This window comes from Dipteris shenzhenensis, chromosome 20 (genome assembly GCF_047967505.1).
Source record: "Dipteris shenzhenensis isolate YYH24624 ecotype China chromosome 20, Dip_SZ_1.0, whole genome shotgun sequence".
NCBI lineage: Eukaryota > Viridiplantae > Streptophyta > Polypodiopsida > Gleicheniales > Dipteridaceae > Dipteris > Dipteris shenzhenensis.
The window spans coordinates 47,457,243-47,601,421 of NC_141615.1; the positions used below are offsets into that span (position 1 = coordinate 47,457,243).

Here is a 144,179-nt window from a genome sequence, read left to right on the forward strand (position 1 = left end):
ACCTACCATGGAGTACAATGATTTCATTGTTAAAAATTATGCAACATATCAAGCTTAAGCAAAACCTTCCTTCTTTGAATTTGTTTGTAGACCGTGGTATTGTAATATAAACAAGACAACCCCACAACTTAATTAATAAAAGTGAGAATTTAAAGATTTAAAGACAACAATAATATCAAATAACAAACAGCAAAACAATAAACAGACTTATATTCTTCAATCCAACCACCTCGATGTTATGATGTCAAAGGTGTCTTTGTAACATGTCTTTCTCTTTCAAAGCAATCGGCTTACAATAATTAACAAATCCCATAGTTAGAAGGCTCCACGAAGGAAAAGTCCTTAAGATGATCGATTCCAAAGACAACACTCTATTCCAAAATGCGGCAATGATGTTGGCATTACATAATCTCTTGCAGCACGGGGAGCATTTGGTAAGGACACATAGACAAGATCAAGGTGTACAACTAGACTCCACTTAGAGCATGACCATTGAGTTTTTTTAGCAACACTGACTAGTAGGGCTCAGGGAGATGGCGAATCCTAGGATCAAAGCAACAGGCACTATAAACTCGTCAGAGGAGGAGACCACAACGGATCAAACATATCGATAGCCCTTAGCGCTCTCTCACACGCTTTATGCCATCGCAACCTCGACTCCTTATGCATGACGTCTCTACGAGCCTCCAAACAACCATCACAATGCCGTCAATTCCCATCTTCTCCATGAGCTCAGAGATTTCTCTTTGTGTATTGGTAGCATTATGATTATGGTTCTTTTTTTATCCGTCATGGGTGTTGATGCATGCTTAGAGGCTCCACCCCTTCAACTCATTGTATCAGCTTCTTTCAAACTCATAGATCCTTCAATCTTTTGAAGACTTCTAATAAACTCTCTCTAAATAAATGAATAAATAAATAAATAAAAATATAGATAAATATATATATTTAATTTCTTTATAGAAAATTAGAACATGGATCTTCCGCAATGCATTGTGGGGCCTTGAAAATCCCTTTAAGAGCCCTTGGCACAAGTTGTATGCTCCATATTTTATAAACGAATAGGTCAAGTCTTTCAATAGCCCTTGGCACATGGTGGTGCTCTTGTTTTCTTTAAAATGTTTTTAAAAATCAAGTAGGAAAAAAACATCAACTAATCTTCTTAATAAATCATATTTAAATTCTTTTGCTGACAGATATTAAAGGCGGCCTCATGTAAGTCCCTAGGCATCGTAGGACAAGAAACTCGGGTCCGAAACCATTGATGCAGAGATAGTAATAACGGCCTCTACTCACATAGTATATGGGTATCTAAAAGCTAAATGCTCCTTTGACTTGGTCTCCTACTGATCACAAAGTACAAATGTGACCCTCTCTAGGTATGCCCTCCGCTCGTCTACTCTTAATGCAAAGTCAGTGTGATGAGACGTGGAATTGCCCAATGATATCCTCAAGGAGAGGGGGAGATGGATCGTGTGTGTTCTAGTGGATCAATGTAGCCCTCTGCTGAAATCCACAAGCAATGATCTCTGTAGAAGCTGAGCTTCACAGACAGCTTGTAGAGTGCCAACAAGGTCTTGCATGTGTGTAGTTGTAAGAGATCCTCTCAAATTACATGGTTCACCTCGTGATATGTAAGCGGGACAAAGGGGGATGTGGAGCCCCAAGCTCTCCAACCATCTGCATGTACATGCATACCAACACCTCTAATCACCCTTAGCTGCCAAAACCATGGTGGAGGATAGGGCCAACCACGGTGCAAGGGCCATACTCCCTCATGCGCTAGAGATACGTGATAACCTGGAACGCTGCATCAAGCTGTAGTGGGGATGCTCCTCTCAAATTACATGGTTCACCTCGTGATATGTAAGCGGGACAAAGGGGACCTCAGGAAGGGGGGTAATGTGTCTATGTGGAGCCCCAAGCTCTCCAACCATCTGCATGTACATGCATACCAACACCTCTGGTCACCCTTAGCTGCCAAAACCATGGTGGAGGATAGGGCCAACCACAGTAGCCTGTGTCACCCCAGAGTGCAAGGGCCATACTCCCTCATGCGCTAGAGATACGCGATAACCTGGAACACTGCATCAAGCTGTAGTGGGGATGCTCCAAACTCAGCCAGGACTATCTAATGTGGGACTAAGAGCTTACAAACTCAAAAGATGGTTCACATATGAAGTGGGATTCCAACTAGGAAACCACCGGGTTCCTTGGCTGTGCTTTTGATCTAGTTGATCTAGGTTCAGAGGCTTCAATAACCCTTGGTCAGAAAACGTGGACCTTGAGAAGTAAGGTGGTGTGTCCCATCAAATAGATCCCCAACTCCTTAATCACATGCACCATCGGCATGGGACTCCTTTCTGGCTCCAAAATATTGTGGAGTCTCTCTCTATATATATATAGATAATACAACAGTTTGTTATTGAGATGCAACAGGTAGAAGATACAAAAGATAAAAGAACTCATTTTATAATGCATGTCAAGCATTGGTTGTTTTTTGCTATTCTCAAGAGTGAGGTGACTGCTTTTGTAAACATGGTGTATATCTTATTTTCCTTGTGGAGAAATGACAGTCCTATTCCGATTCTAACAATAATAAACTCATTTTTCTAACCCACTCTATGTGGTCCTCTTTGTGGGATTGCATTGCTATCCATGTCATTCCATGAAGATAGCCCAAAGCCAACTAGCATCCATTTTTGTTGGTGCAGATACCAAAATGTCAATAAGGCTGAATTTATGACCCACTGGGTTGCGCCATGAACCCCTTTCTTATATAGATGCCCCATTAATATATGCAGCTATAGCTGTGTTCCTTTCACTGCTAATGCAGAATAGCATGCGCTGTTGGAAATTGGAATTGCGGCCAGAGTGAGTTGGTCAAATCTGTAGGAATGGATTAGTAATGCATGCCCAAATCATTGCACGAGTAGTGAGCAGGGTCAGGCCATTTCTAAAAGTCTCTTTGAGTGGAGACTGTCTCTTGTGGAATGCTTCAAAAGGCAAGAAAGACTTGTGGCTCACATGCCAAGCCTTTCACCACAGCCACCTCGCCAAGCATGCGACCTATGCATGTGCCCACTTTTCTCCCCTACCCCTCAACCTTTGGACCTGCCAATCAGCTTGCAATCCAGCCTATTCCTGCCGCTTCTAAACTCGCCTATCTACAGCTAGCGACTCTTCCTTTGCTGGACTCGACTACTCTCTTTGCTCTCTCTGTCCTAGCGGATCTACTACAGCTCTAGCTTGCTGTAAGCCTGCCAAGCTCAAGCATTTACTGCTCTCTTTTGTGAAGGGAGAAAGGCTGTGACTTCTAATCACTTTCATGCTCTCCTCCTTGCATTCCTTCTCTTTGAAAAGCTCTAGCCTATATCTCAACATGGAGCAATCTTCTGGCAAGGGAATTCCATAAACCATTGCTTCTGGAGCTTCTGCTCCGCTGCAGGTGCAGGTAGTCCAGATAGATGCCCAGGCCCCAAGTGCTACAGAGTTTGTTTATTCAAATGCAAAATACGCAGCAGCAACTACTAGTACTGCAACTAAGTCAGGAAGCACAAAAGATACATAATGATATGCTCTCCTCTCCCAATATATTCTCAGGGGAGGAGGAGCAAACTCCAAAATATGTCCGCTCATGGCTGAGCAGGTAGGAGGCACATTATGCCATTACTGATTGCCCTGATAATATACGATTCTTTTGGAGGAGGATGCAACAAAAAGAAGAAATGCTTCTACTGCAACCAGCCTGGACATTATGCAAGGGACCACAGAAAGAAGAAGACTAATCAAAAGGAGTCCACGCAGGAGACAAGGAGGTAAAACGAGTGGCAAATGTGGTAACAGAAATAGAACTTTTCTTGGTGACTGCTCCGAGTGTTGCTGAGATCAGGTATGCAAATCTAGGTGCAACCATATTAATGTCTGACATTCATAGATGGACTGATGAGCCAAAGAGACAAGGGGCCTTTGTGAAGGTGAAGGAGAGCAATGGTTGTTCAGATTGTTGCTTTGCGAACAAGGCTAACACCACTAGCATAAGGGAGGTATCTTGGAGAGACTTCTGGGATCAGAATCCGAGGAGTAAGGGGACACTGAAGATGCCAGTATAGGGTTACACATGGATGTTGTGGGTGCCTCTGAGAGGTACCTAGCTTGTTTCCAAAGCAAGCAATCGAATGGGTGGATCCAATGATAAGGACATTCTTAGTGCATACATTCAGACTTCAAGAGCATGCAATTGGGCAGAGTGTTTGCCTTGTGTTTCTCAGACACTGAGGAAATGAAGGATGAAAGTCCTCCTGGCAAGCAGAGAGGGAAGTCTTGTTGCAGAGCTTATCAATGCCTGCTGCGTGACACCCAGCCCATGTGTACGGCTCATGAACAGCCCATCTACCCCATTTGTGAACTGATCTGCCCTTACCAGGGTTGATCCACCTCTTTAAGCTGCTCACATGGCAACCAATCCACATGGCATCCCTTGCATCTCTCTCACTTGCATGATGCCTATAGGTGTCACTTCCTCATGCTCTCTTCACTTTGGGACGGACAACCTCCCCCAGTTGCATCCTTGCATCTCTCTCACTTGCATGATGCCTATAGGTGATGCTCTCCTCACTTTGAGGGCTCGCAAGTACGGACAACTCCCCCAACATTTTGATGTAGCATCTCCACTCCCTAATTGGCACTCAACCTGCTTCAGAAGCCCTTTCCTAAAATTGCAATTTGTTCCAAGGGCCCAGGACACCCAGTTCATACGCTGCCAGCACCAAAAAGTGATCTGGAAGGAGATATTCCCAAATCTTGCCCACTTGCTGACAGAGAATAATTGTTTGCCTACCCCGAGCACTACTACTTGAATTCCAACCTGAAGATCTGTCGACAACCTCTCGGTAATTCTGCCCATCTGTTTTCTTACTCATCGGTGGATTTTACAGGATTCTGATATGGTAGGTTGAAGATACCCTACAGAATTATTAGAGGAGTGATTCTATATTCAATCACATACGCAGGAATTTTGCAAAACTTTGTCCCACAAACATGCGAATAACGAAAAACGTTAATCGTACAAATATATTATAAAGCCCGGAAAATGCCGCTTTGATACCACAACAGGTGATGGCAATCCCTCAACAGGTCCGTACCTCGTCTATGCGTACATCCGCTCAGTCGTATTGCCTGTTACGATGTTTCAAATTCTATAAACATTCTGCAAGCATCCCTATGTGAAGCATAGTAAGACTGCACAACTGCGTCGAGTTTGAATCCCATCTTCTTGTACAGAGCCATGGCTGCTCCTCGGGCTGGATCAACATGAAGTGTGACTCGGCAAATAGGCCTGATCAAGCATTTAGCAATCGCTCCCTTTAGCAAAGCCTCGCCATAACCCTGTCTCCGGCAACCCTCGCGCACTGCTGAAATATTATCGACTGTAAATATCGCTTCACCATGGTATTACAGACATTTGAAGATGCAAAATATCACCGATCAACCTGCTAGCTTGGTAATCGACGCCGCCATAGAGGACGTGAAAGAGTACATCACGTAGCCAGCAACTGTTACTTGAGAAGAAGAGTTTCCCGTTGTGAAAAGCTCCGTCTTTGAGTTCTCTTGGCGAGCGAGAGTATAAAGGAGGCCCGAATTCTTTTTCCTGGCCTCCTGCTCCAGGGAGCTGAACAAGGATTCGTGCTTCGGAAATATGCGACGCTCCATTCTCACAATTTGTTGTAGCACATCGTTGCTGCAACTGTCAAATGCAAGCTCTTCGATCTTGTGCTCAAGCTCCACGTTGGGCAAAGCAATGGATTAAAGTTTCAACTCTTCGACCTTGTGCTCAAGCTCGTGTTTGGGCAAAGCAGAAAACTTGGAAGCTCTATTTCACAGCAAGACGATGAGAAATTTCAATGCAGTGGGCGATATGCCCACTCGATTAAAATCTCTCTTCATCCTGCCTTTTTTGGTTGCCTTAGTGTCAAGGCTTTGCACAAGAAAAGAAAACAAGTTGAGGTTCCCTAGAAGTTGTGTAGTTAATTTGTTCTTATGTTTGTATGGTTGTGTATAGTAATGAATGGTCGCACGAGTGCTGTTGTTGTTAGTCCATATGTGATCTATAGTTGTTCTGTGGATCGTTGTACTAGTTGTTATCAGTTGTTGCATTCCATGTTGTTGAAACATTTTTTTAATGCCTGTTGCCTGTGCTATAATAAAATTATAGTCGATGTTAAAGTCCCCCACAACGTAAGTTGTTGTTCCTTGCGGTATTTGTGCTAGCATTGTTTCTATTGTTTCGGTCATTGTAGTTGTTTTTGCCCTTGGCAACTTGTACGTGTTAAGGATTGCAATGTTACCTTTATTTTGTGTTTTGAAAACTAGTAGTAGGCATTAACAATCATCATTAAATGCCTCACTTTGTAGAATACTTATAAGTTCTCGTTTCAAAAAAGTTGCTAGGCCGTGCCCTTACAGCGATAAAGCTTTATCGAAGAGGTGCAGTCCTTGCATGCTTTCTGTGTGCGTGTGTGTTTCTTGCAAGCAAAGTATGGTCACGGCACTGATGCTTCTGGAGCTTGCTATGTCTTCTTGATGGAGCCGGTATGATCTGGTGTTTAGGCTTTGCAACGTCTTGTACTGGTTGTCTTGTGAGCCGAAGTCCATTTGCTCTAGCATCTAATTAGATTCTCAGCGTAACCTCTATAGTTCTTTTTGGACACTTGCATCTGTCCTTTATGTGTTTGTTTTATAGTTCAGAAAGAAAGTAGAGGTTCCTTGGGTCTCAAACTCTTGAAAGTGCTATGTAGACAAGCCCATGATTATGTATACCTGATGGGTCGAAAGCCAGTGACTCTAGGGTCAGGCCCTGTGACCAGTGTATTGTTCTTCCTGCTGCTGCTTGTATCGGGAATTGTCTCCTTGTGATTGTGTTCAGTGCGTTGTTTCCAACCTGGAACTCGCAAGATACACGTAGAATCGGCGTCCAGGCTGCCAGTATGTTGTTGTTGTAAAGTTCCCTATATGCGTAATGTGCTCTTCGGCCTACTCATTTGTCATTTAGCTCTATCCACATGATTGATGGTCTTCTGGAGATGTCCGAGCCTTTCAAAATGCCATCAGCACCATTTACGATGCCGTCACTGATGTCAAGGTTTCTTGAGCATAGCTCGACTAGCATCCCGACCTTTAACCGCGCAGCTCCCTATGGAGACCTGTAGTCTTTTATGGATCATCTAAGGTAATGATTTTTCTACTACATGTCCTCTGCCTACTGTTGGTTGCCTCAAGGATGTGTGCTGGCCCTTCTATGCTTTGGAAGACAGCTGCGTTGCACTTGTCCTTGGATATGTTTGTGTAAAATAATTGTGGGGTCCTCTTTTTGTCCGGAGACGCTTGGTAGTGGTTCTTATTCAAGTTGTGGATATCATCAATTGTTTGGGTGGCTATCCTTATTCTATTGAGAACTGCCAGAAATCCGATGTTTTCTTGCTGCAGTGGCTCACGCAACTCATAATATTTTATATGGTTTCTCCAAACTGAACCAAGCATGGATGTAGCTATCGCTTGCTCGTCGAAGGTCCATGAGTGTTTCACTGGGCTTGCTTGGCAAAGGTCGCCACCACAGAGGATTATATCTACGCCCCCAAATCGATTGTCGTGGTTGTGCTTTATCTCTCATTCGCATGTCCACTGCAAGGAATGTGTTGATTCCTAATATAGCCTCGACATGTTGTACTGTGCGGACAAAGCTTGCAGTTTTTCTGCTGACAAGCATGTGTACATGCTTGTCAATAACGGCAGGTGGAGGGCTGCATGTATGGTGTTCCCATCAACAATTCCGCATGCTGCCTTCCTAGTGTAAGCAAGCAGTAGCACTTTTGGCAAATCTATATCCGTAATGGTTCTGTGTGAGTAATGGCGACGCAAAGCCTCTGCTATTACCAAGGAAACGTACATCTTACCAGCCCCTGCATTCCCCAAAATGAACAAGTGAATTTGTTCTTCTGGTTGTGCTCTTTTTTTAAGCATGATTTCGTCTAAAACGTTTCGCTATTCTGCGTTCATTCCTTTAAGCATTTGGTTGTATATGTCCATAGCAATCGGTTTTTCGCCGCATTGTTGGAGCCTGTCGTCGTTCTCTTTATTGCTTTGTTGTGACCCATGTCTACACCAAAGTCATATTTGTCACTAGATAGCAAGGGGCTGCCTTTCTCACTGTCATTAGAGGAGGGTGCGGTACCTGCACTTGCTGCTGCCATGGCAGCGGGCAAGATATGGAAGGCTAACCGGTTCAAATCAATAACTTGTTGGTGTTGCTTGTACATGTCTTTCCATGTTTGTGTTGCACCTTGCAGGTCGTGTTTGTCTTCTTGGAATGGCAAGTATAGCAAGCACAGCTCCCTGTAATGGTTTTCCGGGTCTTTTTGCTTGTTGTAATTGTTGAAAAGTATTATCCTATCTCTTTTTCTTTTTTTGGTGCTTCCCTTTGCCATTGTGTACTTGCTTGCGAAGCCAGCCAAGCACACGTCATGCAGAAGTGGCGATCTTTTTGTGTAATTCATGATAATGTTATCAAAGAAGATGTCAGTGCTTTCTGGTTGTAGCAGTTCTAGTTGTGCGCGGCGCTTGAGTAAAAGTGTCCTCTCCTCGATTGGGTTTGTGTTTATGTACATGAACTCCCTTGTAGTGGTTGTTAAGGGCAGGGATAGGCACAGGTAGACGGCTTGCTAGGCACTGATGTGTTGAGTGTTTAGAATTGTGTTTCCAACTTTGTGTACATGCTTGTCTACTGGAGCATTTTGCCTCACGCTCTGCTCCCCAACGCCGTCTTGACTACTACGTTTGTCTCCTTGTCAATTTTTGTCATGTAGGATGTGCAGTATGCTACCGCACCATGCGGGTTGAGGATGAATTGGATGTCTGTGTTCGCACCCCAAAGCTTCGTCAGAGCTGGATTGAAGTTGTTTGTGTAGATGTCCTTTGGCTCTCTCTTCATGAAGACCTTTAGTTCAGAGAGGCTCCTCCTAAGTGGTAGTTCGTAGTCCGAGTTGGTTATTGGTATTGCTTGGAGGAAGGCATCCATTGGGGAAGGTTCAAATGTTTTGTCACATAGTTGCTTTTTAATGGCTTGGAAGTTTGCGTTGCACCAGTCCATGTCCATCTCCTTGGGCAAAGGCCTTAGTATTTTGGCATTCTGCATGGGTGGCCTTGGGAAGCCAAACCTACAGTCTCTCTTTCTTTTTCTACATGTTTGGCAGTGTCAGTGTGTTTGCATTTTAGATTGTTCAATGTCTAGTTTGGCGCTGTTTGTTGTGATGTGCTTGTCGATGAAGTTTGTAATGCTGTCATCACTACTACATCCGGCACTTAGTTTCAGGTTCATGAACGCTAAGGCATCTATGGTGCTCATCTTGGCAAGGCTAGGTCACCGTGCTCCCAGAGCGCGGAGGTATGAACGTACTATGCAGAGAACAACTCGTGTCAACGTCGCGTAGGTGGGCTACATACTGTATTGCCTCTCGCTAATACACTCGCTACTTTGTTTGGCCCATGCCATGGGATGCTCCATTGAATTCTTCTTTGCCAATGAAGGTTGTGGAAAAGTTTTTCACCGGGCTACGCAGGTGCTTTGGCTTATTGGAAAAGAGAGGGCAACGTGCTTGTAGCAAGCATGAAGTAAACTCAGCAAGAAGAAGCTAAAAAACTGCTGGGGATCAAAGGCACATGCGACAAGCAGGTGGCTGCAGCTATTCCGGACCACAGGAGGATGCTTGAAAGTGGATTGCCCCTTTTCATATTTTCTTGTTATTCGCTGTTGGTGTAGACCAACAGAACTCTATCTCAAGAGTTTGCATGCACATGACACCAAGGAACGATCATTTCATTATACAGCATGCACCCGGAGCAAACTTATGGGAGTACAAATCCGGTACAAATGGACTCAGAGAATAGTAGGCTTATAGGATAACAGCTTTCTTTCAACACAGCGAGTTCTTTCACCAAAAAGAGGAGGCATGGTTGCGAGCAAGGGCAGGCAAGGGCGCATTGCGCCTGTGTTTGGGGAGGTATCCGGACTAGTGGCAAATGGAGTCACCATGGTGTGGCTACACAAAGAACTTTTTTTGCAAATGTTTTGTATGTACATAAAAAGCTTTTATTCATGGAGTTTCTTACAATGTAATTGCCCTCTCTGGGACATGTCGGTATGCACATTATGTACTCATGTCTGCATATGTACCTACGGATTGATGTGATGAAAGCATGAAATAAACTCTGAAACAACAAACTGAAAGCTGAAAGGACTCCGAGAGCAAGTATTTACATTGCATCATGGCCAGTGCGGATGATTGTTGCTAGACATCTCACTAAACTTTGTGATGAAGCCAGAACTATTAATAGTGAATTCTCCCATAGGCCTCTTCTCGAGAAGCATCGAGCATGTGGCTACGACACTGCAAGAATGAAACTCAAGGAATGGGCAGTAGAGGCCAAGAACCTCATCAACATGTGACCCTCGAAGCTGCACCGCAACCTGAGAACCATCTCGAAGGACAACACAGCCTTTCACACATGGAATCTGAGAAATGCTCTGCACGTCGTCGTAGGAGTGGCAATGTGGGCGAGTTGGGTCCTACTAATGCAGGAGCCTCCATATGAGTCACATGGTATTCTGTTAGGGGGTTGTTGAGGCTAACAAAGTGCAAGACACCGACAACCTGTGGCATATGTTTTAATCGATGCGTAATTAGACTGAGAGGCAAGGAATGACACAACAATTTGATGTAGTACAGCGTACCTTCTTCCCGTAACCCATGTGTGATACTTGTCCAATGAAGGCATTGTGCAGCATTGACCTCAAATTCCCCTCTGGCACTACACCAAGAATCGTGAAGTCAAATACACCTACTACGTGTCTAATGCACATGTACGATATGTTCCTTGCTACGTACATGACAATCCCCTCATCCACGAACTCCTCGACTAGGCGTGCAAGGGTCTGCCACCTATCTATGACGAAAGAGAGCTGCTAGCAAAAAAAATGTGGGGACCAAATGACATGCTAGGGTGGAGAGCAAGGAGGGGGTGGGAGAGGAATAAATTCATGTCGTTCGGGAAGTTTTTCTTACTGTTGCACGGTCTTCTGGGTTTGTCCCGTCAGTGATGGTGATTTGGTCTATTGGAGCCCCTTCTAGGTCCACCTTGACAATCACGAAGGCCAGTGTGTCAATCACCGATGTAAAAGGTGCCCTCAAGTTCTCCATCTGGTTCATTGCCCACGGTGCATAGCAACGAATCACATTGTCTGGAACGAAGGAAATACTCCCTTCAAAAGGCTTGCCCTTGATGACTGTCGTTGTTGCATCGACACGTAGAGAGTATGATGAAGTGCCTCCTTCTCCAGGTGCACGCTTGGTTATTGTAGGGCCCTCGACTCGGTAGAACTCGTCCACTTGGAAGACCGCTTTGAAGTCTAGCACATAGGCGGGGGGGACATGCAAAGTGATTGTCCCCGAGCAGGCACTATTCGTGAAGTCGATGCGCATGTAAACAGGATGGGACATATCCTTTGCTTTGAATGTGCTGTACTTCGCAAGTGCTTTGCTTTCAAAAGCAAAGCGATAAGACACAAACTCAAACAGTGTGCTTATTGGAAGCAAAGGAAGAGCCATCGTGTTTGATGCATCCGTGGATGCGAGCATATCATCCATGCCAGGACACGTTCCATCAATGAGCACAGTTTCAAACTGGGGAACATTTGAGGAGCTCAAATCTTCTTCAGGTATTGTTGCTGGAATGTGCGCCACAATAGTTGAGCTTGCTAGAAAATAAGGTTAACACTACTGGTGAGCACCATGGCGTTGGGAGAAGTTTAACGTCTGTATCTGATCTTTGCGAGTTCGTGATAAAGCGTTGGTGTTTTGTTCATTATTGGACTTTACGCTTTACTTGAATGCCAAAGTAAACATAGTGTTGAAACAATTACGGGTACAGGAATTCATCTCGGCAAGCGTAAATAAAAGCCGAAGAAAAACAGTCGGCTCTACATAGCATTTAGCTTAAGGGTGTCATTCAATTGGATCTACAAAGTAGTCACTTAAATCGTTGCTAATAGCGAATGTGGGCATTAAAGTGAGGTGCGTCGTTGCGGTTCTTTTTCCATAGAAAGAGGAAAGTCGTAGGGTTTAGTTTGGGTGTATTTGAACATTAGATATATTTTTTACCGCGGCAATTCAAAATTCCAACCACATGACATTTCGTCGTTCATGTGGAAAGCGTTGGAAGAAGGAGCCATTGCTCTATTACTTAGTAAGCAATATTAAACTTTAATGTGTTTGTAAATGTAAAGTATTGAAGCTCTCCAACATCAAATGTGAAAGGCCTGACAACTTATTTGGAGATGCATATGAAGGAAAACGCAATTATAAGTATGTGAACCATCTAAAACTTCCGAGGCACTTTCTTCCTCGATGATGGGTGGCTTAACATCTATAATTATTACGCACTTTAGTTTTGTGTCAAAGCCTTTGTCGCGTGTTATTTGGCAAACTGGACCAGCAATAAAACAATAAGAAAAACCATGGGGGGAACTAAGATGGTGGAAAAAAAGATAGCAATAAAAGTTTACCCTCGGCACATGCTTGCTTTGTTGCTGCTGCTGCAGCTTGGAAGGCGGTCTTTAGTGTAGGCTTTGGGTGCTTTCGAATACCGCCCTCCTTCGGTATTGTCTTTAGCATATTGGTCTGCTGCAAGCATGATTTTCTGGGATTGCTCGGGTAGATCAGAAAGGCCAGCTTGCTCGGCATTCGTTAGTTTGCTGGTTGATTCTTGCACCTCTTTTGGAGCAAAAAAAGGGGAGGTATGATCAGACGAAGGTGGACCTCAGAGATGTCTTGGGTAAAGAACATGTCCAATACAAAATGCAAATGGCAGCATTTGTGGCAATGAAACAAGTAGATAATATTGTGGAAGAGGCGTGGATGATTTAGGCATACACACACAGCACGCATCTTCACTCAAATAGATTGCTTTTAACTTGCATTTATCCTAACAGTCAATAGAAATTTCTATATTGACGACATTCCGAAATCAGACAAAAAATTGATCTGACAATCAAAAGGAACTGCTGCACCTTGAACAACAAATGATGCTCAATCTTGTCTCTCACTTCCATAACGTGAAACCCGAGCGTTATCAATTTACAGACTAGAACTAGAATTCACAGTCAATACGAAGAACGGGCATCAGAGATGATGAGACTCCAAGCAGTGGTGGTGACCGTCTTGGTATGAATTGCGCATCCTCTAAGAGACCGACCAGATAAGCGTCACTAGTCTCCTGAAGCGCAAGGACAGCAGAGCTCTGGTAGCGTAGGTGGGTTTCAGCAGTCTCCTAAAGGGCAACAACAACAGAGCTTTGGAAGCGGAGATGGGTTTTGAAATGAGCATGTGACTTATGGGAGGATTCTCGAGCAAGCAGGGCAGTCGGGTGCGTTTGAAAGAATGCAGGAATCCGAACAGTGGAATGGAAAAGGAGGAACGGAATGATGAGCACCATGTAGTCGAGATTGAGCGTTGTCCTTGCAATCCATTTTACCTCCAGCCATGTTCATCATACCTTCGGGATTTTGTGACAGATATTAGTCACGAATAATACATTCGAAAACAATGTCAAATATTCGAAAGGAATTTCGAAATGAATACGGAATAAGTGTGGACCTCTCTCAAAGTCTCTCCTCCTTGTGTCCATGGACTTGCCATCGCCTTCATATTCGTGTTGGGAACCAACTTCGTGTGCTTCAAACATGGTTGCTACTACGTGGTCATGGAAGAAGCAAGGATAGAAAACAGAGACAACAAACGCTACGATGGACATCAAGCAAATGCACAGTCGATATCAACACAAATTTTTAGGCGACTGTCGTTTCAACAAGCATATCTGTGTCCAATTCTTCCTAAAAGGGGCTCCATGACCTTCCTATTGTAGCCTTTTTTAAAAGATCTTGGAATTGTGTCGAAGTAGCGAATTGCCTACCACGACCGAGTCTTCTTCCTCGTGCTCCTGTTTTTTCGTTCTTGAACCTCTAGAAGAATAAAGCAAAAGTCCTATAATGGTGCTACCTCGTGCGTGTATCTATCTCCCTCCCTTCTTCTATAGAAGACACTGTATGCAGGGCAGATTCTATCAATGATGAATAGCGAGTAGTGCATTCAGAACAAAGAGAACGTAGGTATTGGCAAATCACCAATCTCACATATCACTGCAAGAGAGAGAACCCAGAATGTAGAGGGTAGTGGTGGGAGGCCACTAGTCGGCCACCAAACATCTATCTATACAAGTGAGTAGGCCTATGTATGATGTCTATGGGACCAATGTCTGAGGATAGCTAAGATGATCTTGCCTGGCAGTGGCTTTAGATCATGATTGGCATCATTAAGAAATAAAATCAATGATGGATCATTGCCATTGATCATCAGCGTGTCCAAATTGTTTGAGTCCCTCCCTCCTCCTTTATAACCTCTAAGAAGAAGATTGTCATTTGACAAAGTCCCACCACATTCTCATGGTTTGTTTGTAGATATGAGATATCTATGGTCCTCATAAGACTGTCAATCTAGCATTGGGTTTGTAAAGTCATGCCCTTTGACTCTTTGTTACGTCTATCCCCAGCTGCCCTTGTCTTGGGGGGTCTCTAAAGAAAAAGTATGTGATCATCCTCTAGCTAGGCTGTAAGTGTCACTCCTATGCTCTCCTCTTGCTCATATAAGCTGATCTCTATGTCTTTGGGCTTCAAGGAGGATAACAACCATGCATCACTGATAAAGATATGCCAAAAAATCTCTCAATGGTCCAAAACTCTTGTTTAAAAGATAGTGCTGCCATCCACAAATCTCATAGTATACAAGGCATCAACAAATCTCATAGTTTACAAGGCATCCACAAATCTCATAGCATATAAGGCACCCAAATGCAATATGATCCTTTGTCTTGGTCTCTTGCATATCATATAAAGTGCAATTCCATCTCTTACATGATATACTCTCCCCATGTGTGTGTGTGTGTGCACGTGTGTGCATGTGTGTGTGTGTGTGTGTGTGTGCACACACGCACACATATATATATCAATGAGGACCATGATTTCTTGTGGAGGTGGTTGTCGAAGTTGGATGGGGTGGGAGGGGGATCTGAGAGAGAGAGAGAGAGAGAGAGACAGAGACAGAGACAGAGACAGAGGATGGGGGGTGAGGGAGGCAGGGACGGACGGACGGACGGACGGAGGGGAAGAGAGAGAGAGAGAGAGAGAGAGAGAGAGAGAGAGAGAGAGAGAGAGAGAGAGAGAGAGAGAGCTTTTTTTAGCTCATTTAGATTTTTCCTTGTGATCTTGTGACTACTTGGGTATCCACTTCTACTAACATTATGCTTGTAGTGAGTGTGAGGTCATATTAGTTGCATGCATTTTGTAGCACATCTCATTTCTGGTCCCATGCCCAAAATTTGCTCTTATGATGGCATTCCTTGCCATAGAAGTAGCATGGTGTGCTCATATTATTAACTCTATCTCTTTGGCAAGGCCTTCTAAGATCCCCTAGGTAGTGAGAGCGTATTGTATTTGGAAGTGCCGCAATAGTCTGATTTTCCAAAAGAACGAAAATGTTGGAATCTGGTATAAGGATCTTGAAGATTTTTTTAAAACAATTTTTTGTAGCTTAAAAGGGGAAAATGAATGCTTTAAGCTGGTATGCCTGAAGATGGACAATTGTCAGTACCCTTTGTAATTGGCCCTTAATGTCATTGGATGAGGTAGCCTATTTTCCTCTAACTGATAAAGTTATATCTTTTCTAGCAAAAAAAAAAAAAAAGGGTGCACCCCTCTTAGGTTTAAAAGATTAAATTATGCATAAAATAAATTAACCCATGGACAAAACATAGGTTAATTAGCCTTCATGGGCCACAACAAGTAGGAGGAAAAAGTTCAACTAGTCCATCCATTTAAAAGCCTTTTTCCAATGCTTGTCTCAAAAAGGTAGATAGTTGAATCTCCAGTTTCGTATGGGAGCGAAGATGGCATGTTGTCAATTGGGATCTGGTTGTGTCACCCAAGTAGTGTGGGGGTTTGCGTTTAATGCAAATGAAAATAAAAAATGAAGTTTTATACAGGAAGTGGTTGCTCTTAGTTGCAGGAGAGAAGGTTCAAAAATTTTGGAGAAAAGGGGAAACATTAAAATTAAAACTTTTATTTGAAAATAAGGGGGATAATAATTTGAATATAAGTGAAAAAGTGTGTGTGTGTGTGTGTCTCTCTATGGAAGACAAGACAACAACGCCTTTTGCATAGTGAAAAGACAAAAGAGTTAGGGTAAAGAGAACATTATAGAATTAAGGAAGAGTTTGAGTATGTAGGTAAATCACCTATGAAATTGCATAACAAGTATGTAAGAGCTTTGATAAGAAATGACAATAATGTTTTTGAAAAAAAAAAAAGTGATAAGCATCTCTTTTATTGAAGAGGAGAGTCTGCATACTTGCGACCATCCAACAAGAAAACATGGTAAGAACCAGCTTAATTTTAATTGGGAAGGCAGGTGTCATAAACACCCCTCCCTTGTTATCAGGGTCACAATAAAATAGTGGCTTAAACACAGACTTAAACAGCTTGATGTGGACTTTAAAGGTATAAAGAAAGGGCCCTAGAGGGAATTTAAAAAAAAGGAAAAAGGATTTAAAAAGTTAGTTTTAAAAAATTAATAAAAATAATTGGAGGAAAATCAAGTGAAATTAAAACGTTGGTTTCAAAAAATTAATAAAAATAAATAGGGGAAAATCAAGTGAAATTAGGAAAAATTATGGGAAAGGAAGAGGAAAAAAAGGAAAGAAAATAGGAGAAATTTGATTAAAGATGCAGGGAGGGGGGGTTGAGAGAAAATTTTAGAGCTTTAAGAAAGAAATTGAAAAAAATTTAGGAGGAATCAGGAAAAATTAGGGATTGTTTGTGAGATAGAAGACAAAAGAATTTGAAAAAATAGGAAAATGGAAATTTTAAAAATTAAGTGGATGCAAAAGAAAAAGGAGAATAGTAAGAGTGTGTGTGTGTACCCACTTTTGCCCCAATAGGATACAACACACTAGGTGAGATAGAAGGTCATCACGTAGTGTGATGACCTATTGTCTACCCGAAAAGGACTAGTAATGTTTTAGAAGTGTCACATAAGCAGTGGAAAAAGAGTAAGAGACATGCTTGAGTAAGACATGCAATTTTGGAGCAATGGGAGCAGTTGGCTTTGCAACTAACCAGGGGAAAAAAGATTTTATATGAAAGCCATAACAGGGATGGAGTGGGCTAATTTGGGAATTGTTTGGGGTGGAAGACTTCTTAAAAAGAAGTAAAAACCAAAAGAAAGAGAAAATTGCTCGGTGAGCAATGAAGTGAGTCAAAACGCAACACCATGATGACTTAAATGTAATAAGTGCAACCATCCAAAGATGCTTGGGATGAGGGAGAAGGAGCCGAAAGAGGGTTGTTGAGAGCTTTTGATTGGAATGAAACATCCCATGAAAAATCCTGGAAGGAAAATCGAACACAAGTTAGAGAAAGAAGTCAAGAACCCAAAAAAGGCCTTAATGACTTAAGTGTACTATGTGCAACCGTCTAGAGTTACAGGGGAAAGGACATGTATGTGGAAGACAAGACAACAACCCCTTTTGCATAGTGAAAAGACAAAAGAATCAGGGTAAAGAAAAGAAAGAGAACGTTATAGAATTAAGGAAGAGTTTGAATATGTAGATAAAGCACATACGAAATTGCATAAAAAGTATATAAGAGCTTTGATAAGAAATGCCAATAATGTTTTTGCAAGACAAAATGGAGCTTGGTGAAGTCTTGATAAGCATCTCTTTTATTGAAGAGGAGAGTCTGCATAACTGCCACCACCATCCAACAAGAAACATGGTAAGAGCCAGCTTAACTTTAATTGGGAAGACATGTGTCATAAACACCCCTCCCTCACAATAAAATAGTAGCTTAAACACAAACTTAAGTAGCTCGATGTGGACTTTAAAGGTGTAAAGAAAGGGGCTTAGAGAGAATTTTAAAAAAAGGAAAAAGAATTTTAAAAGTTAGTTTTAAAAAATTAATAAAAATAATTGGTAGAAAATCAAGTGAAATTAGGGAAAATTATGGGGAAGGAAGAGGGAAAAAAGGAAAGAAAATAGGAGAAAATTGGTTAAAGAGGCAGGGAGGTGGGGGTGAGAGAATTTTAGAGCTTTAAGAAAGAAATTTAAAAAAATTTAGGAGGAATCAGGAAAAATTAGGGATTGTTAGTGAGATAGAAGGAAAGAGAATTAGAAAAAATAGGAAAAGGGAAAATTAAAAAATTAAGTGGATGCAAAATAAAAAGAAGAATAGTAAGTGTGCATGTGTGTGTGCGCGCATGCATGCATGTGTGTGTATGTGCATGTGTGTGCACATGGCACATGCATGTGAGAGTGCATCTGCAAGTGTGCACATGCATGCACATATGCATGCATGTGAATTTGTAGCCTATCTTAAACTAGCCTACACAAACCTAACCTCTACTCGACTAGACTCTATTCTTGATAAACTATGTCATGGCATTAGTGTGCAAATCCATGCATCACAATTAGGGTAGGAAACCTTGTATTTTAAAGGGAAAATGCATGTAAATTTATTACATATAAGGCATAATTTTTGTCTTTCTTTATTAGTTCAAATAGTTGGTCAAATTACTTTGCCAATCCTATCTATACTATCACAAGTTGGATATAGACCTTGAATGTGTTTGGAAAAACTATATAACATGGGATAAATTTTTTGCTTGGTATCCATAATCAGGGGTTTTAGGATCCCTATAGGGTTAAACACTTTGAGTATGGATTTCAAGTGAGGCTCAAGGCAATCATGTTGTAAGTTTAGTATTCCCAAATACATATTTGAAGGTTTCAGGATAGGAAAGATGGTTGAAATTACACTATGTTGTATTGAGCATAAAGATAAATCATCATCTTCTGTCTTCTCAAAAAAGTACATAAGTTAGTACTTCTTGTGTTTGGAGAAGACAACCTTCAATGCTTGCCCCTGATTGTTATCCCCTTTACACAATAATTTTTAATACATTGGTGTACTAGAACATCAAAAATGGCATATATACCTTAAACAATTGCTCGTACATAATGACGTGCAAAGTTCTGCTTTTATAATCTTTTCAATCTGTACAAAAAGTTAGTGCTTTTTTCCTTCAAACCAAAAGTTGGAATTATTGTTCTTGTTGCCTACAACATATTCTATCATGATAGATGGTTATACTTTTAAGAAGTAATAAAACTGAAGTAATTCTCCAATTGTATGCCTAAATTTCTTATGAAAATTAAAGGGAAAATTTTCAAACATAATATACATCTAAACTTTAGTAGAAATAGCACGCAATTGATATGCCTCAAGCTATATGAAGACATCATGGCTAGCAACCATGAAATGTATGAATTTTATTCTAATAGTTAAGAAAATCAAACAACACATAACTCTGATAGAGTCGTACTTACATTCATTGGACATTAATAATACAAAGAAGGAACACAAACTTTAAAGGGACCATTGCTCTTTTGGGTCGATTAAGAGAAGTAAAAGTTATGTTGTTGAGAAAGCAAAAAAAACATAGATAACCCTAGATAGAGAAGGGTGTGTGATTTGAAACACAATAGCAAGGCTTAAGGAGCGTGGTTCAAATCTTTAAGATAGTTCTTTGGCAACTCCCCATTGTACAACTCCTTCCTATTGTACTTTAAACCTTTAGAAAGCAATTGTGCCAAAGCACACACCCTTCTCTATCTCAAGGGGTATCTTTAAGGTTCAAATCTTTGAAAAACAATAGCTCTCAGTCATGCAGCTCCTTCCTATTGCCTTTGCTACCTTCCTCCCTACCTTCCTTACTCTCCTAGTTGTGTTATACCTCCTCCGACGCTACTTTCTACCTTCTCTTTTACACCCCCCATGACTGCTATTCTACCACCTATAGTAGTTCTCCAGCACCTCGCCTTGCTCCACCATCATATAGCTATCCTCTACCTTCTATAGTCATTTTGCCACCTCGAGCTCCCCCAGATGCTGCATTTCCTACACTTACATATGGCCTCTTCTATCCTCATAAAAGCTACTAGCCTCTCTTGTAATTGCTCTAGCCCCTTCCTTTCACCTCACAGCTAGGCCTCACAACTCTTAGTCTTATTTCCCCCCCTCCCTCTCCCAGCCCTCTACCTCTCCCCCCCTCCCTCTTCTAGCGCATTTGATCTCTCATCCTTTCCCTTCCCCTTTTCCTATAGAACTCTAGGATTTCTTAGAACTCTGACCTTCCCCCTCCCCTCTGCCTTAGCCTTCCTTAGTTTCTATTGCTCTAGCATCTTCCTCCAACCTCTCCAAGTGACAAATGGATTCTTCAATTGTTCCACTCTCAATTGACAAATGGCAAACCATTCAAACATCCTGTACCATTTTCAAAAGATGAGTTGTTGCAATTGCAAAAGGATGTGGATTTTGAGAGCTCCGGTTGCCTCACGTTGGGTTGTAGTTAAATTGTTGCTCCTCCACCACTTGTAGATCAGGAGGGTACTTCTCTTGCATTAGACTCCTCATGAGTTTTGGTCATGATTAGTGATGCCCACAAGCGTACTTAGAACATGGCCAATGATATGGTCTAATCTACCTAGGCCAATTTACAAGAAAGTTTCCTCAGATAATAGGTCAAATGACACCAGATGTTTTTCTTTCTTAAAGGATCTTCAAGAGGTTACCTTAATCATGCATTGAAGGATCAAATAGACTGGCAATGGTATTCCCATTAATAAGCCATGGAAAGTTAAGAGATGATTGTTCATATACTCTTTGTGGTGCCTTTTGGAAACCCAAGGGTGAGTAGCTGAAACATCTATGGTAGATCAAACTCCACGTAACACCATCTAAAACATTATATAGGACAATGTTTGCAATAGATGAGTCTCAATGATAGTTGGCAAAAGTATAGTGCCTCACAAAATGAGAGGATTCATGCCGCAGTCCAAAGAATTGCGCAAATAGTTGCAAGCTCAAGAGCCCAAGTAGCTCTATTATGCATTATCAGGTAAGACCATTTCACCTTGATTGATCATTCAAGTATCCTCATTGAATGCAAACTTGACAATATTTCATTTTTCTTCCTTTTTCGTATTTTTTCAACGTTATGTTGGCCTTCCTTTTAACCTCTCTCTCTCTCTCCTTTCAACATTATGTTGCCCCAAAATGAGTTCCCTTTTAATCTAATTGGCATGCTTGGCTTGGAGGATCTCCATTTTAGTTTCAAATTATTATCTTTTGCTAGTGGTGGGAAATGGTATCATTATATCGTCTAGAGCACAATGGGTCATTATTTTGATTGAGGGACATAAGATTGGTCTTCTCAACCTTTATAGTGGTTCGTGTCCTATTCTTGAAGGAACTTATATTTGGGGGCCCCATTGTAGATTCATGGATTATTGGTGTTTACTTTAATATGGTGGAGTTTCCTTCAGGTGAACAGGAGGGAAGAGAAGGTGGCATTCACTCATTAGAGAGAGCATCTTGGGATGCCTTCCTTTTTCAAATTAGTGGTGGCAAAGATGCTTGGATAGATGATGCCTTTTACACTTTGCCTCATTTACTCCTCTTCTTGTGGTTGAATAAGAGATTGTAGATTCTCATCCAGACAAGGATAGACAGATTAATGCTAATGATTGGGCACTTTACAAAGTTGGCTCGATATTCCCCTTGGATCACTTTTCGGTGTTTATGATGGTTTTTGAGCCTTGTTTAAGGTGTTGCTATGCCAATATCAAGATTCTATATGCCTTGCATATAGGGGAGGGTCTTAGGAGGATGCTTTGTAGATTTGGACAACTCATTGTATGTGTAGTGCCACCTCCTTTACATGTGGTAGCAACCTTTTTTTGTATTAGATATTTTTATCATACTGTTGCTAGTAACAAACGATAGGAGATTCTCACATGAGATATTGGCCTTAGACAAAAGCTAGTAGCCCTGTAAAGGGAACAATAGAAAAGACCTATAGATGCATGGATTTAGAAGTTCTTTGCTACTATAGGCAAGGGCTCATCAGTAGGTCTTGTTAGATTAAAGAGCACATGATGCCTTTCATGCACGAGAGTCCTTTTAGTTTCACATGCGAGTGAGAGTCCATAAATACTCATTCTCTACTGATGTGATCTAATACATAGACAAGGCTTTAAATTCAGATCCTTATACATTCTCTTTGCCGGAGACACGGTAGAGAAAGTGTTTCTGAGCTTATTGACTTAGACAAGGCTTGAAAGCCAAATCCTGATGTGATCTTATACATAGCTACAAATTTTTATGCCTCCTTTTTCGGCAAATTTTGGAACACTTCCCAAAGATGATGCCTGAGATTGACTTTGGCAAGGTATTGGTGAAACCAAACATAAGACTCACAATTAATGCACCTTTTACCAATTTGGAATTTAGGAGTTTACTTCTTGCCCTTCACAAGGGAAAGTGCCAAAGTTTATATGGGTTTTAAGACACCCTCAAATTTTATTGCTTTTTGGGACATGATTGGGGATCATGTTACCTTCCAGGGTGTTTCAAACTTTGGTACTATGCCTGATTTAGTTACACAGGTTTAATTTATTTTAAAACAAAAGGGGGCTATAGAAAATTGATTTCTCAATAGAGGCCAACCACTTTTTTGGGCACATTTTACAAGGTTTTTGACCAGTTTACGTTTGCAACCCATCTTGCAAATCTCATTCATGATACGTGGACGGGGCTTTAGGCATGGTAGAATAGTTTTTTATGATATTTCTCATTTTGAAGGGCTTCATATTGGGCTATGTAGAGTAGCCAAAGGCTTACTTTTCTACTAGTGGATTTTGAGAAAGCTTATGCCAAAGTAGATTGGAGATTTTTGGATGGCACCCTTCTATGATTTGGATTTTTGAAGGGGTTGGAGCCATTCTAGGGGTTGCATCACTCAGCTCAAAAGCAAATAAGGAAAATTCTATGGAGTGGACTAGATGGTTGGGCTAGTCGACCACGGCAAGGGTGTCTTCAAAGACCTTGATCCTCCTTGCATAGGAAGGGGGCCTCAATATCATAGATCCAGACTTATAGAGCAGGGCCATATTATGCAAGGTGGCGGTCGAGGGGGCTTGCCATGATAGGAACCTTGGAAGGATCGTTTCATTCGATGCATATTTTCATATTCTCCTTCCATGGTGGAGATTGGAAATAGTACTAGGTGGCTTTTCAGTCCACAGGGCTCCCTCCTCTCTTTGATGGATGCTATCTTGAAAGCTTGGGCCAACTTTAGGAGTACTATTTCAAGAGTTTCCCCTTCTTGTCCAGAGGAGCTTGATAGGAATCCTGCCATGTGGAATGATAGTACACCTGATGATCATGGCAGATCCAATTTGACGGCTTGATGCAAGCATACCCTTGGATGCAGTTCATGGGCCACACTTTTGGTCTACTTGACTTGGGGCCACACTTTTGGTCTACTTGACTTGGGGCCTTTCCGAGGTCAGGTATCCCACTTAGGTCATACGATTATGATGTTCATGCGGGGATGCCTTGGCCTTCGATGTTCATTTAGGGGCAGATTGCCCAGATCTATAGATGATATCCTTGCAGATGTTCCATTTCAGCCTGTCGAGGTAATATGTCATCTGAAGTAATGTTTTCTAGCTTTCGGATGGTATCTAGACCATAACTTGGAATGCATTCCCTTGGGTGCATGGAGGATGTGGCTCTATAGAGGTGTTCCCATAAAGTATTTAAAATGGGACCCCGGGGAGCAACAAAAGGGCCTCCCCTTGTTTCATTACATGGTTAGTATTGCCAAGAGTGTTTAGCTCAGCCTTAGAGGCTAGAAGCCCACTAGAGCTCCTCATTGAGAGAATTTTTAGATGTTTGTTGACTTGCAAAAATGCTTTTGAAAGGAAATAAGGAAAACCCTTTGGCATAGTCTTTTCTTTTGGCTTTCTAATAAAGGAAAGATGAGAAAGATGCAAAGGAAGGATGAGAAAGAAGCAGAGGTGCTACCAGCAGCAGATGAACGATGCTGCATCTAACAAGAGAAATGACAAGTGGATTTTATGAAATAGGGTTTTGCATTTAGGGTTTAGGTTGAGAAAAACATACTTAATGTTAATGCGATAAATTAGCACGAAACCCCAAGCTCCTCCAAGGTTAAAGAGGAGGAGTGACGACTATCTGTTACTTTGTTTTTTGCTTTGTCTAGATGTTGTGGTGCTTTCTTTATGAAAGCTTTTGTGGTGAATCCCATGAGAATGTCCTAAGGATGTATAAAAGATGATATGTAAATACTATAACATAAACTTTTTCTACCAAAAAAAAACACTAAACCTTATTTCCATTTTCATCACCTTTTGGTCTTGCTTATTTGTATGGTGGTTTATTTCAAGCATAAATAGAAGTTCCTTGTCTCAGTAAAACAACTAGCACTAAACCAAAAAAAATATTGGTCAACTCAACCAAATACAAAGCAAACCCATCATCTATAAGTACTTACCATTTCCCCCCCAAAGCCTCAGGGGTTGTGCACACGCAATCATTTGTGCGTTGCAAGTTGGGCTACATGGTCGATTGAGAGAGCACATTAATGCACCCTCAGGTGCTCCATATCACACCTCCCATTCGGGGGGTGCCAATTCAAGCACCATGGTTCAGCTTTCATCACAACAGTCGGTCAGGTCACTGGTGTAGACACGAGAGAGGGGGGTAGAGGGGGCACTAGCCGGACATAAGCGGCAGCCACTGGCAAACCGCATCGCCATTGTGGATTGGGGGGCAAGAGCGCACATGCACAGGAGGCATTCATTGAGAGACTCCACGTCGTGCACAAAATGGTCGTAAATGGTAATCCTAGGAGTGCTAGAAAGGGGGGGGGATGTGCATTTCTGAAATGATATTTTCCAGATGGATGGTTCAGGTCCGGTGTGAAGAGACTTGCGGGTTTTGGGCTCACTCTCAGTCAATCAGTCAGTGTCTGAGTCGTCCTTTTGCGTGGTGGTTTTGCACTGCATGCTGCTTCGCCACCTCCCTTCCCTGTCACTCCTCACCATCTCCATCCTTCCCTCTTCAATCCTCATCTCCTCTTCCCTTCCATCCCTCTTGCAGCCCACACACTTAACAAAACTAGTTGGCCAACACTTCTCTGCTCGGTCTTCATCCTTGGCTCTTTGTTCCCCATGGCATTTTCGCATGCATCACTCCAGCCCATCTAATTCAAAGAGCACCACCACCAGGGGAGACGGGCACCAAGGCGGTAATGCAACTCCAGAGATCACCCGCGTTGTTGGCTGCACGACCCAGTTTGCATTTTGTCATTGACGTTCTACCCTTTGCTTACTCTTTGCCTGGTAGAGACACGTTGAACAATCGTTTTCGTTGCGCTAGAGATTAAAGGGTCTCCGCTCCTTACCTCCTACTCTGAAGCGCTCTTTGTGCTCGTTACTGCGCGCGGAGGTTACCGTAATTCGTCAAAGGATCGTAGTATCCACATACATGAATGCATACGTTATCAAATGGAATATTAAATTCCTTCCTGTGGTAACTGGTATCACCTTCCTGCGCTGATGCCGCCTTTCCATAGTGATGTTAATTTTTTTGTAGTGACGGCTCGTCATCTCTATGATGGTGTTGATAGGTCTCGACGAGCGAAAAATAGGAACAAGGAATAATGTTTTTGGAACGAAGCTGCCCTTGGGTTGTCGTGTGAGTCCCATGCTATGCGTGATGAAGTTTATGGTTTTTGTCTTGTGGGCAAATGTATGACATTAAAGGTGCATTGTCCATTTTGCTTTTATAGGCAAACTTGGTAGATATCTGCTCACTTGTGTACCCTTAAAATAAAGAATTTTGATCGAAGAGAATTGAATGGGATTCCGTTGGTTGATTGCTAGCTAGAGAGGACCAAATTGTGTAAGGTCACATGCATTGTGGGGTTTGATCAATTGGTAAGTGGATATTTTTCTGATGAGACAAGTTGGTTTTTTGGTTGAAGTGCATAACAAAAGCAAGGTATGCCAATTAATGTTAGCTGTCCATGTGATATATTCAGCTCCCCAAGTGTCAAGGCTCAAATATGAGCATAGAGGCAAGGGAGGAACTTACTTTGCCCATTGGGTGGGCTTGTGTGTGCCATTTGTTGGCCAGTCGTTAGCTCTTGGATAAATGTGATTGGTCACGCTTTGTGGTAGTGCTGAGTCCCATGGGACTATTGACATTAGGAAAGCCATCACAATGAAGCTACCTTGCAAATAATAATGGGTTTGAAGAAAAGGACGGGCATGAGAGGAGACTGTTGCAAGACATGGCATACAAGAGGATTTGCAATTCAAGAGAAAAGTGGCACTGTGATAAGTGACACAGTAGGTCATCAGAAGCTTCTTAATCACATGGGATGTCACTAAAGTGCTCTAGGTAGGTAAATCATGCCACTGAACTAGTAGTAGTGTTAAGTCCCATGGGACTATTGATAAAAGGAGAGCCATCATAATTAATGGGTTTGAAGAACAGGACGGGCATGAGAGGAGACTGTTGCAAGACATGGCATGGAAGAGGCTTTTCAATGCAAGAGAAAAGAGGCACTGTGATAAGGAACCAGTAGGTCAGCAAAGAAGAATCCGAAAGGTCTAAGACAAAAGAAAGATTCTTAAAGCTGATTGCCATAACATGAAAATCTCCTTGTTGGAGAATTTGTACTAGCTTCAGGGCTGCTCAACTCAAAGTGTGTCATCTTATACCCAAATGCGCAGGAGATCATAAATAAAACCGGAATGTGCATGAGACTCATGAATTGGAAATAAGAGCCAATGAGGACAAGGAATGCCTTCACCTCCATCATCCAGAATACAGGACCTATTCCCCTCACCAAAAGCTTAGGCTATAAAGCCTTAGTTTGTTCTTTCGGGTCCAAAATACAAATTCCCTGCTGTCATTGGCAGTGTCAGTGTCTGAAGCTACTTGCATTCTCATGTCCCGAGTGCTACTTCCTGCTGAAGAAGAAACTAAGTAGATTCTAACAAGAAGCCACGAATCGCTAACAAGAAGCCATGGGCGCCTGACTGCATGCTATTGCCGATGGTCTTTCAACTGTATCGAGCAGCCTCTCTAGGGTCCCACTGCTCTGCGGCAACCGTGCTAAAAAAGAGAGGTGTGGCTAGCAATGCCCTTTTTGGCCTTGTATCATTTGCCCTCATGTGGGCCTGGTCTTAAATACTGTTCTGACTCCTGAAAATGTAAATATGACTTCTACAAATTTGCCTCTCATGAGGCATGTTCTTTTGACTCTTTCACCCATTGTTCTGCTTCTAGACATATGAGAAACCCATATAGAGATAGATTTGATCTTTATATTGAAGCCACCTCAAGTTATGAGTACTCTTCCTCATTGGGTTAGACGAGTTTGGAAGCATCCTGTGATTGCTTGGAAATACGTGAAATTACAGATGGATTGTCAGCATCAGTGTACATTTTTAATTTGAGCTGGTCGTCACTGTGCCGTCTTATTATTGTTGGCATCTATGGCAGATAGCTAAAAAATTTACAGTCTTTCTATTCTTTACCCAGAATTGTGACTTAGCAGTGGGCATTTGGCTTTAGAGGGTAGGCAGATTCATGATCTGTTGGCGCTGTTCTTTCCAGGCTGGGGGTGTCAAACGTTTGGTGGGACATTTGCTGATTGATCTTAGTTTCCTTTCATTGTGATTTTGACTCTTATTTTGGGTTGAGCATTATGGAAATCCCATATAGGGCATGCACTACATGACGTGGCTAAACCATTTGACGAGACCCTCTCCACACTGGGATCTTGTGATCTTCTTGCGATCTTTCACCTTTTTAGTGACTTCATCTGCACACAAATCCCAGTTTGTGATTCCTCATTATTCTCACTTTGGGAGATTGCCTTCCACCTCTCAATTTGAAGGACATGGTTTTGGATGACATGGTGTGCATTTGCATACTGGTCATAGATCTAACATAAATCAGGCCAGATATCACTTAAACTGTGAGGAACCAGTTTAACAGGTGCTTTGTGAAGTCTTAGGCTGCTTGACCTTAAGCAAAGACTTTCCTCAGAGTGTGGGAAAATGACGTTCTCGCTATTGTTGGAGTATGGCATGACTTGGCGTTGTGCCCTTCCTCATTGGCATTTTTCTGGATATGGATCAAGATCAGGATTGAATAATGCTATCTTTTTTATTTTTTGGGGCGCTTGGGGGGTGGGGGGTTGATCATGCACGCTTGTAGGGGATTTCACCTCTCCTCAAGTTGTACTTTTAGGGTTTGGGACAAACTTTTGCTCTCCCATCCCTTTTCATTTGTTGAGACATAATACACTTTTTGTTTTTGACTGAATAATAGTAGGTACTAGTATTCACTATTGAGAGAAAGTATGCAGAAGACAAATAATGTATGTATATTTTAAACGGTCTCTTAAATGGACAGTGAATACTTGCAGATGAAAGGACATGTGCACAAACAGGTGTGCAGGAAAGTGGTACACCCCTGTTGAATGTCTAATTATGCTCAACGTGCGTTAGTCTATAAGTAGAATGTCTTAGTCTATAACTAGAATGTCTTGGAGAGGCATAACCATTATCTGGTCCCTGTCAGCCGTTCCTCTTGTATGGACAGCTTTGTGGACAGCAAATAAGAGGAGCTAGTCACATGATGGTGATAGAGGTTATAAAAGAAGATGCTAGCACATAAGCAGTCACATGGAAAAAAGAGTGGGTTTGCAGTGGATTGAACTGCCGTATCTGCAGGAAGGTTCTGTGATGCTTGAAGCCAACAGTTTACCAAACAAACCAGGTGTGCAGCAATAAATGCTTACATTTATTCCTAGCTTCTTTCACCATTATGGTGCAGATGTTTATTCCACAATCCTGGGAAATGTAAGAAGGATGCAATTTGATAATCTTATATGACAAGCAACATCCTATAAACAAACTATATGCTTTTGGACTTTGATTGTACATCTGGAATATCCAACATGTCTTAAGACATGCCTTTCTGAGTTGTTAAACACTTTTCTGGGTCTCATCCATGGGTACTGTTATTTGAAAATTTTGTCAGTGGCCAAATGGAGTGTTTTGTCTGTTTTAAAGTCACCAGTGTGGGAGGCCATACGGAGGGTTTTGTAAACACATCTTCGCTTTGGAGTCCAGAGGGGGATGAAGAATTACGTGGGCTCCCAGACGTGACTGTCCTCGTGTCGATTGGGACAATGGTTGCCAAGTTATGGGATTGATTAGGTCCCATGAGGGGGTAGAGTTGTTGAAAATGTGATAAGGTTCGGTGTGAATGAGGGATGGGGAAGAGTCTGGAGATTTTGGGTGGATGGTTTCCGTACGTGGGATTGTCATGGAATCAGGAGAGAGGAGGAGGAATTGAGATGTATGAGCTTCATGTGAAGGTGAAGCAGAAAAAGACAGCTCTGGTTTTAGCTGGGTTACAAGGAGTCTCTCTCCCTCCTTCACCTTTGCTTCCGTGGATGTGGTAGTCGATCATTAAATTCTCTGTCTTGTTATCAGTACTATTGATGTCTTTAAAAATGTGTAATAGTCCAGTGCTATCCAATGCTGCACATTTATTTTGGAGGGTATTGAGATTACAAATGATGAAGATCCAAAGGATGATATTAGGCTGATACAACACTTCTTTCTTTATGAAACATAGCACATTTCCATTTTTACTAGCTGAGTGGGTTGTCTGAGAATCTTTAGAGCATGCATCTTTTGTTTTAGCAGCATATGTAATCATTTTTAGAACAAGCTTCTTTTCTTTTAAATGACTTCGTGTGGTTTGTGACATTTCCAGGTGATTTTAATATTCAAAGGTCACTTATCTATTATTTGGTAGAAAGGAGCTACACTTGAGAAAAGTACGTACCACAAGTGTGTGTTGGATAAGATTCAAAGTAGGGAAAATGCATATGATGATGATCTCCATGACTTGTTAGGGACTTCCCTAGGTTCAGATTTGGAAAGCCTAAATGTAGCTGAAGTAGTACAGGAGGAAACAAAAAAGAGAAATGAAGAGAGCATTAATTGGATGGATGAACAGAGCTTGCAGAAAGTTGAAAGGGCTATCTTTGAAAGTAGAAGCTTGATTGCTCATCAAGTGGGATCATTTGATAAGTTCATGAAATATGGGATACAAAAGGCTTTTGATGAAATTGGAGATATTGAGATCAAACCAAGCTATAAGACAGATCCTGGACAGAGTGGAGCAGTTTGGAAGCATGCACGGGTGAGCTTTGGCAAGGTGAAAGTAACAAAGCCAGAGTGGACATCAAAGGATGGCAAAGTAGAGCCTCTGTTTCCAAAGGAAGCTCGACTCCGGAGAATGACATACAGTGCAGGAATTAGAGTTGATATACGAATTAAGGTCCTTTTGCTAACATAGATCTTCCATTTCAGTGTCTTGTTATGTAGCATGCTTTTGGCTTTGTTTATGTTTAACATATGTTTGATAGAAAACTATGGCTAAGCTGCCCAAAGAAGATGCATAGAGGAAACTTTGTCATGCCAATACGACAGAAAACCTGAGTGAGGAACTCATAAGAGGTTGTGCCAGAAAGGGTCGCAAGCCTTTCTTCTTTGTTCTAAAATGTAGACCAGTTCAGATAAGTTCTCCTTTGTATTATGTAGGGTGTGCAAAGCACTGTTCAGGCCCTGAAGATTCTGTCAAATAGTACATGGCTACCTTAAAATGCATTTCATCCAGCAATCCAGGTCACAAGTATAGTGCCATATAGCTTTACCATTAGGGTGCTCGCTATGATTGTCCGATAATTCTTTGCCAACTTGCTATCTCCCCCTTTGTGGATCGGAACAATTCTACTAAGCTGACATTCTTGGGGGAACCCTTCGTCTAGAGCCATATTTATAAGCCTAAGGCTGAGTTGTCAACCTCTCCTTCCTCCTCCTGATGGAAAGGCTAGGCTGAAGTCAGCCCTTCTATCTAAGGAATGGTGAGCAGGCCAGACAAAAACAACCCCAATGTCTGGTCAACCCCAATGTCTGGTCTCCATTTGTTAGACGAAGGGCCTCCTCAAGGCCCCTACTTACTTCATGGCAACACAGGGGAAACAACCCCACTAGTGCTCATAGAACTCTATTTGTAGTGTACTTTTCTTCATTGAAATTCAGAAATCCCAGGTTGCCTTTTATTTTAAGGGATAGAATGTATTTGTTTTAGTTGAAAATCTTGATATTTATTTGAAAATTTGGGAAATTTTATGATTAGGATCACCTGTTAAAATAAGGGCTTAGAAAGACATTTTTTTTGAGCACTGAACCCCAAATGAGGGGAGCCTCCCCTAACCAAGGCATATAAAAATGCCTAACCTCAATCTCTCTTAATGCTCACCAAAACCTCCCTTAATAAATTTTTTGTGGGCTAGAATTGAGAAAAACCGGAGAGATTTAGGCAACCCATTTTTTCAAAATGTCCTCTAAAGTTCGTCTTAAAGAAAGAGAAAAGACCTATGTTTTTGTTAAGGTCTAAACAATAAAAAATGTAGTATATCAACTTCTTACTTACCAGATTCTAACCCTTTGCAGGTGTATACACCCATGGTTTGCGACAAAGGTAAAGGAAAATTGGGACAGAATATCTCATTTGATAAATCAAGACATACAAGCATTGGACAGACAGTCATACAAGATGAGGTCTGTCAGGATGTCCTCATTGGGAAGATTCCAGTAATGGTGAATTCTGAATTCTGTCAGATGCGTAATCTTGATATGAGGGAATTGCTTCACCGAGGGCACTGTTATTTTGATGTTGGAGGTTACTTCATCATAAAAGGGTCTGAAAAGGTAATCATCCACTGAGATTTGACTATTTTGTACATGGAAATTAAGTTCATTTTTATGTATAAAGCAATGTGAATAGACATAAGACACTTGATTTCCTGAATTCAGTCCTCTACATGTAGTATCCATATGTGAAATAAATAGATGAGTAGGTGGCTTAAAACAAAGAGAAAACTGGATGTCATCCAACGTATTTCCAGAGAACTCACGTAACTGCCTAGGGAATCTCTGAAACAGGGGCTAGCAATGAGGGTGTGTGAAATATATGCAGGCCAAGCCTTGCAAATATGCCCCGCCTCTTGATGGTCGTCCTAGATCCAAACGTCTCATGCTCCCAAATGACGTGCAGGGTGTAGATGATGTCCTACCATGGTGACAAGGGTAGCCAATGGGGGGATCTAGTGGCCTCCCATCACAAGCTGTAGCATGTGACCTAGCTGTTCCAAGTAGTGATGCCCCCAAACACTGTTCTTTGGGAAGAAATAGGATGCCGCCGAGAAGGGGGTGTCACTTCCTTTATCTTGATCTGGAAGATACTATATCCCTGGATCTTGTAAGTTGGGGAGAGTGTGCCAAAGGAGAAGGCCCTTTGTTGACCAGGGCTGCCATCCCCAGGTAAAATCCTGCTGCTGCGGCCTCTACATCTGAGCCACTATCCAAAGGGCACCCTGCAAAATCCTCTATGCTGGGGGAAGCTCCAGAGATAGTGGGATTGTCTCAAGGTCTTCCTCCGTGCAATTGTGGCACCTCCGTTAATGCGCATCTGTTATAGTCAGGGGCAAATGGGTAGATGGCCATCGGCTGTAGACATTATTCAACCCACCCAGATAGGCCTTGTGCGGAACTAGAGTATTTTCAATAGGCCACAGTGCTGGCATAGTTTCGCAAAGGAAGACTTATTGGGTCTGCTTTTTGATTTTGAGAAAGTCTGATAGGGTGGGAGTTTCTTGAGGGGAATTCGGTCCGGATGGGCTTCTCAAGATAGTGGATAGCATGGTGGTCAGCACTGTATACGTCAGCACATAGCCAAGTTTTAGTTAGGGAGCCCGATGGGATAGATTTCATATAGCCAGATGAGTGAGACAGGGATGTCCCTTGGCCCCGCTACTTTTCCTATTTATCGTAGAGGCTATGAGGAGTTTTTCGAGAGGAGGCATCTTGATGGAGGGATAGACAACATAATGGCATTTGTTTCAACCATGGAGGCATTTTTTAATTGCTTTGGGAGCTCTTATTAACTGGCACAAGTCTACGGGATTTGGGTCAGTCATTCACCACAACAGACTGGAGGCTGCACGGAGATTTTACTTGGGGATTGTAGTGTGATATCTGGGATGTCATGTAGGGCTGGACGTTACATCAGAGAGCAATTGACACCATCACTCTGAGCAATTGAAGGAAGCTCTTGCATTGGACCTCAGCCAAGCTATCCTTGGTAGGTAGAGCAGTGGTTGCGCAACCAGGTTTTGCTTGCTACTATGTGGTACATAACCTCTTCTTGGAACTTTTCTAGATCTTGCATGGCAAGGTGAAGCTACTCATCAGAAACTTCATCTGGTTAGAAAGGGATGGCCGCCCGATAGGGTGAAGGTGGCTTGGGACGTCATTGTGCATTTGGGAAGTATGGAGGAAAGCTTTGAGGGTGGCATTTGTGGAGATTCATGATGATATCGTGGTAACCTAGAGAGCAGTGGCCTTGGGTTATGGATAGAGGACTTCTTGTGGTTATGAGGACATTCAGGGCAGCTTGTTGAAGGCACATGATGGAGAGGGAGAGAGAGAGGCTAGGCTAGGGAGAGAGATAATGATACTCAAATAAAGACATAATGGAATGGAAATGAAATAGCAAGAACAATGAACCAAAAAAGTACGTACATGACCAAAAGGCTTGATACTTGATTGATCTGACACTAGACAAGTACAGCTCTTATATAGAGCACACACACACATATGAACACCAATGCACTTGGGATAACTATAAAGAAAATACTTGGAGACAAATAAAAAAATACTGAAGACAATTAATGGCTGAAGAAGATATATATATCACAAACGGAACTCAGTACAAGTGAAGATATGAGAGAAGCTCTGGAGGAAGCAAACGTCAGTCCTGACAGCTGTAGTGGACTTCTGCAGTAGCTCCACAAGTTGGAACTGAACCAAATCTGAGACAGCAAACTGATGCAGGGGTTGCTGCAGATTTGGAATAGAAAGAACATAATCTGGAGCGGAAGTTGGAGGTAGATCTGAAGCAGAAGTTGAGGGCAGATCTGGAGCAGGAGTTGGGACAGATCTGAAGCTAAAAGAAGGCAGATCTGGAGCAGAAATTGGAGCAGATCTGATGCAGAAAGGAGGGCAGAACTGAAGCAGAAAGGAAGGCAGATCTGGAGCAGAAAAGGGGGCAGATCTGGAGCAGAAAAGAGGGCAGATCTGGAGCAGAAAGGAGGGCAGATCTGGAGCAGAAAGGAGGGGCAGATCTGGAGCAGAAAAGAGGGACAGCAGAGGAGGCAGCTAGGAGGCAGAAGTTGAGGCAGCAGAGGAGGCAGCCAGGAGGCAGAAGTGGCTCAGGGTGTGCAGGTACCTCTGGAGCTGGAAGAGAGGAGATGATGGAATACCTAGCCCCCCCCCCCTTTAAATAGGAAGGGGCTTTTAGTCGGTCAACCAACAGGTTGACCGACCTGGTCAGATTTGACCGACCAGGTCAATCTGGTCGGCCAGATCTGGTCGGCCAGATTTGGTCTGTTTGACCTCTGAACCGGGGCTTTTGACAGATCTTTGGTTGTGGATTTTGCCTCCGATCCGGGGTTTCTTTGACAGGGTTTGGAGAGTCACCAGTGGTGTTTGTACCTGTTTATCCTGGCCTCGAGAATTGGAGATTGCTTGGCTTAACACCCCCTCTCAATGTCCAATGTAGACAGGAGAAGCAAAGAGGTGTTCCATGAGTGATCTATCTTCTTCATCAGCCTTTTTTTTTTTTTTTTTTTTTTTGGGAATAAAGGGTTTTCATTTAGATGGAGATGCCTACAAAGTAGGTTTTCATCTTCACTAAATGCCCAGATGATGGTACAAAAAAAAGAAAGACTTGAAGGAGTGCCCTCGCAGGGGATTTGTTCACTTCCTTAAGTACACAAAAAGAAAAAAAATCTGCTAAGAAGGAGGAGGTAAACCAATCCCCAACCGTGGGCAGAGATGCTCAAGAGTAGGGCGATTAACCGGCTTGGTAAGAATATCAGCATGATTATCGGCAGCTGGAACATAGATCAACCGAATAGTACCTAATTCCACTTGCTCACGAGTAAAATGAAAGTGAACACCTACATGTTTGGTGCGGTTGGAAAAAATGGGATTGCCTGCGAGAGCAATGGCACTTTTGTTGTCAACGTAGAGGATCGTGGGCTCAGTACAAGGAAAGTGAAGCTCTGCCAAAAACTATCGGAGATATATGGCCTCTGTGGTACAATCATACAAGGCCCGGTATTCAGCCTCAGTAGAAGAACCAGCAACAGTTTCTTGTTTACAGCTAGACCAAGAAACAGGTGCCGAGCCAAACGAGAAAATATAGCCGCCATGAGAACGACGATTGTCCAGGTCACCAGCCCAGTCGGAATCAGTGTATCCCTGTAGGGTTAGTCCTGGTCTGAAATGTAAACCATAAGAGTAAGTATCACGAATGAACCGCAAGATACGAATACATGCATGCCAATGAGTGAGCTTGGGTTCATTAAAATACTGATTGAGAATAGAGACGGAGTAAGCAAGATCAGGACGAGTGTGAAAGAGCCAGAGGAGTTTGCCAACAACCTGGCGATAGAGATGTTCATCAAAGGGAGGAGACTCCAAGTCTTTTGAGAGCTTTACGGTGGGATCTAAGGGAGTGGCAGCCAGCTTAGGCTCATGAGGAATGATTTGATCAAGGAGTTGAAGAGCATATTTCTGTTGAGAAACAAAAATACCACCAGAATGTTGTACAACTTCCATGCCTAAGAAATAGGAGAGCCGACCGAGATCAGTCATTTCAAAAGTGATGCTGAGTTGAGTTTTAATGTATTGAAGTGTAGTGGGAGTGGAGCCTAAAAGCAAAAGATCATCAACATAGAGTAAAATAAAGCAGACCCCCTCTGACGAATGATGGATTTATAAATTTGGATCAAAGGGAGTAGAATGAAAACCATTAGTTTTGAGGAAGGTGTCTATCCGGTGGAACCATGATTGAGGTGCTTGTTTAAGCCCATAAAGAGCTTTGCGGAGACGGAAAATCTTATTTTCATGGCCAGGAGGAGAAAAACCTGGTGGGGGAGTCACATAGACTTCTTCATCAAGGTAGCCATTGAGAAAGGCACTCTTGACATCCATTTGATAGATAGTCTAGTGGTGATGAGCAGCTAGGGCGAGAAGAAGACGAAAGGAAGTTAACCGAGCAGTAGGGGCAAAGGTTTCCTCATAATCGATACCATGTTTTTGGCGGAATCCTTGCACTACTAAGCGGGCTTTGTATTTGTCCAGTGTGCCATCGGCTTTGAGTTTTGTTCGGAAGATCCACTTGGTTCCGATGACCTTTTTGTGAGTGGGTCGATTGACCAAGATCCAGGTCTGATTGCGATCAATACTTTCAAGCTCCTGTTCCATAGCACGATGCCACGTAGGATTTTGAACTGCTTCCTGTCAAGTGGCAGGTTTAGAATGTATGATATAGGCCGTGGTAAAAAAAGAGGCAGTGGTAGTAGAAGAAGTTATTCGAGTAGAGCGGCGAGGACCAGAAGGAGGAAGTTCGACAGGAATAATCCCGGAATCCTTCATAGTTTGGCGATACCAGCGTGGCAGCGGGTCGTGAGGAGAAGCAATGGGTGGGGAGAGAGATGTTTCGGGAGGAGAGGAAGGAATTTCGGGTGGAGAATTGTCGGAGGGAACTGGAGTAGATACGTCATCAGGAGAGAGAATAGAGGAATTTTTTAGCACTGCTCTTTCATCGAAGACCACATCTCGGCGAACCAAAACTTTGTTTGTACGAGGATCAAATAAACGATAAGCTTTGGCCTCTGCCGAGTAGCCAACTAGAAGAAAAAGTTCAGCACGAGGTTCGAGTTTACCGCGAGTATCATTGGGAGTATGAGTGTACGCGCGGCAGCCAAAGATGCGAAGATGAGAAATAGAAGGACGATAGCCATAGAAGGCCTCAAAAGGCGTCATGTTCAGGATGGGTTGAGTAGGATAGCGATTAAGGATATAGACAGAAGTATTGATGGCTTTTGGCCAGAGACGTTCAGGCAACTCGGCTGCAAAAAGCATGGAACGGGCCATGTTCATGACAGTACGTTGTCTCCGTTCGACACGAGCATTTTGGGAAGGCGAATTTGGAGATGTAAGATGGCGTTGGATACCATGCTCTTGAAGGAATTGAGTGAATTCATGGGAAATGAATTCACCACCATTATCACTACGAGCAATCCCAATAGACTTTCCCGTTTGGTTCATAACCAAGCGAGCCCAAGTAGCAAAGAAAGAAAAAGTGTCGGATTTCTCTTTCATGAAAAACACCCATTGATAGCGAGAGTAATAATCCACAATTAAGAAGAAATAATGTGAACCATTGAGGGAAGGAACAGGAGATTTGCTACTAATATCGAGGTGAATTAGACGCAAAATCTCACTGGCTCGAGAAGTGGAATGAGAAGGAAAAGGAGTGCGGCTTTGTTTACCTAATTGACAGGGATGACAAATATCTTTAGCTCGCGATAATTTAGGTAGGCCATCAACTAGATGATCCCGAGACATTTCATATAAAGAGTCATAAGACAAATGTCCCAGACGATAATGCCATAATCGTTCTGTGTCAGTTGGATCTTTCAGGGTAGCATTACCATAAAGCCGATGAAACTCAGAACCGCAATGGGACGGAGTCGCAAGAAATTGAGTTATAAAGTACAGACCATTAGGTTGAGCATCACCTCGAGCTAGAAGGAGTCCCGAGGACTCATCTATGATGTCAACATGCATCTTTGTAAATAGCACTGTGCGACCAAGGAGGCAAAGTTGATGAACAAAAAGAAGGTTGACCCCTAATTGGGGGACATAAAACACTTGATCCAATTGAGCAAGATTGGGACCTTTGTCAGTATCAAAAGTTATTGAACCAACACCATGAATAGAAGCAACGGAGTTATTGCCACAACGGACTCCCTCTGTCGCCGGTTGGCGAGAAATGAAGAGATCAGGATGAGGGGTCATATGATGAGTGGCTCCACTATCCACAATCCAAGAAGATTTAGAGCCACATGGAAGAGTATGAAAAGCTGACCCAGATAAGGGAGAGGAGGAGTCAAGCTCGGTGATATGGATCAAGGCTTGAGAAGTGAAGTCTAGAGAATCTCCGGTGGACCACTCAGACAGACCTTCAGGAGTTATAAAGGAAGGAGATGGAGTGAAATGATTAGTGACATGGCCCTGGGGTCTCCAGAGACCAGTGTTCGAAGGAGGAGGAGGAGGACCACCCCTAGGATGCCAACGAGGTGGCTGAGGAGTCGTGGTAGGGGGCTGTGGAGTCCAACGGGGTGGTTGAGGAGTCGTGGTAGGGAGCTGAGGAGTCCAACGGGGTGGTTGAGGAGTCGTGGTGGGGGGTTGAGGAAGAAGGCCTTTGGCTTTGGAGCGACATTCATCGTCAATATGCCCAACTCTGTGGCAATGCTGACAAAACCTATTCTTTTTGGGAAGGGAGTGCCAGGCGGGTTTACTACTAGAGGGGTTAGGAGTAGGAGAGGGCTTTCCGGAGCTAGGTTGATCTTTTGGAATCCCGGAGAGAAGAGCCCCCTCTGAGGCAGGAATGCTATGTTTTTGGTGGACCTGAGAGTAAAGACGAGCATAACGCAAAAGTTGACATTCAAACTCATAAAAAGTAGGAAGAGAAGGTTGAGAAATGATTTGTTGCATAAAACTGAAATACTTGGGCGGAAGTCTATTTAAAAAGAAAGTAACTTGGTCATCCTCGGATTTGGGAGGACCAGTTGTGGCAAATTCAGCAACTAACCGCCGGTACTCTGCTAGTTTAACCTTGAGATCATCGTCAGCAAGAATCTGGAATTGTTGGAGATCATGGTCAAGATTGATGCGATGAGTACGATCTCGAGCTGCATAGCGGTCAGTGAGATGTGCCCATCGCTCAGAGGCAAGATCAAAATGATGTAATTGAGAGTGAAATTCAGGTAAAAGTCCTTGCATAATTTCAACAATGGCAGTGGCATTACGATGTCGCCACGAACGAACTACCTGATGAGGATAAACATGAGGATCAGGTGGCGATTTGGTACCTTGAACGAGTTCCCATAGGTCTTGAGAATCAAGCACATGGCGCATGAGATTTGACCATGTGGTATAATTAGACCCGTTAAAACGAGTCATATCAGTGAAAGCATGTTTGGTTGTTGCAGAGACAGGGTGAGGGGAAGAAAGAGAATGATAGGGAGAAGCAACCGGTGGAGGCAGAAGAGAATTTGGAATAGAAGCAGAGTGAGAAGAAGGGAGAGGCGGCATCACCGGAGGAATAAAAGAATTTGGAAAAGGTCATGAGGGGGAGGGATGAATATGAGAGGCGGGATAAGACATGAGAGGTGAAAAAGAGGCAGCGGGAGAGATAGAGGGAAATAAACTATAGGAATCCAGTGGCATGGGAGAAGGAGGAGGATGAGAAGCCACTGGAGGAAAGATGGCAGCGGAAGAGATGAGAGGGATGGGAGGGAGGGAAGAATGTGAACCGAAAGGAAACTCATTGTCAGACGCATTTCTCCTTTCTCGTCTGCGAGTGTTCACATGCATGTATGGATCTGTGTCCTCGTGATTACTTGTTCCTATGCCTTGCATAATAGATGGAGTTGCACTAAGGGAATAGGGCAACATACCTTGCACTGATTCTTGTGGAATAGGCACTGTCGAATAATCCAATGTTCTCATGCCGGCCTGTCCTCTTTCGTCAGGGGATACCTGTTCTTGGCACCGAACTTGAGATGTTGCTCAGCTTCTTCTGAGTTGAATAGAGGTCCTTGTTGACGTATTGGAGAGAACCGTGGAGAGGTAGAGGCACGAGGTGTGTGGGTACCTGCTTCAAGTTCCTTCCATTTCTGGAATTCAGCAAATTCTTTAAAGAGTTTGGAGAGGTATTCATCACCTTCAATCCTTGCAGACTCTCTCTCGACATATGTCGAAGGTGGTGGTTGAATAGAGGTTGATTCAGGCTGAGATCGCTTCGGGGAAGAGGGAGAAGACATCTTCAGGTGATGATTTATCTTCCAAGCTTCCCAGATCAAGGCTCAGGTGTCGATTGGCACACCTGGCTCTGATACCATATAAAGAAAATACTTGGAGACAAATAAAAAAATACTGAAGACAATTAATGGCTGAAGAAGATATATATATCACAAACGGAACTCAGTACAAGTGAAGATATGAGAGAAGCTCTGGAGGAAGCAAACGTCAGTCCTGACAACTGTAGTGGACTTCTGCACTAGCTCCACAAGTTGGAACTGAACCAAATCTGAGACAGCAAACTGATGCAGGGGTTGCTGCAGATTTGGAATAGAAAGAACATAATCTGGAGCGGAAGTTGGAGGTAGATCTGAAGCAGAAGTTGAGGGCAGATCTGGAGCAGGAGTTGGGACAGATCTGAAGCTAAAAGAAGGCAGATCTGGAGCAGAAATTGGAGCAGATCTGATGCAGAAAGGAGGGCAGAACTGAAGCAGAAAGGAAGGCAGATCTGGAGCAGAAAAGGGGGCAGATCTGGAGCAGAAAGGAGGGGCAGATCTGGAGCAGAAAGGAGGGGCAGATCTGGAGCAGAAAAGAGGGACAGCAGAGGAGGCAGCCAGGAGGCAGAAGTTGAGGCAGCAGAGGAGGCAGCCAGGAGGCAGAAGTGGCTCAGGGTGTGCAGGTACCTCTGGAGCTGGAAGAGAGGAGATGATGGAATACCTAGCCCCCCCCCCCCCCCCCCCCTTTAAATAGGAAGGGGCTTTTAGTCGGTCAACCAACAGGTTGACCGACCTGGTCAGATTTGACCGACCAGGTCAATCTGGTCGGCCAGATTTGGTCAGTCCAGAAAAACTTTTTTTAATAATTTTTTTTAATTTTGTTTGACCTCTGAACCGGGGCTTTTGACAGATCTTTGGTTGTGGATTTTGCCTCCGATCCGGGGATTCTTTGACAGGGTTTGGAGAGTCACCAGTGGTGTTTGTACCTGTTTATCCTGGCCTCGAGAATTGGAGATTGCCTGGCTTAACAATAACTCCCAATGTGACACATGGCATCCAAAGGACACACTAGACTAGAACTCACTAGAATACACCAAACTGACTCATCTTGACTCCATTTCCTAACATCCCCCCATGGAGAAAAGGTGAGTGACTACTAGAATGGAACCAAGAACATGACATTGGTCATCGAACTGTGCAATGACGGTCTAGAACTAGACATGGCTCCCATGCTAACTCAGAGGCAAGTGAGCATGGCTTAGAGGCTAGTGAGCATGGTATAGACTCAGAGGCTCACCTAGCGTGGCTTAGAGGCTCATCATGCATGGATGCATGACCAACTTAGAGGTCTAGGAGACCAATGTACCAACATCTTGGAACTCACATGCCAGGCCTGATATAGAGACCTATCAAAGACAATAAATGGCTCCCTCAGTACATCCTCCTCTTGGCTTCAGGGACTAAGTAGGGACATGGAGCCACACACCATAAATATAAAAGCAATACATCATTTTAGGAGGATGATTTAAGGCAGAGGACCTTTATTGACTCCTCAAACATTCATTTTAGAGAGACTACTCAAGGTAGAGAACATTTATGAACCCCAATCATAGAAAATAAAAATATATTTCATGCATTTTATGCACAGCAAGGGTAAAGAACCCGTAAATGACCCCAAGTAGCTGGTGCACATAAGAGTGCACATCCCGATCCAAAGAAGAATGTCGGTGAAGAATAAGAAGTATGTCGGTGAAGAATCAGGCAAGGATGTCCTTGAAGATATGTCGATGTTGGCCATGGGAGCAGCTACCAAGGGTGATTACATCATGACTCTCAAAATGGCAGGTGGAGAGTCACCGCCAGTGTTGCAAAATTTGTTGCAGGGAAGCCACTCAGCTTGCAGTCGAGGCAGGATTTGAAGGTCTTACCCTAGATATGGGTAGCGTCTACTCACAAGGCTAGATCAAAGTCAACACTCAGTAAACAATCAGTCAACAGCAAAGGCCCTAATTTTTAGTCAACTTGGCCAAGCATTACACTTCAAAAACTGACAAAAATTCTTGCAGAAAATAGAGCAAGATTGGAGGCTTCAATTCTCACTCCTCAGAACTCCAAACAAGGGGCTTTTTGTGGCAAATGAAAGCCCTTATATAAGCATATAAGCACAGTAGAGGATAGATGAAATGTCGCCTTTGGTCGCCATAGCCAAGCTTATGAAGGGCGACTGGTTTTTCGTTGATTTCTCCTCAACCCGTGGACCATTTAAGCTCAAACTTGGACTGTAGGTAGCTTGAACTATCGGCCAGCCTTCCCTAAGAGAAATTAGAGTATGGTTGCTCCCAGAGAGATATGACGAGTGACATGCCAACGATAGTTTCGTGCAATGCGAGTGTTATAGGTGAAATTCTGGAGCATAGGCTGGTCTAGACGTGCGCTTTGTGATGGAAAACCTCCAGCTAAGAGGGCTCAGGTAATGGTGAAGCGAAGGAGATGAATTCGACCCTCCATCATTCGGGTAGAAAGGGGGCAAATGGAGAAGAAGTTGGAGGGTGTAGAGGAAGGTGATGATGAAGTGGCAAAGCAGAGTGAGGCTCAAGGAGGACGAGATTGGGTGGAAGGGAGCTCAATCATTGAGGAGAGGATGGCTTCCATTTGCAGGCTTTCGCTCATCCTCTAGATTGAGCATGGAGAATTGAAAGGTAGGAAAGGAGGCTCTGATACCACATGAGGGCACATGGTGGAGAAGGAGAGAGAGAGGGTAGGCTAGGGAGAGTGATAATGATACTCAAATAAAGACATAATTGAATGGAAATGAAATAGCAAGAACAATGAACCAAAAAATTACTTACATGACCAATAGGCTTGATACTTGATTGATCTGACACGAGACAAGTACAGCTCTTATATAGAGCGTACACACACATATGAACACCAATGCATATGGGATAACTCCCAATGTGACACATGGCATCCATAGGACACACTAGACCAGTACCCACACTAGAACTCACTAGAACACACCAAATTACTCATCTTGACTCCATTTCCTAACACTTGTCTTCCAGATTGGTAGGGTAGGAGTTAACCTTCATCCATGCTCAGGACTTCATAGAGACGGTGTGGACATGTAGACAAGGGAGCTGATAGCGAGCATCAATTCTTGATGCATATGGACAGCTAGGAGCAGGCAGGCCGTCGAGCAGCAAACCAACATTTGGCTAGATATCATTCATACTCTCAGAGGCAGATGGGATAGATTCCAGGGAGACTCGGATCATGCTAAGTGCAAGAGGGAGGCTTCATCGGTAAATGGGAGCCAAGCCCTTTCCTATAATTTACAGATGGTGGTATAATATGACACTAAAAGCCCCTGGGATGGCTATTTGTTAAGTGCTTTTACTAAGTAATCCCCCACAGAGCAGCCAGCTAGGGGATATCGTTGCATTTTTAGGAGTTGTTTTTTTCCTTGGTGTTCGTGTCACTAAGGAGTTTATTAACAGAATGTTATTTTCTCTGAACAAAAAAAGTTGATAAAAGGACAAGGAGCCCCTTTTCTCCAGTGATGAGGCCTAAGGCAAGCTCCCTGCTGCTCCTTTCTGCTGGTACTCGTGCTGCTCCAAGTGATGATGAAATGAGGCAAGTGCCTCTCCTTTTATAGGCCCTAATGGGCTGGCAAAAAAACCGACCAGTCAGGCTGCCTAAGGCCAAACAGGCCGATCAGGCCGACCTGGTCTGCCTATAAATGCCCCTTTGGGGCCCTCTTTTCTAGGGCCTGCTGGCCCACAATTCCATGCCCTCGGCCAGCCCTAGATAGGCCTGGTTGGCTGTCTTTGCCCAGCCCAACGAGCCCTCCATATGGGCTGCCATGTGCTGCTCCATCCCCCGCCATGTCAGCGCCTGTTCACCCTGCTTCTGCTGCGCCAACCTATGCACCATCATCAGGGTCTGTTGCAGGCCCTTCGCCTGCCCACTACCCTCGCCATATGGCTCGCCATGCTGATGCCATCTGCTGGTGTCTGTTGCAGGTCGCAATCCTGCCCACAGTCCAGCCATGACTCCACGCCTTGTGTCATCCTGAAGCTGTCCTCTGAGTGCCTCATGCCAGGCCTGATCCAAGACAACGTGTCCCCGCCATCTTCCTGCACATGAGCTGCTCCTGATGCAGCCTTTCATCCTTGGGATACCCCACCAACCATGAATGCTCCAGATCTGTCCCAGATCTACACATCCAGGTATTCTCTCTTTGGGCACATCCTGACCTAGGTCTCCCTCCCCCACGCTCTCCTCATTTGAGGTCTTACAGATGGGGAGGTGACCTTTCTAACACATCCTGGAGAGAACATGACTCCACAGAGTGGTGTTGTATAATGAAGGCTGTGGCTGAGTCATGTCCCTTGAAAAACACATGAGGGCCAGTAAGAGATAACCATGCCACTGATCCCCAAGTCATGAAGAAGGGTGCTCTATGAAATATGCTAAATATCTTGGCAACACCCTTTCAGATCGTCCTCGCCTATCTGCACTCCCAGAGGCAATGCTGAACTAACTCAATTGCTGCGTGGCATCGAGGACAAGTAGGATCAGCCCCGAACCTAGATATCCACAGGTTCACTGTAATCCCTCCATGAATAGAAAGCAAAAAGAAGAGAGTGATCTTTCTATTCCTGAGTCGAAAATCGACAAAGGACATGGCATGACACGAACCTCTGGGATCGTGAGTTTCAAGTGGGCAATTTGGTCTTTCTATATTCGAGTAAGTTCTTGAAGCACAAACCCAAGTTTGTTAGCGGCGGATGGATGGGCCCTTTCTTCATTTCCAAGCTGATTACCCATGGCGATGTTTACTTAGCTAATTTGAGTGGTTGAATGCTTCTTTCCCAGTGAATGGTTCAAGAGTGACGCGGCTCTCTAAACACCTCTCTCTCACGATTTTGTATATATACGATTTTTCACAAAAAAAAAAACAAATGTATGTGGCTTTTCAACTAGTTGGCTGTCATTGGTTTTCAAGCTCGCCTGGTTTCTCAACATAGTTTTTTGAGGATTTGACTTCTTACTAGAAATTGGGGTATGCCTAGGTCACCCTTGGTGCTTCAAGTCACAAAGTCAGTCTCGGCCCTAGGACAAAGCTTGCCTTAATCTCTATAGTGCTTTAAGAATATAGAGAATGACTTGGTCACACTTGGTGCCCAGGACCTAGAATAACAAGGTCACCTGTGATGCAACAAGACATATCATGAATGAGTCACTCGGGGTGAACCAAGACACGACATGATGCATTCACCCCTTCGGGGAGATGGAACACCTTGGTCACCTTCAAGCATGGTGGACAACGCTCATGATCCACATTCCACATGGTCACTTGATGTACATGAATGTTTGTGGTGTCACATGGACATGTTAGCTTGGTGTTTCCTTAGCTTTGGTGGAGATGCATAAGGAGGCTTGTGTGTCACCTAGGTTCGGTGGTGGGGGCACAAGGAGGCTTGATGTCACCTAGGTTCAGTGGCTTGGAGTCAACCTAGCTTCGCTGGTGATGCACAAGGTGACTCAACTGTGATGCTTACCTCTCTTATATGCACTCTCTCTCTCTCCACCCCATCACCTCTCTCTTACATTCAACCCTCTCTCTCTCTCCACCCACCTTGCTTGTGTCTAAATCGTCCCTCTCTTTCTACCCTTCCACACTCTCTCTCTTACATACATCTCTGTCTCTCCACTTCCCCTCACCTCCCTCTTACGTTCATCCCTCTACCTCCACTCCTCTACATCTCTCTCATACAATCAGCCCTCTCTCTCCATTCTCCATCACCTTCTCCACATCCCTTCCCTTCTCCCCATTTCACTAGAGCCATCGTGACCACCTCTCCTCCTGTGCTATTTTTAGCACCACCTCTCTATTTTTAGCCAAGATGCTTTTTGCCTCCCCTTTTGGTTATGCACCAGCCCCATGCTTGTGCCATCCTGCCCCATCGCCTCCCTCCTCTTGCCCTTGTGCCATCACTGCGCCTTCACCTCCATTGCCCCCTCTCCCCCTACTACCCTTCATCACTCCCCTCCATCTCCCTAATTTCCATTTGCTTCAGCCCCTCCTCTTCCTACTACCCTACTTGCGCTAGCTCCTACCTCTCATCCATCCCCCTTCATCGCACCCTTCTCCCCTCCATCGCCCCCCAGTCCCCTCCATCGCACCCTCTCCTCCCTCCTTCCCTCCATCGCCCCCTCCTTTCCATCGCCCCCTCTCCTCCTTGCGCCCCCTCCTCCCGATGCATCTCCTCACCCTCTTCTTGCATCTCCCTCTTGCTCCTCCCTACTTGCTTCTACCTTCACTTGCGTCAGCATGCCTTGGCACCATCACTGCCTCCTACGCCATCACCCCCTTGGGCCATCAATCCCTCTTGCGTCATCACCACCCCCGTCTTGCACCATCATCACTCCCCTCCTACGCCATCACCCCCCCCCGCACCATCATCATCTCCTCCTGTGTAATCACCTCCCCTGCCCGTCATCCCCCCCTATGCCTCTTGCCCTATCTTGCCATATCGCCTTGCTTAGCCCCCCTCTCTCCTCTTCGCCATCTCCTCCTGCTGCCCCCTTGCTAATGCTAGAGAAACACATCAAATTTAAGCCTCGCTTGCCCAAAGACGTGCTCTTTGTTCCTTTTTATGCAACCATGACTTCGCAAGGATCCTCTTCCCATCCTGCCCCAGTTACCCAGCCTAGCAGCTCGATGACTTCCCTTATGCTAGCATCCCAAACACCAAAGGGCAGCTTCGAGTTTTCCATCTATCTCGAGGCCATCTACTACACCACGTTCGAGTGTTTTATTTTAGACAAGCACCAAGACCACTAGGCACGAGCTTTTCATCATGCATCATCCATTCTAGTACTGATCATGGTGGATTACACTATGTTCCGCACAGACAGCCGCATCTCAGGAGGCATCGAGTGGCCCCAACGTCGATGAGCATGCATCAGATCATCCCTCCAAGCTTTGGGTGATATTGAAGGCATTCCTCGATCTATCTCTCCATCTTTCATCCGTGTTATCTCCAGCTACTAAGACCGAGGCACTATCCCTCATGGAGTTTGACATGATTGACTCTCCTGCCGGTGGACGTTCCATTATGCACAGGTTTCATCCACTCTTATGATTGTCCTCTGACACCTTTGAGTTCATGGGCTCTCGGCACATTCTTACTCCTACTTTGGCATCCACATACTTGCGTCTTCCCACCCTTGCATTCAGCCAACAAATGGTGAGTCTGAGATTCTTGCATTCTTTCTAGCTGGATGTAAGTGGCATAGAAGGGGGGAATATTGCCGCAAGGTTGTTGAGGGAAGAAAAGAGAAGAGGTCCTCCATAGGTATTTCTTCGCACACCTGTATATAGCTCCTGGCCATTATTTTATCACATGGAGTGTTCGCCCCGCATTGAACGCCCTTCTGTGCTGCACTATCTTTGAGGTGGGCTAGTGTACTTGGTTTCATTTCACTCTATGATGTGCTTTCGTTCGCAGAGTCTTCTCATGTCTATTGTCTCTTGTATTGTCAATTATGAGCATTGTTCTTCCTCCTTCCCTAGTCATCTTTTAGAGCCTGCTCTTTCCTTTCCTTTACGATTCACATCACCTCTAGCACCCACAAGCGTGATCCTTACACTCTGTAGTATCACTTCATAGGTCCACTATGTCATAGGTTCACGCACCACCCACTCCTCGCCTCTTACATTAGTGGCCCTTGGCCTCTGGTAACACCTCCGGAAGTGACTGGACTACCCTTCACATAGGGAGAGAGACGGGCCAGGCATTGTTGACGAACAACAATCGGGAGAGGTGATATTTGAAGGAGGAGGAGGGAAGAAAGGTGGAGCGAACAGTGTGGCATCTAGCCATCAAAAGGAGAGGCAAAGGTGCTAGAGGAGTAGAGCGGGCGCTAGGACTAGGAGGTCGTGCAAAACAATTGGTTACGGTTTTGAAGGAGAAAGTTGGACAGAGGGAGAAGTGGATGAAGGGATGATCTATGCATGCTGAGAAGAGCTCACTAGGTATGCCAAGAACGATGAGGGGACAAGTAGATGGAGGGAGATGGAGGAGATAAAGGAAGGTTAGTGAGGATGGAGGAGATGTGCTAGGATGACTGAAAGAAGGTGCGGTTCCTAGCAGGAGGAGCTCAAAGGTCAATTAACTTGAATGAATATTTGTGAGCCTAAATTCATGAAGGTTGTGGTTAATGGTGTGAAGAGAGTGGGAGAGAATTAAGGAGTCTCACTTGCAGCTTTCTCACATACACAATGGGGGAATACACACAAAGGTGGAGGCTGAAAACAGTTTTCCTCTTCTTAGTTGTAAAAGCCAAAAGAATCTCTCTTAGTACAAAAGGAATAGGTGAACCCTATATGTGGATCTCAAACCAAACTCAGCTAACCTAGGTGGCATACTAACTGAGCCACTAACTAGAGTACATAAAGATAGATGTCATCCAGCTATTATTCATGGGCGGTGTACCAACCGCATCTATAGCTAACAAGTCGGTGACATAAATGCACAATGGTCACCTTGGCATATCACGAGTGGAGCTCGATATCTTAACACTCCCCCTTGAGCTCAATCCCAATTTTTACACACCAAGCAGGTCTCTGAACTTATGCAGCTTCTCTGTGCCCAATGCCTTCGTGAATATGTCAGCTACCTGATCCTCTGTGCTGACATAAATTAGATCAATAAAACCTACTAGAATCTTCTCTCGCACATAATGATAATGCATCTCAATGTGCTTTGTTCTAGCATGATAGACTGGGTTATTTGCCAAGTGTATACTGCTCATGTTGTCACAATAAATGACAACTGGCTCACTGATGCATATCATAAAGTAGCTTACCCAACTAAGCTACCTCACATGCAGCCATTGCTGCACCCCTGTACTCAGCCTCTGTGCTCGACAAGGCAACTGTGGGCTGTTTCTTGCTGCTCCAAGTGATTGTATCACTCCCAAAAGAGAATACATATCCACTGGTAGATCGTCTATCAGAAATACTGCCAGCCTAATCAGCATCAGTGTATCCATGTAACTGTATCTGAACCCCAGTCTCATAAAATAGTCCATACTGCAATGTGGACTTCACATACCTCAGTATGCGTCTAGCCGCATCCAAATGCGGTTTCCTTGGAGCTTGCATAAACTGACTTACCAACCCAACATCATAGCTCAAATCTGGCTTGGTAATAGTCATATAAATAAAACTTCCTACTATGCGTCTGTACATAGTAGGGTATTCCAGAAGCTCACTTGCATGTGCGCTCAACTTCACATTCTGCTTTAAAGAAACTGAAATAGGCTTACAGCCTGCCATCCCATATTTGGACAACATATCCAATCCATATTGCCTCTGCAAGAGCCATATCTCACTTGTGGATCTAATCACCTCAATGCCCAAGAAATAACGCAGCTCTCTCAAATCCTTTATCTCAAACTTCTGCTTCAATAGCATTTTCACATGAAGGATATCTTCATCACTATCACCTGTGATGATCAAATCATCAACATAGATGACAAGCAGCATAATGCCTTTCTCTGTATGTCTCACATAAAGTGAGAACTCTGCCTTGGAAATGTGAAAGCCAATAGTGACAAGATACTGTCCTATCTTGTCAGACCATGATCTGGGTGCTTGCTTCAAGCCATACAAGGCTTTCTTCAACCTGCAAACAAACTCAGGATGAACAGCATGCACATAATCTGGTGGCTGCTCCATATAGACCTCTTCTTGCAAATCACCATGCAAGAAGGCATTCTTTACATCCATCTGATGTAAAGACCATCTCTTTGATGTAGCCATAGCAATGACTGCTCTTATAGTTGACATCCTTGCAACCGGATTGAATGTTTCTTCATAATCATTGCCATATGTCTGTGCATACTCCTTGACAACTAATCTTGCCTTGTATCTACTCACAGAACCATCTACATTGTGGTTCACCTTATAAACCCACTTGCGGCCAATTGCATTCTTGTCTTTAGGCAAAGGCATCAATTCCCATGTAGCATTTGCTTCCAAGGAAACCATTTCTTCATCCACGGCTTTCTCCCATTTTTCTTTTCCCATGCTTGCTCAAAAGAAGTGGGTTCTGGTTCGTGTATCACTTTGACCATATAGGCATAGTGAATGGCTGTAAATCCATCATATTTCAGCCTATCCACAAGATACTTAAGTATGTGTGGGTGTGTGGATTTGTATGTGTGAGAGCATATTTTTATACTATGGTCTACACCCACTGTTAGGCGTTGATGACATCAGTGGGGATGTCATAGTAGCTAGTCCTTGCTATGCATGATGGAGTTTATGGTTTTCAACCTTGTGAGTGACTATCATGAGATTGAAACTACACTACGTTGTGTTTTTAAAGGATGAGTTTGGGAATGTTCTTGGATTCATCTAGATATATGCTTCTGTTGTATTAGTGGACATGCAAATTTCACCTTGTGAAGTTTTCGTCCAAGTTTGGCCTGCTGGTATTGTGATAATTCTTTCTATCTTAAATGGTGCGTTGCCCTATCAGCTAGATTTAGATTTAGATTTAGATGCTCGTTGGGGAGAGACTAAAATGAAAACGTTTAGACTTCACAAGCAGTTGTAGCTTGATTGAAGAGATTTTGGACTACCTTTTGATTAGCCTTCTCCTTTAGTGCTAGCCTTCGTCATGGCTGAGTCTGCACTTCACCTCCGGAGTGCTGACAGAAACTCAGTACGAAGACTTTGTATAAATGGATGCTCAAGTATGTATGGGTGTGTGGATTTGTATGTATGAGAGCATATTTTTATACTATGGTCTACACCCACTGTTGGGCGCTGATGACGTCAGTGGGGATGTCATAGTAGCTAGTCCCTGCTATGCATGATGGAGTTTATGGTTTTCAACCTTGTGAGTGACTATCATGAGATTGAAACTGCACTATGTTGTGTTTTTAAAGGATAAGTTTGGGAATGTTCTTGGATTCATCTAGGTATATGCTTCTGCCATATTAGCGGACATGCAAATTTCACCTTGTGAAGTTTTCGTCCAAGTTGCGACCTGCTGGTATTGTGATAATTCTTTCTATCTTAAATGGTGCGTTGCCCTATCAGCTAGATTTAGATTTAGATGCTCGTTGGGGAGAGACTAAAATGAAAACGTTTAGACTTCACAAGCAGTTGTAGCTTGATTGAAGATATTTTGGACTACCTTTTGATTAGCCTTCTCCTTTAGTGCTAGCCTTCATCATGGCTGAGTCTGCCCTTCACCTCCGGAGTGCTGACAGAAACTCAGTACGAAGACTTTGTATAAATCGATGCTCAAGTATGTGTGGGTATTTGGATTTGTATGTGTGAGAGCATATTTTTATACTATGGTCTACACCCACTTTTGGGCGCTGATGACGTCAGTGGGGATGTCATAGTAGCTAGTCCCTGCTATGCATGATGGAGTTTATGGTTTTCAACCTTGTGAGTGACTATCATGAGATTGAAACTGCACTATGTTGTGTTTTTAAAGGATGAGTTTGGGAATGTTCTTAGATTCATCTAGGTATATCCACAAGATACTTCTGGTAGACCTGCGTAAAATAGGCTCACTACCAGGTGCTCTCAGAACATCCCTTGTCTTCCTTACTTCAGGTGTAACAACAGAAGGAATACCCAACTCATCATCAAGGCTCTGTTCTGAGCCACTGGATTCACCATCCACATAAGAGTGACTTGCATTTACAACAACCATGGGCTGATCTACTTTCTTTTTTCCCTTTCGTGATACTTGCATACCACTATCTGCATTGCTTTGAGGAGATTCTCCTGATCTCAATCTGCTTGTCCATGGCGAAGTATGTGAACCACTTCTAGAGGACACTACAGGTTCACTAATATTTTGTGATTGTTGCTGTGAATTCTGTACAGCATTACCATTTTGTGCATCTACATCATCAATCACATTTATGGTTTATACCAGTTGCTCATCTCATAAAAAACATCTTTGCTCACTGTAAACTTACGAGTAGAAGGGTTATAGCATCTATACCCTTTCTGCTGCAGAGAATAACCAATAAAGATGCACTTCCCAGCTTTTGGATCCAACTTGGATCCCAACTCATCTGGCACATGAACATAGGCAATGCAACAAAAAACTTTCAAATGAGAAATATCTGGTTTCCTACAAGTATATCTCTCCTCTGGCGTTATGCCATGTATTGCTGCAGTGGGAGTCCTGTTCATTATGTAGACTGCTGTAGCAACTGCTTCAGCGCAATAATAATCTGGCAGATTCTGTAAAAAACGCTGATTGTAGGAGGAACTCCCCGTTTGCTGCTGCCCGCCCAGCCCCCGCTCCCTAGCTGCCTGGCCGCGCAGGCCCCTTGGCAGCCCCTGCTCCCTAGCTGCTTGGCTGCGCAGGCCCCCTGGCAGCACTACGCTCCCTAGCTGCATGGCCGCGCAGGCCCCTTGGCAGCACCCAGCTCACAGGTCACCTGCGCCCTGTTGCCTCGGCCGTGCAGGCCTTTGGCCCTGCGCCCTGCTGCCTCGGTGGCGCAGGCCCCCTAGGCAGCGTCCTGCTCCGGTTGCCCCCCCACTTCAGCCTGAATTTCGTGCCCCCCCCCCTTCAGCCTGCTGTCCTGGCCGTGCCAGGCCACCTTTCAGGCCCTCTCCCTTGCTGTTTGCCTGCCCCTCCCTTGCTTCAGGTTAGGCAGTTTCAGGGCCCTCTCTGGGACTGTTCGACTTGTGTTCCGGGGAGCTGAGATCCTGGGCTGTTTTCAGGCATTGGTGGAGCTGTCTGCTTCAGCACTGAGCGACCTGTTTGCATCCCATGCAGGCTGAAGATCGGAGCATTCTTTTTACAGGTTTCTTTGGGGTTTTACTTGTGGTTGGTTGCGAGTTCTTGGTGGGTATTTTCAGCAGAGGTAGCTCCTCCCCTCAGGATAGCGTAAGCTGAGACAATGGAGGACATTTATGCCACTCCCATCGTCGAACCTGAGGAGATTGAAGTCACAGTTTCTTTTCCTCCCGACATTGTGCAGATGATTGAGGTAGCAGAGGAGGGTTTTCGTTTGACACACATCATTGGCTTTCTACCCGGTAGAGGCCAACAGTTACGTGATTGGGTGTACACCAGCATGGCCTCTTTGGGTGTCTAAGTTACGGTTTTCCGATTGCTTGGCAGAGGGTACTTTTCTTTTGGCTTTTAGTCTGCAGAGCAGGCTCAAAGAGTACTTATGAGCTCACCGATTCAGTCTCAGAGCAGAGTCATCCATTTGTGGCCTTGGCGGAAGCACTTAAGTTCCACTTCCCCTGGACCGAGACAGGTCTCCTTTTGGATCCTTTTCCCTAGAGTTCTTGATGAGGTCAGCTCTTGTCGCAGAGCTGTGGAGCATATGGCTAGTGTGGCAGGTACAGTCATCGCTTCAGGTGCTAGACTTTCCTATGCTCAATCACTTACTGGCACAGGGGTTACGAGGGTCAAACTCATTGTAGATTTCCCCCCTCCTCGACCTTTGCCTACTTTGATTTTGTACTCCACTGGAGATGGGGTCCAGATACAGCAGAGGGTTTTGTACGAGGGTCTTCCTAATCAGTGTCTTTTTTGTCGAAAGAGAGGTCACTTTATTAGGGATTGCCCCAGTCGTCGGCATCGATCAGAGACTCCGGATACATTTGATCCTTCAAGTGACCCAAAACCTACAGCTCAGCCTTCAGGGGTCTCTGAGCCTACTTCGACTCATTCAGTAGAGCGAGAGGAGATTCCTCTGGGGGAGCCTCTAGTGAACTCGGAGGACTTGGAGGTGCCTCCAGCGGAACAGATTTCACGGAGAGCTCAGAGGAGACGGAGACAGAGGGAGAGTCAGCAGTATGAGTAGCCTCCAGGGGCCTCTGAGCATGCTTCGACTCATTCAGCAGAGCGAGAGGAGACTTTTTTGGGGGGGCCTCCAGTGCCTCCAGTGGAATAGCTTTCACGGAGAGCTCGAAGGAGACGGAGATAGAGGGAGAGTCAGCGGTACGAGCAGCCCCAGGTACGAGCTCACAGTTGGCAGAGAGTTGAGACATGTGTGCAGGAGACCGCGGAAAGGGGAGATACAGAGGACCATCCGTAGGCAGGTCTTGACACTGTGCAGGAGATGGTAGCTCAGGGAGTTGAGACACATGTGCAGGAGACCCCGGAAAGGGGAGATGCAGAGGACCATCCGCAGGTAGGGCCTCACACTGTGCAGGAGACAGTAGCTCAAAATTTGATGACTCTTGACACTTCTACCCCGGAGGTTCATTTATTGGTTTCTGAGACAATTATCCAGAAGAGGCTGTGGACACGGTGATGGAGGCCTCTTCACAGTAGTCCAGTGAGAGAGAGGTATTTCACGACACAGGTCAGAGTCACAACCCGTCCCAGGATTTCATGCGCCTGTATGAGGTTCCCTTGAGACCTCTCTCTCTTCCCTGTCGTACAGTACCTTTTTTTGTTGCTATGAGGAGCGTCCTCTCAGACACCCCTCCCAGTACAGCCTCGTCCTCGTAGCTTTTCACTCCTGGTTTATCCAGATCTTTTGCGCGTGCGGTCATAGGTTTCGCTCAGTACCCAGACAAGCGTGAGAGTTGGGAGATCCTAGCAGATGAGATTGAGCGAGATTTTCAGTCACCTTTGCATACAGGCACTTCGTCGTAGATTCTTCCTCTCCCTCTTACCTATTCCATGTGTAGAGTTAGGACGGCTCAGCCTTTTTCAGCTCTTCAGACTCCTAGACCTGACCCCAGGATGGTTGACAGAGATCTACCCGTTGAGTTTTGGTCCTTTTTGGCTCGAGGGGTCTCTACAGACTCCCTCACTAGATTGGAACTTCTCCCGGTATTTTATCGACGGTCAGAGGAGGTAGAGGAATACTTGGGATCTATTACTCTATCCAGAGAGGGACACATTCTTCGTTTCGCCACAGGTAGCTTTCGTTCTCGGGGAAACGAAAGCTGGTCAGCTGAGCTACTTGACAGCGAGATCGATAGACAGCTTTTGAGCATGACTCAGTTTTCATCGGTTCATCGTATTGTCGGCTCACAGATTCATTCTTGCCCTAGGACTCTTCGACCTGGCTTTGGTGGCAGGGCCTTTCTGTTTCTGTTCTTTGAGGTTCAGGGAGACTTTGATTTGCCCAGGAGTGCTGGTTGGTTTGACTTTCAGCTCCTCAGTCCGCGCCAGAGTATTATTCCCTTGGATGGAGCCATTTTACATGAGTTGGGGCAGATTTGGAGCTTGATCAGAGACCGACTTTGGATTGTGCCGTCAAAGAGAGTCATTTGTGCTGCTGCCACTGGCATCCCATCACTTCCATCCGATGTCTAGGCTGTCCATCATTTCTTGGAATGTGAGAGGACTGAACGGTCGCAGATTTATTTCAGATGCAGATTGTCCTATATCCGGAGTTCCTAGATTGCAGTTGCTTAGGGACTCCCTTTGATTTATTTCCTCAGGGTCCCCTCTAGACATTGTGCTTATCCAAGAGCATAAGCTCTCCCAGGATAGGATTGATAGATGCAGATCCTTACTCAGAGGACAGAGCCAGACATATTGGAGCCCAGCGGATGGTACGAGGGGAGGAGTCTGCATTTCAGTTTCAGCCAGGTGGGCCCCAGAGATCACCCAAGAGGGTACACTAGTGGAGAGCAGGGCATGCTATGTTATTCTTCAGATTAAGAGCACAGCAGTTGGTGTTCTCAATGTGTATGCTCCCACGGATCCAGCCCACAGACATGCATTTTGGAGACAGCTCAGAGAGTCCCTTCCTTAGGCAGACACTCCTGAGGAAGGCTTGGTTGACAGAGGACACTCCTGAGGATTAGGGCTGGTTGATGTGGGTCTCTTCAGACGGATCCTCATCGACTTGTTGAGATCACTTCTGATTTCTATTCCACTCTTTACACCGCCGATCTAGTCACCGAGGAGATGATCAGAGCCAGAGAGGAGATTTGGAGTCATGTCCCCCAGATGGTCTCAGACAGGATGAGTCATGTTTTGGATAGCACGCTATCACTCCTGGAGATCACAGATGCGTTACATGAGCTGCCCAGAGATAGATGCCCAGGGGAGGATGGTCTGTCATCCCTTCTTTTTAGAGCTCTCTGGGATACGATTGGACCTCATCTACTTTCTGCCTTTTCAGAGGCTCTCGATACAGGATCTTTGCGTGAGGCATTATGCACAGGTATGATTTTCTCATCCCAAAAGGGGGAGACAAGACAGTCCTATGTAATTGGAGACCCATTACACTTTTAGGGACAGCCTATAAGATCCTAGCGAAGACCCTGGCCCTTCGTTTAAAGCCTATGCTGCCAGATATCATCAGAGCTACTCAGAGAGGATTTGTCCAAGATAGGAGTAACTTGGATAATATCTTTACTTTTTGGGAGGCCACTCACTGGGTGAAGGAGAGTCAGCAGGAGATTGCAGTTCTCCTTCTCGAGTTTGAGAAGGCCTATGACAGGGTGGACTGGGGTTTCTTGGAGGGCACTATGAGGAGGCTAGGCTTCAGTGATAGATGGATTTTATGGGTCTCCTCACTTTACTCTCACTCTTCTAGCAGGATGGTGGTCTGTGGAGACAGAGGACCGGCTTTTCAGCTATCCAGATCGGTACGACAGGGATGCCCGCTTGCACCTTACCTTTTCCTTTTCGTAGCGGAGGCTATGGGATACTTTATGCAGGCTATCAATCATGGCACTTTTGGGCCTTCATCTGCCTATCCGACAGGAGTAGGAGCTTCTGGACACTGAGTTTGGTGCTGATACGGCACTGGCAGTCAGAGGAGATGCAAATAGTCTTGCTACTGCTGCAGATGCAATTGACAAGTTCTGCCTAGCCTCAGGGGGACTTGTCAATTGGAACAAATCAAAAGGCATCTGGACTGGAGCTCAGCAGGATACCCCAGCATGGGGAGGAGACAGAGGCTTTGTATGGATACCCAGAGGCACCTCCACGAGATATCTAGGCTTCCAAGTTGGGATTGAGGTGTTCCCGACGCAACAGTTTGCCCCAGTTCTTGAGAGTATCCGGAGAAAGCTAGCCTACTGGAGTACGGCTAGACTCTCTTTGGTCGAAAGAGTGCTGATACTCAACCAGGTTCTACTAGCGACTATGTGGTATGTTGCGTCATGTTGGTGCTTTCGTGCTGACTCGATTCGTCAGGTGAGGAGATTGCTTCGGAACTTTCTGTGGAGTGGTGGGGATGGTTCTGAGGACACTAGGGCCAGAGTTTCATGGGATACTATCACTTTACCTTTCTCGTAGGGAGGACTTGGGGTTCTTGATCCAGAGATGTAGAGCAGAGCCCTTTTCGTCAAACTTCTTGTTAGAGGTTTGACTCCAGGAGATCAGCCGTGGAAGCAGTTCCTACTACATGGGATTCACCAGTGCACCCCTAGAGCAACAGGTTAGTGGGCATGTAGAGTCAGTTGGAGCTTCCTGACGGACCAGCATTCTCAGCCTTCCTCACCACTTGTGAAAAGGATTAATTTAAGTCACTGTACATTAACATGACCAATGCGTTTATGTCAGATATCAATATCTACGACTACACCGGTCCCATGTGTAAACATTGTTGCACTTAATTCGGGCATGTCTGCATCCAGCGTAAACATCTTGCCCTTCTTTCCTTTTACTATTAAGCGACCTTTATTTTTCATATCCTTAACAAAGCATCCATGAGAATTAAATCTGACTTGCAAGCCCTGCTCAACCATTTGACCAACAGAAATTAGGTTCTTAGTGATATTCGGTACATGAAATACATCAGACATGTATTTCTTTTTCCCATCCTGCATAGACAAAGGATTTTTACCAATCTGCACAATAGGATGTGCAGTATCATTACTAGTCTCCATAAATCCAGGTCTTTCCATTTTCCTTGCATTCTGCATTCATTCTGCATGACCTGCCATGTGGTTTGACGCACCTGACTCAACATACCACACATCATTGCTTTCTTCTACACTTGTCACAGAATTGGTCATGTGCTGCACCATAAACAAATGCTCATTTCTGTCATTACTCTGTCTACTAGAGGATGCATAATTGCCTTGCTGCAATTTTTCATTCATGATGTCATTCTGCTTTTTGTAGCAGTCTTTAGCCATATGACCCATTTTACCACAGTAGTAGCATTGAACATAGTTGTTTGCATTTTGGCCTCTCTGCCATCGACCTCTTTGGCTCCCCTTGTCTCGAAAGTTACCACGTCCTCCTCCATAGGACTGGTTTTCTTGAATTTGCAGCATATTTTGATTTCTGCCACTGTCTCCAGATCGGCTGCCTCTACCTCTGTCAGCATTTGAGTAGAAGACAGTTTCTTTTGAAGTTCCTCCTGAAGGAGATGTATTACCATTTCTTTGCTCTTCAGAAATTAGAAGAGCAATCAACTTCTCAAAATCAGGAAATTTTTCACGGACGGCAATGGATGTCTGGAATTGTGCATAATGCTTTCCTAGACCATTCAAGGTTACAAAAACTAAATCATCATCTTCCACTGGTAACCCAATGGAAGCAAGTGCATGTGCAATCTTCTTCACCTTCATGTGGTAGTCATTGATGCTCATATTTTCTCTCTGCACATTATGAACTCCTCCTTGAGCTGCATTTTTTTGGCTTGCGTATTTGTACTGTACATTCTTGTCAAAGTATCCCACGTCTCCTTCGGTGTGCTTGCATCCTGAATATGCACAATCATAGAATCTGAAATACTGATAGACACCCAGTACATAACTTTTTTGGCTCTTTCATGCCATCCTTTAAATGCTTGCAACTTCTGTTGATTGGGAACATTAGAAATAACTGGTTCTTGTTCAGCTCTAGTAATGAACTCCCAATAGCCTTTTCCCTTAAGGAAATTCGCCATTCTAAACTTCCATGCTTAGAAGTTGTTGTTGTCAAGCTTTTCAGTGACTATCTGTGAAAGAGCATCAGACGCCATTACAGAACACTGCAAAAATATTCTGTCACTGCAAAAAACACAACTTGTATCTCACAAGGGCAAATATGCAAAACTGACGAAAGTGGTATTTGACCACACAGTCACTTCCTAGTGACGATTTTGCATCAATAGGCAATAAAAATGATTCTGTCACTCCTAATATCTCTGCGCACAGGCATACGATGCAATTTCTGCGGTAACTTTTCACCGATCTGCGAAACAGTGGTCGCACAGCAAGAAATAGGACACTTTTCTGGTGCCTGCGGAAAACTTCCGCCACCGAAACGGGCCCCGTAGCATATACTATCCTCTCGTCACACCGCGAAGGGCGTCCCAATTTGAGATAGTGCACTCTTACACTTTCCAGCTGTGCTACTTGCAGAGATTTGCTTCCAAACTCGAAAAAGGGAAGCAACACTGATCCTCTTATCAAGACACTGCGAACTTGGTTTGCTTTCGTGAGCTCCTTACCACGAACCAAGCTTTGATACCATGTGAAAAGAGTGGGAGAGAAGTAAGGAGTCTCACTTGCAGCTTTCTCACATACATAGTGGGGGAATACACACAAAGGTGGAGGCTGAAAATAGTTTTCCTCTTCTTAGTTGTAAAGGCCAAAAGAATCTCTCTTAGTACAAAAGGAATAGGTGAACCCTATATGTGGGTCTCAAACCAAACTCAGCTAACCTAGGTGGCATACTAACTGAGCCACTAACTAGAGTACATAAAGATAGCTATCATCCAGCTATTATTCATGGGCAGTATACCAACAACATTTGCAGCTAACAAGTCGGTGACATAAATGCACAATGGTCACCCTAGCATATCACGAGTGGAGCTCGATATCTCAACAAATGGACCCCTTATTTGGTAAGTAAAGAGTCTAGGATGTCCAGACTCCATTGTGTGCAAAAATTGCCAAGAGAAAATCAAGCAATATGAAGAGGTAGCACAAACTATGAGAAAGATCTTGTAAGGGCATTTAAATCCTTATAGCCTTTTGCTATCATAACATTTTAGGTTTATGGGATATTACCCAAGAGTAGAGTCTCTTTTGTGAAAGTAGCATACTTATGCATCTACAGGGCTAGTGGCTGCTCTTAGAGCAAGTTCTTAATGTTGAGTTGTCCAAGCAATGCGCTCTCTTCTTGTTTAAGATAAACAGTAAATAAGTAATTACTGCCCCCCACTTTGTGACTTGGCTAAGATACTAGAGGTGGCTGTCTTCCCACTCATGCTTTAATTCTACAATTTCGCATTCTAATTCTTTGCTTTTCCTCTTCCTCTCACTAATTGACATCTTATGTCCTTAAAGAAATTAAGGACATCGTATAAAATGATATGGGGAACAACGCTTTTACTTGCAGACTCTTTTGTTTATTCGTTCTCAAATGCAACTGCAATCATCTGGAAAAATCCATGTTTGCTTATTTCCAAAGATGTACATAGTTTTTTAACAGAAAAGTGATATATTCCATTCAAAACGAATCATACAACAGGTGGGAGAGAAAGTACTCTATCCCTAGCCTCAACAATGTGGCAAAAAAGCCATGGTGGTGGTCTAAAATGCCGCGACATCCCAAAAGGGGTCAAATAGATGTAAATAGTTTTTGCGTAGATCTAGATGTTTAAAGTTCATCAGATGCAAAATTTTAGGCTCATTTGTTATTCTATAACATTTTCCAACTCATATATATATTCATTACAGGTCTTAATAGCTCAAGAAGTGCGTTGTAAACGGCTTTGGTGCTCTCGTATGAAAGAAGATAAAGGGTTCTATGCAAAGTTTACAATCCCAAGCAAGGGGTTTTTATTGTCTTCCTCACAGATACTTGTGTATTTGAGATATGATCAAGGTCTGGGCAAGAAAAAGCAAGGTGATTTTCAACATAGAATACCCTTCATATCAGTCAAACTCCCTTATTTTAAAAGTGAAATCAATGCAGTGATTGTGTTTCGTGCACTTGGAGTAAGTGACAAAGGTTTAATGGAGATGATAGGCTTGAATATGCATGATGGCGAGATGTTTGATCTGATTCGCCCCTCATTGGAAGCTGCAAATGCAATGATGGATGATTTGGCATTGAATAATAAAGCAGTAGACCAAACTTTCAATGACCCAATGAAACATACTGCCTTGGAGCTGTTGGGAAGGATTCCTAAGTATGGTACTGAAGATGTAGAAGAATCATCCAAAGTCCTTGACAGATGTCTCTTCCCAAATTCAAGTGGAAAGAAGAAAGCTATGCTCCTTGGCTATCTAGTTAGCTCTGTATTAAAATGTTCTCTAGGTAGGCAACGGGAAGAGAGTAAGGATGACTTGAGAAACAAAAGGCTGGAACTGGTTGGGGACCTGTTTGAATTTCAGCTAAAAAAGATTATGTATGGATTCAATAGGGACCTTCAAACTAGTCTCCAGAAATTGCTGGTCAAAAATGGTCACCTCAATCTACAGAGTCACAGTTTTGATGCCTCAAACATTACAAAGGGATTCGAAAGTGCCTTTGCAACAGGAAATTGGGCTCAGCCTGCCGAAAGAAAGAACTTGAAGGCAAGTGGACTGGTTGTACCACTTGACCGAAAAAATCCAATGGCAACGTTGAGCCATCTCCGACAGTCAGAGATGCAAGCTAACTTTGCAGCAAAATTAGGAGAAGCACGCTATCCGTAAGTAGAGAATTTACTACTCACTGAGCTACAGTAATGTTGTTTTTTAATAATAGCAGCTCTATCATTAGAATAACTTGAGAAATGTCATGGATCAGCGAAAAGCATGGTGTTTTGGTAAAAGAGGAGTTGGATTGATAGTATCCAAGTGACAATCATCCATTTCTGTAAGCCTGTCATGTAGTTCATATTTAAGTCTTTGTGATCTTTCCAAGAACTGTTACCAGAAGTAAATGTATGTGCTTTCTTGAGTTGACAAGTAGAAAATATTCTCCTGAAAAAGGAACCTTTCATTCATGTTACATAGAGCAGGCACCTTAAACAATCATAGTTTTTCTATTCTAGAAGCACCTTTTCCTTGCAGAACACTTGTAAGCATATTGAGTCAGCTTTCCCTCTTCTTCATGCTTGGGGCCTGCTGGGGATGTGCTAGCCTGTCTATCCTTATTTTGAAGCAGCAGTTCTGGAATAGGCAAGGAGGTGAAAGACTGTACCCCTACTTTCTGTGATGCGAAGGAAAAGACGACTAGAGTAGACACATTAGGTGTTAGAAAGGTGGCATCCTCATGAGTAAAAAATGAATCATGGGTCCTTCAGAGCAAAGCTTTCTGCATCTGATTTCCTTATTCCTGAATCTTTCCACCATATATGGATAAAAGTGTTTGATATTTGCAAGGATAAATGCCCCAATTATCATCCTGCATGTTGCACAGAATATCTGGTGTTGACAAAATGATATAATGTGGTTTAGAATTCTAGTATAGGTGTGCAGGGACCAACAGCAGGAGCAAGTCAAGTAAAAATAAATCAAGAGGGGAGATTCTGAAAAAAAGTTGACTCAAGCAGTAGAAACAAGGGATACACCATGTGACAGGGTTAACAATGGCAGGTCATTCTCAGAAACATCAAGGTACTGCAGTGCAAATGCAGTGAATAGTAATGCAAAGTTCCTGCTTTTTCTTTGGCTGCCTGGGAGCCACCCTTTTTTCCAGAGAAAAGAACAATCTATTAGAAAACTAATACAGGTCAACAATCTGTGAGGACCAAAAAAGCGATGCTAGCTGCCATGCAACCTGCTTCTCAGGATCCCAGCTCCTTGCCTAGGGTGTCCCAGAAGCAGGCCCAACAACCAGGGTGGAGGGCTATACAGCCAATGTAGTTGTGAGTTCTGAAAATATAGAAAGTAGGCCATGCCTTGCAGAAGTGCTCCTGCCTTTCAGCAGTCTTTGTAGGGCCCTCCATACCTTGCTCGTAGGTGGCTCTCAGGGTATATATGATACCATACCAGATATTTATGAGGGTGGATGCACAATGTGCCTTGCCTCCCCCCCCCCCCCCCCCCAATCATGGAGCTGCAACATGATACCCAGAAATTCCAGGACCGAATCCTAAATGTTTTGGAGGGTGATACTCAGTCCATCACAGATCCACAGGCAATCGGCTATTGTCTTAAGGTCCCCTGCTGCACACTAACGGCAAGGCCTATCTACCCTCACCTGCTCTAGGCATGGTCCAGGAAAAGTATAGAACTTTCTTTGGCAAAAGCTGGTCTATAGGCTGGTATGTAAGTATGTATGTATGTGCGCACACACACACACACACACACATTTTTGGTGAAAACTTTGAACGCTTTATATTACAAGATAGCTATCCCAAAACTAGGAAGCTGAAAAAGGCACATCAAGAGAAAATCTCCGTATAGGACCAATATACATCATAGTCTATGTAGTGAGTTTGCAGACGATCAAAGAGCGATCGTTGCAAAGAATGACTAAAGAAAACAAAAGTAGAAAAAATAGGATCACCAAAGACTCTGTGGTTTCTATCTTTCCAGAGAGTCCAGAGTGCTAAGTAGCGAACCTGGGTAAAGAACAACTCAAAATCTGGCCTTTGAGGATATATCCCAAAATCCCAGAAAAGCTTTCCAAAAGAAGAAGTGCAATCTTGAGATTTGAATTGGTGAAGGGGCATCAGGTGAATCTGTCATATGTCGTTTCATCAATACTGGAATACTCTGCCATATCCTATGTCTGGCATTATCTCTGGTAGGTGAGTCAGGATCTGTTTTAAAAGAAGGGAGGCATAAAAGGCTGAGCAATCCGCATGATGCATCAACATCTGTCTGCATAACTCCGTTAGAGTCAATAAACTGAGATACAATTTCTCTACCATGTCTCGAGCCAAAAGTAGAGAAAAAGTGTTTATGGACTCTTCCTCCCATTTGAATCTAGAAGGATTTTTGTGCATGAAAGGCATAGTTTTCTCTCTGATCTAACAAAATCTGCATGTGAGCCCTTGCTGCCATGGGCACTCTTGAATCCCACAACATCCATCGGCCTTTTCAGCTCTTCCTCTATAGGGCTGCGAACTGTTGGTGGAGGTCCCTCTCTTGCGTGAGAATCTCATGTCTTCTAGTGTTAGCAATCGTATGGTAAAAATCACTAACACTAGACATGGATGCTGCTGCATGTGAATGAGATGACACTGCACTCTGCACATATTTGTAAAACACCCTCTGTGAGGTCCTCCTTTGCATACAATGCATCTGGAGTCCTGATACTAGGAGAGAGGCACCTCACATGAGGCTCAAAAATCACAAAGAACCTCTAGACAATGATTAGAGGTGGCATTTGCAGCCTCCTATTCAACCACAAGAATAGGAGCAAATGTGGTAGAGTGTGAAAAGCAAAGTGCCTCTACCATTTGCAGCCTCCTATTCGACCACAAGAATAGGAGCAAATGTGGTAGAGTGTGAAAAGCAAAGTGCCTCTACCAATGTACTGGAATAGGAAGGCATTCCAAGCTACTAGACAATGATTAGAGGTGGCATTTGCAGCCTCCTATTCGACCACAAGAATAGGAGCAAATGTGGTAGAGTGTGAAAAGCAAAGTGCCTCTACCATTGTATTGGAATAGGAAGGCATTCCAAGCTACTCTTCCCAAAGAGTGAATGCCATCTTCTCTTCCTCCCTTTTTATTTGAAGACAACTCCACCATGTTAAAGTTCCCTCCAAATTCATAAGTCTACAATGGGGGCCCACAAGAGACGTTCCTTCTAGCAAAGGGCACGATCCCCTCTTTTGTTGGGGGTTGTTGGAGTTAAGAAAGCCCACCTTACACTCCCGATCAACAAAAGAATCCATTGTGCTCTAGAGATTATGATGATACAGTGTCTAATCACAAGGGGAAGGACTGAATCTGAAACTGAAGTTCATGTCCCCCCCCCCGGTGCCCAAAGTAGGCGACCAAAAAGTATGACCTAAAAGGACATGTCTTGCTTCGCAAACATCATGAAGTCAAATAAAACTGGATATAGGCAATCAGAATCGATTGAACTATTCGGTAGCGAACATGCAAAGGCCATGCTACCAACTTCCAGTATTCCAATTTGTTCTTAAGCAGGTCAAGCACCTAGTCCATTTTATGGCGACGTGTGACCATCCACTACTGCAAATGGTAACCAAGATGATGTACCAGCTGCGCGGGTGAAACACACACACTTTTTTTTTTGGTAATATCCAGTGCAGTATATTTATATGCTCATAAATTTACATGATGGGAGGTCTCCGAAATGGAGACTATCCCAAAGATCAGAAACATAAAAAGAAAAGCTGTATGCACGAAGCATCCATATCACCCTCATGGCAGGCATCATATAAGGATTGCTGCAATGAGGCTCAGAAAGATTCATATGACTTGTGAATCTGCTGACCCAAGTATGCCAAATTATGCTCACTCCAGATTGTCCAAAGAGCCCAATATCGCACCCAAGAGAGAAATAGTGAGTATTGAGACAAAGACTTCATAAATCTGCCAAAGAGCCAGAAATGTTTCCCAAATCTGTGACTCGGGAAATGGATCGGAAGATAATCTGAAATTCTCCTGAGGAGGATCCTAGTACACAGGCAGTGCCAAAGCAAATGAAACACACACACACACTTTTTTTTTTTTTTTTTTTGGGTAAATCCATGAGAGGTATATTATCAGCAAGATTTACATGAGGGTCTCAAAAAAAAACAGAGAGCCTCAACAGGAAATCAAAAGCAAAGAGAAACTATTTCCAGGCATGACTGAGGAAGATCTCCTTGATGGCAAACATCATAGATAGATTGCCGTAGGGAGAGTCTGAAATATTCATAAGATTGCAAGAACGGATTCCCAAAATATCTCATGTTGTGATCCTGCCATATGGTCCAAAAAGCCCAATATCTGACCTAGTACAAAAATAAAGAGTAATGGACCAAGGTTGTAGGAAGTCTGCCAAAGAGCCAAAAATGTTTCCCAAAAGGAGAGTTAGGGAAACGAAGGCGAAGCAACATGGAAATTTTGCATATGAAGGTCTTAGTGCTGGAGCACATCCAAAACAAATGAGGCACTGTTTCAGAAGGGGCCATGCATCGAAGCCAAGAAGCAGAGGCAATCCTTTGTTGAGCCAGAGTGACCCCCTCGGATAAGGTTCCTGTAAGACAACGCCATAGGAAAAGCTTTTGCTTGAGAGGCAATTTGCTCCTCCATAAATTGCGGAGATTCTTTCGCCACCAAGCAAGTGATTTTGCCATATGCCAAAGAGAATTAGCATGTAAGTGAATCCATGGTGACGGCTGGAGGAAAGAGTATGTCGTCCTAACCGTTAGGTCAGAAAGAGTAATAGGACGAGAATTTGAGCCCACCGGGTGTAACTGCCAATTGTGATATCGGTCCCTGTTAGATAAAGGAGGGATGGGAAGAAAAGGCTGCAGCAATTCAGCAATTTTTCCCCAAATAAACCTGTGATGCATGGCTAGTGGATAAGAAGCCATGGCTTGAGGGAAGGAAAGCATTTGACCAGTAGCATCAACAACATCATTTATACACCTGATCCCCAATTTGCTGAGATTATATGCCCGAATCGGCTCTTGGAGGGCCAATGGAGGATCAAAAACAGCACTCCAGTAAATACTTTCTTGCCGAAGGGAATTGGCATGAGACAAAACGGAAGGGGCCCAATGAGCATGCGAAAGGACCTCTTTCCAATCGCTGATAAGTGAAGTAGCAAAAGGGCAACCCGGGATAGAGCCTACAATTCTGCCCAAAATGACCTCCCAAAAATCAGTGATCCATGCACCATGTGTAGTAGTACGTAAGGACGTGCACATGGTTGCAAGCATATGAGTCCATGGCTGCTTCTGATGAAAAACGGTGAGTAGAAGAGGAATTTTCCTGGCCAAGACATGGTACGCAATATTCAGCACATTCAATCCACCGTGCATCCTTGGGGAACAGACTTTTGTCATCCTCATAAGTCTTAGAGCTTTAGCAGAAGACTTTGTTTTCCATAACAGTTCCATAGCGTGAGACATAAAGGCAGAAATGTCTTGAGAAGTCCAATGCATCAAAGGCAAATAATACTGAACATAAGCCATGATAATCGACTGGACAATCCGGAGCCTAACATGGAGTGGCCAAGTGGAGAGCTTCCAATAATGGAGTTTGGCCTGAAGCTTGTCAAAAATCCACTTTAGCTGTTGTTTCCTAGTGATGTGCCAGCCAATAGGGTGACCAAGATGGCGGACCACATCATAGGGCTGCATAATGTGCCAGGCCATAGAAGAGCATGCCAATCATATGAATGCAGAGGTATGAGGCTAGATTTATCAAAATTAACATTCAGGCCAGCAGCCAAGCCATATGAAGAAAGAGTGTCCATAATAGTCTTCAACTGCTGTGAAGAATTATGTTGCATAAAAAAAGAATCATCTGCATAAGCCTGAGTGATAAAGGAAGGGGCTCCAGGAATCTGAAGACCAGTGAGAAGACCTTGTGCGGTAAGATGATCCAAGTATGAGAGAAGTGGGTGAGTAGCAATGGCATATAACAGGGCATTGAGTGGACATCCTTGTTGAACCGAACGACCCAAGGACCAAGATTGCGAGAGATGATTTCCAAGGATGCATTGGGCTGTAGAGCCAGCATATAAGCAGTAGATGACATTAGCCATTTTTGGCCCGAAGCCCATCTTAGCCATTGTTTGTGAGATAAAATCCCAGTTGACCGTGTTAAAAGCTTTGGCGAAGTCCACTTGCATAATAAAAACATCCTGTTCAGAATATTTTGCATATTCAATAGCCATGAGAGCATTGCCGATATTATCATGAATCTGCGTCTGAGGGTTGCAAAGGATGCAAACCCTCATAAAGCACTTGATGAAGACGGTGCACTAGCATTTTAGCAAAGAGTTTGTAAACAACAGGCATCAATGTGATGGGCCTCCAATCCATGAGATGCTCACACAATTTCCTCTTGGGAATGAGTTTAACTATGCCATGCTTCCATGAGGAGGGGAGTACTCCTGTGTGCCAAGAGTTATTAATCATTTGTAGGATGACACCTTTAAGATCCTCCCAAAAGTGTAAGAAAAACTACACTGTGAGACCATCATACCCCGGTGCCTTACCAGGGCTAAGATGAGACAAGGCATCATCAAGCTCCTTATCAGTGAAAGGCATATCCAGTTTGAGAGCTTCCTGTGGGTTGATAATGGGATGCACATGATGCAAAAGAGTCTGCCGAGCTTGTAATTCTTGCAAAGTAGTAGTATTAGGGGGTGCAAACAGCTTCTGAAAGTAAGAAAAGCATTCATGTTGAAGCTCTGAGAAAGACCGAGTCCATTCACCATCCCGTTTACGGACTCTGAGGCAAGATGTCTTTCTCCTGAAAGCATGTAACCCTTGAAAAAAGGATTTAGAAGAGCATCCTTTATCCAAAAATTGAGTCATCCTTGCCCGAACCTGTCACTTGGCCAATTTGCGTCGGTCATTAGCTTGCAAAAGAGCTTTTGACTTAGCGAGAGTGTCCATTTGTTGGGAAGAAAGGGGCTGCGTCTGAAAAAGTACAGTCAAAGACTGAACCACTGCTTTAGCATGCTGAACTTTAGCTCTCCAATCAAGCATAAAATGACTCCCATATTCATGTATGGCATGCTGAAGCCTGTCCACAAGGCGTTGCCATGCAAAATTACTGTCATAATGGACATGGGCTGCAAGAGGAATTATGGCATGTCGGATCAATTGTTGAAATTGTGCATGCTGCAAATAGCCTTTATTGATATGTTTCATCTGAATGGAATGCAAGGGCATGTCATCCCAGGGCTGACCAAACTGAATGTGCAGCCATAAAGGAGCATGGTCAGAGAGACCAAGGGAGTGATCAATCTCAATATGAAGGCAGAAATCTGTGTATTGCTGAGCCTGCAGTAAATACCATCTATCCAGGCGAGCCCAGTAGTTAGTAAAGGCATTATGATGATAGGTGTAGCCCACTATTCCAGTGTGCATGGCTGTCCATAAGTCTTGCGCATGTGTCGTGGTGAGTAACTCTTTCCATGATTGCTTTTCATAAGGGATCATATGAGATCTTTGAGTAGTATTGTCAGAAGGCATGGGAGAGTTATTAAAGTCTCCACCAAGAAAGCACAAGATCGCCATGGGTAAGAAGCAATAGCATGCCACATGGAGGCTCTGGAAGCAGAAGTTTGTGAAGCATAAACCGAGGCAAATTCCCAAATATCACCATTGACATCACATTGAATCACCATCCATCTGCCATCACAGTCATTAAAGGCAAGCTTGGGCTGCAGCCCATGTCTGACCAATATGCATAGACCCGAGAAAAGCTTAGTACCTGCATAGTGAATATCATAGCCCCCAAAATGGCCAACTTGGCCTGCCATAGAATGCTGGTTATGTTCTTGCAAACAGAGAATGTCTGGCTGCCTGGTTAAAACATAATTCCACACTAATCTCCACTTAGAGGGATTGCAGAGACCCTGTACATTGAAAGTAACACAGAGAAGTTTATCAAGCATGAGGATATATACAAAGGAAGGGACCAAGAATGTACAACCAAAGAGTGCTAAGCATCTGCCATCATGGGCTGCAGCCCTTCCTTCCCTGGGTCAAAGGATAGCCCTTCCTCAGATTCACAGACAGGAATGTGTTTTTTGAGGACTCCAACCCAATTGAGTAAAGAGCAGGGCAGCGCAAGTGGAGCAGGGCGGCACAGGGGGAGCAGGCGGCACAGGCAGGAGTAGGCGGCGCAGGCTGGAGCAGGCGGCGCAGGCTGGAGCAGCTTGACCTCAGCAGAACCTCTCTCTCTCTCTCACACACACACACACCACACACACACACACATACACACACACAAAACACACACACACACACACACACACACACAAACACACACACACACACACAGAGTTTGTGTGTGCACGCCTGAGTGTAGAAACTCCTTATCACTTTGCTTGGTGACTCAAATGGTAGATTTACTTTTTGTTTGAATTCCATTTTGTGATTATGCAAAGATTATATGTCTCGATGACTCAAATGGTAGATTTACTTTTTGTTTGAATTCCATTTTGTGATTATGCAAAGATTATATGTCTCGTTGCAAAGTTTCTCGGGAATGGGTCGGTGCCCTACTGAACTTTTGCACCAAAATAAAAACGTTCTTTTTCCAGCAAAAATTGTTATTGTGATGTAATGTCATGACACAAAAGGAAAATAAAAACAATGCACTTAGTTTCACTTCCATAAGCCAAAAGTTTGTTTATCACTTAGATGGAAGTTGCATGCATTCACAATCAAAAGATTTCCAGGAAAATGACATATTGCTGCTACTTTGCTACAGGAATAAGTCGCATATTGGAAGGTTCTGTCTGGTTCAAACTCCAGATGGACAGAGTTGTGGACTGGTGAAAAGCTTAGCCATTGCTAGTCATGTTAGTTTAGGTTCATCTGAAGAGCCTATAATTAGAATGTTAAAAGAATATTTTATCAAAGATCTTGAAGACATATCTCCATGTGATCTGAAAACATCCTTCAAAGTCATTTTAAATGGACAGTGGATAGCCATTCATCAGCAACCAGAGATGCTTATAAAACATTTACGGTGCTTGCGTCGGGCTTCAGGTATTCCACATGAGGTGAGTACTCATATGGGGAAATTTCAGTGTATCATATAGTCCAAATGTCTCATCGAGGCTCATCTAATCCAAAATATGAGATATTTTGTGTGTGATAGCACTAAAGGCCACATCGCTTACCTTATCATGTGGAGATCTCATATTTTCAAATGCAGATATGAAGTACATCATAACTGTCCATAACACAATCCTTACAATAGTGAATCTTTAAATGATCTCAACCATCATAGAAGTTGGCTAGCTTATTTTCGCACTGTGTAGTGGAAGATCCTCCAAGGAGCCACGTGTAAAATACAAATAGCAGAAAATTAGCCTATCTTGTCCCATCTACCAATGGATTTCCATAATTTAAGAATCCTCTGTTGCTTGTTTTGCCTAGAGTACATTGATACAACAGGGAACGTTATGGCCAACCTGAAAAGCAATTTCATGGTATCTCCTTTGGAAATCCAACCATCTCAGCGAGAAGGAATGTCTTGAATCTTCCCATGAATCAATCTGGAATCCAACTAAACTAAAATACACACACTTTAGAAATATCCACGTCTCCCTAACTTTGAATACACTTTTAGGCTTATCTTGCAAAGCTTGATGTGAGATCCTGCGAGAAGAATAGTGCCAAACCTAGGTGACACACAGCTGGCAATCTAGGAGCAAAGATAAATCTTTAGGGGTCTTTTGAGGGAGCAGACTTCCTGCTAAAAGGGAGAAGGTTATTGTTGTTTAATCATCTTTGACTAGCGTTGTTATGAGCTGCAGATGAATGCACGGTCAAGGCTTTTTCTAGGAACTTACAAGTGATACGAGTAAAAGTGATAGGCCAATGGTTACACAAAGTACAACCTTATATATAATTTTTTTAAGGATGAGGTGGAAGCAGATGGGGCCAATGATGTCCTAGAGTGCCTTTGAACTGCCAAAGTTGAACAATCAACTCCAACACTCTTCTGCAAAAGCAGAAGTGCTAAACCTTTGTCAACACCCTCAGCATTAAAAGGGACTTAAAGAGCAATTCTCATCTTACCTTTGTCTATAAGGGGGTGTCTTGCTTGATTGTATTTAACGCATCCAAGAAAGTGGCATGATCTCCATCTCTTGCTGTGATCTATCTACTAACTAACAGGAGTTAAATGATGCTTCAGCAGCCTCAGAAATTTATGAAGGCTTGTTCTTGAGGAATGTTCCTAACAAGAAGCGAGTATGTGTAAAGTTCCTAACAACAATGCAAGCTAGAGTAACGTCGGTGCTCCGATAGACAATAGTCTTTTTAAAGGAGCTGTCTAAAAGGATACAAATCAGGCACCTTCATTGGTCTCTGTAAGACAGGTTGAGTGCATAATCTCAGTACAATAAGTCTGTGATTTGGCAGTCAAATCCTCAAGTTGAAATGGAGAGAACCTCATTGAATTTGAGAAACCTGTTAGAACAAACTAAGGACCAAAAACCTTCAAAAATTATCCAAATCCAGGAAATGTAAGACTTCTTCTGACAAAACTATCTTCCAGGTATTTGGACCATAAAATCCATGAGTTTTATTCGAGAAGTTTGCATAAGTGCTGATGATAGTTAAGTCCTCTGCCGTGCTGAAGGGTGGGAGCATGAGGAGAGTGGGAGTATGATGAGAGCGAGGCGCTCCTTGTGGCACTTCTTTCTGTCCCTGCATAACTCTGCTTGCCTCCCCTCTGGTCACTCCCTTCCCTTTGCTGCAGCTGCTAGGTGCCTGCGTTTTGTTCTTGGTGCAGCTGGTTGCTGCCTTCTTCCACCTTGCTTCTCATCCTCTTTTTCTGTGCTCCTCTACCAATGCTGCCTCTTGTACACTGCACTAGTTGGTACCACTCTGTTGCATCCTCGCCTTTACTCCCTACTTATGGCCTGCTGCCCCTTGCCTTTGGCCTCATGCCGTGTGTCTGTGATGTATGGTTAGAGGAAGTGTGCGCATGTGGTAGAGCTTTCCCACTCTTTGATCCTCCTTCATGCAGCTCTCCATGCATGCTTCCTTCCCTGCACCAGCTCTCCCAGCAGGTGTGCAGCTCTCCTCCTCTCACCCGAGGATTCAGCCATTCAACACTTTGCAGGAATGTTTCTCAGAAATTAAGTGTGCATGAGCAGACACTCAGCTACCTTCTTTCTCTGTTAATATTCCTATTTTAGATTTGGTTGAGAAGGTGATTGTTTTGTTTTCCTAGGGTTGTATGCCAGTTGCACTCGACGCTGGTTACAGGGAATAGTGTGCTTAGATGTTATAGGGCCATTTTAATAATGCCAAGGACTTTTACAAGGCTGCTCGTCCTGGTGAATTGTTTTGGATGAGAACTTTACACACTTTCTTCCCAAGAGGTTTTAATTTGGAAGAAAAATCAACTCTTTGTAAAAATAAAAGAACCTCTAAAAGGAACCCTTTGATGTGGAGAACTCATATCAAGCCCTTTAACATTCCTTATTACCAACATAGTCATACACCTAACATCATATGGAAACCTAAAGTTATGTTACGAGGTTGTCCTAGCTCTCCTGCAATCTCACACGTAGTTCGTGAGTTGCTTCCCTCACTTCCTCTTCCTCCACTTCCTCCTCCTTTAGTTTCTTTAACTTCCTCAGTTCCAAGAGTTTTTGCTTCTCGAGACTATAAAAGAAGACTACTCCACCTAGATAGATTAATGTTATTGGGTCTTTTTTTAATAAAAGTTTTTGAAAAATATAATGTCAAAGTTCGTTTTAAACTTCAATACACCTTGGAAAACTTCTCTTTTGAGGATTTGAATCTAAATAAGCTCCATTATATACAACTTAAAACTTCGTTGGATCGCTTCTTAAAAGTCAAAGCTTCCTTTCAAAGAAAAGAAGTCTATCTAAATAAGGAACTCTTGATTTGTATTTTTACTTCTCCCTCACTTGACAAGATAGGCTTAAACTCCATTTTGAAGTCTCCTGAAGTAATGGATTCTCTCCCTCATTTTGTGAGGAGAATTTGGAAGCATCCAGTAGTAGCTTGGAAGTATGTAAAAACTTTAGGACAAAAGGCTTTCAACTATGGAGAGATAGGTAAAAGGCTTTCAGAGCATTCAAAATCTTCTATCCTTAAAGAACCTTGTTGTTGTAAAAGTAAGAGATTTCAAAGCTTTATTGATGCTGATTCAGGACATGTAGTCACAGCTGATACCTCAATTTTGCTAGCTATCGATAAGGGAATCTCAAAGTTTGTTTTGCAATTAGAAGAATGTTTAGGATGGAAAGGCAAACACATCCCTAGAGTAGACATCAGGCTGTTTTTGACAGGACAGCAATGGCTGAGTGGAATCCTCAGCAAAAATGACATCTCTGCTTGTAATAACCCTCCTACTGGAGGGATGATACAGCCGATACCCTTTGCTTTCAACACTGTACCCCACGAAAATGCATTTGAGAGCCTTATCATCAAGTTTAGTACGATGTTGCTGTGGCACATGTGCATAGGCCAAGCAACCAAATACTCTGAGATGAGCAACAGAAGGCTTTCTACCATGCCATGCCTCATACGGGGTGAGATTATGCAAGGCCTTTGTGGGACATCTGTTAAGCACATAATTTGCACACATGAGAGCTTCCATCCAGAACCTGTTGGGCAAACCTTTGCCTTTGAGCATACATCTACCCATCTCCATTTCTGACCTGTTTTTCCTTTCAGCCAGCCCATTTTGCTCTGGGGTGTATGGAGTGGTACACTGATGGATGATGCCTCTCTCTACAAGATATGCATGAAATTCCTTGGACATGTATTCCCCCCCTCGATCAGTGCGAAGTGTCCGCACTTTTTCTGAGGCATAATTCTCAGCTTGAGTAATAAAATGTCTGAATTTTGTAAACACCTCTGACTTCTCCTTCAATGGGTAGAGCCACGTGAAACGAGAGAAATCATCAATGAAAGTGACAAAATACAGATATCCCCCAATAGATGGAGTCCTCATAGGACCACAAACATCACTGTGTATAAGCTGTAATCTCCGGACAGCTCTGACAGTCCCATCTTTGGGAATCGGTGTGCGATGCATCTTTCCCAAGATACATCCCTCGCATACATGGCGAGTGGGAGTATGTATGTGGGGCATCTCGGACACCATTTCATGGCTGTGTAAACGCAGCAAACTTCTGAAATTGAGATGGCCAAATTGAGCATGCCATAATTCAGCATTTGCCAACTGTGATGGGGTGGTGGTGAATAAAGCATTATGCAAAGCACTCTCATAGTGATCAAGTCTGTAAAGACCATGGCATAAAGTTCCAGAAGCCACAATTGTATCACCATCACTAATGTCATGTACGGTGCATCTGTCATCCAAAAACTTCACCATTAAGCCACCACGGGCAATGGCTGAAACTGAAAGCAAATTCTTTTTGATGCCAGGCACCCATAGCACATCAGAGAGTGTAAATGCACCACCATTTGCTGCGGTAAGTACAATCTTTCCCACTCCTTGCATAGGATGGGAGGAGTTGTTGGCACATGTCACCGTGCCTCCATGAGAACCAGCTGCATAAGATGTAAACAAATCCTTCTGTGAGGTAATGTGCTTGCTAGCACCACTATCAAAATACCATACATTGGCATCACTCACAGATAGGCATGCATCATGAACAGACGAATTGTAACTGCATAACACTGTAAAAGCCCATTCCTCATCATGGGAGGATGTATAAGTGTAATTTGCAGCCTCTTTTTTATCCGACTTGGGGACATTATCCGTCACTGCCATGCTGGCCTCTTTGCTCTTTTCCTTCTCAAGCCTCTTGCGACATTCATTAATGTAATGTCCTGGCTTCCTGCAATAGTTGCACTTCCCCTTTTTCTTGGGTTTATCACCCTCTTTTTCATACTTGCCAGATGGCTGGCCTGCATCTTTCTTGGGCTTGCTGCCCCCCTGAAATGCAGCCTTACCTTTGCCTTTTTGGCTGGCAATAAAAGCCTGATCAGCCACACGCATCACGGTCCTGTTATGTCTGGACTGCTCCTCTTGCAAGAGTATAGAAACAAGCTCATCGAAGGTAATCGAATTGGGATTACCCTTCATCATAAGCTGCATAGTAGTGGACACATTCTGATACATGTCGGTGATGGCCTGCAACACTGTAGAAACCAACGAGGCATCCGGAATAATCTCATCCATAGATGCTGATTGCTCCCGTAAATCCTTTACCTTCGTGAGATAATCATCCATGGAATCACCATCAAGCATAGGAAGAGTCTCCAATTTCCTCTTCAAGTATGCCACACGGGCTTCATTCCTGACTTGGTACAACTTTGCCAAACTTTCCCAAGCTGCCGTTGTTGTTTTGCATGACCGAATGTGAGAAATAATGCTTCTTTTAACAGATAATGCAATCAAGGCATGTGCATTGGCATCCCTGCGATCCCATCGACTCTGCTGTGGAGTAGGTGCTTGTGATATTTCTGTAATCCGAGATGACTCACCCTCTGAACTGGGTGAAGGAGTGGTTGTTGGTGCATGTGGATGCAACTGAGTGCCATCCACAATGCCCCAAAAGCCTTTGGCCACAAGCACATGTCGCATCATGTACGACCAGAGAGGATAGGTGGTGCCATCCAACTTATCTTCTGCAGAGAGCAATCCAAAAACATCCCTTTTTGCCATTGCAATTGCACAGAATTCTCCCAAAATGCAAAAATCCCTCTGATTTTGCCTGAATGACTTTGTACTTGAAAATAAAGAAATACCCCGAGGCACACGGGCCAAAACCACTAGCACGCCAAGCAAGATGCTACAAACCAGTAACAGGATGCGGATAGAAGGCTGCCCACACCAAAACAGGACAGCACGAGTACTGGCTGAGTCGCAAGGCCGCACAAAAATAAGCCTCATAGGGTCAAGATGATGCTTGTGTTCACCACCTTCGGCCGCTCCTTAGAAACGAACCACTCCACAGTAGCATAGGGCTACCCGCACCAGATCCAGCCGCACCTCAATAGGAGCAGGCCGCACCTCAAGAACGGCAACAAGGTGCACGTCTTGAAGCGTTAGCTCCACGTAGGATGATGGCAGTAGCTATCAACAACAGCTCTCCACGAGCTTGGTGACGGCCTCCACAGGTAGGGCGACGGCGCAAGGCAGCAGCGGCTTGCATGAGCAGGGCGACGGCACAGGGCAGCAGCAGCTTGCACCAGCAGGCGTCGGCCACCACAGGCAGTTCACGTCCACGGGCCAAAGCGGGGGCTTGCAGCAGGCTCACGTCCACGGGCCTGAGCAGGGGCCTGAGCTTGATGGACTGCACGTCCACTAGGCTGGAGCAACTCCACGCATAGGGGCGATGGCCAGGCGTAGGCAGCATCACTCAGCGACCAGGGCGGTGCAGATACGGCAGCAGCTCTCCACGACTAGCTCCACGGCACAGGGCGGCAGAACACGAACAACAACAGAGCGCTCCTCTCGTACAGCAACAGGCTGCTCCACGATATCAGCTATACCACGAGTAGGGCGATGGGGGGATGGCAGCTGAAAGATGGTGGCTGCACGTTAGGATGTCACGTCACAGAGAATGCTCTGATACCATTTGTTGGTGCAGAGACAAGACACACGAGGAGTGAGCAAGTGCAAATAGCAAATGATTGGAATGAATGATTGGAGAAGATGTGACTAAAGTCACATCATATACATGGATAGGGTTGTGCTTGCTAAGCACACCCTGCAGGTCACATGGAAGTGAGCCTGCCAAGCTCGGGGGAAAAAACCTCCACTAGTTGGAGTAAAAAGTGCCCCGGGCCTACACCTAAGATGTCACCCTACACTCCCAACACAGGTGCTAACAGTGGCATTTTATAGATGATTTATTTGTTCCAGATGTTCCTAACTTTCAAGACTTTATGTACAAAGACGCTAGAGCTTTTGGAGAAGGAATCTATCCTCGTGACTCTTGTGAACTGAAATGCACTTCAAGAGGGGATTCTTGTGTTTTCTTAGATCTTAGACTTTCTCAATCTACCATAGGATTAGAGGTTGATATATACGATAAACGTGAACAACCTGAATATAGTGGTTTACACATTATAAAAATGCCTCACATTGAATCAAACATTTCTGATTTGGCAAAATATGGAGTCATTTCTTCCCAATTCAATAGATTTTTGCACCTTTGTACAACTAAGGAGTCTTTTATCACTCAATGTAGTAATTTGATCACTTTACTATTACACAAGAGGTATAATCCAAGGAAAATAATGAAAAAAGTTCGCACATTCTTAGATATGAAGTCTTTTATCTATGGTGTTTTGGCCTTAGGTTTGTTTAGAATGATTGAACATAAGCTGAAAACAAAAAGGGGGGAGCTGAATAGCCCGTTTTTCTTTTAGTTTCAAAAGAGAGTTTGTTTGAGTATGCTTGTGCTTTCTAAGTTAGAAATGTATTTTTGCCCCTTTGTAGAAACGATACATAAGTGTAAAGGGCCATTTAGCTTTTTATGTTTTAAATAAGAGAAAGAAAGAAGAAAGAAAGAAAGTGTATTATTGTCCACTAAAGGCCAAAATGGGCCCATGGGACATCAAGAACTTTGCGTACAAGATAGCACAAAATCAACGTGCCACAAAGAAGAGGCATCGTCGAATATCATCTAAGTGCTACGCAATACAATGCAAGTGAAAGTACATAATGTCAAATCCGAGCCTAAATACAAAGTAAGCTAGATGCAAGGAAACTGCCCCTGGGTGCAAAATGGGGGGATGAGTACAATATGTCAATGCAAAGATACAAGTCCAGGTGTCACGGAGTCTGAGAACCAAAATAATACTGGAAATCCTATCCATCGACTCTGCCTCCTGCTATGAGAGTACAAATCTGAGCAAAAGTGAGGTGAGCGGCTGGTGGGACGAGATCTCCATGAGTAAGTCTCCTCCGAAAAGCTGCCATCATCCTGGATCATCTGGAGATGAAGCGGCGAGTACGTCCCCTATGTAACAAGATCCTGCGGCGTCTACAAACCATCTCATATGTACATCCACAGGGTGGAGGCATGTGTCCTGTGTGAGCTTTGACCTCCTCGTGCTCCTCCTGATACCTGTCATCTGGTATAGCGTGTGTCTGAGCTCTATCGGGCTGGGCTCTATCACGCTCCGGTCTGTGCTGATGGTCTCTGAGGTAGTGTCGTCGAAGCATAGTGGCCTCCCTGACATAAAGAGCTAGGCAATGCTGATCCTCATAATCCATCACTCGTGAGAGAGGTCCAAAGCCATCCGTGAAGAGACAGTGGAATCTCCCTCTGCTCTCATAATATAGCGGGCATCTGCAAATGAAGTGCTCCTCTGACTCCACCTCTCCCATGGTGCAACAAAGGCAGATCCTGGTCTCTCGGCCTGGACGCCGTCCATCCTCCATGTGTCGCATCCTACCAGCCTCTATCTCGAGCTGATGCGAAGAGACTCTAAGCTGGCCAAGGGCAATCCTCAGTGAGTGGGACATGTGGATACCTGTGTAGCCTGGTGGAATGACAAATCCATCCTCTGAGATCCGAAGGAAGTGGTCACGATATGTGTCCATCTTCGTCGGAAGCTACGTGAGATAAATCCAAGTGTGGTACGTATGAAGCTGCAGCAAGTCTGCTCTCGTGACCTGACTAAGCTCGTGGCGAGTCAACTCGAGATGAGGGGCATCTATGCTGTATCGGAAGGGAGGCAGTCTATCCATGTCTAGTCCAAGAGATGTGAGCCACCTAGTGAGTCTGAAGTACTAGCAATATCAGGCCCCAGATCGTGCCAACTCCATAGAAGATGCAAGTGCTAACCATGGCAACCGAGCTCTGCCTGCTGCTGAGTCTCCAAACTCCCTAACCCTGTGCAAATACATGACCGACTGAAACGCTGCATCCAATGCAAGGGGAGTAGCTCCAAACTCTGCTAGCATGATCTCGTGCGGAACTGTAGCCTTGGCCCTAATGAGCCGAGAGAACATGATGATCTGTAACCTCTCTACTCGTCTCCAATCTGCAGCGCCAAGGTCTCCTGCCCAGAAAGGAGATGCATACATCGTAGCTGGTCTCACCAATGTGTCAAATAGCAGGGATTTCGTATCGGGATGCTGAAAGTGGGACTGAAAACACTGACGCTCAAGATGAGCCAACGAAGCATACCCTTTACTAATCCTATCTCGTGCTGCATATGTCATGGTAAAGATCGGTCCCTTGAAAACTGCCCCCAAATAAGTGTACTCTCTAACAAGCTCAATGGGCTGTCCGTCATAAGTGAAGCAAAACTCATCCGTGCTGTAGATATGATCAGAGGTGTTGAAAACCATAACCTTGGTCTTGCCAAGGTTTACGGTCAATCCCCTATCCTGGCAAAACCTGTGGAGTGCCTCAATATGTGCCTGGAGGCTCTGAGCAGTAGAGGAAATGAGAACCACATCGTCCGCATACAGGAGGATAGGAATGGAGGATCCTGAGAGAGTAGAGCCCACACCGCCTGTCATCTGTACGAACATCTCTAGCTCATCAATATATAGTCCAAAGAGAGTAGGAGAGAGCGGGCAACCCTGCTTCACCCCAATCGTGCTGCATACCTCCTCTGAGAGCCCCTCACGTGTCCGAACCCGACCAGTGATCCTCTCATACAAAGCCATGATAGCCCACTGTGTTTCTCCACCGAAGCCCATCTCGCGAATCCTCTGAAACAATCTGAATCACGGAACTGTGTCAAATGCCTTCCTGAAGTCCACGAAGCAACAATAAAGCCGTTGCCTTCATGACTTCGCCTCCTCTACCAGTGCCCTGAGTGTGAGAATGTGGTCAAGTGTCGAATAATCCCTGCGAAATCCAGCCTGCCCTTTGGCTCTGAGTCGTGTCGTCTCAGCATGGTCATTTATACGGCTTTCCAAAACTGATGCATAGATCTTGGCCATAACGTGGCCAATCATGATGGTCCTGTAATTCGATGGCTCCATAGGGTCCCCCGACTTGTGAATAGGAACTATGGTATTGCCTAACCAGGACTGTGGTAGGCCTGTACAAACAGACTCATTGAAGAGATGGGAGAGAACAAAATCTAAGGTATCAATCCCATGGATTACATACTCCGCTTGCAATCCATCATGATCCTTAGCTCTCCCGTTCTTCAATCGGTGGACTGCTGCACGGACACTCTCCGGTGTGAAGAGACTAGATGAAGCTGGCCTAGGGGAGTGGGATAAATCGATATCTGGCTGATCTGGAACATCGTATAGAGCTGAAGCATATGTAGACCAGACACGTGGATCTGTGAGGGGGCTCTGAGACTTCGAGCGGAGGAATTTTCTCCAGAATTCCTTGGAGTCACAGCTGAAAAGCAAGCATCTCAGCTCCTCCTCATTCCGGGCTAGAAATTGGCGTTTCTTGCACCTAACCAACCACTTGTAGTCTCTCTTGGTTTCGGCAAGGAGGGGAGACTTCTCCTTGGTCTCAAGGTGAAGTTTCCTGCGGTGTTCCTTACACTCCTCGTCATACCAACCGTTGCAAGGAACAAGACCAACCGGTGGGGGACTAGACGAATGACATGTGGCAGGGAACGACATGTGAGCGGCAGAAACGAGTGAAGTATGTACAAGTTCCCACCGGTCCCGCGTGGATGGTAGAGCATCTAATAGATGAGGACGGAGTAGGCGGCTGAGGTTCTGGCTATATACATCATCGAATTGGTGGTCGAAATGAACCTCATAGTAGGGTTGGCGGTCGTGATAACGAGGGGGAGGTGGGTCATGGGAGACATGAGTCAAAGTAAAGTGGATGAGTGCATGGTCGGCAGAGGGCATGAAGGGGCTAACAGTAAGGCTATGGATGGAAGGGACTAGAGTCGGGGGACCTATGATGTAGTCGATAACGCTAGTACCACGCCCAGAAGCAGAAGAGAATGTAGGCATGGAAGACTGTGGCCACCTGGACAAGCCGTTATAAATGACCATACTGTGCGAGGTGAGGAGCTCCAGTAGCTGACGTCCCTGATCTATGGCCTGTACTGTGCAGTCTGATGAAGTCCGACAGAGGCTATCATCGTGAAATGCTGGGAGTATGACCGGATCCTCCATGAAGTCATAAGTGAGGGCCTGTCTATCTGAGGTCCTCGCGTTGAAGTCTCCTAAAAGGATGACTTCTCCGCGACGTGAAAAATCTGCAATGTCCGCTGAGAGATCCTCAAATATGGATTGGCCTGGTCCAGTGGAAGAATAGATCGACTGCGCCGGGGGGAAGTAGCAAAGTGCAATAAAAAGATCTCGCTGAGGGGCCCTGCGGCAGATGCGTACCCACAAGAATCGGGCATGTGAATCTGCTCTCTCCACTGTGATGATCCGATCGAGATGCTCTCTGTACAAAATGGCCACTCCTCCAGATCCTCTGGCTGAAGGCAGATCTCCATGTATACCCTGTCACTCGTGGCAAAGGTCTCTCTGGACTCTCGTGTGTCTCCGTGAAAAAGATGATATCTCTCCCAAAGAATGCCCCCCGTAGATTGCCTGGTTGTGCTGTAAAAGAACCATTACAGTTCCATACAGCGATGCGTAGACTATCTGACGGGTGGTGTGTCCCATGGGCCCTGTCCCGTCAAGCGAACGGGGCAGGAGGTGGAGGTGGGGCTATATCTGCTGGTCTGCCATCTCTAAGCACTGTGGGAGCACGCCTCAAGGTGCCTGTGATGAGTCTGCCATCCCTAATCACTGCCCACTTGCCCTGAGCTCGGGCTGCATCTCTCTGAGGCATGAGCGCCTTGCGCTCCTCAACCTATATCTGGGTCAGATCCTCGTCCATGGAAATCTGTGGGTGGTCTCTGAGTGTCCCTCTCCTCTTGAGGGCAGCTAGACGTGCCTGGGCATCTCTGAATCTGATAATGAGGGGCTGCTCTCTAGTAGGATCCCTCCCGACTCTATATGCTCCTACTATGCCATGATCCTGTACTCCCAATGTCTGAGAGACAAAGGTCACAGCCTGTGTCATCGTGGACTCTGTCACCGAGGGCAAGATACCACGAATGCGAATGTTGAGGGCCTTTGTGGCCCTCTGCTGTGACTCGGCCAATGTAGTTGATACAGTAGATCTCTGAGGCTGTGATGGCTGACGGCGGATGACATCCACCCACTCTGTGGCTCTCTGGACCTCTGTCTGAAGGGAGGTCAAACGCTCCTCAACCGCTGCTACTGCTGTAGTGGGAGATGTGTCCATGTGCTGAACGCGAGTCTCGATCTGCTGCACTCGCTCTGTGTGTCCATGAATCTCTCCAGCAAGAGTCCTATGGGTCGCCTGTAAGACCTGAAGATCTGTCCTAATAGATAAAATCTCCCGATCCTGCTGTGTCACTCGATCAGCAAGAGATGCAACCTGAGCCGTAAGTAGAGAAATGGTCTCGTCCTTCCTGTGAAGCATCTGAAGTGCAGCTCGGAGATGGGTCTCAAAGTGCTGAAGCTCTGGCAGGATGTGGCGGCAAGGACAAACAGTGCAAGGCATGGAAGGAGAAAGAGAGGGAGACAGGGGGGAAACCGGTAAGGTGGGTAGCGGGGATGAAGGAGAAGGCTGGAAAGGGGGAGAGAAAGCGGGTACCGGGGAAGAAGAGGAGGGGATGGGTAAAGTCTGTAGAGAGGATGAGGAGGAGGTAACCTCTGGCAAAGTAGGTAAAATAGGCAACAAAGGGGAAGAGGTGACAGAGGGCTGTGAGAGGGAGAGAAAAAAGGGTGGAGAAGGGGTAGGAGAAGAAGGAACCTGAGAGGGGAGGGGTGAAAAAAACTGCAGGTACAAAGTAGCTATGGGCGGAAGATGAGATAATGGAGCTGAAACCGGTGAACCTGCGACTGGGAGTGCGGACACTGCGCTGGGCAGAAGATGAGACAATGGAGCTGAAACCAGTGTACCTGCGACTGGGAGTGCGGCAAGTGCGGGCAGTGCACTGTCCTTTGTAGAAGATGCGAGTCCTCTTCTACTATAGTGCAGCATCTCGGTCGTGGCGGCCATTGATGTTGCTGCTGTTGTTGCTTCTGTAACATGCTTGACGGTGTCGGCCATTTTTAATTACGAGAAGCCGGCAACATTGAAAAGCGGGAGATGGCGAGCGCTGCCAATGCACGATGAGAGAGAGAGAGAGAGAGAGAGAGAGAGAGAGAGAGAGAGAGAGAGAGAGAGAGAGATTTTAAAATTAAAAAGAAAAGTTGGGGTTGGGGCTCCCCCCCAAAAAAAAAAAAAAAAAAAAGGCGTGTTTGGGCTGAAAAAAAAAGAAAAAGGGGGGGGGGTCGGGGCTGCAAGTGCGAGGGGGTGAGCAACGGGGAGGGGGGGGCAAGTGCGAGGGGGTGAGCAACGGGGAGGGGGAGGGCTGAGTGATGGGGAGGGGGGGGGCTGAGCGACGGATGACGGGGAGGGGGAGGGCTGAGCGACAGGGAGGGGAGGGCTGAGCGACGGAGAGAGGGAGGGAGGGAGGGGGGGGGGGGCTAAGCGACGGACGACGGGGAGGGGGAGGGCTGAGCGATGGGGAGGGGGGGGGCTGAGCGACGGGGAGAGAGAGGGAGGGAGGGCGGGGGGGCACTGAGCGATGGACGACGGGGAGGGGGAGGGCTGAGCGATGGGGAGGGGGGAGGCTGAGCGACGGGGAGAGAGAGGGAGGGAGGGCGGGGGGGGGGAGGGCTGAGCGACGGGGAGGGGGAGGGCTGAGCGACGGGGAGAGAGAGAGAGAGAGAGAGAGAGAGAGAGAGAGAGTTTCTAGTTTTTTGGAAGATTTTGTTTCTTGACTTGCTTGTTTATTTTTGCTTAGTCACTTGCTTTGTTTCTTCTTTATTTCTTGTTTTCATTCTCTTTTGTTTATTTGACGTATTTTAGTAGGCATTGGGTTTGCCCAAGAGACTCCGCGGGTCTTTAGAAACCCAGTATAGCTGCTTATGCTTGGGCACTGATGACGACATAAGTGTTGTTTTGCTTGCTAAGTATGTCTTCCTTTTGTTTTTCATAAAATTTTTTGTTTACCTCTTTTTTCTTCTCTTTCATTTTCTCTTTTATTTTCTTTGTAGATTTTTGATCTTTGGAACAACAAAAATTCTAAATTTGTATGATTGGACTTATTCTAGTCTTACAAATGTATATATTCTTAGATGCTACATAGTTGATCGTGGGTTCTTATCTTCATTGATCCATAGTACAAGCATTTGTTACTTGAAAATTTCCTTTGTTCTTTAGTGGTTGGTTGATGCATGTGTTCACCTACTAAGGATTACCAGCAGCTCATTCATCATAAATGTTGAGGTGCCAGACATCCCACTTTATTGTGAGCCGACTCTAGATTATGTTGCTCAAAATCTAGGGATAGTGGTTTGTCCACCGAGAGCTTCGGGAAATGTGCATCATTTCTGTGTTTTAGTGAACACTCATGTGCCAATGCGACCAAGGATCACCATCAATGTAAATATGAATGACATGGTTTCACAACAAGCTCATTTTACCCTGAAAAGGGGGAAGGGGGGGGGGGGGGCATAGGTTCTTGTTTTTTGTTGTGGAAAATTTGGTCATATGCAACCTGAATGCCTTCCAGCTCTGTTTCTGGCACTGGCCAACGCTATACCTCCTTCACAAAATCCTGCTGGTACTAATGTTAATAATGTTAATAATGTTCAACGACCAAAAGTGGTAAAGCCCTCTAAACTGCAACCTATCAATGCTTAGGACAAGGGCAAAGCCAAGGTGATTTATGTACTGTCTTTGTCCAAGGATAAAGACAAGGAGTCGCAGGAATTGAATAATTGGCTTAAAATGTTCTTAACCCGCAATCAGTAATCCAAAGAAGTCGGACTGAAAATGTTTCTAGAAATGGGTCAGATACTTCTGTCTCATTCCCGGATGTGCTAAGAAGAGTTGCTGGTGTGTGGACTCCTATATTGCATGGGCAATCGATCACACATATGATGGCGCTGAGGCTGATGCATCTGCCAATTAGTTTTTTTCTTAATGAGATGCAAAATGGTGCCATTTCAGAATTGTCTCGCACTCGTGCAGAGGGATTGGCAGATGTCCAGATCGACTATAAATGCCTTTTTATGTGGGGACTGTTGGAAGTCAATGTCCCCCAATTGGGAGCCCCCATATGAGGAGGACATGGGTGTGGCATATGACTGTGAGGGAGAGGGATATTGGGGAACAGTTCTGGGCTGGAGGGGGGCCAGAAAACGCAGGGCAGCAAGCCCTAGTGAACCCCCTGGCAGCCCCTTATATAGGCTGCTCAGTGGGGGCTCTTTGAGGTGAGGAAAGGGCTGACTAGCAGGTCGGCCTTCTGAGAATGGAGGGAGCAGGAAGCAAGAGTGTGAGAGCAAGAGCAAAATGTTGAGTGCAATAGAAGAGATAAGATGAGTACAAGTGAGGAGATGGTTTTGTCCAAGTGGCAAAACCATACTAACCCACTAACTGTGGTTAAGGGGAAAAACCTCCTAGTGAGGGAAAAGGGCCCCTAACTCACTTAGGAAATACATTGGCCACTGCCTAGAATATGCACATAATTCTAACACCCCCCTGCAGTGCCAATGTGATGTACAAGGTAGTGATCAATCACCAAAAGGAGATAAGTGTAGGGCACTGCGAAATGCCTCAAAATTCTCACGTGGAAGTGCTTTGGTTAAGATGTCTGCAACATTGTCATGTGACACATAGATTATACTGATCTCCCCTGCATGCAACTTCTCTCTGACATAATGATAATTAACCTCAATGTGCTTTGTGCGAGCATGAAACACATGATTCTTTGCCATTGCTATAGCACTCTGACTATTAGTGAGAATTGGATAAGGACCCTCCAATAACAGATGAAGATCAGCAAACAAACGACGCAGCCAAACACATTCAACTGTCGCTGTGAAAGCTGTCCTGTACTCAGCTTCATATGAGGAAGTAGCCACAGTAGATTGTTTCTTGCTTAGCCAAGAAATGCAAGCTTTGCCCAAAAAGAAACAATTACCACTAGTGGACTGCCTGGTGTCATAGTCTCCAGGCCAATCTGAGTCACTGTAAGCATGCATCTGCAAGTCATCCCCCCCGGGAAACATCAAGCCATAAGACTTTGTGCCTTGCAAATAACAGAAGATGTGTTTTACAACTTGCCAATGTGTTGTCTTTGGGCTGTGCATATACCCACTCACCTGAGATAGTGCATACTGAATATCGGGTCGTGTATTGCACTAATAAATGAGGCATCCAATAAGCTGGCTGTAAAATGTAGCATCCACTGATTCACTTGCATCATACATAGTAAGCTTCAGCCCTGGCTCCATGGGAGTGGCTATAGGCTTACAATCTTGCATGTCGAACCTATCCAAGAGCTTTTGCACATACTTGGATTGAGACATAACAATGCCATGCTTGTCTTGTATGAACTGGATCCCCAAATAGAAATTTAACATGCCCAAATCTGTCATGTCAAATTCATATTTGACATCTGCAATTATTGCCTCATTTGACCCTATGAGCAACATCTCATCTACATAAAGAACGATGACCAAAATATCCCCCCCATCCTTCTTGATGTAGAGAGTGCTTTCTGTGGGACTATTTTGTAACCCCTTACTTGCCAAGAAGGCATCAATCTTGGCATACCATGCATGTGGGGCTTGTTTCAGCCCATATAAAGATTTATTCAGCTTGCAAACTTGAAGTGCATTGCCCGAAAGTTCAAAACCAGGAGGTTCTTTGACTTAAACCTCTTCTTGCAAGTCCCCATTAAGGAAAGTTGTTTTTATGTCCAACTGATGGACATTCCAAACAAAATTTTGCAGCCATGGGAATAACTAACCTTATGGCGGTCATCCGGGATGTAGAAGCAAAAGTTTACTCATAATCTATGCCCTTTTTTTGAGTATAGCTTTGGCAATCAGCCGTACCTTGTACCTTTCAATGGACCCATCTGGCTTCCTTTTCACTTTGAAAACCCATTTGGTACTAATGGCATGTTTCCCTAGTGGCAAATCCACAACATCCCAAGTCTGATTTTTCTCAATGGACTGCAATTCATTGTGCATGGCATTCATCCAATGCACATTATCCTTGGCTTCTTGAAAAGAGTCAGGAGGTTCTTCATCAGAAGAGTACCTGCATAAGCCGTCTCAACCAAAAGATCCCCCCCTGCATGCCTTACTACACTACGAGTCTTGCTAGGCAAAGGTACCTCAAGTCTACTCTCCGTGAGAGTCTGTAGCAACCAATTCAGAACTGTTTTGGCTGCATGTATCTCTTGAATCTCTTGCCTGACAACTTCATCCACAACCTGTGGAGGAAAAAATCAGCATGTGGCTGAATCGGGGCATGTGAACTAGGAGGAGGTTGCTGTAAATTCTGATTTTCAGCATGAGCCTCAGCTTAGGAAGCATCCCCTCAAAAACATCATCTGAAGAAGCTGGAATAGTAAATTCAGCATGTGTATGTGCTAAATTTTTAGAAAAATAACATCTCTACTCACAAAAATCTTGCGAGTGGCAAGATTGTAGAGACGATAGCCTTTGCTGTGTGCACTATACCCAACAAAGATACACCTAAGTGCCTTATCTGAAAGCTTTTGTCAAAACTCCATAGGCACGTGGGCATATGCAACACAACCAAAAACTCTAAAGTGATCCACTCAAGGCTTTCTCCCATGCGAAGCCTCATAGGGAGTGATTGTCTTTAAAGCCTTTGTGGGAGCTCGATTCAAAACATAATTGGCACACATGAGGTCTTCGAGCCAAAATGTGTGAGGCAACTTTTTACTAGTAAGCATGCATCTATCCATCTCCATGAGAGTGATTTTTTTGCTCATTGCCATTTTGTTGAGGTGTAAGCCTCACTGTAAGCTGATGTGTGATGCCTTTCTCCTTCAAAAATGCCTCAAATTCATGAGACATATACTCCCCCCCTTTGTCAGTGCGAATTGTTTGCACCTTGAGTCCTGTCTCATTTTCAACCATGGCCACAATGGTCTCTTTGTGGCCCGGAACCATAAACCGCATCTCATCCTTTTACACACGCATGCCAGCAGCACATATGTACTACTTTTATTAAGTGTTTGAAATGCATAAATACATCTGCTTTTTTATTCAGGCCATAGACCCAAGTTTTATTGGTGTAGTCATCTATGAACTGCACCATCCTTTTAAAGAGAAGTCTATGCATCTTGCGAAGGATGCATCCCTCACAGGCATGAGGAGGAGGTGACTCCAAAGGAGGCAATGCATCAACCATAGCATGCTTATGAAGTGTCATCAAGCTGCCATAGCTCATGTGCACATATCTTTTTTTTTTTCCAAGGAAATTACTTCATTAAGTATGAATGGAAACCGCGAGAGCAAGCTTAAATGCGGGAGTACATCATGCAATGCATGAGGAAAAAACAGCTCAAAGTGAGCTGGAGGCTGAAAATGCCATCTCAACCCTGAAGGAAACTCATAGAAGAAAGGAGATCCCCTCCAAACTCTGAAAAAAGTAACTCTCTTGGCAGTGGCTGCTCTGAAGGATCCTTGCATGCTCGCCCAAATGGCCATCAGAGTGTGTACTGTGTTAGTCCAAATACTGGCCATAGTTTGGGAAGGGTGAACCTGGATACCCTTCGTCGCCTCAGTGTACCTGGCTTTCCAAATTTGCCAATTTGCAATGCTAGCCAAAATCTCCCAAGACGTGTCTACTGAGGCATAAGCAGCTCTGAAAGGAGTAAGGGGAGCATCCCGGAGGGAATAAGACTCCATTGAATGTCGCCGTATAATGAAAGATGGATCTGGATCATGTCCCTCGAAAAACACCTGTGGGCCCGTAAGAGATAACCAAGCCACTGAACCCCAGGTCATATAGAAAGGTGTTGTATGAAAGATGTTGAAAATCCTAGCAACACCTTTCCGGATCATCCTTGCCTATCTGCACTCCCAAAGGCAATGCTGTACTGACTCAATAGCCATGAGAATAAGTAGGGTCAGCCTCGAACCTGGATCTCCACAGGTTCACTTCAATCCCTCCATGAATAGAAAGCCAAAAGAAAAGAGTGATCTTTCTATTCCTGAGGGATTTCCAGAGCCTATGCCAAAAGTTCTTTCGCACAACTACGGAAATCTAAAAGCTATCCCAATGTGGCGCTTTGGAGGGCCTCCAACCTCTACTGCCGAGCTGAAATCTCCGGGCATTTCTCAAGGGGTGCAAGATTGAATGCTGCGTGAGAAAAATCCCTTCCAGGGCTCCCGTCCAAGCATCAATGCACGTACTACAAACTTGCAGAGCAAGGCCATACACTACAAGCTTGGGTCAATAATATTGAGACCCCCTTCTCCTGTGGGGAGAATGAGGGTCTCCCAAGCCACCCTGGCTACAACATCTGAGGTGCCATCTAAACCGCTTCATAGGAAGTTCCTGATAGGTCTCATGAGTTGAGCGATACAATCTCTAGATCTGCACCAACATGAGCAAACAAACCAAGCAATGGCCAACAATACCTGGTTCACAACCACAACTTTGGATGCAAGGTCAACTCTGGTTGAACTCCAAAAGATGAGTTTCCTTCTGATACTCTCCAACACGGGAGCGAACTGCTGTGCCGGAGAGATGCCCAACCCAACTTGGCATCCCAGATATCTTACGGAGACTCCCCTCTGAATCCAAGTGAATCCTATGTCAATCCCCCAGATTGGAGTGTCCTCATCACTGATCCAAAAGCCATTGGATATGTTTCAATTAATGTGTGCACCTGCCGCAATGCAAAACACATCCAATGCTATCTTGAATGAATTCAGTGTATGTGGAGTGGCATCCAAAAATATAGCCATGTCATCTGCCAACTCATTGTCTAAGAGCTCCTCCTCCTGCCTCAGAGGAAGCCTGAGCCCTACGATTCTAGCTTGAGCTCTAATGTAATAGCTCATAGCCTCAGCCACAAAAAGGAATAAAAAGGGGGCTAGGGGGCAACCCTGATGGACTGATCTGGTAATCTCAAACATGTCTCCCTTGACTCTACTAATAAGAACCTGGCTGTGGGCTGATCTGTAGAGGGCTAACACCCCTCTGATCCATGCATCTGAGAAGCCAAAGCGAGTAAGTGTGCCCTCCAGAAAGCCCCAATCTACCCTGTCATAAGCTTTCTCAAAGTCCAAGAGTAGAATGGCTAGCCTGTGGCCATTATGTGAGAAGGAGAGTGAGAGCTGAAAGCAATAGTTGCAATAGAAGAGTGTAATACAACTGAAGAGTGGGATAGGTTTTGTCTAAGTGACAAAACCTTATCCTTCACTAACCGTAGTTAGTGAACTAACTGTGGTTAGGGGGGAAAACCTCTAAAATGAGGGAAAAGTGCCCCTAACCTACTTATTACATTACATTGGTCACTGCTGAATTGTAACAATAATTCTAACACCCCCCTGCAGTGCCAATGTCATGTACAAGGAAATGATCAATCACCAAAAGGAGATAAGTTCAGGGCACTGCGAAATGCCTCAAACTTTTCACGTGGAAGTGCTTTGGTGAAAATGTTTGCAACATTGTCATGTGTTGACACATAGATCATATTGATCTCTCTTACATGCAACTTCTCTCTGACGTAGTGATAGTGAACCTCAATGTGCTTTGTGCGAGCATGAAACAGAGGATTCTTTGCCACTGCAATAGCACTCTGACTATCAGTGAGAATTGGAGAAGGACCCTCCAATGAAAGATGAAGATCAGCAAATAAACGACACAGCCAAACACATTCAACTGTCACTGTGAAAGCTGCCCTGTACTCAGCTTCACATGAGGAGGTAGCCACTGTAGACTATTTCTTGCTTAGCCAAGAAATACAAGCTTTGCCAAAAAGAAACAATTGCCACTTGTGGACTGCCTAGTGTCATAGTCTCCAGCCCAATCTGAGTCATTGTAGGCATGCATCTGCAAGTCACCCCCCTTGGGAAACATCAAGCCAAAAGACTTTGTACCTTGCAAGTAACGGAAGATGCGTTTTACAGCTTGCCAATGCATAGTCTTTGGGCTGTGCATATATCTGCTCCTTGAGAAACTGCAAACTGAATATCAGGTTGTGGATTGCAGAGATAAATGAGGCATCTAACAGCCTGACTGTAGAGTGTGACATCAATTGATTCACCTGCATCATGCATTGTAAGCTTCAGCCCCGGCTCCATGGGAGTAGCTATGGGCTTACAATCCTGCATGTTGAATCTGTCCAAGAGTTTCTACACATACTCGGATTGAGACATAACGATGCAACTTTTCTCTTGAGTGAACTGGATCCCCAAATAAAAGTGTAGCAGCCCCAAATCTGACATGTCAAAAGTGGTCTGCAATTCAGCTTTAAAATCTGCAATATTATCCTATTTGACCCTGTGAGCAGTAAGCCATCTACATAAAGAATGATGACTAAAATATCCCCCCCATCCTTCTTGATGTAAAGGGTGCTCTTAGTTGGACTATTGTGCAGCCCCTTGCTGGTCAGAAAGGCATGAATTTTGGCATACCATGCACGTGGGGCTTGTTTCAGCCCATACAAAGCTTTATTCAGCTTGCATACTTGATGTGCATTTCCTGAAATTTCAAAGCCCGGAGGTTGTTTGACATAAACCTCTTCCAACAAGTCTCCATTAAGGAAAGCTGTTTTAATGTCCAACTGATGAACATTCCATTCAAAATTTGCAGCCATGGCTATAACTGACCGGATAGTTGTCATTCTGGATGTAGGAGCAAAAGTCTCCTCATAGTCTATGCCCTTTTTCTGAGCATATTCTTTTGCAACCAGCCTTGCCTTGTACTGATCAATGGACCCATCTGGCTTTCTTTTGACTTTGAAAACCCACCGTGTACCTATGGCATGTTTACTTGGTGGCAAATCGACAACTTCCCATGTCTGATTTTTCTGAATGGATTGCAATTCATCGTGCATGGCATTCATCCAATGCACATTATCTTGTGCTTCTTCAAATGTCTCAGGTTCCTCCTCATCAAGAAGAGTACGTGCATAAGCTGATTGTCATCTTCAAAAATGACCTGAAATCCAGCTCAATTAAGAGTGGACACTGAAAGTAGATTTTTTGTGATACCAGGCACATACAAGACATCATAAATTTTGAATGTTGAGCCATCAATGGCTGTAAGTTTAACTTCTCCTATACCACGAACTGAATAGGAGTAGTTGTTGGCACATGTGACCTTTTCACCAACGGGAGGTGGATGTAGAGATGTGAAAAGACACTTCCTAGAAGTGATATGCTTTGAGGCACCGCTATCAAAATACCATGTATTTTGTGTCTCATTGACACTGAAAGCTGATGCATCTTTGGAAGAATCGTAAGTGCATGTCAGAAAAGCATAAGATTCATCATTACAATGGCTGTAATATCCGGAGCAGCCAACTAAGAGTCTGAAATGCAAGACAAGAAGGCATAGTCGTGCTCCACAAAGTTGGCTGTAGCTTGCTCATTGTCAAATGCATAAGGAGCTGAATCTGAAACAGCCATACCGAAGCTGTTTTTCTTTTCTTTTGCAAGCCTCTTCTTGCATTCTCCAATGTAGTGACCTGGCTTTTTGCAGTAATGACATATTCCCTTCTTCTTGGGCTTACCTGCATCACCCTTAGCCTTTTGAGAAGGCTGTCTTGAACCACTGGAAGGCTGATTTGCTGATGTCTTTGCTTGTCCCTTTCCTTTAGGCTTGAATTTTGAAAGCATGGCATGTTCACCTACTCGTGAAGCCATGTTTTTCCTGGTCTGCTCTTCTTGCAACAGAAGTCCTATCAACTCGTGAAAATTGAGAGGATTTGCACCCCCCCTTAATGACAAATTTAGCGAGGTATGAAAGCTGAGATAAGACTCAGGAAAGAATTCACGGTAATGGTAATCATCTCTGAATGAGGAATGATCTCATCAATATTCAGCAATTGCTCTCGTAAATCTTGTAGCTTTGTGAGGTGCACTGACATGGAGTCACCCTCTTCCATATGTGTATGAGACAATTCTCTTTTCAAAAAAGACACCCTGGCATCATTTCGAGCTGCATACATGCTCTCCAAAATATCCCATGTTGCCTTTGAGGTCTTACACGACCGGATATGCGGGATGATGAATCTTTTCACTGAAAGAGAAATACACGACAAAGCTAAAGCATCACGTGAATCCCATCTGGAGTGGTAGGTATAGCTGCACCAATAACTTGTCGTGCAGCTGTACCCTGTGCACGACCTCTGCCTCCTCCTTGCTGGGGAGGGGTATTAGGTGCCACATTTGCTGGCCGGATCTCAGCCCCATTTACATAGTCCCACAAATTACGGGAAATCAGAATGTTGTGTACCATAAAACTCCAGAGGAAGTAGTTGGTACCATCCATCTTATCCTCTTGTGAGAGACCATTGAACTGGAAATCATTCTGATTTTGTTGGGCCATGTCTGAGAAAAAAAATACAGCAAATGCAAATCTGAATTCCCTTGCTGGGAATGGAGTGCACAATTCCCAAAAAAAATATAGCCAAACACTGGCTGAAAATGCAACTCAAATCTCTGTAATGTCTCTGTCAGAAATCTGCAAGAGCATCCAATCTCTCCCAAAACCTGCCAAAAGTGCTTCAAAACACTTACAGAAAGGCAGTGTGAACTGAAACCTGCAAAATTGCTCTCCCAACACAAAAGCCCCAATTTGTGGCTTGAAATTGCAACCAGAAAGGGGCAAATGGTTTAAAAGCCCCAAATGTTGCACAAATTGCTCTCTACATGCAAAATCCCCAAATTTCACTGCAAAATTGCAGTGTTATTGCAAAAGCCCCAATTTTCTGCAAGAAATTACACGTGAAAGGCACAAATGAACTAAAAGCCCCAAAAATTTTGCAATTCTCTGCAGCAAATGCAAAGTCTGTCCCCAAATACGGAATGCCTCAAATTCTTGCAAGATCTTAGTCAAACAATGGCTCTCTGTGCAAATGCCTATCACGAAACACCTTCCAGAGTCCATCTGCAAAGAAAAAATTTGCAGAAAGTACGGCCTCTTCAGATTGTACGGAACTGACAGTACGAAATCCGTACAATGTACCGATTGTACAGATTCATGTATGGATTTCTATATGGATGTACGGATGTACGGACTATGTATAGCTCTTTGTATGGATGTACGGATTGCTGTACGGATCAGTCGACGTAGATCTGTACAGCACATGTATGATGGCTGTACGAAACAGGTACGATAGTATGGCGAAGGTACTGCTGTACGGTTGTACGAGTGACGGGCTGTACGGCGATGTACGGAGTGCTTGAGCTCCGTGAGCTTGTACAGACCTGACGGCAGGAGCTGTACGGTGCAGGAGCTGAGTACGGCGGTGCAGGAGTTGAGTCCGTACAGATTGTATGGAGGACTGTACGGACGGGCAGCGATGGTACGTGCAGGTCGTATGGAGCAGCGAGCTGTTGAGCTTGGAGCAGGGAGCTTGCGAGCAAGGAAGCAAAGAGCAGGATCTTGCTGCTCTGATACCAAATGTGAGAAGGAGGGTGAGAGATGAAAGCAATAGTTGCAATAGAAGAGTGTAATACAACTGAAGAGTGGGATAGGTTTTGTCTAAGTGACAAAATCTTATCCTTCATTAACCCTAGTTAGTGAACTAACTGTGGTTAGGGGGAAAAACCTATAAAATGAGGAAAAAGTGTCCCTAGCCTACTTATTACATTACATTGGTCACTACTGAATTATAACAATAATTCTAACACATTATACAAGGCCCACTCCGAAGCCTCCTAAAATGAGAAGATGTTATCAAAGATGCTCTTGCCATGCACAAAAACCGTCTGTGTATCATGGATAAGATTTGGTAGAGAGGGCTGCAGATGAAGGTTGATAGCTTTAGCTAGGATTTTGTACAAGGTACCCAGCAAGGTAATCGGTCTCCATTGAGACACTAAATTCCTGCAACCCCCTTTCAGAATCAAATGAATGAGGCCCTCTGTAAGTGAGTCTGGCATCTCATCCGAGTCCCATACACCCTGCAGGGCTGAGGTAATATGATCCCCAATCTGATCCCAAAAGTAATAAAAAATAAGGGGTTAAGTCCATCTGAACTAGGACACTTGCCCTTGTGAAGGGCAGGGAGAGAAGTCCTGAACTCTACATTGGTGAATGGTGCATCAAGTGAAACAGTCATATCCCGTGTCACCAACCCATCGAGTTGCTGCAGCAGGACCCGATTCTGCTCTAGAAGGTTCGTCATCACTTCTTGAGCATTTGGTGGATGCGTATCTTGTTGGTAGTCTTTCTCCTCTTCAAAGTCTTCACGGTTAAAATCTTTTCCTGACCCTTCCATGGTGCTTGATTGTGTGTCCTTTCCGGAGCACAACCATACACTTGCGGTAGTCAAGCTGGATACGGATCGAAGCGCTGGTACCAATGTAACATGCAACGGTTATCTGATCGTGTAATTCACAGCAAGACCTTCTTTAAACCTTTAGTGAAGACCTGAGGCAACGCCGACCAATACCAAGACCTTGATGCTGTCCACATTGACGATGTAGGACGCTTCCGCAAGGCAAGGAAGAGGCTTGTGCTGTCTAGCAGAATGCAGGGTTACTGCGTGAGTGAGAGAGTGAAAAGCTAGAAGTGATAGATCCTATGAGAGAACTGAGAGATGACGGAAATATAGAGCTGAGAGTGAGCTGTGTAAACTGTAAGAGAGAGCTGAGAAAGCTGAGGAAATAGTGTCCAAACCTCCGACTGTTGTGCTGCGTGGTCGCCTTCAGATCAGGCTGAACTGATGGCCAAGGGACTGAGGCTAGAGCAGGGCCAGATCTGAGGATCTCAGGGGCTGCATAGGAGGCTGAAGTGGAGCTGTAGGAGGACTGAAGGCAGGAGCAAACTGAATGAGAAAACAGGGCAGCCAAGGGGCCCTTTTATAGGGCTGGACTGAGTCTGTAAACAGACTGACTCAGTCTGTATTACAGACTCAGTCTGTTTTACAGACTGGCTGGCCTACAACCAGCCTATAAAAAGCCCTCCCTGGCTCATTTGCCAAGGGAGTTTTTGGGCAGCCTTTGCAGGCTTCCTAACCTAGGCTAAGACCTAAACTATAAGATGGAAACACGTTAACCTACTGTTCTCCAGTGGGTACTAGTGAACAAGAACTGACTACTGACTTGACCTAAGGCTGAGAGACTGACCTACGTAGCTTGTGCCTGACTGTCCCTGGACAAGGGCTCACAAAGGTGTCACAGCATACGACAAAATCTCCTATCTGGGAACTATAATGCACTTGTCGATATAGCCAGTGTGTCACCTTGCACCCAAGTGCAGGGGTGCATGTGACACCATCGGACCTGACTACCTCTACTGCTGAAGAAGGCATCTCAGGAAGAGGGGGGATCTCTGTAACCACCCCAAAGGTGGCTCCAATGGAATGTAGAAATCGATGGTACACCTGAGGAAGGCTGGGAAATCTGATGAAGAGTGACGTCGTCCGGCTGTCCTCCTCGACAGGATCAAACCCCAATGAAAAAGGGATTAAAAAAATCCTCCTGGAGCTTAGTGCTAATGGGCTAGCCTGAAGCAGTGTACCTGCTATCTCCACAATCTGGAAGAAACTTCGCCCAAGCAGACGAACATCCGTTAGGTGCCTTGTGAGGTTTCCAGGTAAAGCGGCGAGCATCCAGTCCTTGGCCTGTAACCTGGAAGGGTGGGACCCATGGATGTGAGCAAAGAGAGATGTCAAGCTCTCCTGCTTTGTATCTTTTTTGAGCTGTTACAACTCGTCTTTTGAAAAGGTGATGGTTTCCGCGGCCGGTGGAAGCGGGCAAGGATTGGCTGAAGGCAGAGCCATCGTCAATCAGGGTGGAAAGGCCGACTCGAACACTAATGGCTCCGTCTGACTGAAAAAAGATAGGAATGGAAGGGGGGAGAGGGGATGAAGGAGGAGGGGAGGGGAGGGGAGGGGAGGGGAGGGGAGGGGAGAGGCAGAGGTAGAGGAGAGGAGAGGAGGGGGAGAGGAGGGGAGAGAGGAGGGGAAAGGGGGGGTGGGGGAGGGGGAGGAAGTAGGGCCCAAATTTTGCAATTATCTGTGAAAGCCCCAAATTTTGTCTGTAAGATTGCAAGCAGAATAAAAAAGCCCCAAATTTCTGGAGCAGATTTTGCAACCTGATTGCAATGCCTGCAACAAAAAAATGCCCCAAATGTGCTCCCAAAAACTAAGCCGAAGAATGGTGTGCTTGCCAAAAAACACCTGCAAGATTCACCTGCAAGTAAGAACTTGCAGAATGTGCAGACACTCGCAAGAGTACTGAACTGACAATATGGTGTGTACGGAGCAGGTATGGTGGTACGGACGGCACATTGCAGCTGGTTTATTGTACGAAATGTACATCAAACTACATTGTACGGATGGCATTGACGTAGATGTGGTACGGGCTTCCTTGTGTGGTACGGACGAGGACAATGCACTTGTATGGGACAGTTAGCGACGTACGAACTATCCACGTTGACTATCAACAAATGTACGGATGAAATAAATCCACTTGTACAGACGATCTCTGACGGTAGCAGTACGGATAGCACAGGTGCAGTAGTACGGACGACGACCTGCAGTTGTACAGGCGGGAGCAAATGCGGGAAGCGTACAGGAGCGTATGGACTGACAGCAACCTACAGAAATCCGTACGGATTGTGTACGAACGATGTGCACATTGTTGGTATGGAAAGGAGCTGCGCTGCGATAGTCGTATGGGATCGTACGGGCGAGTAGGTTTGGAGATGGAGCTTCCGGATGCGGGTGTGGAGGAGAAGACAGGTGCAGGAGCTAAGCTGCTCTGATACCAAATGTGAGAATGGAGGGAGCAGAAAGCAAGAGCAAGAGCAAGAGCAAGAGCAAAACGTTGAGTGCAATAGAAGAGATAAGATGAGTACAAGTGAGGAGATGATTTTGTCCAAGTGACAAAACCATACTAACCCACTAATTGTGGTTAGGGAAAAACCTCCTAGTGAGGGAAGAGTGCCCCTAACTCACTTATGGATTACATTGGCCACCGCCTAGAATATGCCCATAATTCTTACAGGCCTGCTAGCCCTGGACCGCCGGCCAGAAAGTCGGCCCTTCCAGCCCCCTATAAAAGGGGCCCCTCCATTCCCCCTCCTTCCCCTGAGCCTCTCCTACCCCTCCTCACGTTCTTTGCTTCTTTTCCCCCTCCTGGCTGCCTTGTGCAGCCCTTCCTAGCTGTGTGCAGCCTCGATGTGCTGCCACGCAGCCCCTCCTCTCCCCTACCTTCATTTCACAGCTTTAGGCTTCCTGTAGCTTTCCTCTCCCTTCCTATTGTAGACGCAGCTCTCAGGGTCTCCTCTGTCCACCCGCTCCCTACTGCTGCAGGGTCGGCGTGGACAGAGGAGATCATGAGCACTATTGGGGTTAAACAAGGGTGTCCTTTATCACCTACCTTGTTTGGCCTCTACATTGACGAGATTGGTACTGTCATGCAGACAGGGGGGGAGGAATGGGTGCTCTCTAGCTGGCACGCTGGTCCAAATATTGCTATATGCAGATGACGTGGCACTTCTGTCTTCATCAGCAGAGGGCCTCTAGAGACACCTTGATGCACTATAGTCCTTTTGTGAGTGCCATGATTTTTTCCCCCTTACAAAACAATTACTTCTTTAAGTATGAATGAAAACCGCAAGGGCAAGCTCATATGCGGGAGTACATCATGCCATGCATGAGAAAAAAACCTCTCCAAACTTTGAAAAAAGTACCTCTCTTGGCAGTAGCTATTCTGGAGGATCCCAGCATGCTCTCCCAGATGGCCACCAATGTGTGTATATTGTCAGTCCATACACTGGCCATAGATTGGGAGGGGTGAATTTGGGAACCCTCCATCGCCTCAGTACATCTGGCCCTCCAAATATGCCAAGCTGCAATGCTAGCCAGAATCTCCCATGATGTAGTCTGAAGTGTCCTCATCACTAATCCAAAAGCCATTGGACTTGTTCCAATTAATACGAGCCCCTGCTGCTGCTGTGCAAAACAAATCTAAGGCTATCTTAAATGAGGTGAGTGTTTGTGGTGTGGCATCCAAAGAAACAATTGTGTCATATGCCAACTCACTATCCAATAGCTCATACTCTTGCCTCAACTGAAGACTCAACCCTTCTTGATGGACTGATCTGTGGTGATCTGAAACTTGTCTCCTGTGACTCCACCAATAAGAACTTGGGCTGAATTTTAGAGAGCTGACACCCCTCTGATCCATGCATCTGTGAATCCAAATGAATGAGGGTACCTCCAGAATGCCCAGTCTACTTTGTCATAAGCTTTCTCAAAGTCCAAGAGTAGAATGGCAAGCCTATGGACATTATGCATAGCCCAGTCAGAAGCCTCCCAAAATGAGAAGATGTTATCAAAGATGCTCTTGCCATGCATGCAGCACAAAGCCCGTCTATGTATCATGTATAAGATTTGGAAGAAAGGGCTGTAGATGCGAAGGCTCATTGCTTTTGCTAAAGTTTTGTACAAAGTACCCAGCAGAGTGATCGGTCTCCACTGAGATGCTAAATTCCTGCAACCCTCTTTTGGGATAAGATGAATGAGGCTCTTCATATGTGAGGCCCTTCATATGTGAGGCAAAGAAGGGATAAGCCCATCTGATCTAGGGCACTTGCTCTTGTGAAGGGCAGATAGAGCAATCTTCAACTCTATGTTGGTGAGGGGTGCATCAAGTGAGACTACCATATCTCCTGTCACCAACATAGGTAAGTGCTGCCAAATAGCAACTCCAGTATCATCTGTGGCCTTTGTATTTGGATCAAGGGAGGCATAGAAATCTGTGGCCACTTGCAAGACATCATCCGGATGTGTCTGTAAAACTTCGTGTGAGTCAACACGCTCTCCTTACTATGTCTGGGGCGAAGAGTAGAGAAGAACTGTTTGTTGACTGTACCTCCCGTCTGAGTCTAAAATGACTCTCTGGCATGAAATCCATACTCTTCTCTCTGATCTAACAGTGACTTGCTGAGCCCTTGCTGCAGCAAGGTGCTCCTAAACCCAAGCATCTGTAGGCCTCTTCTGATCTTCCCTCTGAAGAGTAGACAACTGCTGGCGGATACCTATCTCTCGCCTGAGGATCTCACCTCTCTTGATACGAGCAACTGAATGATAAAACTCACTAATATTTGAGAGGGCTGCAGCTATATCTGATGGGGAAAGCTGCCCATTGTGCACGTGAGATACCCAAGTTTGCAACACTGCCTCTGTGAGACCCTCCTCTGCGTAGAAGGCATATGGAATCCTGATACTGGCAGAGCGACTCCTCACATGAGGATCTGAAACAAATAGAAAACTGGAAAGTGATCTGAAGTGGACACCCCAAGTGTAATGCATTCTGTCCCACCTTTGTCCAGAGCCCAATCATTTACATAAAATCTATCAATCCAAGCGTGGATAGGCATTTGCAACCTCGTGCTCGACCAAGAAAATTGGAGTGACTATGGCTTAGTGTGGAAGGCATCATCATGCAATGCATCCCTGCCACTGTACCAAAAAAGGAAGGCATCCCAGGCTGCTCTCTTTAGGGAATGGATACCACCTGTGGACATTTTCAACCATGTTGAAATCACCCCCAATGATCCAAGACTCTGCAATGCATGACCAAGAAAGAAGCTCCTTCCATAGAAGGACACGGTCCCCTCTTGAATTGGGGACATAGAGGTCTAAGAAACCACCCTTACGCCCACCAATCAAACAAATGATCCAGTGAGCTCTAGAGGGAACTGTGAACCCATGTCCAATCACCAAAGGTAGCATCGAAGAAGAAACATAAATGCAAGTACCTCCCTGGTGCCCAAGGCAGGTGACGAAAAAGTATGCCCTTAAAGAAGCTTACCCGACTTGGCATAATCCCTGACATCAAGTTTGTGTTTCTGAATCAAGAGAATATCAAAGGGGCCCCCAGTAACACGTGTATGATGATGGTTACAAATCAATTGCCTGCAGTGGCGGTGAGGTACACCTCAGAGGCCCTGAACGTTCCAACTAACAATCCTCATTGGCGAGAGGAAGAGGCCGGATGAAAAACCCTACCTGACCTGATAGCGGAGATATCCCTCTCCTGGGAAAATTTCCTGCTATCAAGAGGAGGGAAGTCCATGAAGACAAGATGGGAGTAGCCATCAACGCAGCACAGCATCTGAGCAGCGCACGTCAGTTGAGGAGACGAGCTGATCAGTGCCATGGCATGTAGATATAGACGCAAAGCAGGTGTGCAGGTCGCTCAGCTCGTCAGAGGATAGTCAGGCTACTGCAGCTGGCAGATAGAGCTGCATGGGCAGCAGTAGCAGGAGCTGCGTTGGCAGCAGCAGCAACAGCTGCGTGGGCAGAGAGCGCAGCAGCAGTTGCATGGGCAGAGAGCTTAGAGAATGGCAGCTGTTTGCAGAATATGGCAGACAGAAATGCAGAGAAATGGCGGGTTGAGAGAGGTAGAGAAAGAATAGCTGGTTGAAGTGTTGCAGCCCGTTGAAGAAGATCGAGGGCACCCAATGTTCGTGAAAATGTTGATGAAGCTCATGTTGGTGAAGTCCTTTCTTCAAGATCTTCAACGGTGAGGCTCGAGTGGAGGAGAAGAGCTCAAGGAACTCACAAGGAGAGAGAGTGGAACTAGAGTGGAAGGAGCTAGCCTCTCCATAGGGGTTTGAGATGGGCTTCAAGGCCTCCTCATTCCTTGAGGAAAGCTAGCTCTGATACCATATGAAAGATCATAGTGGTAGGAAGAGAAGCAAGCTAACACTAGGAACGGAAAGGAAAGATAACAAGCATAATGGAAATGAAATGGAAAGGAAATGAAAGCAATGGACAAGTACTCACATGATACCAAAGAGCTTGATGTTGACTGATATGAATTACTCAAGGCAAGTACAACACTATATAGTGTGACACTAGACTCTAGAAAGCCATAGTGTATATGGGATAACTCCCAATATGACACGTGGCATGTCTAGGACTCACTAGACTCTAAAACACCCCCTAGACACGTAGTACACTCATTTTTGACTCACTTTGGCTTCATATTCCAACACAGTCTACTATGAGATTCAAGGATGCTTCTACTGCCTCTTTCAAAAACAGTTCTGGGATGTTGTCTCCGTTTCTCTCCCATCCAAACCAGAGATGCTTGGTGGCTTTCATCCATGAGGCAATCAAACATTGCGAGCATCTACTTCGGTCTCGGAGACGGGAGCAGACGTCCTCCTTAGTAGACCCTTCTCAGATCTTGATCATGGAGTTCTTCCAACTAGAGCATGTGGACCCCTATACTTTGAGGCCCTAACATGATCGAGATCGAGAGATAGCAACACGATAGCAGACAGAGGGTTGACGCAAAGATTACACTTGGGGATATCCCTCTCTGTTCAGAGTCGTGCTCGACTAACAGAGGTCACTGTAGCCCTTGTTAGGTGCAGAGCTATGACCAAGAGATGACATAGGACCACGCCCACGAGCAGCCGACATCACTCTATCGCCAACTTCATGCTTCCGTTGTCTCATCCACCTGGATGAACTCATGATGATGATGATGATGATGTGTAGTCGATCATTGTGGCATGACTATGTAGTACTCAGCACTAGCTTTTTGCATTCTGCATTGGTGTGGATGCTCGTTTAGTAGCTCCACCCTCATAGTTTGTTTGTATCAGGATTCTCATAGTCCCATAGACCATCGGCCTTCTGAAGACAATAATAAACTTTCTTTCTTTCTCCTAGGCTGCCATGCAACTCACTCCTTTCCCATGCTGCAATTTGCAGCCCTCCTAGGGTACCATGCAGCTCCTTCCTTCCCCTTGCTACATTTTGCAGCACTCTATTCACTCCTCTCTCCTAGGCTGCATTTTGTAGCCTTTCCAGGCTGCCTTACAGCTCATCCCTTCTCCTTTGCTACACTTCGCAGCCCCTACAAGCTGCTAGATAGCTTGTGCTCCTTTCTTCTTCTCGGCTGCCCTTTGGCAGCCCCTCCCTCCCTCCCTCCCTCCCTCTATCTCTCTCTCTCTCACACACACACACTTTTTTTTTGTTTTTGTGAAACCACTGAAGTTATAATTAGAATTTTTTTTCACAATGAGAATAGCCTGGAAAACAGTCTATTCTGAAAAATCAAAAGCAGTGGGAAAGCACCTCATTCTACGCCATTCTCATGACAAGCAACACACACAAAGCCATGATTGTTTATATTGCAAGAAAAACCACCTCAAAGCGAGGAGCTAGAAATTACATCAGCTGAAAACCTCTATATATGCTAAATATACATCATGATCGATGTAGCGAGTCTGCAAGCAGTCAAAAAAAGATTGCTGCAGAGAACGTTTGAAAAAAGGAAATAAAGAAAATGTTGGATCACCAAAGACTTACAATTTCTGTTTATCCACAAAGTCCAAAGTGCCTAATAACGAACCCAAACAAAGAAAAGATCAGACTCCTGAGTGCGCGGATGAAAACCAAAGAGCTAGAAGAATTTCCCAAAAGCAGGAGTCAGGAATCTTGTTCTCAACCACTGTCGAAGAAAATCCAAGAACTCACAGGAGGACGGGCAAAACTAGAACAAATGAAGCATAGTCTCCTGAGAAGCCAAGCATCTGTTACCTTATCACACGACCACCTGTCGACAGGCGTTGACCACATGACGACATCTGTTGACCACATGTTGACCATGTGTCAACACAAGTTAGCCACGCAATCACACAGGTTCATCCAGGAGTACTGTCCGAGGCTGTCAACCACAGGTCGACACATGTTAACCACAGGTCGAAACATGTCAACCACAGGTCGACACATGTCAACCACAGGTCGACACAGGTCAACCCGGAGTACCGTGTCCAAAGTGATCTCATCAAGAGCTGCACACCTGGAGAGTAAGCTTACCACATGGAGCAGTCAGGAGTATTTATATTTACACAGTGGTTCAGTGATACAGTGATGCAGTGGTGCGGTGAACCAGCTCACCTGCACATGGAGAATTTACACCATCAGGTTGGCGAGTCAGGGAGTCAGGAAGTCGCCGAAGCCATCAAGAGATGCGGTGAACCAGCTCACCTGCACATGGAGAATTTATACCATCAGTCTGGTGAGTCAGGGAGTCAGGAAGTCGCCGAAGCCATCAAGAGAGCCAGCGGCGCAACGACTATCCTCAACAGCTAAGGCGATAAGAGGATGACCAATGGGAAGAAAGCGGGGGATTCTCAGCGAAGAAGGGACCCTCCAAGGCGGGGGATGAGGATGAAGGAGAAGGGAGAGAGAAAAGGAGGCATTCGGCATTCGGCACTGGGAGCGAAAGAGAGGAGAGTGAGGAGAGATAGAGGCTAGAGCTACGAGCTCGCCAAGGAGCGAATGTGAGAGACTTGTGTGTACCCTTTGTCTACTATGGGGATAGACCTGTGTATTCTGGTGATTTGCGACTTGTGTATTCTTGTGACTTGCGACTTGTGACCTGGGGACACGTCCAGTGATATGTACATTAGCCAACTCGGTCACTTTCTCATCTCTCTTGTCTCTTCCGGATATGGGGATTGTTCACCAGTGTAGGATTTTCTTATTTTGCTTATGTTGTGGAGTTCACCGGTGATTGTCACTTAGCATAGTGCACTCGTACGTCGTCGTTCACTGCAGTATAGCATACGACACTCGCACACTACTGCACGGTGCGCTCTACACGATCCATTGCATTAGAGCATTGCACAACTCATGCTTCTCACGCCAGTGGCCTTTGGCCTCCGGTAACACCTCCGGAAGGATAGGAACCCCTCCCCTCAAACAGTTTATGGCGATCACGGTGGGACACTGCTGGTATTGAGTAGCATGAGAGAAGTCGTGATCTAGGGTCCTAGAGAGAGGTCTTATGTCGAGTAGTTCTGAAACCTTTGAAGGAGCTAGTGAGAGAACTAAGAGGTACTTGAGGAGAGTGGAGAAAAGACTTCCGGCAGACCAAACTAGGTACAAGAAGCATTACGTGCGACGTAAGTTTGCGAAGCGGTTGCGGTCTTCAAAAGCCATTCAGGATTGGTCAACTGATGAAGTTCGATTGCCCCTGGGATCGACATCCCTCGAAATAGATATGGTCACAGGGCAAGCAAGGCACATACCAATAGAACTAGGAGAGGAGGATTTTGAAGAACAAGCCGGAGTCGAAGAGGAGCATTGGGCCTGTGGGGACTGGCCCAGGGGTGGTGACCAAGGTATCAATGAGGAGACAACCCTAGAAGGATTTGAAAGTTTGACCTACTTGTTGGATCGGGCTGATCAAGAAGACGAGGAGGCTGTCATTTTGTATTGGATGGGAGCCCTGGGCTCATTAGCGGTCCACATGGTGGAACTATGCCAACAAGAAGATCAAGAAGAACACCTACTTGCAGTATCAGAAATCCACCCAGAACGACAGGGTCTGGCTGAACTAGTTTACGAAAGGATGCCCTTTGGACTTTGCAATAGTCCACACATGTATAAGAGAATGGTCACTAGGGGTACTACAGTGGACACCACAGATCGTACTGAGAACAATGATGGTACTGCAGTAAACATTGAGGATCGTCCAGTGGCCGACATGGAGGACATTGGTCAAAATGATGCTGACAATACTATAGGATACAATGAAGGATCTACTAGGGACGAGGCTAGTAGGGCACAACCCACCAATGGTACTTCAGAGTACAATCAGGGTATCACGGTGCACAACCATGGTACTACAGTGTACAACCATGGTACTGCTAAGTGCAATGATGGTGATAGAGAAAACAGGAACACTAATGAAGACGAGACTGATGATGATAGTGATTTAGAAGAAAGTGACATAGACATTGCTGAACTTGAGGAGAATCACCACCAACAGCTTGAGGTCTTGGGCGCGGACCCAGGGTGCATACCGGATACAGAGATGAGGACATGGCCGATCTCACTTTGCTTGACCTTTTCTTATCAGAAGCCGACCACCCCTCAATTCAAGACCTTCCGGAAACCACTTATGAGGTGGAAGGCTTACCTTACCGGGGCATGCTGAAACAGTCACCGAGGCATCGAAGGCACACAACATCTGCAACATCTACTGATTCTACATCTCAGTCAATGCCTGAGAACCCCCCAGTTACTTACCCCTCATCTTGGTTGAGAGAAGTGGAGGGGGACTTTCCCCTTGAAGATACTCCAACACATACAGGACTGAGAATGGGTGAACCAAGTATCTCAACATCCCAATGCATTGCCCCTGTTGATGAGGCACGGAACTGGCGGTATCTCAACATTGGAAGTGAGGACCAACCGAGGCATTTGAAGTTAGCCACTTGGGTCTGGGAACATGACTATCTTCTAGCTGCAGTCACCGACCTTTTTAAAGAATTTGTGGATGTCTTTGCTTGGTCCTACAAGGATCTGAAGGGGGTGCCCGCTGATTTCATGGAGCATAGCATCGACTTATATCCCGATGCAGACCCTGTGATTAAAGGTCCATACCGCATGAATCCCAACTACGGCAAGGCAGTCCAAACAGATATACAGAAAATGGAGCAAGCAGGATTAATCTACCCAGTGGATTACTCCGATTGGGTCAGTGGAATTGTCATTGTACCCAAAAGAGAGACCGGCAAACTTAGAATATGTGTTGACTATCGGAGTTTGAATGCTGCAACACGACGTGATATGTTCCCCCTTCCCTTCACAGATAGAGTGTTGGAGACAGTGGCAGGACATGCTTTATACTCATTCATGGATGGATATAGCGGGTACAACCAAGTTCGAGTGAAAGAACAGGATCAGCCCAAGACTACCTTTGTCACTCAATGGGGAACATACGCCTACCGAATGATGCCCTTTGGACTATGTAATGCCCCAGCAACCTTTCAACGACTTGTAACCAAACTCTTTCAAGAGAATATCGGCAAGTTTCTTGAGGTATTTCTAGATGACTTCTCTGTTTTTAATGGTAAATCGGCCTCCCATCTTGATCCGGCCATACAAAATGATCATCTACATAAGTTGAGATGGGTCTTTGATAAGTGCAGAGAAGTGCGCTTGTGTTTGAACCCTGACAAATGTTTCTTTCTCGCACTCCGAGGTGTTCTCCTTGGTCATATTGTTTCTGCTGAGGGCATGACCACGGATCCCGCAAAGGTAGAGGTGATCATCTCATTGCCCATCCCTCGTACACCCAAAGAGGTGAAGTCCTTCTTAGGGCATGTAGGATATTACCGAAGGTTCATACGTTTCTATGCCGACATTGCTATTGCACTGACAGAACTCCTACATCAAGACCGATCGTTTGTTTGGGCCACCCCACAACAACTAGCCTTTGATGATCTGAAGCATCGCCTCATGAAGGCCCCCATCCTCAGGCAGCCCGATTGGGATGTAATTTTTCATGTCCATGTGGATGCTAGTGGGTGGGCAGTAGGTGCTATACTGGCTCAACCTAACCAGGATACTAAGATTGATTTGCCCATATACTTCGCGAGTCGACAACTCAATGGAGCAGAACGCAATTACAGTACCACAGAAAGGGAGGGCCTCGGCATGGTTTATGCCATGACCAAGTATCGTCACTACCTCTTGGGCAACAAGTTTGTGATCATCACTGATCATCAAGCTCTTAAGTATTTATTGAATAAGCCTACTCTTGGTGGCCGGATAAGCAGATGGATTCTTCTTTTTCAAGAATTTGAATTCGACATTGTGGTGAGGGCTGGGAGACTGCATGAACCTGCAGACCACTTGTCCAAGTTACATTCCGGGGAACCAGCCAGTGGTATCACCGATGACTTACCCGATGCGGGCTTGTTCGGAATAACAGCACTACCTGATGAATGCCTATTTGCGGTGGACTGCTTCCCACCATGGTATGCCAACATAGTACACCTCTTGTCTACAGGTGGCTTTCCTCCAGGATTAACTCCAACAGAGAAACATAAACGGATCCTTCAAGCTGCTCCTTTTAAGTTGATTGCAGGTCAATTGTACAAGCTTGGGAAGGATCAGATCTTGAGACGGTGTGTGCTTCCGCACGAGACACAATCCATTCTTAAAGAGGCACATGCTGGCATAGGTGGAGGGCATATGGCATCAGATGCTACTGCTCGTAAGATCATGCGAGCAGGGTTCTGGTGGCCCAAGCTCTTCCGTGACTGCCATGTTCATGTGACCAGATGTGATTCATGTCAACGAGCGGGCCCCAAGCCTACAAGGCGTGAGTACCTCCCTCTCAAACCATTCACTCCGGTGCCTCCCTTCTATCGTTGGGGATTGGATTTCATTGGAACCATCTCTCCTGCCACACGCCGAGGGAACAAGTATGCTCTGCTTGCCACCGACTATGGAACCAAATGGGTCGAAGCCAAGGCAGTCAAGAACTGTACAGCCCAGGTAGTAGCCACATTTCTATATGACCAGATCATCTCTCGGTTTGGTTGTCCTATTGAATTGATAAGTGATAGAGGGTCTCACTTCCTAAATGACACCATTGCTGCACTAGTTCACCTGCTTCAAATAGTTCACAAATTTTCATCTCCCTATTACCCACGTGCCAATGGTCTAGCTGAGAGCTCAAATCGCACAATGTGCGGGATCGTGCATCGACTTTGCCTAAATTCTTTAGCCGATTGGGACGACGTACTTCCAGCTGCTTTATTCGCCTATCGAACGGCTTACAAGGCGAGTACTGGGTATTCACCCTTCGAGCTGGTCTATGGACTGGAGGCCGTTATGCCTTATGAATTTCATCTTGACACTCACAAGATTCTTCCAGACAAAAATGACAACCTTGAAGCCTGCACAATGGAACGCTTGTGGGATTTGGAAGCACTGGCAGAGCATCGACGTGAAGCAGTTTTCGCTCAAGAAGTTTGGCAGAAGCGACAAAAAGCTTGGCATGACCGGAACCTCAGAAAAAGGAATTTCAAAGTCGGAGATTTAGTACTCTTGTATTCCAGTAAGTTTCTCAAACACAAACCTAAGTTTGTGAGTGGTTGGACAGGTCCATTTTTCATTGCCAAGCTTATCCCAAGTGGCGGAGTCCACTTGGCCACTTTGGAAGGTAGACTCCTACCTGCACCGGTGAATGGGTCACGCATCAAGAGGTACCATGATCAATGAGAAAACACCCTCCTAGTCCTTCTCCTTCTTGGTGACATCTTCTCCCTCTGAGTGAGGACCACTTTCTCTTTCTACAAGGGTCCTCCTCTCTACCCCTAGTGTCACTTTCTCTCTCTACATGGCTCCTCCTCTCTCCCCTTGGTGCTAATTCTTCTCTCTAAATGGGTCCTTTTCTTTCCACCCGAGTGTCACTTTCTCTCTCTAAGTGAGCCCTTCATTTTTCACCTGAGCCACTTTCTCTCTCTAAGTGTGACCACCTTTTTTCATCCCGTGCCACTATCTCTCTCTAAATGACCACCCTTTAAATGTGGCCTCCCCTTTTCACTCTGTGTCACTTTCTCTCTCTAACTACGGCCTCCCCTTTTCATCCTGTTTTACAAACTCCTTCTCCTTCTACCTTCTCTCCAACTTCTACCTCTCTCTTACAAAAACCTTCTCTTTCCACCCTATGTCCAACTTCTACCTCTCTCTTACAAAAACCTTCTCTTTCCACCCTATGTCCAACTTCTACCTCTCTCTTACAAGAACCTTCTCTTTCCATCCTCTGTCCAACTCCCTACCTCTCTCTTATAAACACCTTCTCTCTCCACCCTCTGTCCAACTTCTACCTCTCACCTCTCTCTTACAAACACCTTCTCTTTCCACCCTTTGAACAGCCCCCCCTCTCCCCCTTCACCACCACCCTTCCCCCCTCCTCCTCTCCTGCACACCAGCCCCCCCTCTCCCCCTTTACCCACCACTCTTCCCCCCTCCCCCTCTCCTGCACTACAGCCCCCTCTCCTCTCTCCTACGCCATATCCCCCTCCCCCTCTCCTGCGCTACAGCCCTCTCCCCCTCTCCTGCGCTACAGCCCCCTCCCCCTCTCCTGCGCTACAGCCCCCTTTCCCCCCTCTCCTGCGCTACAGCCCTCTCCCCCTCTCCTGCGTTACAGCCCCCTCCCCCTCTCCTGCACTACAGCCCCCTCTCCCTCTCCTGCGCTACAGCCCCCTTTCCCCCCTCTCCTGTGCTACAGGCCCCTCCTCCCCCTCTCCTGCGCAACAGTCCCCTCCCCCTCTCCTGCGCAACAGGCTTTCCCTCCTCTTCCCCTTTACCCCCCACCTTTCCCCTCTCCCCCTCTCCTGCGCAACAGTCCCCTCCCCCTCTTGCGCAACAGCCCCTCCCTGCTCTCCCTTTACCCACCACCCTGCCCCTCCCCCTCTCTCCTGCGCAGCCCCCTCTCTCTGCCTACGTCCCCCTCTCTGGAGCAACTCTCCCCCCTTCTCCTCCCTACACCCTCTGCATCACCTCCCCTCCTAGCTCCAGCCCCCCTCCTCCCCCCTAATCTACATCCGTCCTTTTACTCTCCCTCTCCACCGACACCCCTTCCTCACTCTTTTCCTCTCCATCGAAGCATGGGTCTGCAAGGGTGGCTCTGCTAAGGAATCCTTTCGTAGCAGATTCCGGGCTTAACCTCGACATCAACACCTCCTCCTCCCTCCTTGCCTCTCCAGACCTCGACATCGACACCCCCTCCGTACTCTTTTCCTCTCCATACGACGCCATCGTTCATGCCTACCCGTGCCTCTCGCCACAAGTACAAACCCAGATTACCCCGCGATACTTTATTCGTTGACTTCCATCGGGCTCGAGCAGGCCACACGACAGGATCGGGACCATCTTCCATGGCATCACTTGGCAAACGCACCACTGATGACCTGGGTGCCGGGTCTACACCACAAAGCACTTCGAAACGACCTCGAGCAGTTGCAGATTCACCTCCCTCCGACAGGATCACTATCATATCAGATGAGGAGCTATCCCCCTTTTCGAGTTCCTCTGATTCAGATCATGGAGGCTCTGACTATCTGCCCCCCACAGGTACAATCAAAACACCATCCAAGGCATCCAGTGGGCACAGTGGTCACAGTAACGGTGGCGATGATTTGGCCCCATAAAGTACGGCTTGTGATCTTCCACCCCCAGCTTCATCCTCCTCGATCATTCGGGTTGTTTTCAAACCTTTCCTCGATCCCACACTCAAGCTGTCTAGCATCTTGTCACCTGATGAGATAGCCCGCATGTCTCTCGTGGAGTTTGATGATGTCACACTTCCCCAGGTGGACGTCCAAATGTGTACTGCGTTCATTCAGTCTTATGACTTTGCAAAAGACACATTCGGATTCTTGAATTCCCGTCACATGTTCACTCCTAGTCTCGTATCCACATATCTCCGTCTTCCCACACTTCCCTTTTTGCCACCTCACATTGGCTCACCCACATTCCTGTCCTTCTTGTCTACCTGTAAAACTCATCGCAGAGGACATGAGTGCAAGAAAGTTCTCAAGGGAAACAGCCGAGAGGCGCTTCTAGCGAGGTATTTGTTCACACACTTCTACTCTGTCCCAGGCCACTTCTTCATCACCAAGGCGATCCATTCTGCCTTAGACTCCATCCTCTCGGTCACTCCCTATGATTTCGCCTCACTCTTCTACCCTGCCTTTCGTAACACAGTTCGCAAGCGTCGGGGCACATATACCTGTACTTGTGGGCCCCACCTCACCTTCTTACTTCATCAGTGGAAGGCCAACCCTCCGCCCATTGTCATAGGTCGCCTCCCTTCCACATCTCTCTCCCCTCCTGTCACCCCCTCTTCCACATCGTTCACTGTCACTTCCAGTGTTCCTTCCCCCGGGACTGCCTCTTCTCCTCTTTCGCCCAGGACACCTCGGCGAGCGCCACCTCATGAAGTCTGCACCGGAGCTTCTTCAGCATATTCTGTTACCGGTGCCACAGGGTTACCATCAGTGACATGTCTTGTATCTCCATCAGTCGTGCCCGTGCTAGGACTTGCCTCTCCATCAGTCACACTTGTCCAGGCTTCTCCTGGGAGGGATTGCACCAGGTACACCTCCTGTTGTACCAGTGACGACGACTGTTGTACTCGGGACTTCCTCGACAGGTGTATTGTTACGCAGGACTGTAGCTGTTTCGTCTTCACGCCCTACCACTTTCACCGATGCAGTCATCACCACAGTTCAGGCGACCTCTGACCATGTTTTGGACCAGGTATTGGACCTGAATCTTAGCCTGGGACCCGACTCCCACTCCCATGGGCTTTCTCAGGAGATGTCATCCCAGGGTGTACTTCACATTTCAGCCTCCCCAGGCAGAGACAGGACTAGAGACGGGAGTGGGAGCCCCTCTCGCGGAGATGCTCCATCGGCCACTTCAGCATCAGAGGAGGTATTTGAGGGAGGGATTCTGCCCAAATCTGTGGATTGCCCACCCCTTCATGAAAATGATATGTTCACAGCTTACATAGCTGCTTCATCGGGCCCACCTCTTTCAAATATTTCCCTGGTGGAAAAACAAAATGAAGATTACAGCCAACTACTATCTGTCCTTCACAAAAAACGCTCACTAGTATGTGGGGAAGAGGAGGATCTCACTCAAATCTTCACCATTCCCTTGCAGGACTGCCTCGCACAGAACAAAAAGATCTCCAGGGCCCCGACATGTTTTGTGCACTTGGACAAATTGGCACCTACAGGAAACGTGTCAACAGAGGAAGAGGGAGCTCTCCCTGACATGTTTGAGGAATTGGGGGCGTCATTAATTTGGCAGACAGGATGAATTACAGCGACAGGTATGCGTGGATGAAAAGGTCCCTGCATCTTGCTCAGCGTATCATGGACGACACCTTCACACAGCTTGGGACAGCCGTCTTCAATTCTATAGGTTATGCTCATAAGCTCCTCTCTCAACAGCAACATTTAAAGTTAGAATTCGAGAGAGCTTAGGCAGCCCAGCAGCGCGCCACTAGCGTGACACTTCGACAACAGGAGGAAAGGTGGCAGAAAGAGAAGGACTCAGCAATACATGAGCGTGACATCGCTTGGAATATTCAGAAGGCTGCCCTTGAGGATCGCCTCCATAATCACATGCAGGAATGGGAAGCAGCAATGACATCTTTACGCAGCCAACATGCTGCAGCTCTGGCAACTTTGCACAGCCAGCATGTCACGGAGGTGACCAGATTTCACCAGGAGATTACCAAGTTAAAAGAGTCTTTGTCTTCCTCCAAGATTGCCAAAGAAAAATCAGAATCCAGAGTGGCTGAATTGGAAAAGAAGCGTTCATCCATGGAGGAAGAATTCACAGCTCTTCGGATGCAGTTGGCCACCCTCCAGACTTCCCAGTCCACCTTGCAAGAGCAAAAGTATCATTACTACCGGCGATACCGGCGATATAAAGACAAGTATGAAAATCTGAGAAATGTGATGGACACGCTTGAGTGTGAGGAGGAAGCACCCCATCCACAGATACCTATGACTGAGCCAGAGAAAAGGGATGCGCAAAAAGCCACAGAGCCAAATACGAAGGCGGAAGAGGAGAAGGCAGAGGAACAGGCTGCAGCTTTACCACCCTCCGTAATCTCATAGAAGGGTTGATACATGGCTGTTGGTGTTTGGGTTTTTTTTTGCACTGTTAGATTTTGCCAAGCTGTTTGGCCCTCACTGTAAATATCAGTGTTTTACCTCAAGATGTACTCAGTTTTTTCTGCAATTTTCCATGCTGTCCCTTATAATACAGCAGTTTATTTTTCACGTTTCAACTTAATACAAATCTTGGATTACTCCCACGGCCAACCACATGGTCTGTACTCTTTCCTTTTCCCACTCCATCACCATATCAATGGTTTGTAAGTTCATTTTTATTTTTCTTTGATGGATTCGTCCTCCCTTTCTATTCACCGGGACGGTGAATGATCGTGGCGGGGGAAACTGTTACCTTATCACACGACCACTTGTCGACAGGCGTTGACCACATGACGACATCTGTTGACCACATGTTGACCATGTGTCAACACAAGTTAGCCACGCAATCACACAGGTTCATCCAAGAGTACTGTCCGAGGCTGTCAACCACAGGTCGACACATGTTAATCACAGGTCGACACAGGTCAACCAGGAGTACCATGTCCAAAGTGATCTCATCAAGAGCTGCACACCTAGAGAGTAAGCTTAGCACATGGAGCAGTCAGGAGTATTTATATTTACACGGTGGTTCAGTGATACAGTGGTGCAGTGGTGCGGTGAACCAGCTCACCTGCACATGGAGAATTTACACCGTCAGGCTGGCGAGTCAGGGAGTCAGGATGTCGCCGAAGCCATTAAGAGATGCGGTGAACCAGCTCACCTGCACATGGAGAATTTATACCATCAGTCTGGCGAGTCAGGGAGTCAGGAAGTCGCCGAAGCCATCAAGAGAGCCAGCGGCGCAACGGCTATCCTCAACAGCTAAGGCGATAAGAGATTGACCAATGGGAAGAAAGGAGGGGATTCTCAGCGAAGAAGGGACCCTCCAAGGCGGGGGATGAGGATGAAGGAGAAGGGAGAGAGAAAAGGAGGCATTCGGCATTCGGCACAGGGAGCGAAAGAGAGGAGAGTGAGGAGAGATAGAGGCTAGAGCTACGAGCTCGCCAAGGAGCGAATGTGAGAGACTTGTGTGTACCCTTTGTCTACTATGGGGATAGACCTGTGTATTCTGGTGATTTGCGACTTGTGTATTCTTGTGACTTGCGACTTGTGACCTAGGGACACGTCCAGTGATATGTACATTGGCCAACTTGGTCACTTTCTCATCTCTCTTGTCTCTTCCGGATATGGGGATTGTTCACCAGTGTAGGATTTTCTTATTTTGCTTATGTTGTGGAGGTCACCGGTGATTGTCACTTAGCATAGTGTACTCGTACGTCGTCGTTCACTGCAGTATAGCATACGACACTCGCACACTACTGCACGGTGCGCTCTACACGATCCATTGCATTAGAGCATTGCACAACTCATGCTTCTCACGCCAGTGGCCTTTGGCCTCCGGTAACACCTCCGGAAGGATAGGAACCCCTCCCCTCAAACAGCATCTATGACATAGAGCAGGAGCAATGTGTCTACGTGCCAGTAGTTGGCCAGATGGAAAACCCCCCAAAAGAACTCTCCATAAAAAGACCTGTTGCCGAAGAGGAACTTTATATGCCCAAAGTTGCCTTAGTGTCTTTCTTCACCACTTAGCTGGCCGATGCATTCGCTAAATAGAATTAGCCTTATCTGAAACCCAAGGCGGAGGCAAAAGGATTTTATATAATGTAGGCACTATAATCTGAGATAGCCTCAAAGGACAAAAGGAGGACTCTCGGGAAGTCAAAATCCAATCCTTCAGCCTATCCTGAAGTTCCAAAGGAGGAATCGAGACAAAAGGTGAAAGCATACAAGTAATTTTTTGCCATAGAGGACGATAATGAGATCCCAAGCCATATTGTGTGGCTGCGAGAGAAAAAGCTAAAAATAGTTCCATCATCATGAATGACAAGTAATTCCTTTGAAAGTAATAAAATAGGAACGTCTAGGTTCCTACGAAGCCAGCGTCTTTCTTTCTTTCTTTCTTTGTGTTGACACCTCTCCTCCAGAGTTGTGTCTGCTCTCGCGACCTATCCAGGAAGTGCTGTCCAGAAAACTATGTACCCACTTGGCAAATCGGGCAGCATAGATGATGCAGAAGGTTGCAACATAGTGCCTTTGTTAGATAAGTGCCCCTCAATGTATGCTGCTCTCTGAAGTTTGTAAAGGAGTGTTAGTGGTAAAACTCAATATTACTACCTTAACATGACTGTACAAGTGTGCCCAATATTGCATCCAATGCTAACTCTTACTCTTTTATGAATTGTCAAAACTAGTCTTCTTTCCTTTTGAGATTCCACATGCATGAGTTCAAATTTTCAGCCAATCCAATCACTCATTAAACAGATAACTGCTCAAAGTCATTGGATCTTAAGTGCATTTTGGATTTCTTGCTGTAGATCTTTATGGTCACTAAGAAACACGACTATCGTAAGATAGCAGCTTATTGATTTTGCAGGAAGTAAGTCATTTTCTAGATGTACATCCTACTTAACAGATGCTAAAGAAGTCCTGATGTCCCTACCCTAAGGAATACATCATTCTTGTTTGCAAACTACTTCATAGAGTAATCAAACAAGTTTAATAATTGCTGGAACTCAAATATTGTTGGACACTAAGCATGATGAAATGGTAATTAGAAGATCAATGGAAAAAATCCTTTGGACATAATCATGATGGAAAATAGTCACAGTCCTATCAGTACCTTCAAACCGCCAGATTTGTTTTACATTATCTCCTTTTTCAAATGTCGAAATAATTTTGTATGCATGCATTGAGATCTGGATGATGTAAAAGATGATTGTGGATGTCCGTGAGTCAAATCTTGTTGAGGTTAAAAATTGGAATTGAGCATGGCATGCACAGATTGCACAGTATAGTGTTGAAAAATATGGGGGGTTCATGTTTACTACTGGCTTCTAGTGGTCTTTGTAGTGAAACTGATGTGGAAAGAACAGGGTTAAAGCTGCACTAGAACATGAAACATATTTTCATGGCATTTTCTTGGAATGAAAGAGTTCTAATGGTGTGTCTTGACAGGTAGAAATTATTGCCGATTTTTCCCTAAAGGAGATCAGGATTCTTTGTGATTCTGGCCGTATTTTAAGACCATTGATCATTGTGAAAACTAACGGGCCAGTGGATATGAAAGAGAGAATTAGTAAGCTTCTCGTTAAAGGAAAGTTGATGGCCATAGATCTTTTGAAGGAAGGCATTATTGAGTATGTGGGACCAGAAGAAGAGTTGGGTTGCATGATTGCATTTGATCTTCAAGACTTGAGGACGAATTTTTCATCTAAAAACTTTAGTCACTGTGAGATCCACTCTTCACATATGTTTGGTATTGGAGCATCGTTGATACCCTTTGCAAACCATAATCATAGCACTAGGGTGATGCACCAATCCCAAAAACATGGAAAACAAGCAATTGGTTTCTATACTACTTGCTTAGAAGCAAGATTTGACAAATCTGGCCAGAATTTGTTCTACCCCCAAAAGCCTTTAGTAAGTACAAGGGTTGCATGCTTACTTGATAAGGAGGAACTCACGAACGGTCAGAATGCAATAATTGCAGTATGCCCTTTTTTGGGCTATAATCAGGAGGACTCTATTGTTATGAATCAATCTTCCATAGACCGTGGATTATTTAACTCTATGCATTATCGTGGATATTCTCTGGAGCTTGATCCAGAGGTTGAGACTTTGATGAAACCTACAATCTCAGATATTCGAAAAGTCAACAGACCATCCTCGGCATATAATAAACTAGAGAGTGACGGACTGCCATTCATTGGTGCGAATCTTTGCCCAGATGACATTGTGTTTGGGAAGCTACTATCAGAACAAGCAAGTGCCTTGCTGAAAGATACAAGTGTACGCCTAAAAGCATGTGAAAAAGGGCGTGCTGATCGCATTATACTCACGGTAGATGGGGATGAAAAACCAATTGCAAGAGTTGTCCTGAGAGAGAAACGGTTACCAGTGGTAGGCGACAAATTTTCCTCTTTGCATGGACAGAAAGGTGTTATAGGCTTGACTTTTGCACAAGATGATCTGCCCTTCACACCAGCTGGTATAGTTCCTGACATTATCATAAACCCACATGCATTTCCATCGAGACAAACCCTTGGACAGCTCCTTGAGACTCATCTGGGAAAAGTTTCTGCAATTGGAGGTCAAAAATGTAATGCAACACCTTTCAATGGCATGTCACCTGAGTCTATTAAAAAAGAGCTTCATCGGTAGGACTCTGCCTTGATAAATCATGTTGTTTTGAGCAACTTCTGCTGTATCGATATAATGAGGTTTTTGGTGCTTTCAGGTTGGGTTATGAATGTTGGGGAAAGGAGACCATGATAAATGGACAGACAGGGAAGATGCTTGAAGCCAAGATTTTCATTGGGCCAGCATTTTATCAGAGGCTATTGAAGATGGCAGAAGACCAACTAAAGTACAGAAGGCATGGTCCAATTCATCCCCTAACACGGCAGCCAATAGCAGATCGTAGGAGGCATGGCGGTGTGAAAATAGGCGAAATGGAGAGGGATTGTTTATTGGCACATGGGGCAAGTGCAAACATACGGGAAAGATTATTCTCCCTCTCTGATCCATATTGTGTGCATATTTGCCAGTCTTGCTGTAGGATGGTTACAAAAGATGTGAAAGGCTATAAATGCAGGTTTTGTAAGCATAGTGACCGCATTGTCCAGGTACATGTACCTTATTCCTGCAAATGGTTGTATCAAGAACTCCTGAGTATGGGAATATGTTTACGCTTTCAAACTGAACTGGCCTAAGGGGAGAATATGTTTCTAGTGTCGATAGAAGGCACCTGGGTATCTATGGTGATCTACAGAGGCAGATTATGGATCTGTAGTTGGTTAAGATCAACTTGCCTGCGTGGCATTGATGTCAGGTACTAGTAAGGATGTACCAGCTCACTGTAGGGATTTTATCTACACTATGACTGCAAATATCGGTCCAATTTGGAGAAGATGTGTGCATTGTAGACAGCTTAAAGATTTGTTTGGCTATTGGATGCTTTGATTTTCAATAGTTGGGATTTTGTTTCTTTTGGTTGAGTGGGGGGGATAAGAGATTCACGATATGTCTAAACTGTATCTCTCTCGTGTTATTGTAATTGTAACTTCTCTGCACAAGAAAATTGAAATTTTCAAGGCTGCCATATTCATTTGTGCATAAGAACAGAAGTAGATACAATGAGTGTCATAATGAAAAAACAGAGATAGTGGTAGCTTGAGAAATTTACAAACCTTGAGGCTTGGTATGATAGCCAGCATTAATTGCTCTTCTTCAGTGCGTTTATTCATTATTGCATTATTAAAAAAGCATACTTTACTATGATCTGATCTATTTTACTTTGGTTTGGTCCCAAAAGCAAGCGAAGTGCTGGTATTTCACACATTGTGGTTTTCGTGCATACTCTTCTGCTTCCCCTTTTTATTTATCTTTATTTCTTTTCTGATTTTCCTTTTTGAAGTGACTGTTGCATCTCAGCTGGTCATGGTAGAATTTCTCTTCGGAATGTGATCCTAGCATTTCAGGCAAGATGAAATGTGACATTTGGTATGCAAATTTCCTGTAGATGTGCTACAGCTTCCTAAAAAGGTTCCTTTGTTATGAATGCATTTACAATGAGAAAACTGACAGTTAATAGGACCCCCCACGTGCATGCATCCCACACATACTATACTTTTATACAAAAGGACATCTATACATAGTTGTCAAATATATGTTAAAAAGTATGCATGCCTTTTGACTTATGTGTGTGACCTTGAATTATGTTCTTTCATATCTACAAGTATCTCTGTGCATAATCGTGATAGTTGTAATTCTTGCACTGTGTGCACTTTGATGAAAATCTAACAGAAAAACATGTTTTCTAAAGTAGCATAATAGTAGATCTTGTTAATCTATTCTTTGAGGCTCAAAAATCCAATTTTGGAACTCGTGTTGTATGTGGACACGTCTCTTTCTTGCTGGTGAAAAAAATATCTTGCAATATAACTTCACAAGTCAACAAATACCTTGACATACAAATAATACTTTTAGAGCTTCCTACCTTAAATATGAACTCATCGGTCTTACTAAAACAATAGGTGACTTTGATTCAATACTTGACTTCTCTTTGGGGCCATTCCAGCTATCAATGAATTGGCTTAAGCACAATTCTACAAGTACATGCTTTTAGTTGATCTTTGATCCTTCCCACTATTATTGTACATGGTGTTTTGAGGGCTCCATGGATTAGCCTTCTCCTTGGGGCCATCGAAGTTGGGGTGCTCATTTTCTATGAATCTTAGAATTCATCATGTTGCATTTTATTGTATGCGAACAGGGTCTCTAGATCAGGATGTATATTTGTCATATATTGATATCTTTCCTTGATGTATTTTGAGCATGTCCAGCTTTGGGATGCTCATCTTGTAATATAAAAGCAATAATAGTTTCACAAAAAAAGAAAAAGAAAAAAAGTGTGTGTGTGTGTGTGTGTGTGTGTGTGAGAGAGAGAGAGAGAGAGAGAGAGAGAGAGAGAGAGAGACTAGGTGCTCGGGACTCTATGGATATGATCGCAATCATAGGATCTTTGGTGATGAGAGAGAGAGAGAGAGAGAGAGAGAGACTGGGTGCTCGGGACTCTATGGATAGATCGCAATCATAGGATCTTTGGTGATCCTCAGTTATCAATTTTCTTTTTTTTTCACAGATCTTTGCAACAATCTCTCTTTGATTGTCTACAAACTCACTACATAGATTTTGATGTATACTGAGATTTTCTGTTGATGTATTGTCCAGCTTTTCCTTTTTGGGAAGCTCTCTTGTAATATAAAGCAACAAAGTAGACCAAAGGCTACCAACCTCAAAACCATCAGGCAAAGGAACATCCTTAGATGTAAAAGCAGTCTCTGTCCAACTTTTACTAGCCATGGATCTTGGCTTAAATGTTTTCTTGAGCTGTTGCCAATTAGAAGAGGCATCTTTCTCTCTCACAACTTTTTTATCTCCTTATTTAGAAGGAGCATAAGCAACTTTAGCTTTACCCTTATTATTAATCTGAGGTGGGGTAATAGCCATTGAACTACGAGCTCGTTGCATGACAACTGACTTCGGCAAGGAGGATTCATTAGGGGTTGTAGCTATAGGGGGAGGCTTCAATAAAAGTTGAGGGCACTCATGGAAATACTTGCCACATTCAAAACATGCACCTGCAAAGTTACCCCATTTTAACTTAAAAAACACCTGTAAAGCAACATGAGGTGGTGTGGGTCTATCCATATCCCAAAGAACACATAATTAATTAGCATTTCGAGGGAAGTGTGGCATAAGGCAAGGCTGGCCTGCAATATAAATGCAAATCAACCACCTCAACCCACATAGGGCATTTATGGCAAATAAGACTTTTATAATCCTAGGTAGGCATCCATGGATATACATGCATGAGTTGGTTCCCAAAAAACAAAGGAGATTTTTCCAATAATTGTTGCTTGTACTGAGCGTCTGTAAATATAACCTCATAAAATCCTCTAGGAGCTATATAAAGCCCACAACAAAGCATCCTTTCAAAAGAGATTTAAACCATTGAGCAACATCTGTTGCATCAAGCATTTTTCCAGGGAAAAACAAGACCATTGCCTTTTGAGCCAAACTCATAACAGGAGCATAGAGAACATGGCTTGGAAACGAGACACGAAATTTTGGAGCTGAATGCTCTGTCCAAGCATTGTTAATTTCAGAAAAGCCCGCATGCAATGTATTTGCAAAAGATTGAAGATCAGGACTGAGGCAATGCTCTTGAGCATCTGAAGAAAGCACTCTTCCTTTTCTAGTGTTGCCAGGATCATCCATCGTGATTTGCAGCCTCGATTAGAATATAATGATCCACATGGGCGCTGCATTATTGTTAGATGCACAATAAATGGAGATACTTTTCAGTTAGCTTCAAGTTATGCCTTTCATACATCTCTTGCTCGTGCTGAAATGTGGCATCCTTTCGGTGATTATCGCTGGTGTGGGAATGCTTTTATCTGTGGAGATTTTCACAGCTCCCCTACCACTATTGACAATACCACTCATCGATCTCATATGTTGAGACGGGAACAAGATGCATGGTCCCATATGATTGATTCTTTGCATGCTTGTGATCTATGGCGATAGCTCTTGCCTGACAATGATGGGTACACATTTCATCATAATGACCTCTCACATGACTATGGATTATGCCTTGAGGTTATCTGATCATTTTCTTGTCTTCATGACATTCGGTTTTGGCTTGCTAGTAAATGATGTGTCGTTGCCTTTCAAAAGTTTTTATTGGTGAACAATTCCTAATGATTGCACTACCCCTTCTTAGGCATGGTTCAAGGTCTCGTACCAGACTCGCCTTGCACTCTTTGGTAGATTTTTTTTTCATGAAAGAGACTTCTGTTGAGTATGAAAAAAACCTGCGATAGCAAGCTCAATGCAGAAATACATCATGCTGGACCTGAGAAAAAACACTCTAGAAGAGTAACCAAAAACTCAAAAAGAGCTAGACAGAAACCAAGGTTGAGGGTGAAAATGCCACCTCGACCATTATGTAGTCTCTAAGAAAAAAGGGGAGCCCCTCCATTCCGTAAGGAACATAACCCTCTTGGAAGAGGCTGCCCTGGAGGACCCTTGTATGCTCGCCCAACTGGCCATCAAAGTGTGATTGGTATCAGCCCAAATTTTGGCCAAGGTATGAGAAGGGTGGACCTAAGATCCATCAATGGCCTCTGTGCATCTGGCCCTCGAGATCCGCCAAGCCGTAATACTAGCCAATATCTCCCAAGTAGAATCCACATCAACATGCACTGGTCTATATCAAGAGATAGGCATGTCCTTTAGAGAGCAAGGATCAACTAGGTGCCGTCGAATGGAAATGTCCCAGGAAGCATCCTACCACTCCTAGAATATCTGAGGACATGATAAAGAGAGCCAAGCCACTGATCCCCATGTCATGAAGAAAAGAGAGGGGGGAAAATTGCTAAGAATCTTGGAAGCCTCCATCCAAATGGCTCTTGCATGTCTACAGTCCCATAAGCAATAATGAACTGACTCATCTGAAGACGAGCACCTTGGACAAGTTTTATTTTCCCAAATCTAGACCTCCACCTGTTCACTCCAATCCCTCCATGTATAGAAAGCCAAAAAAATAAAGTAATCTTTCTATTTCTTTGGTATTCTCCAAAAGCATCTCTGCAAGTCAGTTGAAACCTGATAGCCCTCCTAATGAGGGGCTTTGGAAGGTCTCCAACCTCTACAACTGATCTGGAACCCTCTGGCATTACTAACCGTGTAACCAAAGAAATGAAGACTCCTCTCTTGGTTCTCTGCAACAACAATCCATTCCCACTCTCCGATCCCACTGAAGATACTTTATGCGGACCCCTTCATAGAGCCACAACCTCCATGAACCCAAAATATAAAGATGAGGACTCGGATCTATATGCCAAGCAGAGTCCTTATCCTATTCCATATAGCCTATGATCCTGATAGGCTGAAATGGCATGCCTAAAAGAATATCATCTGAGGAAAAAGACAGCTTGCCACCTGACTGTACATAAAAAACCAAGGCATCCTCCTATGCCCCCAAGAAAGCAATGACCTGAAGAGGAGTATCAGTCCTGGAGAAAGCCCCCATCCAAACTGAGCAGGCCACAGGTCTGCGATCTGTAACCACCCAATCATGGGCTAAGGTTGAATCTATCTGAAGTATCCTCCCTGCACCTCCTTTGAGTTGCATGACCAATGGTTGTTGACGATCTTGTGGAAGCCTTTTAAAGGCTTTCCCAGAGCCGACAGAAGTGACTGGGCCTTTCTCCCACTTAGACCGCCACATATAATGAGATAAACCAAGTTGCCTACCATGCTCATCAAGTATGCAATCATTCCACATGATAGGTTACTTGTCAATCTCTTCAAGAGACGAGGGAGTTAGTCTTCGAAGGGTACTTCTAAAGCTTGACCAAGCTTTCAAGATAGCAAGTGAAAGTGGGGAGGACGAAGATCTGAGATGGTTGAGGTGAAAATCTAGCTGGTGCTATCAATCCAATCTCCATGTAAGGAGGGTCTGTTAAATTACATGGTGCAGCAGAATGAAAACTGAACAAAGAATAGAGAGTACACAACAAACTGGAGAGGAACAAAATTTTCCTTCAATATTGATGTCGTACAGATGATGTCTCCATCCACCCGTGCGCTCCCACAGTGGAGCTTAGATGGCGATCTAGACATATACTAGGTGAAGAGCTACTAGCTAGAAGCTCTGATCTAGTGCAATGGACTAGGGAGGTCACCTCTTTATAGCTATGAGGGCGGTAGTTGGATCAACGTAGTTGGTGAAGCTGACCAGTCAACCTAGTCGGTGGAACTGACTAGTCGTCCATGGAATATTTAAGGAATATTTCCTATACCATTGCCTCAGGGGCTCTCGCCCCCGAACCCCCACTAGGGGGGCCGCTAGCCCCCCTGGGACCCCCCAGTTGGGGCTAGCCCCCAGGCCCCAGCAAGAATAAGGGGTTCCCACACAATCACCTTTCCACCATCAACAGTCTCATTGATAGACCTCATCTGACATGCAAGTTAGGATCCATCTAGTGTCCCAGGCTCACACATGGCTTCCCCTCGTATGGGGGCCTTACAACTTGAGCACCTTGGACCACTGGTGGTTACCAGGAGGGTGGGGCATTGAGCATATCTAACACCCCCCCTCAATGTCCACCCGTAGGTGAACTACCTTCTTGGCCCAATGCCGAGTCTCTGAAGATGACCTTGAAGCTGATCCTTCCCAAGTGCCTTGGTGAAGATATCTGCTCCATTTTGCTTTGTTGGATGGTAGACCAATTCCACTATCCTGTCCTCAATCAAATCATGCACATAGTGATACTAAATCTCTATATGTTTTGTGCGTGCATGAAACACTGGATTTTTAGCAATGGCCATGCAGCTTTGATTGTCACACCTCAACACAGTTGCCTCATCCTCTTGCACTCCCATGTGCCAATAGCAAAACTGATGTCCGATCTGGTGTTACACAGATAGATGAGACTACCGACCAACTTCATGTACCTCTCGATCTCTGCTGGTGGTGAGGCATCCTCCATAGATAGCCTCGCATTTACCTCCATAGGTGTAGGTATCTCCTTGCACTCGAACATACCAAATGCCTTCAAGATCCCCCTTGCATATTTCTGCTGAGAGATGAAGATCTTGCCTGGCTCTTGCCAGACTGCAATCCCCAAACAGTAGTGCATGAAGCCTAACTCTGTCATCTCAAACTCAATGCTCAACGCCTTTCTTGTCTGCTAGATCATGTCTTCATAGTCACCTGTAATAAGGAGATCATCCACATATAGAATAATAATAGCAGATTTTCTACCTTTCCTGTACAGATACAAGTTAGCATCTAAGGCACATCTTTTGAAGTTTAATTTATGAAAAAAATTTGTCTATCCATTGGTAACATGCCCTTGGGGCCTGTTTCAGCTCGTACAAAGCGTTCTTGAGCTTACATACCTTGTTCTCAGAATGGGGGGAACATGGTGCCATTGTAGCTTGAACAGCCCTAGCCATCACCATGAATGGCCATCGTAGCAACCTGTCTGGTTATCTCAATCAATCCACCCACACAATCTCTCTCTCTCTCTCTCTCTCTCTCTACTCACCTTGCCCAGCAGAACCCGCCCATTCGCTCGAGTTGATCCATCAATCAACCCGACTTGGGTTTCTACTTCTTCGATATAGCATTTTGTTTCAAATAGTTCCACTTGTTCAACTCGACCCTCTGCTCACCTAATAAGGTTAATTTTAGATGGTATATATGTAGTAATTCACTCTAGAAACAAGAGCTAGTAGAGTTAATATTCTCAAACAAAATCCCAACTTAGGCAAAAGGCCATTGAGATAGCGAATGTGAGGTTGGATTAAGTGGGCCATATATCATAAAGGCAAGGCTCTCATCAGACATTTCAAATCAAAAGCTATGACTCTCGATCCATAACTAATGTTTAGTAAGTTTCATGAATGGATGCTTGCTTTAGGGTATCTACTATATTTAAGTCTCATAGACCTTTGGTCTTTTGTAGATTGAAATAGACTTTTTCTTTCTTTCTTTCTTTTGTGTCTCTCCTCCCTCTAGCCTACTCTCCAAATCAACTTGTGCTGACAAAATATCTCCTTTTGGTATTTGCAAATTGGCAAGAATGGCTTACGACATACTGCAAGGAGCATGGAAGAGAAGAGAAGGCAAGTGCCTCCGTTAAACTAACACTAACAAGTTACAAGCTCATGAAATTAAAAAATGTACAAAAGACATTTAATATAGGTACGAATACACAAATCAACAATTACATTATCAGTTAGAATGGCAATCTTGGAATCCATAGGAGTAGGAATATAGAGCCATATATTCTAGTTCATAGATTCATGACTGTTAATACGGTTGCTCAGAGCCAGTGCACATGTGGTGGGTGGATGAGCATCTATTTCATGCACGCATGAAATTGAAGAGGGGCTGTGCCGTCACTGTGACATTTCACAGCCTAGGATTTGGTGGTGCAGATTGGGGCACCCATTCATCCATTGGTTTGGATTGGTAGTAGCCAATCACTTCCACACTACCATTGGTTGTGGCCAGTCTTTGTCATCCACCTATCACCACATGGGCAGTGGTAGGTGGCTCACTCAACCTACACACTGTTGAGATATCGAGCTCCACTCGCGATATGCCAGGGTGACCGTTGTGCATTTATGTCACCGACTTGTTAGCTACAGATGCGGTTGGTACACCGCCCACGAATAATAGCTGGATGACAGCTATCCTTATCTACACTAGTTCGTGGCTCAGTTAGTATGCCACCTTAGATAGTTGAGTTTGGTTTGAGACCCACATATAGGGTTCTTCTATTTCTTTGTACTAGAGTTCTTTTTGGCTTTTGCAACTAAGAAGAAAAAACTGTTTCAGCCTCCACCTTTGTGTGTATTCCCCCATTGTGCTTGTGAGAAAGCCTCAAGTGAGACTCCTTCCCTCTCTCCCACTATCTTCACATGGTATCAGAGCCTTGTTCGTGGTAAGGAGCTCAAGAAAGCAAACCAAGTTCACAGTGTCCTGGTAAGAGGACTAGTGTTGCTTTCCTTTTTCGAGTTTGGGAGCAAATCTCTGCAGGTAGCACAGCCGGAAGTGCAAGAGTGCATTGTCTCAGATTGAGACGCCCTTCGCGGTGTGGCGAGAGGGCATTATATGCTGCGGGTCGGTTTTTTGATTCGAGGTCATTTCGGGGCCCGTTTTGGAGGCAGAAGTTCTCTGCAGGCACTCAAAAAAAGGCCCTATTTTTGCTGTGCGACCATTGTTCTGCAGGTCGGTGAAAAGTTGCCGCCGAAACTGCATCGTATTCCTGTGTGCAGAGATATTGGGAGTTGCAGAATCATCCTTATTGCCTGTTGATGCAAAATCGTCACTAGGAAGTGACTGTGTGGTCAAAAAAACCACTTTCGTTAGGTTTGCAGATTTGCCCTTGGGAGGCAAAAGCTGTCGTTTTTGCAGTGACAGAATATTTTGCGGTGTTCTGTAATGGCGTCTGATTCTCTTTCAGAGATTGTCACTGAAAAGCTTGACAAGAACAACTTCCAAGCATGGAAGTTTAGAATGACAAATTTCCTTATGGGAAAAGGCTACTGGGAGTTCATTACAGGAAATAAAGAAGAACCAATTCTTCCTAATGTTCCCAATCAACAGGAAATGCAGGCATTTAAAGGATGGCATGAGAGAGCCAGAAAAGTTATGTACTGGCTGTCTATCAGTATTTCAGATTCAATGATTATGCATATTCAGGATGCAAGTATGCCAAAGGTGGCATGGGATACTTTGGCTAAAATGTATAGCACAAATACGCAGGCTAGGAAAATGCAGCTCAAGCAGGAGCTGCACAATGTGCAGAGAGAAAATATGAGCATCAATGACTACCACATGAAGGTGAAGAAAATTGCGGATGCACTTGCTTCCATTGGGTCGCCAGTGGATGATGACGATTTAGTTTTTGTGACCTTGAATGGTCTAGGAAAGGATTATGCACAGTTCCGGACATCCATTGCCGTCCGTGAAAAATTTCCTGATTTTGAGGAGTTGATTGCTCTTTGAATTTCTAAAGAGCAGAGAAATGGTGGTGCATCTTCTTCAGGAGGAACCTCAAAAGAAACTGTCTTCTACTCAAATGCTGGAAGGGGTAGAGGCAGAGGTAGAGGAGGCCGATTTGGAGGCCGTGGTAGAAATCAGAATATGCAGCAAACTCAAGAAAACTAGTCCTATGCAGGAGGACATGGTAACTCTAGAGGCAGGGGGAGCCAAAGAGGTCGTGGTGGATGGCAGAGAGGCCAAAATGCAAACAACAATGTTGAATGCTACTACTATGGTAAAATGGGGCATATGGCTAAAGACTGCTACAAAAAGCAGAATGACATTATGAATGGAAAATTGCAGCAAGGCAATTATGCATCCTCTAGTAGACAGGGTGATGACAGAATTGAACATTTGTTTATGGTACAGCATATGACAAATTCTGTGACAAGTGCAGAAGAAAGCAATGATGTGTGGTATGTTGACTCAGGTGCATCAAACCACATGACAGGTCATGCTGAATGGATGTAGGATGCAAGGAAAATGGAAAAACCAGGATTTGTGGAGACTGGTGATGATACTGCACATCCTATCGTGCAGATTGGCAAAATTCCTTTGTCTATGCAGGATGGGAAAAAGAAATACTTGTCTGATGTATTTCATGTCCCGAACATCACCAAGAACCTGGTTTCTGTTGGTCAAATGGTTGAGCAGGGCTTGCAGGTTAGATTCAATCCTCATGGATGTTTTGTTGAGGATATGAAAAATAATGGTTGCCTGATAGCAAAAGGAAAAAAGAAAGGCAGGATGTTTACGCCGGATGTGGACATGCCTGAATTGAGTGTAGCAATGTTTGCACATGGGACCAGTGTAGTTGCAGATATTGATATCTGGCATAAACGCATTGGTCATGTTAATGTACAGCGACTTAAATCAATGCAGGCCCAAAATATTGTTGCAGGATTGCCTAAATTCAAGGTTGCAGAAATGCATAAGGTGTGTGAAGCCTGTCAATTTGGAAAACAGGCAAGGAAACCATTTCCTAAGCATGTTCAAGAGAGTAAAAAGCCATTGGAATTAATCCACTCTGATGTGTGGACTACTAAACCTGCATCTATTGGAGGCTATCACTATTTTGTCACATTTATTGATGACTTCAGCAGAAAACTTTGGGTGTATTTTATGAAAAAGAAAAGTGAAGTGTTTGGGCACTTCAAAGCTTTTAAAGCTATGGTTGAAACAGAAATAGGCGTGCAAATAAAATGCCTAAGGTCAGATGGAGGGGGAGAGTACCTCTCAAATGAGTTTGCAAGGTTCTTGCAGGAGCATGGTATAAAGCAGCAATATTCATGCAGTCATACCCCACAGCAAAATGGAATTGCAGAAAGGAAAAACAGGCATATTGGAGAGGTATCTCGGGCTATACTAAATGAAAAAGATCTACCAGATTATTATTGGGCTGAAGCAGTTGCTACAGTAGTTTATATAATGAACAGGATTCCCACTGCAGCAATACATGGCATGACGCCAGAGGAGATGTATACTGGTAGGAAACCAGATATTTCTCATTTGAAAATTTTTGGTAGCAGGTACAAGGCAAGATTGGTTGCCAAAGGTTTTGCGCAGACATATGGAATTGACTATGAGGAAACTTTCAGCCCAGTTGCAAGGATGGCAACCGTGAGAGCAGTAATTGCTATGGCTGCTGCAAAGGGATGGTCTTTGCATCAGATGGATGTGAAAAATGCCTTCTTGCATGGTGATTTGCAGGAAGAGGTTTATATGATGCAGCCAGAAGGTTATGAGGATAATTCACACCCCGATTTTGTATGCAGGTTGCGCAAAGCCTTGTATGGCTTAAAACAGGCGCCGAGAGCATGGTCAGACAAGATAGGGCAATATCTTGTCACTATTGGATTTCAGATTTCCAATTCAGATTTTTCACTTTATGTGAAAAGGACAAACAGAGGGATTGTGCTTATAGTCATCTATGTTGATGACTTGATTATTACAGGTGATAGTGATGCAGACATTAATGAAGTGAAGCTGCTGTTGAAGCAGAAATTTGAGATGAAGGATTTGGGAGAGCTGCGTTACTTCTTGGGCATTGAGGTTATTAGATCCCCGAGTGGGATATGGCTGTTGCAAAGGCAATACGGTTTGGACATGCTGTCCAAATATGGGATGACAGGCTGTAAGCCTATTTCTGTTCCATTGGAGCAGAATGTGAAGCTCAATGCAGAGACAGGTGAGCTTCTTGAAGATATTACTATGTACAGGCGCATAGTAGGTAGCTTGATTTACATGACTATAACCAGACCAGATTTGAGCTATGCTGTGGGGCTGGTAAGTCAGTTTATGCAGGCACCGAGGAAGCCACATTTGGATGCGGCTAGGCGCATACTGCGGTATGTGAAGTCCACATTGCATTATGGACTGTTTTATGAAGCTGGGTGTGCATTACAGGTACAAGGATACACAGATGCTGACTGGGCTGGTATTGTCTCAGACAGGAGATCTACTAGTGGTTTTATGTTTTCCCTTGGGAGTGGTGCCATCAGTTGGAGCAGCAAGAAGCAGCCAACAGTTGCCTTGTCGAGCACAGAGGCTGAGTACAGGGGTGCAGCAATGGCTGCATGTGAGGTAGCTTGGTTACGGAAGCTACTTGCAGATATGGGACAGTCAGTTCATGCAGCAGTTGTCATTCATTGTGACAACATTAGCAGCATCATGCTTGCTAATAACCCAGTTTATCATGCTAGAACGAAGCACATTGAGGTGCATTATCACTTTGTGAGAGAGAAGGTTCTAGCTGGTGAGATTGATCTTGTCTATGTCAGCACTGAGGAGCAGGTGGCTGATATTTTTACGAAGGCATTGGGTACCGAGAAGCTTCGCAGATTTAGGAGCTTGCTTGGTGTACGTGAGATGGATTTGAGCTTGAGGGGGAGTGTTGAGATATCAAGCTCTACCCCCGATATATCTCCTGGATGACTATCATTTATGTCACCACCTATGTTAGTTGTACTCGTGGTGTAGTTAGACTACCACGTATGTTTTTGGTTTTGGTTCACATATGAACCACGTATTCTAGGGTTTGACATATAGGGTATTTCCCTCTTCTATTGTATGGTTGTTGTGTGCAAAAGTAAAAAAAAGGCTTCACCCTCCAACCTTGTGTCCTCTCTCTTTTGTGTGTTGTGAAGAAAGCTGAACTTGAGTCTCCTATCTCTCTCCCTTATTCTTTACAAGGAGATCCACTTCTGGTTATGTGTTCACCTTTGCAGGTGGTGCAGTATCGTGGATGTCTCGCGCACAGAAGTGCGTTGCTTTGTCTACCACAGAGGCTGAGTATGTTGCAGCCACAGAGGGTTGCAAGGAGGCTATATGGCTTGATCGGCTAGTGGGAGATTTGGGGATTCATACAGGTGTACCGACATTGCAATAGTGATTCCATGAGTGCTATTCAGCTAGCACGGAATCCGGTCTTTCATGCAAAGACCAAACACATTGAGGTCAGGTACCATTTCATCAGGGAGGTACTTGAGGACAAGCGCATAGAGCTTGTCAAGGTTCATACAGATGATAACCCTGCAGATATGCTGACGAAGAGTCTACCTAGTCAGCGGTTTGAGTATTGTCGTGTATTGATGGGCATTGGATAGTATGCTCACTAGTTGTTCTCCCTTAAAGGCACATTGTCCTTTAAGTGGGAGGTTGTGGGGTTAAAGGTCACTGTGCCTTAACCCCAGTTATGTACAATACTCAAACACATATATAGATGAATGAAAAAGAAGATTAGGGTGGTTCTGCACCCACCAAACTTGTGTGGCTCTCTCTCTCTCTCTCTCGCTCTCTCTCCTTCTTCCATTCTTGCTTCCGTTGAGAGCACTCTCATTTCCATCTTGCACTTGCGAAGACTTCCTATTTAGGTCTAGAAGATTGGATCGTTACAGTCCTTGTAAGCACATTTACTACATACTATTGCAGTACTTGGGTCTAGATGCAAAAAATCACAAAGAGGTCCACCAAGCATCAATGACAAAACAAGAGCTTTACAATGCACTTTCAAGAATCCCTGATGTGGACATACATACCTACTGCTATAGTCTTCTATAGATAGAAAACATTTTGTGCCGAGGCACTCCTCACTACATTGTGGTTTTGTGTACTCTTTGTGGTCATGACATGTCTATATGGGACTTTCGCACTGCTGCAGTTTCGCGCTGCCATTTTGTGGCTATATGGTGCACCTCAAATTGTTACTATGTAATTGGTGCAACTGAGTTAGTGTCTACATGGTGTAATTTTTGACCGTTTTGTCATTTTATAATATAGCTCGGTTTGGTAAATGTGTTTTAAACATATAACAATGAAGATTCCCTGACATTTTTTGTAAAGAATAAGGGAGAGAGATAGGAGACTCAAGTGCAGCTTTCTTCACAACACACAAAAGAGAGAGGACACAAGGTTGGAGGGTGAAGCCTTTCTTCACTTTTGCACACAACAACAATACAATAGAAGAGGGAAATACCCTGTATGTCAAACCCTAGAATACGTGGTTCATATGTGAACCCAAACCAAAAACATACGTGGTAGTCTAACTACACCACGAGTACAACTAACATAGGCGGTGACATAAATGATAGTCATCCAGGAGATATATCGGGGGTAGAGCTTGATATCTCAACACTCCCCCTCAAGCTCAAATCCATCTCACGTACACCAAGCAAGCTCCTAAATCTGCGAAGCTTCTCGGTACCCAATGCCTTCGTAAAAATATCAGCCACCTGCTCCTCAGTGCTGACATAGACAAGATCAATCTCACCAGCTAGAACCTTCTCTCTCACAAAGTGATAATGCACCTCAATGTGCTTCGTTCTAGCATGATAAACTGGGTTATTAGCAAGCATGATGCTGCTAATGTTGTCACAATGAATGACAACTGCTGCATGAACTGACTGTCCCATATCTGCAAGTAGCTTCCGTAACCAAGCTACCTCACATGCAGCCATTGCTGCACCCCTGTACTCAGCCTCTGTGCTCGACAAGGCAACTGTTGGCTGCTTCTTGCTGCTCCAACTGATGGCACCACTCCCAAGGGAAAACATAAAACCACTAGTAGATCTCCTGTCTGAGACACTACCAGCCCAGTCAGCATCTGTGTATCCATGTACCTGTAATGCACACCCAGCTTCATAAAACAGTCCATAATGCAATGTGGACTTCACATACTGCAGTATGCACCTAGCCGCATCCAAATGTGGCTTCCTCGGTGCCTGCATAAACTGACTCACCAGCCCCACAGCATAGCTCAAATCTGGTCTGGTTATAGTCATGTAAATCAAGCTACCTACTATGCGCCTGTACATAGTAATATCTTCAAGAAGCTCACCTGTCTCTGCATTGAGCTTCACATTCTGCTCCAATGGAACAGAGATAGGCTTACAGCCTGTCATCCCATATTTGGACAGCATGTCCAAACCGTATTGCCTTTGCAACAGCCATATCCCACTCGGGGATCTAATAACCTCAATGCCCAAGAAGTAACGCAGCTCTCCCAAATCCTTCATCTCAAATTTCTGCTTCAACAGTAGCTTCACTTCATTAATGTCTGCATCACTATCACCTGTAATAATCAAGTCATCAACATAGATGACTACAAGCACAATCCCTCTGTTTGTCCTTTTCACATAAAATGAAAAATCTGAATTGGAAATCTGAAATCCAATAGTGACAAGATATTGCCCTATCTTGTCTGACCATGCCCTCGGCGCCTGTTTTAAACCATACAAGGCTTTGCACAACCTGCATACAAAATCGGGGTGTGAATTATCCTCATAACCTTCTGCCTGCATCATATAAACCTCTTCCTGCAAATCACCATGCAAGAAGGCATTTTTCACATCCATCTGATGCAAAGACCATCCCTTTGCAGTAGCCATAGCAATTACTGCTCTCACGGTTGCCATCCTTGCAACTGGGCTGAAAGTTTCCTCATAGTCAATTCCATATGTCTGCGCAAAACCTTTGGCAACCAATCTTGCCTTGTACCTGCTAACAGACCCATCAGCATTGTGCTTTACTTTGTAAACCCACTTGCAGCCAATAGCCTTCTTATCATGAGGCAAAGGCATCAAATCCGAAGTGTGGTTTGCATCCAAGGCAGCCATCTCTTCATCCATAGCTGCTTCCCAATTTTTATGCCCTGCTGCATCCTCAAAACATGTGGGCTCTGGCTCCTCTAGAACCTTGACCATATAAGCATAGTGATGTGCTGTATACCCATCATATCTCAGCCTGTCAACTGGATATTTAATACGAGTGGACCTCCATACAACTGGATCAGTTGCAGGAGTCTTTAAATCATGCCTGCTTTTCCTTGCACCAGGTGTAACAACAGAAGGAATCCCAAGTTCCTCATCAAGGCTCATTTCAGAGCCGCTTGACTCTCCATCAACATGAGAGCTACCAGCAGACACATCAAACACTGGAGCATGGTCTACTTTTTCTTTTCCCTTATGTGATACCTGCACAACACTATCAGGACTACCATGTGACGATTCACTAGATCTCAATCTCCCTGTCCATGCATTAGATCCACTAGTAGAGGACTCTCTGGGTCCACTCAAGGCTTGAGATTGCTGCTCTGCATTTATTGCAGCATTCCCATTTCCTGCATCTGCATCTCCTACCATAACAGTTGGTGCATACCAACTGCTCATTTCATCAAAAACAACATCTTTGCTCACTTGCATTTTGCGGGTGGAAGGGTTATAACAGCGATACCCTTTCTGGTGCAGAGCATATCCAATAAAGATGCATTTTTCTGCCTTTGGATCCAGCTTTGTTCTCTTCTCATCAGGAACATGAACATAAGCTATGCAACCAATACCTTCAAGTGAGAAATATCTGGTTTTTGGCCTGTATACATTTCTTCAGGCGTCATGCCATGGATAGCTGCAGTGGGGGTTCTGTTCATAATATAAACAGCAGTTGCTACTGCTTCAGCCCAAAAATAATCAGGCATGTTTTTCTCATTTAGGATCGCCCGTCCTACTTCTGTAATATGCCTGTTCTTCCTTTCTGCAACCCCATTCTGCTGAGGGTTAGACCTGCATGAGTACTTCCTTTGAATTCCCTGTTCTTTCAGATATTCACAAAATTCTTCTGAAAAATACTCTCCCCCTCCATCAGATCTTAGCACTTTAATATGCACACATTTCTCTTTTTCAACCATGGCCTTAAAAGCCTTGAAATGGCTGAACACTTCACTTTTGTGCTTCATAAAATAAATCCACACCTTCCTAGTGTAGTCATCAATAAACGTCACATAATAATGGCATCCACCAATAGAAGCAGCTTTGGTTGTCCAAACATCTGAATGGATCACTTCCAAAGGTCTTCTGCTCACCTTAGCATTTTTGGGAAATGCATGTCTGGCCTGCTTACCCATTTGGCATGCTTCACATACCTTTTGCATTCCCTCAACTCTGAATTTAGGCAAACCTGCAGCAATGTTTTTCGTTTGCATAGATTTCAGCCTTTGTATATTCACGTGCCCAATGCGCTTGTGCCATATCTCAATATCTGCAATGACACCTCTCCCATGCGCAAACATAGCAGCTTTCACCTCAGGCATATCAACATCCAAGGTGAACATTCTGCCATTTTTGTTGCCTTTTGCAACCAAGCGGCACTTATTTTTCAAGTCCTCAACAAAGCATCCATCAGGATTAAATCTAACCTGCAGACCTTGCTCAACCATCTGGCCAATTGAAACCAGGTTCTTAGTGATTTTTGGAACATGAAGTACATCTGCCAAGTACTTCGTTTTGCCATCTCGCATAGCCAATGGCACTTTACCAACCTACGTAATTGGGTGCGCAGTATCATCACCTGTTTCAACATAACCTGGCTTATCCAAATTTCTAACATCATGAAACCACTCACCATGACTGGTCATGTGGTTAGAGGCACCTGAATCAACATACCAAACATCATTGCAAGTCCTGCTTTAGCTGCATCTTTCGTGCTTTGGTATTTGTGCTATACAGCTTCACCAATGTATCCCATGCCTCCTTAGGCGTCTCTACATCCTGTATATGCACAATCATAGAATCTGAAATGCTAACAGACAGCCAATACAAGCATTTTCTGGCTTTTTCATGCCATTCTTTAAAGGCCTTCAATTCAGTAGGAGTGGGAGCAGCACCCAAAACTGGTTCTGCAGTTTCACCACTGATGTACTCCCAGACTCCCTTTCCCATAAGGAAGTTTTGTTGAGATATCAAGCTCTACCCCCGATATATCTCCTGGATGACTATCATTTATGTCACCGCCTATGTTAGTTGTACTCGTGGTGTAGTTAGACTACCACGTATGTTTTTGGTTTGGGTTCACATATGAACCACGTATTCTAGGTTTTGACATATAGGGTATTTCCCTCTTCTATTGTATTGTTGTTGTGTGCAAAAAGTGAAGAAAGGCTTCACCCTCTAACCTTGTGTCCTCTCTCTTTTGTGTGTTGTGAAGAAAGCTGAACTTGAGTCTCCTATCTCTCTCCCTTATTCTTTACATGGTATCAGAGCCTTGTTCGTGGTAAGGAGCTCAAGAAAGCTAGCCAAGTTTGTGGTGTCCTGGTAAGAGGACCAGTGTAGCTTTCCTACTTCGAGTTTGGGAGCAAATCTCTGCAGGTAGCACAGCCAGAAGTGCAGGAGTGCACTGCTTCAGATTGAGAGGCCCTTCTGATTTGAGGCCATTTCGGGGCCCGTTTTGAAGGCGGAAGTTCTTCGCAGGCACTCAGAAAAAGGCCCTGTTTTTGCTGTGCGACCACCGCGCGGCTAGTCGGTGGAAAGGTGCCATAGAAATTGCATCGTATGCCTATGTGCAGAGATATTGGGAGTTGCAGATTCATGCCTGTTGCCTGTTGATGCAAAATCGTCACGAGGAAGTGACTGTGTGGTGAAATACCACTTTCGTCAGTGTTGCAGATCTGCCCCTGTGAGGCTCTTTGCAGAAGTTTTGCTATTTGCCCTTCTGAGGCATTTGCTGTGTTTACAGGTTGCTGTTGCAATTCGTGATTTGTAAAATGTCTGAGAATCTGTCTACCATTGTCAGTGAGAAGCTTGACAAGAACAACTTCCAAGCATGGAAGTTCAGGATGACAAACTTCTTTATGGGAAAGGGAGTTTGGGATTACATCAGTGGTGAAACTGCAGAACCAGTTTTGGGTGCTGCTCCCACTCCTGCTGAATTGAAGGCCTTTAAAGAATGGCATGAAAAAGCCAGAAAATGCCTGTATTGGCTGTCCGTTAGCATTTCAGATTCTATGATTGTGCATATACAGGATCTAGAGACGCCTAAGGAGGCATGGGATACATTGGTGAAGCTGTATAGCACAAATACCAAAGCACGAAAGATGCAGCTAAAGCAGGAGTTGCACAATGTGCAAAGGAAAAATCTGAATATAAATGAGTATTCCTTGAAGGTGAAAGGCCTTGCAGATTCTCTTGCCTCCATTGGAGCACCTGTTGATGATGAGGACTTAGTGTCCGTGACCTTGAATGGTCTTGGGAAAGATTATGCACAATTTCGGACATCCATTGGAGTCCGTGAAACATTTCCTGATTTTCAGGAACTTATTGCTCTCTTGCTGAGTGAAGAGCAAAGGAATGGTGGTTCAGCCACCTCACCAAGTGGGCATGGTGACGACAGAAATGAGCACCTTTTTGTGATGCAGCATATGGTTAACTCCATGTCAGGAGATGCTGCAGCTTGCAATGATGTTTGGTATGTTGATTCAGGTGCCTCTAACCACATGACCAGTCATGGTGAGTGGTTTCATGATGTCAGAAATTTGGATAAGCCAGGTTATGTTGAAACAGGTGATGATACTGCGCACCCAATTACGCAGGTTGGTAAAGTGCCATTGGCTATGCAAGATGGCAAAACAAAGTACTTGGCAGATGTACTTCATGTTCCAAAAATCACTAAGAACCTGGTTTCAGTTGGCCAGATGGTTGAGCAAGGTCTGCAGGTTAGATTTAATCCTGATGGATGCTTTGTTGAGGACTTGAAAAATAAATGCCGCTCGGTTGCGAAAGGCAACAAAAATGGAAGAATGTTCACCTTGGATGTTGATATGCCTGAGGTGAAAGCTGCTATGTTTGCGCATGGGAGAGGTGTCATTGCAGATATTGAGATATGGCACAAGCGCATTGGACAAGTGAATATACAAAGGCTGAAATCTATGCAAACGAAAAACATTGTTGCAGGTTTGCCTAAATTCAGAGTTGAGGGAATGCAAAAGGTATGTGAAGCATGCCAAATGGGTAAGCAGGCCAGACATGCATTTCCCAAAAATGCTAAGGTGAGCAGAAGACCTTTGGAAGTGATCCATTCAGATGTTTGGACAACCAAAGCTGCTTCTATTGGTGGATGCCATTATTATGTGACGTTTATTGATGACTACACTAGGAAGGTGTGGATTTATTTTATGAAGCACAAAAGTGAAGTGTTCAGCCATTTCAAGGCTTTTAAGGCCATGGTTGAAAAAGAGAAAGGTGTGCATATTAAAGTGCTAAGATCTGATGGAGGGGGAGAGTACTTTTCAGAAGAATTTTGTGAATATCTGAAAGAACAGGGAATTCAAAGGAAGTACTCATGCAGGTCTACCCCTCAGCAGAATGGGGTTGCAGAAAGGAAGAACAGGCATATTGCAGAAGTAGGACGGGCGATCCTAAATGAGAAAAACATGCCTGATTATTTTTGGGCTGAAGCAGTAGCAACTGCTGTTTATATTATGAATAGAACCCCCACTGCAGCTGTCCATGGCATGACGCCTGAAGAAATGTATACAGGCCAAAAACCAGATATTTCTCACTTGAAGGTATTTGGTTGCATAGCTTATGTTCATGTTCCTGATGAGAAGAGAACAAAGCTGGATCCAAAGGCAGAAAAATGCATCTTTATTGGATATGCTCTGCACCAGAAAGGGTATCGCTGTTATAACCCTTCCACCCGCAAAATGCAAGTGAGCAGAGATGTTGTTTTTGATGAAATGAGCAGCTGGTATGCACCAACTGTTATGGTAGGAGATGCAGATGCAGGAAATGGGAATGCTGCAATAAATGCAGAGCAGCAATCTCAAGCCTTGAGTGGACCCAGAGAGTCCTCTACTAGTGGATCTAATGCATGGACAGGGAGATTGAGATCTAGTGAATCGTCACATGGCAGTCCTGATAGTGTTGTGCAGGTATCACATAAGGGAAAAGAAAAAGTGGACCATGCTCCAGTGTTTGATGTGTCTGCTAGTAGCTCTCATGTTGATGGAGAGTCAAGTGGCTCTGAAATGAGCCTTGATGAGGAACTTGGGATTCCTTCTGTTGTTACACCTGGTGCAAGGAAAAGCAGGCATGATTTAAAGACTCCTGCAACTGATCCAGTTGTACGGAGGTCCACTCGTATTAAGTATCCAGTTGACAGGCTGAGATATGATGGGTATACAGCACATCACTATGCTTATATGGTCAAGGTTCTAGAGGAGCCAGAGCCCACATGTTTTGAGGATGCAGCAGGGCATAAAAATTGGGAAGCAGCTATGGATGAAGAGATGGCTGCCTTGGATGCAAACCACACTTGGGATTTGATGCCTTTGCCTCATGATAAGAAGGCTATTGGCTGCAAGTGGGTTTACAAAGTAAAGCACAATGCTGATGGGTCTGTTAGCAGGTACAAGGCAAGATTGGTTGCCAAAGGTTTTGCACAGACATATGGAATTGACTATGAGGAAACTTTCAGCCCAGTTGCAAGGATGGCAACCGTGAGAGCAGTAATTGCTATGGCTGCTGCAAAGGGATGGTCTTTGCATCAGATGGATGTGAAAAATGCCTTCTTGCATGGTGACTTGCAGGAAGAGGTTTATATGATGCAGCCAGAAGGTTATGAGGATAAAGCACACCCCGATTTTCTATGCAGGTTGCGCAAAGCCTTGTATGGCTTAAAACAGGCACCGAGGGCATGGTCAGACAAGATAGCGCAATATCTTGTCACTATTGGATTTCACATTTCCAATTCAGATTTTTCACTTTATGTGAAAAGGACAAACAGAGGGATTGTGCTTATAGTCACCTATGTTGATGACTTGATTATTACAGGTGATAGTGATGCAGACATTAATGAAGTGAAGCTGCTGTTGAAGCAGAAATTTGAGATGAAGGATTTGGGAGAGCTGCGTTACTTCTTGGGCATTGAGGTTATTAGATCCCCGAGTGGGATATGGCTGTTGCAAAGGCAATACGGTTTGGACATGCTGTCCAAATATGGGATGACAGGCTGTAAGCCTATTTCTGTTCCATTGGAGCAGAATGTGAAGCTCAATGCAGAGACAGGTGAGCTTCTTGAAGATATTACTATGTACAGGCGCATAGTAGGTAGCTTGATTTACATGACTATAACCTGACCAGACTTGAGCTATGCTGTGGGGCTGGTGAGTCAGTTTATGCAGGCACCGAGGAAGCCACATTTGGATGCGGCTAGGTGCATACTGCGGTATGTGAAGTCCACATTGCATTATGGACTGTTTTATGAAGCTGGGTGTGCATTACAGGTACATGGATACACAGATGCTGACTGGGCTGGTAGTGTCTCAGACAGGAGATCTACTAGTGGTTTTATGTTTTCCCTTGGGAGTGGTGCCATCAGTTGGAGCAGCAAGAAGCAGCCAACAGTTGCCTTGTCGAGCACAGAGGCTGAGTACAGGGGTGCAGCAATGGCTGCATGTGAGGTAGCTTGGTTACGGAAGCTACTTGGAGATATGGGACAGTCAGTTCATGCAGCAGTTGTCATTCATTGTGACAACATTAGCAGCATCATGCTTGCTAATAACCCAGTTTATCATGCTAGAACGAAGCACATTGAGGTGCATTATCACTTTGTGAGAGAGAAGGTTCTAGCTGGTGAGATTGATCTTGTCTATGTCAGCACTGAGGAGCAGGTGGCTGATATTTTTACGAAGGCATTGGGTACCGAGAAGCTTCGCAGATTTAGGAGCTTGCTTGGTGTACGTGAGATGGATTTGAGCTTGAGGGGGAGTGTTGAGATATCAAGCTCTACCCCCGATATATCTCCTGGATGACTATCATTTATGTCACCGCCTATGTTAGTTGTACTCGTGGTGTAGTTAGACTACCACGTATGTTTTTGGTTTGGGTTCACATATGAACCACGTATTCTAGGTTTTGACATATAGGGTATTTCCCTCTTCTATTGTATTGTTGTTGTGTGCAAAAAGTGAAGAAAGGCTTCACCCTCCAACCTTGTGTCCTCTCTCTTTTGTGTGTTGTGAAGAAAGCTGAACTTGAGTCTTCTATCTCTCTCCCTTATTCTTTACAAGTTTGTCATCCTGAACTTCCATGCTTGGAAGTTGTTCTTGTCAAGCTTCTCACTGACAATGGTAGACAGATTCTCAGACATTTTACAAATCACGAATTGCAACAGCAACCTGTAAACACAGCAAATGCCTCACAAGGGCAAATAGCAAAACTTCTGCAAAAAGCCTCACAGGGGCAGATCTGCAACACTGACGAAAGTGGTATTTCACCACACAGTCACTTCCTAGTGACGATTTTGCATCAACAGGCAACAGGCATGAATCTGCAACTTCCAATATCTCTGCACACAGGCATACGATGCAATTTCTGTGGCACCTTTCCACCGACTAGCCGCGCAGTGGTCGCACAGCGAGAAACAGGGCCTTTTTTTGAGTGCCTGCCAAGAACTTCCGCCTTCAAAACGGGCCCCGAAACGGCCTCAAATCAAATCAAAACGGCCGCATATACTGCGCTCTCGCCACACCGCGAAGGGCCTCTCAATCTGAAACAGTGCACTCCTGCACTTCTGGCTGTGCTGCCTGCAGAGATTTGCTCCCAAACTCGAAATAGGAAAGCAACACTGGTCCTCTCACCAGGACACCACAGACTTGGCTTGCTTTCTTGAGCTCCTTACCATGAACAAGGCTCTGATACCATGTAAAGAATAAGGGAGAGAGATAGGAGACTCAAGTGCAGCTTTCTTCACAACACACAAAAGAGAGAGGACACAAGGTTGGAGGGTGAAGCCTTTCTTCACTTTTGCACACAACAACAATACAATAGAAGAGGGAAATACCCTATATGACAAACCCTAGAATACGTGGTTCATATGTGAACCCAAACCAAAAACATACGTGGTAGTCTAACTACACCACGAGTACAACTAACATAGGCGGTAACATAAATGATAGTCATCCAGGAGATATATCGAGGGTAGAGCTTGATATCTCAACATTTTTAACTACTGGTTCTTTGATATTTTTATTATCTTGTAATATTGCTACATTTGGTACATGTGTTTTAAACATATTGCAATGAGAGTCTCCCTCACATTGAATAAGTAAATATCAAATATACATATTCCTTAGAATAATATTGGTGATGTGATGTACTACATTTTGGTCTAAGAACAATGTTTTTGGCCATATTCTCTGACATGTCGCTCGCCGCTCGGGGATTTTTGCTCAGAAAATGGAAACCCCTCTGCATTCCAATGATTCTCTAGGGGCTTATTGGAGAACTTGCTCAAAACGCCAATAGCAAAACTGATGTCTGGTCTGGTGTTGCACAGATAGATGAGACTGCCGACCAACTTCCTATACCTCCCGATGTGTGCTAGTGATGAGGCATCCTCCATAGACAACCTCACATTTACCTCCATAAGTGTAGCTATCTGCTTGCACTCGGACATAGCAAATGCCTTCAAGATCTCCCTTGCATATTTTTGCTGAGAGATGAAGATCTTGCTTGGCTCTTGCCAGACTTCAATCCCCAAATAGTAGTGCATCAAGCCTGTCATCTCAAACTCTATGCTCAACGCCTTTCTAGTCTGCTGGATCATGTCTTCATAGTCACCTGTAATAAGGAGATCATCCACATATAGAACAATAATAGCAGTTTTTCCACCTTTCCTGTACACATACAAGTTAGCATCTGAGGCACATCTTTTGAAGTTTAATTTATGAAGGAATATGTTTATCCATTGGTACCATGCTCTTGGGTGTGATTTTTTGGTGAGCTTTTTGTCATGAGCTTTTTTTCAATTTTCATGAATATTGCGAGCTTTTCATTCACCTGAGAGAGAGAGAGGGGGGGGGTCATGGAGTGGGGTGGGTTGAAAGTTTGGGTTGTGGTTGCAGTTAAGAGGAGAGAGGGGAGGGAGGGGAGATAAAGGAAAGGGGGAGGGACGGGCGCATGGGTAAGGTGGCATGGAGAAGGGAGGGGAGGGGAGTTAGAACATATATTCATTATCATAGTGGAGAACGTAGAGGGGGAACTTATAAGGTATGCAAAGAGGAGTGCAAGGAGGAGAGAGAGGATGAGGAATGTGAAAGTTATGTTCATCTACTAAATGTAAAGGGGAAGGGAGAGCATGTGGGAAATTTGTTTATTTTCAAAGTGTATAATTTGACAAATTTGACCTCATATTTGGATTCCTCGTCGAATTCCAGTCATTTTGAGTACCAACATGACCATATTCTAATAAAAATTGGAAAAATGGTGTTTTTGTCATTTTGGCCTGTTTGGGGCTTGTTTTCTAGCGCAGACTCAAAACAGGCCCCAAACAGGCCCAAATGACAAAAACACCATTTTTCCAATTTTTATTAGAATATGGTCATGTTGGTACTCAAAATGACCGGAATTCAACGAGGAATCCAAATATGAGGTCAAAAGTTTCAAATTATACACTTTTAAAATGTACATATCTCCCATAGTTCCTCCCTTCTACTTTGAATATGGACATATCTTCCATAATTTTTTGCCTCCTACTGCCACTC

At 44.7% G+C, this 144,179-nt stretch overlaps 2 protein-coding genes across 3 annotated transcripts; one reads left to right on the forward strand and one right to left on the reverse strand.

Moving 5' to 3' along the window:
• Window positions 1-5,074: 5,074 nt before the first annotated feature.
• On the reverse strand, window positions 5,075-5,996 carry LOC147889769 (Acyl-CoA N-acyltransferases (NAT) superfamily protein). 2 transcript variants are annotated; one of them, XM_087391759.1, is made up of 2 exons: window positions 5,493-5,996; window positions 5,075-5,411 (listed from the first exon to the last, which is right to left on the reverse strand). In XM_087391759.1, the coding sequence occupies exons 1-2, from the start codon at window positions 5,710-5,712 to the stop codon at window positions 5,182-5,184; spliced, it is 450 nt and encodes a 149-aa protein (XP_087247885.1). In that variant the 5' UTR covers window positions 5,713-5,996; the 3' UTR covers window positions 5,075-5,181. The 2 variants fall into 2 exon arrangements, with proteins under 2 accessions (XP_087247885.1, XP_087247884.1); XM_087391758.1 differs by having other exon boundaries at window positions 5,075-5,414.
• Window positions 5,997-25,106: 19,110 nt separating this feature from the next.
• LOC147889770 (DNA-directed RNA polymerases IV and V subunit 2-like) lies at window positions 25,107-119,307 on the forward strand. The gene is made up of 7 exons (XM_087391922.1): window positions 25,107-25,334; window positions 29,894-30,463; window positions 31,642-31,899; window positions 60,796-61,754; window positions 70,419-70,713; window positions 117,196-118,397; window positions 118,478-119,307. Exons 2-7 carry the CDS (start codon window positions 30,128-30,130, stop codon window positions 118,950-118,952), a joined length of 3,525 nt encoding a protein of 1,174 aa, XP_087248048.1. The 5' UTR covers window positions 25,107-25,334; window positions 29,894-30,127; the 3' UTR covers window positions 118,953-119,307.
• Window positions 119,308-144,179: the final 24,872 nt, after the last annotated feature.

Bases quoted from the DNA above. Each gene is read 5' to 3' on its own strand.
- LOC147889770 (XM_087391922.1), top strand. From the start codon at position 30,128: ATGGATGAACAGAGCTTGCAGAAAGTTGAAAGGGCTATCTTTGAAAGT. The intron at 30,464-31,641 runs GTCCTTTTGCTA...AACCCTTTGCAG, and splicing joins GAGTTGATATACGAATTAAG to GTGTATACACCCATGGTTTG. The intron at 61,755-70,418 runs GTAAGTAGAGAA...ACTTTGCTACAG, and splicing joins TTAGGAGAAGCACGCTATCC to GAATAAGTCGCATATTGGAA.
- LOC147889769 (XM_087391758.1), bottom strand. From the start codon at position 5,712: ATGGAGCGTCGCATATTTCCGAAGCACGAATCCTTGTTCAGCTCCCTG. The intron at 5,415-5,492 runs GTTGATCGGTGA...ATAATATTTCAG, and splicing joins GTCGATTACCAAGCTAGCAG to CAGTGCGCGAGGGTTGCCGG.